This window comes from Emys orbicularis, chromosome 14 (genome assembly GCF_028017835.1).
Source record: "Emys orbicularis isolate rEmyOrb1 chromosome 14, rEmyOrb1.hap1, whole genome shotgun sequence".
NCBI lineage: Eukaryota > Metazoa > Chordata > Testudines > Emydidae > Emys > Emys orbicularis.
In genome coordinates this window covers 44,277,230-44,419,837 of record NC_088696.1, presented here as the reverse complement: position 1 = coordinate 44,419,837, position 142,608 = coordinate 44,277,230, and the positions used below count along the sequence as shown (strand labels likewise).

General features: G+C 53.9%; 1 protein-coding gene across 1 annotated transcript; it reads right to left on the bottom strand.

The window, feature by feature from the left end:
• Positions 1-41,462: 41,462 nt before the first annotated feature.
• Positions 41,463-118,704, bottom strand: LOC135888998 (capping protein, Arp2/3 and myosin-I linker protein 2-like). Its single transcript, XM_065416811.1, has 31 exons — positions 118,665-118,704; positions 114,262-114,353; positions 113,896-113,946; positions 109,893-109,952; positions 105,652-105,773; positions 103,919-104,016; positions 102,887-102,957; positions 100,758-100,831; positions 93,013-93,088; positions 92,834-92,922; positions 90,898-90,992; positions 85,651-85,737; positions 82,751-82,884; positions 81,835-81,912; positions 79,845-79,921; positions 77,755-77,859; positions 76,695-76,764; positions 75,411-75,492; positions 72,266-72,362; positions 71,025-71,082; positions 68,708-68,880; positions 62,845-62,913; positions 59,765-59,858; positions 59,578-59,673; positions 58,549-58,677; positions 51,770-51,883; positions 48,683-48,858; positions 44,061-44,148; positions 42,982-43,113; positions 42,107-42,219; positions 41,463-41,556 (listed from the first exon to the last, which is right to left on the bottom strand). The coding sequence occupies exons 1-31, from the start codon at positions 118,702-118,704 to the stop codon at positions 41,463-41,465; spliced, it is 2,934 nt and encodes a 977-aa protein (XP_065272883.1).
• Positions 118,705-142,608: the final 23,904 nt, after the last annotated feature.

Genomic DNA, 142,608 nt, shown 5'->3' with positions numbered 1-142,608 from the left:
GGCTTTAGGGGAGCAGGCTCTGGCCCTTAGCTGGCAGCAGGCCTGCAGGAACTCACGCCCTTTCCAGCTGTTTGTAAATTCTGACCCCAGGACACAATTCGCCAGAGAGCTGGTCACTTTTCCAGCTGAGTGGGTCGAGGTGGAAAATGCCTTTTTGACCAACACAAAAGCGTTTGGAATCATTTAAAAAAAAAAAGGAGTTTTGAATCCAAATTTGTGTTGCCTGGGCCCAGAGTCTGCCACGCTGGCTCTGGCCAGTACTGGAGATGTCAGGACGTGGAACCCCTCCCCCGGAATGCCCCCGGCCTATTGCAGAGAAGGGGGAATTCCTGCCTGTCTCCAGCTGGAGAGCTGATCTGCCCGGCCCTACACAGGCCGACTCCAGCGAGGAGTAAGCCTAGACCTCTACAGGAATTGCCAGACCCCTAGAGGATTGGTAGAGGAATCACCTATGGACCCAGCCTGCTTCTGTGCTGGGATTGGAGAGCACAGCGTCCCGCCAAAGCTGGCAGGAGTAGCACTTACAGAAGGGATCTCCCCCATTTCATCTCTGCTGCTCCGCTGTGCAGCTCCCCAGGGCGCTAGCGTCGGCAGCCACTGCTGTTTGAAGCACCATGTTGTCTTAGAGGAGGGCTACCCACCGCGGGGGTTACCACACCAGTGCCTATCCTAGCATTCCCGCTGCTGCTGCCGCCACTGCCCCCTCCAGCATAGCAGTGACTGGAGCAAGGGAGGCAACTTTAGGGACAACATCCCAGTGCAGACCAGGTCAGTGGGACATTCAGGAATGAATGATGGGGCTGGCCCTAGGATATTCAACTGGCCAAGACCTCGCAGGGAAAAGGGCTTGCAATTCCGGGCAAGGCAAATAACGGCAGCTCTTCCCCAGGGCGGGAAACGCTGCTTGCATATGTTTTTAATGGGTGGTTTTTGTGGCGTGCCTAGCATCAATCTGCACCAAGCCCTGCCAGAGACCTTCTGGGCCCTGACACCTGCTCTGAGCTCCTCCAGCCTGGCCTGAGACCCAGCTGCCCTGATAAAGACTGGCAAGAGATAGGATGCATCCAATGTCACTTACCATCTGAACCAGCTTTTTTGATCTCTCCTTCTTTACTCTGCAAAACAAACGGAAAGAAAACCCCATCACGGGCAGAACCTCCTGCTAAAACATCCCCTCCCGCACGAGGGCGCCTGGAACTGCTGATGCTGCTAACCGGAGGCTGAACTACAGGGAGGAAATGAAGACAGGGACAGCTGAGGCTGAACGGGAAGGAAATCCCCCATGACTGTAGCAGAGACTTCCTGGACACAACACCGGTTGGGACATTTCCAACTAAACTGGCCAAAGCATCAGCAAACCCGCCCTAGGAAACCATCCTGCCTGAGCCTGGGGATGCAACCCGGACGGGACCTGGGGGAACGTTCCCCAGCAGCTCATTTCCATGATCTTCACCTGAAATGTTGTAGGGACGGAAGAAGCCAAACCCTCCACCCAGCCACGGCCTCCCCCGACTCCACTCAGTCTGGGTGTAAGCATCTGGCCCAGCGGCCGAGCACGCAGGAGGACGCGACTTTACAGGGAGCCCTGCTGGGGAGCTAGCTACTGTTGTGGCCATTGGCTGTCTCACGCTTGCCCAGCAGGCTTCCCAGGATTCCCTGCTGGGAAGGGCCAGGCTCTGTGAAGAGCTTCCTCTCCGAGCCCCAACACGGCTAGGGAAGTCAGGAACATGGCCACACCCACTGACGGCAGCGGGCCGGGCTGGCAGTGCCGGGAGAGCTCACCCACTCTCCAGAAGAGTTCTGGGCACATGGCGAGAACTTGCCATTGATTAAGGCTGATGACAATCATCTCTCCTGCCACCCAGACTCCACTCTCCTTGAATACCTGTATATCTAGTGTCCCTCACAGAGTCACAGCGACCCTCGGGAAACCTTGTTCTCCTGGGACAGAGGCTTGGGATCTAGACCAAATGGAAGGCCAGGCCGTTTCAGTAGCGGGGGGGAGGGGAATTCTGACCTTCAACCACCCCCACTGCCAGGGCCCTTGGGTGCAGTGGGGGATTCCGTAACTTCCTCTCAGCACTGACATCTATGGACTGGAGCTCTAGGGCCACTAGGCGAGAGACAAATCAGCTGGACGCCCACTGTGCAAACCCTGGAATTACAGCAGCTCTAAGGAGGCCTCTGGGAGAGCCCAGAGATGATGCTGCCTCCATGGGCCCAGACCTCAGGCAAGCTCTGCCCCCCTGCAGCATGGACGGGTCACCGGCTCCCCCGGACACGCAGCAGGCTTGGAAAACGTAACTGACGGTTACAAAGCTAGCCTCTTCCAGCGAGGGACCAGGGCAAAGATCTCACACGTGCTTTCAAGGGCTGTTGCTGGGTGAGCAGCCCTGCTCCCAGTGCTGCCTGGGGGACAGGAGGAGATGGGGTCTGAAGGTACAGACCTGGCTCAGAGCTAGCAGGGCGGGTTATGGCCTGGGGCCAGCGCACGAATGTATGAGCACCGAGAGGGTAAATGAGCCATGGCTGGAACAGCAGCTCCCTGTCCTAGAGGCTGGCAGCTGTAAATGAAATAAAGCAACTGACGGGAGCAGGCTGCCTGGGCAGCTCTCACAGCAAGGGTGCCTCGGGGAACGTGCATTTGTGACAGGGCAACACGCCCTGAGCACCCATCAGAGGCCGGCCCGTGAGAGGGGCTGAGCACCCCCAGTGGTGGAAGGGGGTGCGGCGGAGCTGGTACAACTGGGCTATTCAGGAGAGTTGGCTGCATCACCTGGCGAGTGCTTACTCGAAAGTGACGTCAGAGAGGCGTGGAGAAGAGCACCAGAGGAGGATGGTGCTCAGCGCAAGGCACTGAGACGGGGGAAGTGCTACCATCAATGACACCTGTGGACAACACTACACTGGGATAGGGCCGAAATAGTGCGGAGGGATTGAGAGGGGTTAGAAACACAAGTAGGAAATAGAGGCCAGTCTGGGCTAGTGCAGTCCAACCCCCGGTGGGGGGACAGGCTGATGCACTGGCAGTGACTGTGGGCAGAGGCAGATTTGCAATGTGCTCAGGGTAACATCAAAGTGCAGGGGCATCGCCGCCCGGGAGCAGGGAGGCGACAGTCTGAAAGTACGGGACACCGGTGAGGCTGCTCTGAGAATACTGGCCTCAGTCGCACCACCAGGCAATCCCAAAGAGCTAAGCAGCCAGGAAAGGGGAGTGAGGGAGGAGGCAAGGTGAAGGATCAACCATCACTGTAAAGTCAGTGACCAGAGCTGTGAGTGGGAGGGCACGAGAGGCATTTCTACAGCGGGGACCCACTCATGTCAACGGGATTCTTTCCGCCGGCTCTGAATCAGGCCCCGCGACAGTAGAGGAGTTCGTGGGCTGGCTGAGGGGGCACTGCAGAGAGTGAAGGCATGAGATGGAGCAAAGGAAAAACAAACTGCGAAATGGTCTCTATGGGGAGAGGTGGAAATTCCATTGCTTGAGTCATCTAGAACTGGGCAGCGCAAAGCCCAGGAGAATGGACCGCAGGGAACAATTCTGCCCTGGGTGCTGGCATGGACTAGCCTTTCCCAGCGCTGGCTGCTAGGGTGTGTTCTCGTGGGACCATCCACTATATGGGCACTGGCCCTGCGGCAGCCCATGCTATATCATGAGGCCTTCAGCCCCAAGGGCAATACCAATGCTCCCAAAGAGGGAATTCCCTAGCGAAAACGCAGGGGCAGCTCTTGGGGAGGTACAGGTAACTCTACAGAAAGGCAGCTGATTTCCGCCGAAGCGCCTGCTTCCTGCTGATGCGCTTATGGGAATCAAGCATCCGGAAAGATCAGCCTTCGGGAACATTCAAGCAACCGATGCCAGGGCCTGCCTCCCCCTGGGCACACAGCAAAGGAGGGAAGAGTAGCCCCTGCTGCTCCCTGCCCCTCCAGCTCTGCAGCAGATCATCAGCTCATGAGAAGTCAGGGTTGCCCAACCTCCCCCCAGCCACAGGCCATGCTGCCAACGTGCCAGGAGGCTGAGGGCTGAACCTGCATGTGATTGAGGCAGTCGGCATGGCACCGGTGGCATTCATACATGATCTCAGCATGACCATGCTGTGCTGCCATATTAGAAAGGAGGCCAGCCATTGGAGGCAGTTAGCTAGCAGGACGACCTGCTGTTGCTCTAAGGACTCAGGAAAATCCTGGGCACATACAGGGGTTAGACAAAGACATGACACCACAGCAGACCGGTCTAGATGGGCTCCAGGCCAGAGATCTGACTAGTCACTTCTATTTGCTGGTCCTAGGCCGATCAAACGTGTGTTTCCTAAGCGTCATATGCAGAACAGCATTCACCATTCTACTCAGGGGTACCTGAGCACCTTCCAGTAGTGCATCGAGCAACATGACTATGAGCGGTCCCATGTTCGTTCACCCAGCCTGTGCCTGGGGCAGGTGCACCATGGAGGGTCTTGTTTCAGTAGGGCTATTTTGATGTTCTATGTTGCTCTGTGTGTATGCTGGCGAAGGCAAGGTTAAGAAACATGGCTGGCACTGGAGCAGAAGGTGGGGAGGTTTGTGATGACCCTTAGCTCCTGGGGGAGTTCCAGGACCAGGCCCGAGAAAGTTCTGCCTCCCGCACAGACGAGCTTCAGCCTTGTGGCAGAGAGTTCCACTGTGCCTGAGGAGCAGGGCTGTTGACTGTGACATCTTCATCCCACAATGTTAGCGGATACCCTGGGCATGGACCACTCGAAGATAAGGACTGAAACCGCAAATCGGATTCTTTTTCCTATGGGAAGCCAGTGCAGAGAGCAGGTCTGGTGTGAATCTGCCTCACTGAACCTGCACAAGATGCACTAATTCTTGCTGCTTGTGGGCGGTGTCAGGACATGCTGCTGACCTGCCCTTTACATGTATATTGGGGCAGCACCCGCGGGTCCCCAGTGGGCTCACCATGCTGGATGCTGCACAAGCACCCAGGGAGCCACCCTCTCTGCCCAAAGAGCACACCCCCATGACTCTGCAGCGAGCAGCCCCACTCCATCCCCTACAGGGCTGACCAACACGTACGTACGTGCTGGTAATGAGGAGCAGCAATGCAGATGCTTAATGAAGGTCTTCTCTCAATTCCAGAGGGAGGAAGGGAGAGCTGTTCCCACAATCCCCTGCCTTTCCCAGCAGCGTTTGAAATATTCATGGACGAGGTGGGGAAAAATGCATTAAGCCAACGCAATGCTGAGTCCCCATAGCTCCCCTGGCTCCGATGGCTTCCATTCACCTTTTGCTCTTGGCCCCTGTGGCCTTTCAAGGCAAGCCTGTAGGCTGGCACCCTCCTTGTCAATATCGGCACATGGCATTGCAGATTTTCACAGGGCAAAGTTGCGACACAGCCTCTTAATTTGTGCTCACAGATCATAGAGTCATCGAATCATAGAATATCAGGGTTGGAAGGGACCTCAGGAGGTCATCTAGTCCCACCCCCTGCTCAAAGCAGGACCAATCCCCATCTAACTCATCCCAGCCAGGACTTTGTCAAGCCGGGCCTTAAAAACCTCAAAGGAAGAACTTCCACCACCTCCCTAGGTAATCCATGCCCATAACAAACCACACACGTAAAAGGCAGCACTCAGCTATCCACCTGGACGCCTGCCATTAGCAGCTGCGAAACACAATTATTTGTGCTTGCAAAATGAGAGGATATTGCTGAAAATCAGGGCAGCTGCATTACAACAAAGCAAGATTCTGGAGTCCTAGTAGATTCTCAAACTGCCCCTCGATTCTCTAAATAAAGAGCTCACAGGAATTCTCCTCTAACAAGCCCTGCTTCAAGCCACATATCCCCTCACTCACCTGGAGCCGCTAGCCATGTATGTTAAACACAGGCGTGACCCCCAGGCCCCTCAGTGGCAAAGGGCACACCATAGCATGACACATCAGGCCTGACTCACTCATTGCCCAGCACACTGTCGTCATCAACTGTACCTAAAAGGTGGCATGTAAAGTCTCATACACAGACTGGTGACACGCTGGTCCTGATAATCACTGCGCAATGTATGGACAGGCTGCGTACAAAGAGTTAGAGATGCAGGCTGGGAATATGTTCAGAAAGCCCAACTCGCCCTAGACAAAAGGAAGGGGGATTTACTTGTCTGACCAGCTTGATCACAGAGAACAATGAAAGGTACATTCACATAGAAGGTAAACAAAGCGAGCAAGTGCGGGAGAGGACTGCTTAATGATCATGACAGGGGCTGGAGTCTGCACCCCAAGAAGCCGTCCTGGCTCTTGAAACAGAGACAATGGGGTAATAGGAGCCGGGGCAAAGGGACGTTCAAGTCATTCATCGCCTGAGGGAACAAAGAAACCAGTCCTTGGAGTCTGTGAGGGCTGGGTCCTGGCTGGAAAAGCCCGTCACACTGGAGAATGCTGACAACTTGGGGTAAGGAAGAAACAATGTTAGGCAAAGCTACATCTTACTGAATTCAGTTTTAGACCCTAGAAAGCATGTTGTTCTGTTTTGTTTGTAACCCTTTCGTACCAGAAATCACTTCCTTCTAGGGTCTCTGTTAACACACGTATTCGTTTGATTACACGCCATCTCCAGGCTGAGCATGTAACTCCAGCTGAGCTACCAAGCTGGTGTGTGCACTGGCTCTTTGGAGGCAGCGAGCTTGGGATTAGCTCTGTGAGTGTGTAACAAAGCAGGGAGTTTTCTTGTTTCCAATGGTTTGCATGCAGAGGGCGTGGGACTCCGTTTCCCTGGGTGTTACTGGTTTAACCAGGTGGTGGGAGAGGGTGTTTGTTGTTACAGAGGGCCAGCAAACGGCCTGGAGAATGGATACCCCAGCGACTGGTGACTGGGAGGTCCCACTTGGGAGTCACAGCTGGTTCTGGCCAGTGGGAGGACAATGGGCTGTGGAGGGAGGACCCCGGTGACCTGACCAGCCGGTTCCAGCCAGAGGGAAAACAAAGGGCGGATGAGAGGAGAGGCTAAGAGGAGAGGAGACCCAGACAGCCTGTTTACCTGGGACAGAAGACAAAGGACAGAGGCAGGACTTGGGGGATGGTGATATCAGATGCCCAGCTGGGAGGCAGGGGTTCTGGGCTGGGAGCAGAGAGCAGCCAGAGTCCCCCTGGAGGCTGGAGAGACCTAGATGTGCTGTGCTGAGGGAGGCCAGGCCTGAAGGCCCAGAGAGTTTCCTGTGCTGGGCTCAGATGCTCAATAAACCCTCCTGTTTTACACTGGCTGAGAGTCACTCCAGTCTCGGGATGGGGGTTGCATTATTCCCTCTGGGTGTGGAGGCCCCGGGGGCCCACGGCGAGAGACAGGCGTGCTGAAGGCTCAGAGAGGTGGGGCTCCAGGAGGTGGAGGGGCCTACGGCTTAACCCCCGAGAGAGAGTGGACCCCCGAGAAGGGCTGTCGCACTGAAGGGGGTTCCTCCCAGGGACTGTACGGAGCCGAGAGAGAGCACAAGTCCTGTGAGTCCGAGACAGAATGTCCAGTCAGAGGGACGGGCCACTGCAGGGGAGTCAGTTTGGGGGGCACTTGGGACTGGAGGGGCTGTTGGGGTCACCCTGCAAAGAGCGCCCAGGCTGGTGGAAGCCAAGGTGCCACCATTGTGCTGTGAGCATGCTGCTGGTGGTGGGGCTCTGAGCCAAAGCTTCCCAGTGCAGATATCCAGGGCAGGTGGTGACGCAGCCCCTCACTGGGCTGGGTGAACCCCCAAAGCCTCACAACCAGCCATCAGGATTATTCGTTCCATGGCAAACGCTTTACCCGCTCTCTGCATTAGATGAGGTTCCCAAAAGCTGTTGCTGTATCAGTTCTACAGACAGTTCTGCTGTATCAACATCCCCATCTGCTAACATGCCACGGGTTTGCCATGGAGCGACTGCTCTGTCAAATAACCTACTATCTGAAGCAGTGAGTTCATGGCTGCCTGGAACACACCACGCTCTGGGAGATTTCCTGCTCAGTTAATGGGCTCGTCTCACAAGGGTCTCAGACCAGAAAGGATCACTAAATTATTTTGCCAGCTGGAGCAGTTGTCACACTGCTGGCACATCCCTTCCTCAGTCTCCCCACACTTTTGTTTTCACGAATGGTGAATGGGCAGGTTATGCTTGTGCACTGAGAAGAGAGTACGCTGTAGCAAACAGCTACCCCTACACTGCATGTGACCACGTCACAATGACAGAGGGCACAGAACTCACTGCTTGCCGGCCATCTCAGCTAACGGAGAATCACCACTAGCTGTTGGCAGTGGAGGGCCTATGTCACACAGCTGTTGTTCCGATTGCATCCAGTAGAAGGCAGCGGTGTACTCTCACACATGCCAGGCCATTGCAGTACTCTGAGCACGTGGCCAGTCTGCTGTAGTTTAATTCTAACAGTGGGATGGGAAGGGTTCGGCATGCTGGTGCTCTTTGCTTATTGGGGGCCCATTCCCCTCATGTAAACGGGGGGGTCAGCAATAAGGCGGGGGGGAGGCTGGGTTCCGAGCAGCACCTTCCTGCTGGCTAGTCCATGCAATGCTGACGCTTCACCTGTAGGCGAGGAACACTTAGTGGGGGTGGGGGGAGGGTGGGGGAAGGGTACGTGTGTGTGTCTCTCTCTCCTCTCACCTGCTTCTTCTTCCCGTCGGACGACAGGACTTTGGTGACCCCGATCCGGTGCAGCATAACATGGACGCGCTGCTCAAAGGAGCTGGGGATCTCCCCGTCACTCTTCTCAAAGTGCCGCCGCTGAAGGGCAAACAGGACAAGCCCGGGGGCGTGCTCAGGTGGCTCTTTATGGTCACCAGGGCCCCCCCCCCCCCCCGTCGGGCTGGGCTGCCTGGGGGGGCACCGTGGCTTTCAGCCGCCTTTGAGCCCTCCCAGGTATGGGCTGCAGAACGGCAGAGCCGTGCGGGGCCTGGCTATGCAATGGTATCTTGGCAGGCTGTCCTGCGAGTGGCAGCACTGCCGGGGTTCCCCATGGTGCTGCATGCTGCAGCTCTGCCCCATATGCCATGTCCACCCCCGACCGCTGCATGGCCTTGTGCCTTGCCCCCTAACCCCCACTGCCGCCTTCTGCAAGGCCTGCTCCAGGGCTCCTCCCCCAGCCAGAACGAGGCTCCTTTATCACACTCAGCCCCTTCCACCTGGGTACAAGGGTCAACGGGAGGGGAACGTACCCCAGGGGGTGAAGCAAGATCCGTCCCTCCCCTCACGTTGCCCAGGCTGAGGGCAGGTTTGCCAAGAGACGCCTGCCCCATGGCAGTAACTGATAGCACCAGGCCAGTCTGGCTCGGGACACGGTGTTTGTACATCACTGCTGTGCTACAGCCCCCCTTGGACAGGGTGACCAGACAGCAAGTGTGAAAAATCAGGACAGGGGTGGGGGGTAACTGGCACCTATAAGACAAAGCCCCAAACATCGGGACTGTCCTTATAAAACCGGGACATCTGGTCACCCTATCCTTGGCGCTCCCTCTGGCGCGTTTGCCTAAGATCAGTTCCCCCACCCAGCTGTATCACAGTCCTTGGCTGCTTCGGGCTCTTTCTGATCCTCTGTCGCTGGGGCAGGCCTCAAATTCCCCCAATCATCCCCCAGGCAGGAACAACCAGGGACATGCGCAGGAGATGGGAGGGGCCCAACAACAACAGACCCCACGGTGCTGGATTGGTTGGGGCCATCTGTGCCCCCAAAGTCCCCTGCCGCTTCCCCAGGAATGGAGCAGGGAGTCAGCCCCACGTCTACGCCCGAGCCCATCTGCAGTGCAGACACCAGCCAGGACTGGCTAGGTCAGGCCAGGACTTGGGGCCTGATCCAAACTAGCCTGGGGTCAATGGGAGTCGTCCCACGGATCCCTGCGAACCCTGGATCACTCTTAGGGTGCCCCTGCTTGGAGACACCAGGCTGGGGGGCCAGGCAGTCTGAGAGCTAGAGAACCGGCCTCCATGAATAGTCCCCTTTATATTCGCTGCAGCCCAGGCCGGTCTCCTCTCTGCCAGGGGGGTGCAAACCTCACACATCACAGAGCTTCCAGATTCCCGCTCTCTGCTGCGCTGTTACTGTAGCAAAGCACCTGCTACAGCCGGGATGACCCGGGCCCCTACAGTCAGGACACCCCTGAACTGGGGCAAGTGCCAGGAGCACAGGCTCCCGGGGCTAGGAGGGGGCAGTGGGGAAAGAGGGCTGTTACCTTTTCATGTTTCACTCCTAAGGCCTCTTCGTCCTCGCCAGACAGGAGTATGAGTGACTGTGACTTGCCCTCTCGGGAGTACTTGGGCCTGACCCTGTGGGCGGCATCGGGGGTCTGGCTGGGCTCTGCATTGGCCCTGGGCTCCACGGCAAGCCCACCCTCTTTGGATTTGCTCAGCGCCTTCCCAGGCTCCCCTGCCTTACTGGGAGGCTTTGAAATGTCACTGCGCGTGGACTTCCTGCCCTCCGGCTCCTTCTCGCACTTCCAGCCTCTGCTGGACTTCGGCTTCTTCAACGCAAAGAAGTTCCCTATTTTCTTTTTGAAAGTCTGGGTGCCAGATGGCGCGAGGGGGGCTGAGCCAGGAGAGATCCCCCGGGGGGCTGGGCTGGAGCAAGAAGAGGAAGCCAGGAAAAGAGTTAGCACAGGTGCTGATTGGAGACATGAACTGAGAGCAAGTACCAGAACCACTGTGCCCCCAATGCCAAGAACTGCGCCAGGCACCTCTCTGCTGCCAGCCTGCAGCCTGGGGAGCCAGCCCCCAGGGAAGGGGCAGGAGAGGAACGGCTCCACGGCAGAGGGGACTCACCATCCTCTTGGAAAGGCAGTTGGCTCGGTGGCCTCTTGGCTGTTTCCTTATCTTTCAACTTCCCCCTGACTGCTGGGATTAGAAAAATCAGTGGGGGAGGCATGGTGGAGCGCAGCCTCGCCCCAGTCCTCGCCCTCGCAGGGTGCCCAGCAGGCAGCAGGATGGGAGGCTCTGGGAAGGGGCTGGGAGATGGGGGTTGGCACGGCAGGATCCCCACCTGGGAGAGTTATTGCAGACACACTTGGCTGCACATTTCACCGTCTCCCCTCTGGGAACTTCGGCCGCAGAGGTGCAGCCACCTCTCACTCTGGACTGTAGCTAGCCAGGCCGGGGTCCTGCGCTCAGCTCCTGTGCTAACCCTGCCCCAGCCCGTCCCGAGCAGCCGGCCCTCAGCCGCCCCCCGGGGCCCCACCGCGCCACAGTCTCACACGAATCAGCCAGGATTTCTGCACAAGCAATTCAGTAACTGAGGTAAATGAAAATGTTTCATCCACAGTAGGTCAGGCGGCTTCGAGAGGCGTGGCTAGTCCCAGAACCACCCTGGCTGCTGCTTCCCAGGCCCGGCCTGAGGCAGGGATTAGCAATCCTGACACCACCGTTCCCTCCCCCGGCCTCCTGCAAGGTGCAGCGGCTCACCTACGCCACAGGTGCTGCCAGGTTACAGGACAGCTTTCAATCAAGGCGGGGGCAGAGGGAAGTGGAGAACCAGGAGCTGTAACTGACCGTAGCAGCCCTGGGTGGAGATCCAGGCTGCACCAGTGACAGCCCCAGAGTCCTGGCTCAACCTGCCCTGGGACGCACGCTCAGCGGTATCCTCCTCTCCTGGCCGGGAGCACGGAGGGGACTTCCCAAGGCCTCCCACTTGGGCAGGCGTGATGGCAATTTTCCTCCATGGCTGACGTGGTCCAAGAGTGTAGAGATGGCCACGCCCCCTAGAGGCCATCAGTAAATAAGAGTGTGTCTAGGCGGCACGTGGAGGTAGCCCGGGGTGGTCGCACCATGCCAGCTTTACTCCAGCTAGTAGCAGACACAGGACTGGAAAGCTGGCTCTTCCACATCTTTACATCCCCTCGGGCGCAAGGACCGACAGCTGGTTCTGTAAGAACACCGCCAGCTTCCCCCCGGGCACCGCCGCTTTCAGCGCTGCTGTTTGTGATGAGTGCCCGTATCCCAGAAGACATCCTCCTCTCCTTCCTCAGCACAGTCTGCTAGGTACAGCCCCGGCCCCTTAAAATTCCCTCTTCCCTGCAGTAACACTGAGCTCCCGGTGGACAGGTGCTCTCTTCCCCCAGGATGGGGACAGGACAACAGCTGGCTGTGTATGAAAACCTAACTAGTGCTACTTACAAGGGCTGGTAAAGCCCTGGGCAGCCAGGCTGCGTGCGGCTCTCCTTCTTATTACGAATGGGGCGTGCATTTCAGAGCCGGGCTTCTGCCAAGTTCAGGGGATGTCTCGATCAGGGAGCACCTCCGGCTCCCGGTGCGGCAGGGACGGGGGGGGGGGGGGGTGAGCTCAACACTAGTTTCATCAACAGGGATCACTACCGCTAGCTGGATGGAAAGCCCAGGTGACAAGCTGCAGGGGATACAAATCAACACAACGGCAGGGAAGAGAGTCCTGCTGAGCAGCAGGCTGCTTGTGGGAGGGGTGACAGAGCAAGGGTCAATGAGGAAAAAAGAGACTGGAGAAGGATAAGAAAGGAGAGAAAATCGGGCTCAATTTTGGCTCCTCCTATGTGGGGGGGGAGGAAGGGGGGGCAGAGTTTTGTTTGCGAACACACCTGAGCTAAGCCCTGCACAGGCCATGCTGCGGGTTTCGAAGGTGTGCCCCTAGCGATGCTCAGTGCTTCCTGCCTTCTCAGCCCCAGAGAACAAACCCTCCCAGAGCCTGGCAGCCCCATTGTGGAGGTGGAAACGGATGCCGGGAGTGAGCTGCCCGAGGACACACAGTGAGTCTGGGAGGACGACCCAGACGTTTTGGGCTTCCAGGTCACAACTGACTGCATTTGCTCACTCTGCCCTTGTACACTGATTTCCTCCCAACGGGCCATGGGCTTGGAAGAGCTAGTTTCAAATCCCAGCGCCCAGCCTGGTGAATCAGCCGACCTCGCCTCACTTCTCAAAGGCCGCATTCTGGCTGGAACCCCAAAGGGAGATGCCGACTAGCTGCAGAGCCCACTACACTCATTGTTAAGTCTAATGGTGTGAACCCCAGTGTCCTGGGCTCATCCCAGTTCAGGGAATTGCATTCTGACATCCTAAATGCCCCCTTGCACTTTCAGTTGGACTTGGTGGGCCAGGTCCTCAGCTGGTATCAGATGGTAGAACACCACTGAAATCAGACCAGCTAAAGATCTGAACCAGATTCTTACTCAGTCCCTGACCAAAACTGCTGTGTTCCGTTGCTGTGTGCTGTTAAACAGTTGCTGTGTTGCACCCAAGACATGAGTGCATTTCTGCAGTGGGTGAAATGATCCCTATAACATCCTGCACCCGACACAGGTGTTGTGTTGTGAGAATTTGCTAATATGTCCACTCAGAGTCCTAGAGGAACGGTGTTTAAAAGCATTAATGACTATTAATTAGTAGTGACCTGAATTTCAAACCATGCAAGGTAATGTTACCCCAAGAAATAACTGAGGACGATTCCCCAGTTTATGCATCACTAGCTTGTAAGCCAGGCACCTCTTGATGCTAACTGGCACGTGGCCTAAGGGTTACAGGAATCCCTTGGGCTTGGTATGCACATTCTAGTTCACAGAATGCCACGTGAGGGCTCTGAAAGCCAGGGTCACACTAGTCATCGATACTGTTGTGAAATGCACGTACAGCTGTCGTGTAAGGAGTTGTGTATAGACACTGACAATTCCATTCTTACAGCCTGCATCTAGGGACTGGTCACTGGCAAAGGTGAAAAGCAGGTTTGCTGTCAGACAAGAGCTGTTTGTCCATCTATCTGTTTACATGTAAATTGAGCATTGTCTGGTTCACAAGGAGCAGCCACTGGCATTCTAAGCTAATAAAGAGCAGAGGGGACTTTATAAGGAAAGTAGCAGGAAGAGATAGACAGTGGGGCAGGATGGGGGAGAGGAACCCTGTATTGATGTAAATATCAAAGGCTTGTTTTGGCCTATTTTGGGGGGGCAAAGAGGACACCCTGGAAGGGGAGCCTTCACCGAGGAAGTGAACAGGCAGGAAGTTTGCTTCATGAAAAGGGATCCCAGCCAGGCTTGGTTGAAAACACTGGAGAAATCTTTGGGTGAGACAAGCTTCTTTAGACAGGAGGAGAACTTGTGAGCTAAGTTTGGTCTCTAGAAAGTGTGTTATTGATTTTATTTGTAACCGTTTCCAATATTCTTATTCACACTCACTTGAATCTCTTTGATAATAAACTGATTCTTGTTTTCACTATAACTAGATCAAAGAGCTGTGTGTTTAGCTAAGGAGGTCCCTCGTCCAGTTTTGGCCTGGACAGACCTCTGTTGGGGTGGTTTTCCCCCCCTCTGGTACTGGGACAATCCAGATGTGGCTTTGTCTGGTAGCGGACGGAGGATGCCCTTTATAAGAGCACGCCGCTTCGCCCCCTCCGTGACCCCAATTCTCCAGTGTTCTGGGAACATGCGAGTGGCCACCTTATGTTTAGCAGAGCTGTGTTCTAAGGTGTAACTATTGGAACAGCAGGTGATTCTGTGTGTGGTCAGTGGATCAGGGACTGGAGGACTGGAGGCTGAGGCCTCGTGGGTTGGTACGTGTGTATCACGGCCTGTACACAGACAGCGAGGCCCGCGGAGGCCCAGAAGGCAGGGCTGGTGTTGCCAGAGAGCTGACCCCCAGCGGGCACAGCACAGTGGGAAGCGGCACAGTAGCAGCGACAGTACTGAATACACCTCGTTTACTTACGGTGGTTCCTCTTGGATCAGCTTCTTGGTAAAGAACTCCTCTAGCCCTTCATCCACGCAAGTAATGCTTCTGTCCTCGTCATTCTCAGACGGGGCGGGCTGGACCTACGAGCAAGCGCCACAGTCAGAAGAGCGCCGTGCTGCAGAAGCAGGGAAAAGAGGAGGCGAGAGGCGGGGGAAAGCTGAATTCAGGGGGAGCGATCCCAGGAGAAAGTGACAAATCACTCCCGGACGTTCCTACTGATGCAGCTGCTTTTTAATTGCATACGCACATACACCTGTGTATACAGTTGCTGTTGAATAATAATAAAATAGCAGTAACAGCAACACCACCTAGCTCTTACCTAGCCCTCGTCATCAGCAGATCTCAAAGCTCTTTATAAAGGAGGGCAACATTATCCCTGTTTCACAGAGGGGGAAACTGAGGTCCAGAGACTTGCCCAAGGTCTCTCAGCAGGCCAGTGGCAGAGCCGGGAATATAACCCTGGTCTCCTGAATCCCAGGACAGCGCTCTATCCACTAGCACACTGGTTCTCAGCCAGGGCTGTGTGTACTGCTGGGGGGTACATCAGCTCATCTAGAGATTTGCCTAGTTTGTCAACAGGCGATATAAAAAGCACTAGCGAAGTCAGTTCAAACTAAAATGTCATACAGACAATGGCTTGTTTCTACTGCTCTATAGACTATACACTGACATGTAAGTACAAGCGTTCTATTCCAATGGATTTATTTTTGCATGATATGGTAACAAGGAGAAAGTCAGCGATTTGTCAGTACTATTGTGCTGTGACACTTCTGTATTTTTAGGTCTGATTTTGGAATCACGTCGTTTTTAAGTGAGGTAAAACTTGGGGTACACAAGACAAATCAGCCTCCTGAAAGGAGTACGGTGGTCTGGAAAGGTCGAGAGCCCCTGCACTAGCTCACATGGCCTCCCTTCAGTGCCACATGGCCGTGCATCAGAAGGGACATAAAACCCCCAACTCCAGAATAAGATCCCAAGCCAAGCGCTGCTTCCAGCATCGAAACGGTTTCTCCCCTGTTACAGAGCGCACAGCTGCAGGCCTGACAGTCACTTAAAACCCTCCACAGCACCTCCCGGCTGTTCTCAAACAACCCTGCCTGCAGGCTCAGAGACATACACCCAGCCTGGCCAGGCTGGGGCGATGTCTAGCTGCCATGGTGTACTTTGCATCAGCGTGTTTTCTTCTGCGCCTTTCCAAGAGCTTGTGCTTGAAGCCAAAGCCTGTGTTGTGTCAAAGCTTCCCCTGCCATTTTTCTGCAGCGTTTCCAGCTGCTCGGCACTAGGTCTGAAAATTGCCCATGTGGTGCTTTTAGAACTTGGCTGCCCGTTAGCTCATGCTTGGTGACGTTACCAATTAGAGATTGCACCCGGTTCCAGGGTGATGGCCAAGAGCAGCCCAGTCTTCCTCTTCCCAGCAACAGTCTTGGGGCACGTGTCCCAAGTGCCACGTTTCAATGCTTTCCCCTGGACAGCAGGAGCCCGCGCGTGTTTCATTTCACTTTCGACTTAATGGAAAAGCTCCGGGACGAGGGCCCAGGTTTTAACACCCTACGAAAACACCCCACCGAATACAGATTGCGAATATGGCGAAAATTCTAGGCCAAAACTGGGTGACGTCAGAGCTGTGAGGAGTCAGATCATTCGTAGGCCTTATTGTCTCCAATTTCTGGTCAGCGAACCCATCCATCTCGCACTCTGAGTACTTGCCCTGGTTCTGGATTGCTCTCCTCCGATCATTTGCCAGTGTTTTGCCCCGAAACGTCCTACACAGCTGGGGTTGGAGGAAGGAATTTCATCATTTCCTTTAGGAGACTATTCCACAGTCTATGGGTCTAGGTGCTATGAGTCTTGGCTAGTTATCTTAGGTGCATGTACACAAACGCAAGAAGCCTGGGAAACAAGCAGGAAGAATTGGAAGTCCTGGCACAGTCAAGGAACTATGATGTGATTTGAATAACAGAAACTTGGTGGGGCAGTTCACATGACTGGAGCACTGTCATGGATGGGTATAAACTATTCAAGGACTGGTACGGGAGGAAAGGTGGAGGAGTTGCATTGTATGTAAGAGAACAGTATGATTGCTCAGAGCTCCAGTTTGAAACTAGAGAAAATCCTGTTAAGAGTCTTTGGGTTAAGTTTAGAGGCAAGAGCAACAAGGGTGATGTTGTGGTGGGCGTGTGCTATAGACCACTGGATCAGAAGGTTGAGGTAGACGAGGCTTTCTTCGGACAACTAACTGAAGTTTCCAGATCACAGGCCCCTGGTTCTAATGGGGGACTTCAATGACCTGACATCTGCTGGGAGAGCAATACAGCAATGCACAGACAATCCAGGAAGTTTTTGGAGAGTGTTGGGGACAAATTCCTGGTACAAGGGCTGGAGGAACCAACTAGAGGCCATGCTCCTCTTGATTTGCTGCTTACAAACAGGGAGGAATTGGTAGGGGAAGTAGAAGTGGGTGGCAACCTAGGCAGCAGTGACCATGAGATGGTTGAGTTCAGGATCCTCACAAAAGGAAGAAAGGAGAGTAGCAAAATATGGACCCTGTACTTCAGGAAAGCAGACTTAGACTCCCTTAGGGAACTGATGGGCAGGAGCCCCTGGAAGGCTAATATGAGGGGAAAGGAGTCCAGGAGAGCTGGCTGTATTTTAAAGAAGCCTTTCTGAGGGCACAGGAACAAACCATCCCGAAGTGCAGAAAGAATAGCAAATATGGCAGACGACCAGCTTGGCTTAACAGTGAAATCTTCGGTGAGCTTAAACTCAAAAAGGAAGCGTACGAGAAGTGGAAATTTGGACAGATGACTAGGGAGGAGTATAAAAATATTGCTAGAGCTTGCAGGGGTGTAATCAGGAAGCCCAAGGCACAATTGGACTTGCAGCTAGCAAGGGATGTGAAGGGTAACAAGAAGGGTTTCTACAGGTATGTTAGCAACAAGAAGAAGCTCAGAGAAAGTGTGGGCCCCTTACTGAATGGGGGAGGCAACATAGTGACAGATGATGTGGAAAAAGCTGAAGTATTCAATGCTTTTTTTGGCCTTGGTCTTCACTGACAAGGTCAGCTCCCACCCTGCTGCACTGGGCAACACAGTATGGGGAGGAGGTGAGCAGCCCTCAGTGGTGAAAGAACAGGTTAAGGACTATTTAGAAAAGCTGGACATGCACTAGTCCATGGGTCCAGATCTAGTGCATCCAAGGGTGCTGAGGGAATTGGCTGATGTGATTGCAGAGCCATTGGCCATTATCTTTGAAAATTCGTGGCAATCAGGGGAGGTCCCGGATGATTGGAAAAAAGCAAATGTAGTGCCCATCTTTAAAAAAGGGAAGAAAGAGAACCGGGGAACTACAGGCCAGTCAGCCACACCTCAGTCCCCGGCAAAATCATGAAGCAGGTCCTCAAGGAATCCATTTTGAAGCACTTGGAGGAGAGGAAGGAGATCACGAACAGTCAACATGGATTCACCAGGGGCAAGTCATGCCTGACCAACCTGATTGCCTTCTATGAGGAGATAACTGGCACTGTGGATATGGGGAAAGTGGTGGATGTGATACATCTTGACTTTAGCAAAGCTTTTGATATGGTCTCCCACAGTATTCTTGCCAGCAAGTTAAAGAAGTATGGGCTGGATGAATGGACTACAAGGTGGATAGAAAGCTGGCTAGATCGTCGGGCTCAACAGGTAGTGATCAATGGCTCGATGTCTAGTTGGCAGCCGGTATCAAGCGGAGTGCCCCAGGGGTCGGTCCTGGGGCCGGTTTTGTTCAACATCTTCATTAATGTCTGGATGATGGGATTAATTGCACCCTCAGCAAGTTCGTGGATGACACTAAACTGCGGGGAGAGGTAGATAAGCTGGAGGGTAGGGATGGGGTCCAGAGTGACCTAGACAAATTGGAGAATTGGGCCAAAAGAAATCTGATGAGGTTCAACAAGGACAAGTGCAGAGTCCTGCACTTAGGACGGAAGAATCCCATGCACCGCTACAGACTAGGGACCGAATGGCTAGGCAGCAGTTCTGCAGAAAAGGACCTGGGGATTACAGTGGACAAGAAGCTGGATATGAGTTAGCAGTGTGCCCTTGTTGCCAAGAAGGCCAACGGCATATTGGGCTGTATTAGGAGGAGCACTGCCAGCAGATCTAGGGAAGTGATTATTCCCCTCCACTCGGCACTGGTGAGGCCACACCTGGAGTATTGCATCCAGTTTTGGGGCCCCCACTACAGAAGGGATGTGGACAAATTGGAGAGAGTCCAGCGGAGGGCAACGAAAATAATTAGGGGGCTGGGACACATGACTTATGAGGAGAGGCTGAGGGAACTGGGGTTATTTAGTCTACAGAAGAGAAGAGTGAGGGGGGATTTGATAGCTGCTTTCAACTACCTGAAGGGGGGTTCCAAAGGGGATGGAGCTCGGCTGTTCTCAGTGGTGGCAGATGACAGAACAAGAAGCAATGGTCTCAGGTTGCAGTGGGGGAGGTCTAGGTTGGATATTAGGAAACACTATTTCACTAGGAGGGTGGTGAAGCACTGGAATGCTTTACCGAGGGAGGTGGTGGAATCTCCATCCTTAGATGTTTTTAAGGTCAGGCTTGACAAAGCCCTGGCTGGGATGATTTAGTTGGGGATTGGTCCTGCTTTGAGCAGGGGGGTGGACTAGATGACCTCCTGAATTCCCTTCCAACCCTGATATTCTATGATTCTATGATCCTGCCCCCCTGGAAACACCAACACTCCTGTGTGTGGGAGCAGGCCCCTGCTGGCCGGCTGCTAGCCCAGATCTCCTGCCCAAGCTTCTTCACCTCCTCACCTCCTCAGTGTCCCTTTCACTGCTCTCCTCACACGCTGCTCCAGTGCCTGCACCCCGCTCCCCCCTCTCTATCTTTACTGCATGGCAGAGCCCAGACCCGAGCATCGTGTCCCAAATGTGTCAGTCACCCAACAGCCTGGGACGAGACCCGCTATCTTGCTAACAGGCCTGGGTCCACCCCCAAACCACACTCCCCTCACATGTGCATGTCTCATTGGCTGGCTGCTCCCCCCACTGTCTGTCACCCCATGGCCATGGCTTCCCCCAGACAAATGCCACTTGTTTTCCCAGGTCCAATTTGCTATTCCCTACTCCTGTGTCGGATCCCACTGGTCTCTCTAGGGTTTCTCTGCCCTTCCTGCTCGTCACACTTACCCCTCTCCCCCCGCCCCCCATGCAGCGTCACCCGCTAAGAATGGGCTGCTTCCTCCTTCCAGAGCATTAACAAGTATGACCAATCAGAAAGGCCCTGTCCCCTGGGGGCTCCCCCAGCTAAACACACGGGGGCATTGGCCTGGGCCATCCAGTAGCTCCTTTTCAATCCCCAGGGTCGTGTTCACATCCAAGTCCAACCATGTGCTTTGGAGAGGAAGCCTTTGATTGACATGAGTGATACAAAAGACCGGGCCCCCTGGGGAACCCCGGGGTGCTTGGGCTATTCCCCGGCGGGAAGCCTAGGATGGTCACTGCCAACCCAGGGCGTGTTTGTGTCGTACCCAAGGAGGTGGCTAAAGGCATGCGCCCACGGGCACAGGAATGCCTGCAGCACACACAGCTCTCCGGGGAGTCGCTTTCTATGGGCTGTTTTCCTAGGCTAGGGAGCATTTTGCATGGCAGACAAGAGCCCTCACCCAGCAGGATGTGTGCACTCAGAGGATAATCACTTGCGGTTCTCAGAATGGGCCCTGTAGCGGGGTGGTCACCGGCTCCTGCCCTGGGAGGGGGCTGGGGCTGCGAGCTAAAGGCTCGCTGATTGGGGAAGCAGCCGCAGCTGGGCCACGCCCCAATCAGACTGCAGCTGGCCCTATAAAAGCCAGTAGCTGACAGTCTCTCTCTAGCTTGCTGAGGGAGAAGGGCCTGGCTGCTGGGGAGCCAGAGAAGGTACCTGGAGTGGAGCAGGGCTGGGGGAAGGCTAGAGGAGCTGGGGAGCTCCAGCCTGGAAACCCCCCAGGCTGCAGGCCTTGTTAAAGGCCAGACAGGTATTGGGGATGCAGAGGGGCAGCCCAAGGGTAGGCAGAGGCAGCAGGTCCAAACCCCCTTTGCCGGTGATGAGTGGCACTTACACTGCAGGTCTGCCCCAGTGAACGGGGGCTAGACCGAGACTAGCAGTAGCCATAGTCTGAGGTGGGGATAGAGGGTTGGGGGTCCCCTGGGGAGGGGAGACCCAGATCTGTGGGGGTACTGCCAGGGGGCAGCACCCTGGCCTGAAAGGGGCACCGCGGTCCAGGAGGGACTCGGGCCCAGCGACAAGCGGGACACCAGCCTGCAGAGGGTGCTCCGGAGGCTGGAAATGCTAATTCCCTGGACGACCAGCAGGAGGCGCCATGCCGGTGAGTCCCGCCCCATGACCGACCCCTCTGATTCCCCCACTGAACACGGTCTCTGCTCTTGCAGAAGGTCTCTATGGCTTAGCAGTTTGAGCACCAAGGCCACGGCTCCAGCTGGGAGGGCGGGGGCTGGAAACCAGCCAGGTAACTGCCTCCCAAAGTGAGGGAGGTGAGCTCAGAGCATCCAACTGTCTCCGGGTGGTGACCAGCTCTAGCCACCCCCCGGGTGGTGGAGTAGAGATTAGTGAGTGGAACGTTTCCTGTAGGAGACATCAACGAGCAAGCGATGCTCCGTTATTGAGGGATGCAGACTTCAGCCAGCACCTGCCTCCAGAGACAGGGAGCGGACAGGAGCTTTGCAAGGAACTAAAAAGGCAGGGGGAGGCCAAGCCTGGCATGCAGGACCCTGTACCCTCCTGCCCTGTCACAGAGCCGGTCGGGTAACTCCTGCCAGCAGTGAGGCCCCAGTGCCCCAATTCGCACGCACAGTCACCCAGCCAGCAGGTGTGTAACACTACATGTTGCCTAGGCAGAAGGGGCATTAGCCAGACAGACAGCTAACTGTTGGGGTGTAACATAAAGCAGGGCAGGAAAGCTATGTGATCTTAACCCCCATGCAACCCCCTCCTGCTGGGCCAGCACACCTCACGCTCATTTTGCACACTCACTGAATGCCAACATGGTGCAACAACAGCGCTGTCCAACCAAGGCTATGGCCAAAGCACTAGTACCACGAGCCCAATGGGCAACTTACATCACCATTCACAGCCCCACCCACTTTGGCCCAGGAGAACTGCACCCTCTTCCCCTAGATCTGGGTGCGGCCTGCCAAGTGCCTCAGTTTCCCCAGCTGAAGATGGGGTTAGTCACATCGGGTTACCCAACTCCCAGGAAGGCTCCAGGGATGAACTAGTTACTGTGTGTAAGGCCCTTTGGAAAGAAAATGTAAAAGCACCAAGTGCAAAGTGTTATCATCCTAATTCTATACGTTTAGTCCTACCGCCAGGGCCGTGAAATGGAACACTGTCCCCCCCAGCCCCCTCCCCGACTGCTAGGAGGGCCAGGGACTCCCTGGGGTGCAGTCAGACACAGAGCAGCTGCTAGGTTGTAATGATCCCAGCTAAACACCTGGAAGGGCTCTCATCCTCTCACACTTCCTCCTCCCCACTCACCTCCGCAGCCCGCCCTGGGAGAATTCTAGCGTTTATGGAGGGCTGGAGTTACTGAGCGCTAAAATGGGATCTGTTGCCTTGTGAACCGAATGCTCCCATCTGGGGACTTTCCACGGCTCCGTCAAAAGCCACAGGAGCCCCTCCCCCCTCCATCCCAGTCTAAACACAATACACGAAGGGAGGAATGGGCTACGAAGCCCCTTCTAATGGGGTTACTTACAGGAGGTGGCAAAAGCTTTAAGCACAGTCCTATCTTCTCCGAGCCAGCTGCTCCTGTTCCCACCGTGCAGACGCACAGGCCTCCCAGGAGGCAGGACTTTCGCAGAGCTCTCCCCGTGGGCCTGTGTGGAGTAGTCAGGATTCCTTCCCAGCACTGTCTGCAGATCCAAACTGCCCCAGAGTCTGGCTCTGGGGGTCTGGCTAATGTCCTTCCCTAGTTCTAGGTCAGTTAACTCCGATGTTTTGTCCCATCAATGCCACGAATTAAAAAGTACTTTCAAATTGCAGCAGCCCTGCAGCACTCCCGAGCCCTGCAAGCTCACAGGAGAGCCGAGCGTTGGCTGGGACGGAGCCAACGTTTTCATTTCTCTTCCTACTGGGCCAAACTTGGGCTTGCAGGACATGGTAACGAGGTCTCACCCAGGGTCTCTCCTTCTTCGCTGCTAAGTGTTTGCCACAGAGTGTGTCTTTTGAAGCATGCCCGCACACCTGCCAGCCACCGCTCTGCATCCAGAGGTGGCTTAATGCTCCTTGGGATGCTCAGTCTCCAACTCAGCAAAGCACTTAAGCAGGTGTATAAACCTGAATATGCACCTGCAAAAGCTCACCTTTGGGCTATAGCCCGTAAAGCGAACTGGGACTGGCTCCCGCTGGAGTGCGCTACCTCAATGGCTACCTACAACCAGCCCGAGGCACCCGAGCAACGGCCATGGGGCACAAAGGTGCCCTTAACACGCTGGGGTTCTCTGTTAACCATTTCAGGCAAGTCTGAGCAGCCCCATGCCAAAGGCACCATGCAGAGAACCTGGCTAATGAGCAGCAGCTGCAGAGCAAGGAGGGTGCTGCACAACAAAACCAGACGTTGCAAGGGGCAGACACTGAAGCGCTTCGTCCGGACCAAGGCAAGGGTGGGCAGCTTGGGAAAGGACAAACAAAGTTCGGTCAAGGCCCTGGCACACTGGGACAAGCTGCAGTGACTCCGTTAGAAGGGTGCCTACAGCTCCAAGGGCAGACCTTGGCCCGCCGTCTCCAGGGGACAGACAGAAACAAGATCCATCAGCGCTAGGTATTCTCATCAGTCCAACCCCAGGCCGGTCCCGTGCGTTGCACAGGGTCAATGGCTTGCAGTTGACAAGCACAAGGCTATTTCTTCTTTGCTGGCATTTAAATCCATACCAGCTTTTCATTCCACCATTATTTATGCCTCTGGAGAGCGGTGCCAGTGTTAAGCATCCACTTGCACATCACATCCATCAGATACGGCCCTAGCCGAATGCTCAGGCAATATTCTAACCCGTAAGGACTCTCTCCTGCCTGGAGCGGACTAGAAAACCCTGCAGTCCAAAGGCAGTGCCGTGCCGATCCCTTGGGCCTGTCTGTAGGAGCAACTCGCTGCTAGACCGGGCAGCATGGGAGGGAACTCATCCTCTCTCGTGTGGAGATGTGTCAAGATGATCACCGTCATACTCAGCAGCTGTGCAGGCCTGGGGCCTGACTGTACCGCTAGTATAGCTTGCTAGTTAGTGAGACAGTGGAACCAGGCCAGCAGCCTCCCATGCACCCCCCGTGGCCTGGGGTCACCCTAGAGGCAGCCGGCCTCCGTTTCCCCTCTTGGACTTTTCAAATAAAACTTCCCTCCAGGTTTTTTCTTGGGCAAAAATACCCCTTCTTGGGGCCTGGGCTTATCAATATAAAATAAACCATCCAAACCCTCCACTCCCCAAACCAAGTCTAGTCCTAAGGCCCCCAACCCAAGCTTTCTCTTTCTCCTCCCAGGCCTTCCTGGCTGGGGCCTCTGCAGGCTCCCCTGGGTCAGGGTCTCTCGCAGGCCTCCCTGCCTAGGGCAACTCCCCTGGTCTCAGGTCTTCCCCGCAGGAGCCGTTCCTCACACTGCAGACTCGACCAGAGTTTCTGGAGCATCGCCCGTTGTGCAGCCCCCTGTTGCCCTTTCTAGAGCCACCCCAGGGGTCCCTCACTCTGTAATCAGGGCTGGCAAGCCCCAGTCCCCTAAGGGGTGAGCCCCGGTACAGGCTGCAGGTCCCGGATGCTGTGTACATGCCAGGTCTGAGCCCAGTGAAATCTCGGGGGAACGCTCCAGGGGAGGTTCCTGGGTCTCGGTGGTGCAGGGAGAAAGAAGAGACCCGAAAGCCTTTCCTCTTTGGAGGCTGGAGCTTGCCTGGCTCTCACCGACACGAGGAACTGTGTCTCTGGGAAGAGGCCGTTAAGACTTCTATCATCTCAGGCTCAATAAGGAGCAGGAACCGTTTCTCTCCAATCAAAGCGATTCTCCCTTTGGGTTCACGGTGTTAGACCTCGGACGCCTGGCTGACCACCGCCCTGCGCCGTGTGTAAACACAAAGCCCCTGCTTGATGCCAGAGTTACCTCCCTCTGGCTGTGTCTGCTGGGCCCCAATGGAAGAGAGGGAAGGCGAGAAGTGAGGTCAGAGGGGTACCCTGTCTGCCAGAACAGCCGTGGAGCAGGGACACAGCCACTAACCCTGACACTGGAGAGAAGTCAAATTAGCGGCAGCCTGCTGAACCCTCTGGTAAAATCCCATCCATCCCCTTTGGCCCACAGGATGTGCCTATGAGAGGCCAGCCCAGTGCGATTCGCAGTGCCCGGTGCTGGCCCTCAGCCAGGGACGCTCCGAACACCCGCGCCAGGTGGCAGCTCCGCAGAGCTCGGAATGCAGGTGCCAGGTTTGATGCCAGGCAGGTCCCGGGGCGGAATTCACCCTTGGCAGAGGGTGGGCTGTGCAAAGGGAGCCTCTGTGTCCCCTACGTGCCAGGGAGGTGGCGTCCGTGCGGAGCGGGGTGCTGAGGGTGGGCCGCACCTCCTCCGACATGAACCCTGGAGCGGACCAGACCTCTACCACTGGGAACCTGGAGGGGCACCACCCCCATTCCCCTCGCTCAGAACAGAGCCCACGGACGGGGCTTTGAGCCCTGCCACACACCCTGCACCGAGAGCTGACGCTTGCTCCCGGGAGGGGCTGGGGAGCACCAGACTCTCCCTGTGTGCAGGGCAAACCCTGGGTTCATTCTGCATGGAGACAGAATCCCCTGCTTTGAAAATGAAGCCAGCCAATGATCAATTAACAGAAACAGCTTGACAAGGGAACCAAACTCTGCTCCTCAGCTTTTTAAAACCATCCCGCCGTGAGATGGGCTAGTCTGGCCTAAATGACTACCCACCTCCTCCAGAAACGGTGATCTCTCGCTTGACTTAGGCTCTAACTCCACAGCCCCCCGAAGTTATTTTGCCTTCCCCCAAGGCCTGAGGCTGAGTTATAAATGAACTGATTGATGGAAAGGGGGGCAGATCCTGTCACTTTTGAAACTAATCAAATGAGTCAGAAGTATCCGAGCCGGATACCAGTCAGTGAGCTTTTTTACTGTGGAAAAGACACGGTTAATTCCAAATCCCTTCAAAAGGGTAAGGGCCTTCTCATCAAGCCAGTGTATTCTTGGGGCAAACAAGCATCTAAGCGTTAAAGCAAATTGCCCAGTTTTGCTGAAGGCTCCGGTAGGTGGTAAATACACCCCACCAGAGACTTTCAAGCCGGCCAAAAAGGTTTCAAATCAATATACTCAGACAGAAAGCGACCCTGCAAATGGGCAAAGCCCCTGCATGCAGACTGCAGCTTCTCTGCTTGTGTCACAACTACAATGTTGCTGCAGCATCTCAGGAAAGATTTTAGCAATCCACCGGCAATATAAAAACACCACAGCCCCCCACCCACATAACCTCCTCCTCTACGGTGCAAACCAGCAGCCGCCGAAGCTCAGCTGATGACTGCATAATAAAGCAGCTGCTGCTCAGTATGCTTCATCTTTCAGGGCTGCAATAAATGCTGATTAAAGAGATTTCCCCACAACATAATTAAGCCCTGCCTGATTGAAAAATGAAAAGCGGGCTTACATGTGGCTTGCTTGGAGGCTGCTTGTTCCTGCGGTGGGGTCGGGGCCTAGCTCGGGTGTAGTGCTCCAGTTTCTCTCCCTCCGTTGGCAGGTCCATAAGGGATTGTGTGGGTGCAGGCTCTGGGAAAGGAAGCAAACTGCTTCCAGTCTCAGCATCCTTTGTGGAGGCAGGGCGTGACTTCAGAGAGGCACAGCTGACTGACAGCAGAGCCTGGTGAGTTCCAATCTCGTTAGCTTCTGCCTCTGCCTGAAGATCGAGCTCCGACAGACCTGGAGGGGTGGGGGAGAAGGTGGAGAAAACCTTTGAAAATCTGACACAGGCGGAACGCTGTCCCTGCGCAGGGTTTCCTGCCACGGGGAGATTATTACACAAGCAGCTCAGAGAGAGCCTTGCAGCTCACGGCTAGCATGCTCAGTGCTCCCGACACCACAGGGAAAAAATAAACCTTGCCACACAGTTTGCAAAAATGCCACGGACAGTGGGAGTAGCTTGTGCATCATCCTCTTGGAACTGACTTGCTGTTAGTTCTGGGCCTGATCCTGCCAGGTCTTCCATGCACAGAACTTCCCCGGGGATCGGCAGGAGCTCGTGCTCACAGGGCTGGCAGCATCCGGGCAGACTTTTGTGCGTGTCAGTAGGGCACTGGTCGGGGCTTGCTCACTCTGGGCACGGGCAGCTGACGAGCTGCCAGGGGAGAAATCGCTGCTCTCCTTTTAACTTTTAAGTGGACAAAACTAGCAAGACTCGATTCAAACACAGCCCAGTTTAGCGAGGCGGCATTTGCTTCCCTCAGTGAATGTTAAACACAAAATGCAGGCAGGTCATGGACCGATAACACGTGTGATGCTTTCAGTTCCAATCAGCTTGGGCTAACAGGCTAGTGTGTTGGACATAAGGTCTTGGGGCAGGGGCTGTTTCCTTGTTCTGTGGCGGTGCAGCGCCTGACACAGTGGGGTCCTGGCTAGGGATCCCAGGCACTCTGGTAAACACAACTAATAATAATTAACCATCATTTTATCGGTGATACCGTATTACCCTGAAACAGCACACACGCCAATAGAGGTTAATCACATCCCAGCAGAGTACCCCCGGGGGGAGCTGCAATTGGTGGGGCAGATCGACTGAGTCCCACTTCCCTGCCCCCGCTCACCTGCCTGTGCTCCAGGGGAATTCACCCCTGGAAGGGCTGGAGGGGATGCCCCGGCCTCCCACCCCCAGGGGTTCTGTTGTGGAGACGCAATGTTACGTTCCTGCCAGAGAACCTCTATGGCGGAGGGCGGGTCAGGTCAGCACTGCCCTTTGGCGGCCTGGGCCAGCACCCTCTCTCTGGAGCCTGTATGCCCGCTGGCGGTGAAGAGGTTCCCATCACCTTTGCAGCTGGCAGTGGCCCGGGTAGGATCGACACCACTCAAAAACAGCTGCTCCGGAACCAGCCTGCGCTCCTGCCATCGGAGCCACAAGGGCAAACCCTGTGCCCACACAGACCAGTGACTCCGATCAGACCCCATGCAGTGCTGGGGCCCACCACGTGGCTCCAACTGCAGGATCAGGGCCTGTGTCTGTTCAGCAGCATAAGCAAGGTACCAGGGTGAGCGTCTCTCCTCTGAGAGGCAACAGGCAGCCAACCTGGAGTGCTGCACGTTACCCACCCCCATCACATGCAGACGGACAGACAGACCTCGGGAAGGCGGCTGCACCACGGCTAGTATTTCTACTGACCTGACCACATGTGCTCCAGAGAGTCCACATTGCTCAGACTCTCCAGCACGGCCCTCCTTGCTACATAGAATCATAGAATATCAGGGTTGGAAGGGATCTCAGGAGGTCATCTAGTCCAACCCCCTGCTCAAAGTAGGACCAATCCCCAACTAAATCATCCCAGCCAGGGCTTTGTCAAGCCGGGCCTTAAAAACCTCTAAGGAAGGAGATTCCACCAGCTCCCTCGGTAACCCATTCCAGTGCTTCACCACCCTCCTAGTGAAAACGTTTTTCCTAATATCCAACCTAAACCTCCCCCACTGCAACTTGAGACCATTACTCCTTGTTCTGTCATCTACTACCACTGAGAACAGTCTAGATCCAGCCTCCTTGGAACCCCCTTTTCAGGTAGTTTAAAGCAGCTATCAAATCCCTCCTCATTCTTCTCTTCTACAGACTAAACAATCCCAGTTCCCTCAGCCTCTCCTCATAAGCCATGTGCTCCAGCCCCCTAATCATTTTTATTGCCCTCCGCTGGACTCTTTCCAATTTTTCCACATTCTTCTTGTAGTGTGGGGCCCAAAACTGGACACAGTACTCCAGATGAGGCCTCACCAATGTCGAATAGAGGGGAATGATCACGTCCCTTGATCTGCTGGCAATGCCCCTACTTATACAGCCCAAAATGCTGTTGGCCTGCTTGCCAACAAGGGCACACTGTTGACCCATATCCCGCTTCTCGTCCACTGTACCCCCTAGGTCCTTTTCTGCAGAACTGCTGCCTAGCCATTCAGTCCCTAGGGGATTCTTCTGTCCTAAGTGCAGGACTCTGCACTTGTCCTTGTTAAACCTGATCAGATTTCTTTTGGCCCAATCCTCCAATTTGTCTAGGTCACTCTGGACCCTATCCCTACCCTCCAGCTTATCTACCTCTTCCCCCAGTTTAGTGTCATCCACGAACTTGCTGAGGGTGCAATCCAGGCCATCCTCCAGATCATTAATGAAGATATTGAACAAAACCGGCCCCAGGACCGACCCTTGGGGCACTCCGCTTGATACCGGCTGCCAACTAGACATAAAGCCATTAATCACTACCCGTTGAGCCCGACGATCTAGCCAGCTTTTTATCCACCTTATAGTCCATTCATCCAGCCCATACTTTTTTAACTTGCTGGCAAGAATACTGTGGGAGACCGTATCAAAGGCTTTGCTAAAGTCAAGGAATAACACGTCCACTGCTTTCCCCTCATCCACAGAGCCAGTTATCTCCTCATAGAAGGCAATTAGGTTAGTCAGGCATGACTTGCCCTTGGTGAATCCATGCTGACTGTTCCTGATCACTTTCCTCTCCTCTAAGTGCTTCAGAATTGATTCCTTGAGGACCTGCTCCATGATTTTTCCAGGGACTGAGGTGAGGCTGACTGGCCTGTAGTTCCCCGGATCCTCCTCCTTCCCTTTTTTAAAGATGGGCACTACATTAGCCTTTTTCCAGTCATCCGGGACCTCCCCCGATTGCCATGAGTTTTCAAAGATAATGGCCAATGGCTCTGAAATCACATCCGCCAACTCCTTTGACACCCTCGGATGCAGCGCATCCGGCCCCATGGACTTGTGCTCATCCAGCTTTTCTAGATAGTCCTGAACCACTTCTTTCTCCACAGAGGGCTGGTCACCTCCTCCCCATACTGTGCTGCCCAGTGCAGCCGTCTGGGAGCTGACCTTGTTCGTGAAGACAGAGGCAAAAAAAGCATTGAGTACATTAGCTTTTTCCACATCCTCTGTCAATAGGTTGCCTCCCCCATTCAGTAAGGGGCCCACACTTTCCCTGACCACCTTCTTGTTGCTAACATACCTGAAGAAACCCTTCTTGTTACTCTTAACATCCCTTGCTAGCTGCAACTCCAAGTGTGCCTTGGGCTTCCTGATTACATCCCTGCAAGCTCTAGCAATATTTTTATACTCCTCCCTAGTCATCTGTCCAATCTTCCACTTCTTGTAAGCTTCTTTTTTGTGTTTAAGATCAGCAAGGATTTCACTGTTAAGCCAAGCTGGTCGCCTGCCATATTTACTATTCTTACTACACATCGGGATGGTTTGTTCCCACAACCTCAATAAGGATTCTTTAAAATACAGCCAGCTCTCCTGGCCTCCTTTCCCCCTCATGTTATTGTCCCAGGGGATCCTGCCCATCAGTTCCCTGAGGAAGTCAAAGTCTGCTTTTCTGAAGTCCAGGGTCCGTATTCTGCTGCTCTCCTTTCTTCCTTGTGTCAGGATCCTGAACTCAACCATCTCATGGTCACTGCCTCCCAAGTTCCCATCCACTTTTGCTTCCCCTACTAATTCTTCCCGGTTTGTAAGCAGCAGGTCAAGAAGAGCTCTGCCCCTAGTTGGTTCCTCCAGCACTTGCACCAGGAAATTGTCCCCTACACTTTCCCAAAACTTCCTGGATTGTCTGTGCACCGCTGTATTGCTCTTCCAGCAGATATCGGGGTGATTGAAGTCTCCCATGAGAACCAGGAACTGGTAGTTGCCTGAAGAAAGCCTTGTTCACCTCAAACCACCAGACCAGGGAGATATAGCAGACTCCCACCACGACATCACCCTTGTTGCTCACACTTCTAAACTTAATCCAGAGACTGTCAGGTTTTTCTGCAGTTTCATACCGGAGTTAAACATGCAGTTAAACACCGTGTGGCTGTGCATGATCAGCTCTGTGCTGACGCAGCGCTGAGCGGGAGATCAGGGGCCTGGGGCAGCCAGAAAGGGGGCCATTAGCAGGCAGGGCATTTCCTTGCTGGGTTCAATGGCATTTGCTTTCTTAAGTCAGTCCCTTCCTCACCTGTAGCCAGCTGGTGGGGAAGGAGAGAGAGACCGGTTCCAGGAGGGGAGCAGGAGCTGGGGTTCCCGCTGCTGGGGCCACCAGAACCATTCCCAAATGAGCCAGCAGCTCTCATGAGGAGGGTAGAGAGGGGCCGTGCCCGGCTGAGCTGCCATGCCAGTGCAGAGAGCTTAGCACTGCAGGCCTCCTGGATAGGGGGCACATCTTCTAATCCAGGCACTCCAGTGCCACATGTGGGGGCTCCAGCAGGCACCACAGAGCAGCCTGCTGCCTTAGGGCAGCCCATTCAGGGGCCCCGCGTTGGCAGGGACAGAGTGCACACGCGGGTCCCCAGTGGGAACGGTTTGCTGCTGAGTGGCTGATGCTACACTGAAAATGCTCCATGTGGGAAGAACCTTCTCTGCCCTGGCAGCCACCTCGCCCTGCCTGCACCTGCAGTCCCACGTGGTACAATATGTACAGAGAGCCCCTTGGGCTAGGAACGTGGAGCAATGGATTCTGGCACTAGACTGGGATAAGAGGGAAGGTCCTCGCATGGATCAGTAACTGGTTAAAAGATGGGAAACAAAGGGTAGGAATAAATGGTCAATTTTCAGAATAGAGAGAGGTAAATAAGTGCTGCATTAGGGGGGCTGTGTTGGTGAGTATCTGAGGGCACGTCTTCACTACCCGCCGGATCGGCGGGTAGCAATCGGTCTATCGGGGATCGACTTATCGCATCTAGTGAAGACGCGATAAAATCGATCCCTGATGGCTCTGCCGTCGACTCCGGAAATCCACCCCGGCAAGAGGCGGTAGCGGAGTCGACGGCGGCGCGGCAGCGGTCGACTTGCCGCCGTCCTCACAGCCAGGTAAGTCGACCTAAAATACGCCACTTCAGCTACGCTATTCACGTAGCTGAAGTTGCGTATCTTAGGTCGACCCCCCGCTGTAGTGTAGACCTAGCCTGAGTGTCTGTTGCTGGGACAGTTTGTCAGTTTGACCATGTGCTTGATTGCTTGCTTGTTTGTTTGAAAAGTGTGAATTGGGAGTGCTTTGTTCCAGGTGGGCCTTGAGTGGGCCTGATTGGTATATAAGGGCAGTCAGCAGCGAACCAGCTGAGCAGAGGCTAACAGAGGGAGTTCGCCTGGGGAGAGCTCACTGAGGCTTTCATCTGCAGGTTTCTCTGAGTAGTTCTTGCAACAGCTGAGGAAGCTCTTAAGAGGAAGGTGATATGGAAGGTGAGCGATCAGCTGTTGTAACCTGCACAGGTTGTGCCATGTTTGTCTTTCTTCCACAGGACAGAAGCGACTTTGTACAAAGTGCAAGCTGGTCTCCATATTGGAAGAGAAGGTTCGAGGTCAGGAGAAACGAGTATCGACTCTGCGTTGCATAAGGGAAAATGAAGATTTCCTGGACAGACGTCAGGAGATGCTTCTACGGCCACAATGTTCTGAAGATTCAGAGCAGGCGCAGCAGGGACAGACGGATGATGAAGAAGTTTGGCAGCATGTGACCTCCAGAAGGAGAAAGAGGAGCGTCCATGTACCAGCAATGGAGATACAGGTGAGCAATCGTTTCCTTGTTCTCTCTACAGGTACTAATGCAGAGAGTGGAGTAGATGACCCATCTGAGGGAAGGGAGCAGAAGGAGACTCCACCGATTGGAAGGCAAAAGATGCACTGTCCTAGGGATGGGGGTTCCACGACCACCACTCCCAAGAGGAGGAGGAGGGTGGTGGTGGTCGGGGACTCCCTCCTCAAGGGGACTGAGTCATCTATCTGCCGCCCCGACCGGGAAAACCGAGAGGTCTGCTGCTTGCCAGGAGCTAGGATACACGATGTGACGGAGAGACTGCCGAGACTCATCAAGCCCTCGGATCGCTACCCCTTCCTGCTTCTTCACGTGGGCACCAATGATACTGCCAAGAATGACCTTGAGCGGATCACTGCAGACTACGTGGCTCTGGGAAGAAGGATAAAGGAGTTTGAGGCGCAAGTGGTGTTCTCGTCCATCCTCCCTGTGCAAGGAAAAGGCCTGGGTAGAGACCATCGAATCGTGGAAGTCAACGAATGGCTATGCAGGTGGTGTCGGAGAGAAGGCTTTGGATTCTTCGACCATGGGATGGTGTTCCAAGAAGGAGTGCTGGGCAGGGACGGGCTCCACCTAACGAAGAGAGGGAAGAGCATCTTTGCCAGCAGGCTGGCTAACCTAGTGAGGAGGGCTTTAAACTAGGTTCACCGGGGGAAGGAGACCAAAGCCCTGAGGTAAGTGGGGAAATGGGATCCTGGGAGGAAGCACAAGCAGGAGAGCGCAAGAGGGGAGGACTCCTGTCTCATACTGAGAAAGAGGGACGATCGATGAGTTATCTTAAGTGCCTATACACAAATGCAAGAAGCCTGGGAAACAAGCAGGGAGAACTGGAAGTCCTGGCACAGTCAGGGAACTATGATGTGATTGGAATAACAGAGACTTGGTAGGATAACTCACATGACTGGAGTACTATCATGGATGGATATAAACCGTTCAGGAAGGACAGGCAGGGCAGAAAAGGTGGGGGAGTTACATTGCATGTAAGAGAGGAGTATGACTGCTCAGAGCTCCGGTATGAAACTGCAGAAAAACCTGAGTGTCTCTGGATGAAGTTGAGAAGTGTGAGCAACAAGGGTGATGTCGTGGTCGGAGTCTGCTAGAGACCACCAGACCAGGGGGATGAGGTGGACGAGGCTTTCTTCTGGCAACTAGCAGAAGTTGCTAGATCGCAGGCGCTGGTTCTCATGGGAGACTTTAATCACCCTGATATCTGCTGGGAGAGCAATACAGCGGTGCACAGACAATCCAGGAAGTTTTTGGAAAGTGTAGGGGACAATTTCCTGGTGCAAGTGCTGGAGGAACCAACTAGGGGCAGAGCTTTTCTTGACCTGCTGCTCACAAACAGGGAAGAATTAGTAGGGGAAGCAAAAGTGGATGGGAACCTGGGAGGCAGTGACCATGAGATGGTCGAGTTCAGGATCCTGACACAAGGAAGAAAGGAGAGCAGCAGAATACGGACCCTGGACTTCAGAAAAGCAGACTTTGTCTCCCTCAGGGAACAGATGGGCAGGATCCCCTGGGAGAATAACATGAAGGGCAAAGGGGTCCAGGAGAGCTGGCTGTATTTTAAAGAATCCTTATTGTGGTTGCAGGAACAAACCATCCCGATGTGTAGAAAGAATAGTAAATATGACAGGCGACCAGCTTGGCTAAACAGTGAAATCCTTGCTGATCTTAAACACAAAAAAGAAGCTTACAAGAAGTGGAAGATTGGACAAATGACCAGGGAGGAGTATAAAAATATTGCTCAGGCATGCAGGAGTGAAATCAGGAAGGCCAAATCACACTTGGAGTTGCAGCTAGCAAGAGATGTTAAGAGTAACAAGAAGGGTTTCTTCAGGTATGTTAGCAACAAGAAGAAAGTCAAGGAAAGTGTGGGCCCCTTACTGAATGAGGGAGGCAACCTAGTGACAGAGGATGTGGAAAAAGCTAATGTACTCAATGCTTTCTTTGCCTCTGTCTTCACAAACAAGGTCAGCTCCCAGACTGCTGCACTGGGCAGCACAATATGGGGAGAAGGTGACCAGCCCTCTGTGGAGAAAGAAGTGGTTCGGGACTATTTAGAAAAACTGGATGTGCACAAGTCCATGGGGCCGGATGCACTGCATCCGAGGGTGCTAAAGGAGTTGGCGGATGAGATTGCAGAGCCATTAGCCATTATTTTTGAAAACTCATGGCGATCGGGGGAGGTCCCGGATGACTGGAAAAAGGCTAATGTAGTGCCCATCTTTAAAAAAGGGAAGAAGGAGGATCTGGGGAACTACAGGCCAGTCAGCCTCACCTCAGTCCCTGGAAAAATCATGGAACAGGTCCTCAAGGAATCAATTATGAAACACTTAGAGGAGAGGAAAGTGATCAGGAACAGTCAGCATGGATTCACCAAGGGCAAGTCATGCCTGACTAACCTAATTGCCTTCTATGAGGAGATAACTGGCTCTGTGGATGAAGGGAAAGCAGTGGATGTGTTATTCCTTGACTTTAGCAAAGCTTTTGATACGGTCTCCCACAGTATTCTTGCTACCAAGTTAAAGAAGTATGGGCTGGATGAATGGACTGTAAGGTGGATAGAAAGCTGGCTAGATTGTCAGGCTCAATGGGTAGTGATCAATGGCTCCATGTCTAGTTGGCAGCCAGTTTCAAGCGGAGTGCCCCAAGGGTCGGTCCTGGGGCCGGTTTTGCTTAATATCTTTATTAATGATCTGGAGGATGGAGTGGACTGCACTCTCAGCAAGTTTGCCGATGACACTAAACTAGGAGGCGTGGTAGATACACTAGAGGGTAGGGATCGGATACAGAGGGACCTAGACAAATTAGAGGACTGGGCCAAAAGAAACCTGATGAGGTTCAACAAGGACAAGTGCAGAGTCCTGCATTTAGGACGGAAGAATCCCATGCACAGCTACAGACTAGGGACCGAATGGCTAGGAAGCAGTTCTGCAGAAAAGGACCTAGGGGTCACAGTGGACAAGAAGCTGGATATGAGTCAACAGTGTGCTCTTGTTGCCAAGAAGGCTAACGGCACTTTGGGCTGTATAAGTAGGGGCATTGCCAGCAGATCGAGGGACGTGATCGTTCCCCTTTATTCGACATTGGTGAGGCCTCATCTGGAGTACTGTGTCCAGTTTTGGGCCCCACACTACAAGAAGGATGTGGAAAAATTGGAAAGAGTCCAGCGGAGGGCAACAAAAATGATTAGGGGTCTGGAGCGCATGACTTATGAGGAGAGGCTGAGGGAACTGGGATTGTTTAGTCTCCAGAAGAGAAGAATGAGGGGGGATTTGATAGCAGCCTACAACTACCTGAATGGGGGTTCCAAAGAGGATGGAACTCGGCTGTTCTCAATGGTGGCAGATGACAGAACAAGGAGCAATGGTCTCAAGTTGCAGTGCGGGAGGTCTAGGTTGGATATTAGGAAACACTATTTCACTAGGAGGGTGGTGAAGCACTGGAATGCGTTACCTAGGGAGGTGGTGGAGTCTCCTTCCTTGGAGGTTTTTAAGGCCTGGCTTGACAAAGCCCTGGCTGGGATGATTTAGTTGGGAATTGGTCCTACTTTGAGCAGGGGGTTGGACTAGATGACCTGCTGAGGTCCCTTCCAACCCTGATATTCTATGATTCTATGATTCTATGAAATGGTAGTGTCCCCCAGGGATCTGTACTGTGCCCTGTCCTATTCAATATATTTGTAAACGATCTGAAAAAAGGGGTAAACAGAGAAGTGACAAAGTTTACAGATGTCACAAAACTACTCAAGATAGTTAAGTCCAAGGCAGACGGTGAAGAGCTACAAAAGGATCTCTCAAAACTGGGTGACTGGCTTACAAAATGGCAGATGAAATTCAATGTTGATAAATGCAAAGTAGTGCACATTGGAAAACATCCCAACTACACATACAAAATGATGGGGTCTGAATTAGCAATTACCACTCAAAAGAGAGATCTTGGAGTCATTGTGGGTAGTTCTCTGAAAACCTCCACGCAATGTGCAGTGGCAGTCAAAAAAGTGAACAGAATGTTAGGAACCATTAAGAAAGGGATAGATAATAAGACAGAAAATATCATATTGCCTCTATATAAATCCATATATAGATTGGATATATCCAGTATCAAGATATATACACATCTTGATACTCTGTGCAGTTCTGGTCACCCCATTGCAAAAAAGCTGTATTAGAATTGGAAAAGATACAGAGCAGGGCAACAAAAATGATTCAGGGTACAGAACAGCTTCCATATGAGGAGAGATTAATAAGACTGGGAATGTTCATCTTGGAAATGAGACAACTAAGGGGGGGATGAGAGAGGTCTATAAAATCGTGACTGGTGTGGAGAAAGTGTATCGGGAAGTGTTATTTACCCCTTCACACAACACAAGAACCCAGGGGTCACCCACTGAAATGAACAGGCAGCAGATATAAATCAAACAAAAGGAAGTTCTTCTTCAGCGCACAGTCAATCTGTGGAACTTGTTGCCAGGGAATGTTGTAAAGGCCAAAAGTATAACTGCGTTCTAAAAAGAATTAGCTAAGTTCATGTAGGATCGGTGGCTATTAGCCAAGAGGGTCAGGGATGCAACCCCATGCTCTGGGTGGCCCTAGCCTGTGACTGCCAGAAGCTGAGAGCGGACAACAGGGGATGGATCACTCGATGATTGCCTGTTCTGTTCATGCCCCCTGAAGCACCTGGCATCATAAAACAGGACACTGGGCTAGATGGACCATTGGTCTGACCCAGTACAGCCATTCTGGTGTTCCTTATAACTGGCAAGTGTACGTTTAAGGGGCTCGTGGAGCTCACAGGCCCAAGAGACCTCTATTTCCTCCTTTAACATCCTAGGTTCCACCTTCCAGTTGGCAGGTTGCTTCACTCCCTCTCCTGCAGGCTGGGCACACTGCCTCCACGACTGCTCCCAACCTTTGCCAGCCCACGCATGGAGATGCAAAGAGAAGCCCGTTCCCCACAGAGCAGGGACCAGCAGCCCCACGGGAATGAGTTTAACTCCTGCGCCCCGTCGTGTCCCACTCACCGGCAAAAGACACTCTCTGCCCTTTAGGAGAGAACAGAAGGTGCCGTGAGCTTTGTCAGCTCCTTGTTTTTAGCGGCAGGTATAATCCCAGTACTGGTAGCTGTGAATGCTCGAACACCAGAGCCCGGTATTCCAGTAAGTGGGAAGTAAGAGGAGCCACCGGTGCTCCTCCATGGCTGCTGTCCTCTAGCTGGTTGTGGTAACACCAAGACCCCACGTGCTAGAAATGGTACACGGCCTAGCTATGCTGCCCCATTGCAGCACATACCCCAGGAGTCTACAAGCTGCCGGGGCAGCCAACCCCACTCCCCAAGCACAGCCCCCCACTCTGGAGCAGAAGGGGCTAGACCCATGCATACTGCAAGGAAGCTTGTTAGCCAACTGGCCAGCCCTGGATATGGCCTGTGGCTGCAGGGGCAATGCTAACAGATATGGCATGATCTGGTCCTTTGCAGAGTTGTCCTCTTGCAGCCCAAAGTAACTCAAGTAACAAAAGGTTTTTGGGAAAAAACACGAGCAGAAACCTTGGAAATCTGACAAGAAAACGCCCCAGAGCCGGCGTGGGAATAAATACCCTGCAGCGTGAACGCATTGCCACAGAGACCCAGGCATAAAGCTGAGTGGAAATCCAGGGGCTGCTTCTATTTTTGCCAGGAAAGGTAAATCCGGACGCTGCAGATGCTGTGCGGCTGAGGGCAGGTGGCAGAGTCGGTGCCTGTTGTTAGAGCAGCAAGGGCTAGGCGGCCTTCTGGCTGCTTTTATTTGCATTACAGAGGCTGCTGCTGGCTCTGGATTTCCTCACTGTGCGCTGGGGCCTATTCAGGGCCCCGATGGTCAACACTCTCTCCCACGGTGGGACCCATGACGCTGTCACTGGGCTGGGCGATACACAGCCAGCGAATCCCTCCGGAGCAAGACTCGGAATCACGCCAGGATCGGACCCTGCTTCTGCCAAACACCCGAGTCCTGACGGATAATGTGACAGAGGAAGGGTCACCTCCTCCTCCTCGCTCCTCCAGTGAGCTCCTGTTAAGCGATACTGTCCCCAGGAGCCTGGCTTCCCAGCACAGACTGTCAGGGCTGCAGCAGCCCATGGCAAGGCGCAGCAGGCAGGCCAAATGCCATCAGATGCTGCCTCCTTCACTGACATTGTTGGGAGCCATCTCCACTGGGTTGGCTCGCCCACACGAGCTTGGAAAACCGCTGGAGTGAAGGCAGAACGTGGAACCTTCTACAAGCAATTCCTGGATTTATCCTTGCGTCACCATGAAACAAGGAACCACAGCTGTTTGACAGTTGCCCCAAAAGACAGAGTGCCACGCACTCAGCGGATATCCCCAGGAATGGTCCCACACCCAGGGCACATTCCCAGCTGCTGGATTTGCAATGAAACCCCTTGAGTTCACTAAGGTGTGTGAGTGTGAGAGAGTCACATGCACCCAACCTCCCTGTTGGCTCGTTTATTCCATCACGTGGGCAGAATAAATGATGGACAGGACACCAATAGTTGGGGTTCAGGGCTAACCCTCCCCCCATCAGGCCCAGATCAGGGAGCTGGGGGAGGCAGGATCCTGAAGGAGCGGCGGCTTGGGGCGTAGGCTGCAGAGAGGGATTCTACTCCTTGGAGAGGGACACATGCAGCTCGAGCCTGGGACGTTTGCAATCCTGGCACAGTCAAACCTTCTCCTTTCACGGCAAAGCAATGGGTCAGAGCTTCACAGGGGAGCCCAGCCCAGGCCTTCCTCCCTCCAGCTCTAAGCGCCCTTGGGGGAGGTTCTGCTCCTGTTACATTGCAGCAGACAGTGACTCCGGCACACAAAGCTGTTGGGTGAGGATATTCATACAGGATGTTTTGCCTGTTGAAAGCTTCCCTTTAAGCAAATCCATTTTCCCAGCTGGCCAGGTTCTGTGGCAATAACGCCTGGGGCTGACCTGCTCCAAACCTCCCTGTGCTCTCTCTGCGCTGCAATCGGAGGGTGACTGCAGCCCAGGCAGGCATGGGCTTTGGTCAGACCAGCTCACTGGAACCAGCAGCACAGCCACAGTGGCATGGGCGATGGCATGAGCTAGCCACCCGACTACGGGCCCAGGCTCCCAGATTGGTACGCAGGCAGCTAAGCCGGGCCGGCACGGCTACGCTGCTATTTTTAGCAAGTTGGCTCAGTCAGCGCTAGCTCAGGTCTGCTACACATGCTGCAAACACACCTGTGATTGCTGCGTAGCCGGACGTAAGGGATGGAGTGGATTGTTAGCACACAGCCTGGAAACAGGCCACTCAGTCCCTGCCTGGAGACAGGACAGATACAGCTATGGAGAGAAATGGTCTCAACAAAGCCATCAGGCTGGCTCCATTCTCACAGAGCCCTGCTCCCAACGCCAGGGTAACGGGGGGCTGCTCGCATGGCTCTCTGGTTTGGGACCCTCCCTACCAGCTGATGGAAGGTTTAAGCCAGGTTTGGTGCCTGGGAAGGAGAAAGATTCAGGTGAGTTTGTCCACCCCTAGCCACCCCCTCGGCTCAAAATGGAGCAAGGAATGCTGGGAAGCGCAGTCTCCATGGGTTTCCCCTCTGTATGGAAGGTGAACAAGGGGGCAGGTAGCTCAGGGCCACACTCTGGCCTCCTCTGCCCAGCTCTACTCTGAGGTGAGGCCCAGCTGGACGTCTCTGAGCAGCACGACCTGGAGCTGACAAAAGCTGTTCTGCCAGCGTCGCCATGGAGAGATGGCAGCCACGCCCGTCTCTCCCGAGCACCGCAGCTTCTCAGCATGTGTTCTACCATCGTTTGAGACTCCTCCACCTGATCTCCATGGTGCACTGGACAGACCTTCCCCTCAGAGCAGGGAAGTAGTAACATCTCCCTGCAACTGTCCGTGGGCTAAATCAGATAAAGCTTATTGCTACAGTCCCAGCCAATGGGAAACGCTCCCCCCGTGGGACAAAGCACTAGCAGTGATTTTCAGATTCTCCCAAGCCCTAAATGAACCTGGGGCTCCAGCAGGCAGCAACGGGGCTCAGCGGTAGGGCTGCGTGGCTCGGGAAGTCTCTCTCCTCGCCCCAGAGCAGAGCCATGAGTCACAAAGGCCTCACATGGGGTTATTACTCAGAGAGAGCTGAAAACCGCATGTGCGCCTTTCTAAGCAGATATTCATGGGGCTGCCCCAGGGCATCCTGGGAAAGGAGGGGTTTCATCTCATTTCACAATTCCTTACAGTAGCTCCAGTCACTGGCCCCAGGCACTTTATGCTAAACAAGGAGCCGGCACTTCCTACTATGCCTCGAGGGGAACTTAAAACCACACCTCGCAGCACGGGGCAGGTGGACCAACTGGGCCAGCAGGACCCCACATGGGCGGTGATGCCAGTAGGGTGACCAGATGTCCCGATTTTATAGGGACAGTCCCGATTTTTGGGTCTCTTTCTTATATAGTCTCCTATTACCCCCCACCCTCTGTCCCGATTTTTCACACTTTCTGTCTGGTCACCCTAGATGCCAGCTCTGTCCCAGGCTGACTGGCACCAAGCCCGCTGCTGATCCGGAGGCCTGGAAGCTAAACCAGGCTAAAATACAGGGCTGTGACCACAAGGTGTTGAAGGAGCCTTTGGGGACAAGGCAACAAGACATTTGTCTCTCAGTCACAGAAGGAAGCGCGGCTTTGATCTGCTGGGATTGGTCACACACACGAGAGATACCAGGTTCATTCTGTCCCGCAGAAGCTGTGGAGTTTGGATCTCTGGAACCAGGAGCCGTGTGAGCTGGTGGAAAGGCAAGTGAGATCCCTTCCCACATCTGCATCCACATGGCGCCAACAGCCTTGTGGGTAATTCTGACATGGCTCAGGTGACTTGTCGCAACATGACTCAAAAGCAACACCTGGTGTGAGGCTACCAGTGAAACCGGTAATGCCAAAGCCCCAAGATGGCTGGGGCAGAGGGCTTAGTGCTGCTCCTATTGGAGTCAATGGGAGTTTTACAATTGACTTCTATTGGAGCAGGATTAGATCCAGATGCTGCAAGTCACCAAAAAGCTCTTCAATGGAGAAGCAGCCTGTGTCTGGTTCAGGGGCCGGGCAATGTCTGCGCCAACCAGACCACACTAGGCGTCAAAAGTCAGGCCCACCCCATATCTATTTGGCTGCCCGCGGGAAACAACCCTGCAGTCTTAGGCCAGTCTCTAGAGCCCATAACTGAAATGCACCACCACGAACCCCACCAAGGAGACCGAGAGCTGAGTACTAGCCACTGTCACTGGCACCACCATCCCAGGACTGCTCCGCGGCTGGCCAGGGGCTGGGACCTGTGCATACCCTGGCAGAGTTCCGCTGGGCAACGTTCACTGCCCCCTGGGATTCCTCCTTAGGGCAGCGGGCATTCTCCAGGCCTCTCTGCTCAGTGTCCCTGTATTTTGACCATCTGACCTGCACCCCATCCCTCTTTGGCCAGAGTCTGTCTCCTGTCCTCAATTAGGTTCTGTGGCCCCTCCCTCCACCTGCCCTCCCAGAATTTAAGTCGTCGGACACCTGCACTGCCAGGGATTGATGATAGACACCTGGATATTATCTGTGATGCCACAATGGACTCCTACATATGACCAACCCTGCAGATGTCAGAGTAGCCACTGACTCACAGCAAGACAGGGTTGTAAGCAGAAAATGTCTCTGTATCGGCCTTACTTCTCATGGCAGGCGTGGGCCGGATGCTCCTGAAGTGCTTGTTTTTCCTCCTCAGAGCCATCTTATACTGCAGAGAGAGGGGGAGATGTTGCTTTTCAGTGTGCAGTGCTCTGCAAAACGTGCGCGGGGCTAATTGCAAGTGGAGAGCGAGTCCATTCGCCAGCCTCGAATAACCAGGCCTTGGAGGGGGCTGAGATGGCAAAAGCCACGATTACAAAACAAAATCTGGCAGCTGCATTACAGGCTTTGGGCCTGACACATTTGCAGTTTAAAATGGGCTCCGAATGCACAGTTAGCTACACTTGCATAGCATCTGAACGGACCAGCTGGGATGAGGACTGGTCACACCTGAAACCTATGGCTCTTGGATTTGCTCATTACACCGTATCTACGCAGACCCCCAGCAGAGCTGTTGCAGGTCCCTTGTGGCTGAAAACATTTCTCCCTGCTTGGCTACTGCATCTGAGGACTACATGGCAATTTCTCAGGGCCATTTCTGATGCTAGAACCTGTCAAAAGCCACCTGCAGCAAATACAGGTCATTTTGTGCCTAACTTCCCCAAGCCAATGGAGTTTGATCCTGGCCCAGGAAGGCTATAAAAACCCAAACACTCCCAGAGAACCACCCAAATCTATGAACGATTATACCAGCAGTTATTTTAATTGTCTTCATCTGGACAGATCAGCCCCCCTTGAGCACAATAAATATTGCTCAGAGCTCAGGGAAAGGTTTGACATCTCCTTCTACTGGATCTTGATTTAATATCTTTAACCCACTGTATCAACCTGGACAGCGGCATGAAGGGGAGAGAAGGAAACCAAGCCATACCTCCTCAGCTGCAAAGCTTTGCTCCGCGACATCCAGCAGATTCCTGCTCTTCTTTAGCAGAAAATCGTCCTCCTCAGGATTGTCTGGCTGTAGCACATGAAGATCCGGAGTTTGCTTGGGGAGATTTTCTGCCTAAAACCATTAGGTAGCACTTAAATTATTCCCCCTGATGAAGCATGGCAGGGCCCATTCATGTATAATAATGCCCTGCTCCTTATGCGCTCCAGTGTTGTGCCATCCATGTTTCTATTGCGAGCAGGGTTCTGGCCTGCCAAAGCTTCCCCCTCGCAGCCCAGCTGTGGTACCAGCAGAGCCCACTTCAGACAAGGGGACCCGGCACAAATCCAGCTGGTGTCGGCTTTCCCCGGCGATTCCTTACCGCTCTCAGCCATGGGGCGGCTCCTGGCCCTCGCACCGAAAGGGGCAGGAGACAACTAGCACCAAAGGGTTAATCCTGGGATGGTGCCATAGCAAGGGGAGGGCAAGAAGCCCAGCTGCTCTGCTGGGGAGGGGGATGCCTGGGGGAGAAGCCGGCCCAGGAGAAAAGCAGTGAGTGGAAACTCTGCAGCCCCTGTTCAGAACAGCTGCTCCCCTGTCACTAGACTGGGCAATGCCCAAGGCCATGGCCTTGGCATGCCAGGGGTTAATTGGGGCTTTAAGTCAGAGCCCTTGGTGAGGAGTGTGGTGGAGCGGTGACTCGGGTCGGAGGCAGGCCCGGTGCCTCTGGGGCCCGCGGAAGGGCCCAGCTGCCTCACCCTGTGCAGACCACGGAGAGGAGGCAAGAGCCAGAGCTCCAGCCTTGCCCCCTTCGAAGGCTGGCACGGCTGTGGGCACTAGCCCTGGCAGCTGCCTGGGACCGCAGCAGGGGAGAGTCTGCACTCAGCTGCCCCGTGCCAGGCAAGCCCAGTCTAGCCCCACCAGTACAGTGGGCACCCTGAGACCCCTGGGGCCGGGCCAGGAACTGGGCCCCCGTGTGGCCGCCAGCACTAGGAGCAGAAGGGAGAGGCTGTGCGCTCATGCTGGCACCTCTCTGCCAGGCAGGGCCCCGGAGGAAGGAGACAACAAACAAGGCCACTCACCAGCCTGCACTGAGCACTTGTCAGGTCCTCCAGCACCTCGTCAATCAGCCCGTCGGCCACGGCCGCAATGACAGACAGCCTGATTTCGCTGCGAGAGGAGACGGGGGTTAGTGCGGTGGGGGGGAGCCCTCGGCGGGGCTGAGCCCCCCCAGCCCTGGGAGCAGCGGAGGGGAGAGGGAAGGCCACAGCAGCCAGTTCCCGTCCCAGCAAGCCAGCGCTGCAGCCAGGGCAGATGCAAGAGAACAGGCCGGGAGGCAGGGCTAACCAGGCCACCACCTGCTCTCACACAGTCTCTGCACCGCACTAGAGCTCAGGAGCCCGAACCGTGGGCTGGGTCCCGTGGCACCAGGCGCTGCACACACAGCCCCTGCCCCGCAGAGCTCACCTCGAAGTACAAGCCAAGCTAGCCTCTAGCCACTGCAGCCGGCGCTGGAGAGAGCCTGCCAGGCAGTGTGGAGGGCAAGGCTGGCGCTGGGGCGAGGCCACAGGACAGGAAGCCAGGAGAGCGGGGAGGAAATGCCCTGACCGGCCCTGGGATCCGTCCCCAGCCCTGCTGCAGATTCCCAGCGCGCCTCGGCCTCCTGCTCATGGGGATAGCGAGACCGGCCTCTTCTGCATGCGCTAATTACTCCAAGGGGCTCCAAGCCCCTTGCCTGGGCAGCTCCCCAGGAAGGGTCAGAGCTCCCCAGCCGTGCTGGGGGTGGTGCACCACCCCGAGGGAGCCCCTGGGGTGCCGGAGGAGGAAAGTCTTCGACCCCATCCAAAGGGGAGTCCTGCACTGCGGGCTAATCTGAGGGGGGAAGGACAAGGCCAGAGCCCCGCCTCGTCCTGCCCTCGCTCAGGGGGCCAGGGGGCTGAGGGCACTAGACCTTGTACTGCCCTATAAACCAGGGCTGCGCCCGGCCCTGCAAGCTCAGGCTGGGCCGTGGGGGGTGACAGCTGCTCTCCAGACCCAAATACGTTTGACAGTGAGCCAGGAACCGCAGAGCCGACACAGACCATTCCAGCAGCTTGCGGATTTGCCAGGCAGCCCTAGGGCGTGTGGTCCCTGCAACAGGCACCCACAGGACCAGGGTCTGGCCCAAGCACAGACCCCAGCTGGGCTCTCTGCCCCGCCAAAGGGAAAGCGGCGCCAGGCACCGCTCCGCCAAGCGGCAGGGAGTGGGCAGACCCACGCAGAGTTTGCCTCAACACACACTGCTCATGCCAAAGCTGCTGCGCTCACATCGCCTGCACTTGGTTCCTAGGCAGTGGGGCACAGGCAGAAAGGGGGGAATCAGAATCACCCCCCACAGCCCAGGCCCTGTGGCAGAGGAACAGCTCAGCCTTCTGCAGGGCAGGAAAGTGAAGGGACGGGTTCCCAGGAAGCAGCTCCCACAAGACCCTCCGTGCAATTAAACCAAGGAGGGAACATGAACTGCGGGCCCAGCGTCAATCCTGTCAATCTGACACCGTAACTGAGGCCTAGAAGTTATTCGAGATCAGAGCAAGGGCCAGCCCCATCTGGAAGCTCCGACCAGAGCTTAGGTGCGGACCATTTACATTCTGTCACAGCAGTCCGAGGTCATTCCCGCTAGGGAGGAATGTAGTGTACATCACAGTACGAGTGTCGCCGGTTGGGTTACGGCAGCTAATGGGGCACGGGGACAGGGGGAGTGCCAAGGTACCAACTTCCTGTTTATTTAAGAAAAGCTGTTTCAACTGACACACCCTTGAAGCCTTAACCTGGGCCTGGTCTAGGGCATTGAGCAGGGGACTGGGACCTACAAGTCCCAGGTTCTAGGCTCAACTCTGCCACACGCTCACCATGTGACTGCACCTCCCTGCCTCAGTTTCCCCATCTGTAAAATGGGGACAACGATGCTGCACTCCTTTGTCAGGGACTCCACTCCAGCAGTTATTGAAACACAGGTGTGGATTGCCGAGGAGAGAGGATTGTGAGCGCACTCGATTGGTTAGCACTCACCTGGTAACTCCCATGCATGCATCGCATGTGGCTGGGCGCCCAGATCCAGAATCTGCACGGGGGGGCCTGGCAGGAAGCCTTGAGCCAGCATGGGGGGGGTAAGGATTTGGGCAGTGCAGGAAGTGCAAGCCAGGCTGTTCTGGTCCAGCCAGCAGGGAGCTGTGGGGCGAGGGGAGGCACAGGGAGCCTGTGCCACCACCAGTGGGGCAGGGATGCCCATTCCACTGGCTTTGCCTGCTCTGGGCTGCAATGGCAATTGCCCACCCCGGGGAATGGGGGAAGCAGGGCTAGATGTGGTATAATGCACCCCTTGAATTGGGAGGCTGCATCCACCCCATGAGGGACGCTATTATTCTCTGTTTGGATCTGAGATGCGACCCTGAAGGGTGCTGAGGGGTAGATGCTTTGCTCCTCTCAGGAGCAAGCCCCTAGTTCCTTAAAGGAAGATCAAAGGCTGGCATGAGTGCTAAGCCCAGGCCTGGGGCTGGCCCAGCTATCCTGTAAGGGGGATGCCCGGGAACACCTGCTAGAGGGGAATGGGGCTGCATTTTGTTTGCACAGGGGACATGAAATACGTTTGCTCAGAGACAGCAAACTGGAGAGGGCAGCCAGGCCTACTTGTAGGAGCTGGGGAGCCAATCACTGCAGCTGAGAACTGCTGCCCAGCGATTTAGCCCTGCAGACAGACACCCCCAAGGTTATGGTGGGAGTGAGTTATCAGCCACACAGGGCCTGATGGAGTCTGACTCCCTGACAGAATTCACGCACCCAGTTTCCGTGAAGCAGCAGCCCTGGCCTGAGAACTCTGCTCTGATTTATCCTCCTTTCACATGGCCCTTCCCAGCGGGGTGCTGGCTGGGCTAGTCCCAGGGCAAGGAGGCTGGGGGGTATGCGAAGAAGGGAATAGTCCTACATCATGGACTGCCCCACACGCACGGTGCAGAGCCTCTGGAGGAGGTCCACACCCTGACATGCAGAGAGGGGAGAGACTGGTGCCAGGGAGCAGCCTGCCCAATACAACATACTACCACAGCAGTCATCTGTCACTTCAGCTGCAAATCCCAGTGGAGGCCAACGAACGCTGGCCCAGGCAGGGAGCCGCATTGGGGTCCCTGCTCCACTGGACTTGCTCACTACATATGTGGTGAGCAAGTGGTTTGAGCATTGGCCTTCTAAACCCAGGGTTGTGAGTTCAATCCTTGAGGGGGGGCCACTTAGGGATCTGGGGCAAAATCAGTACTTGGTCCTGCTAGTGAAGGCAGGGGGCTGGACTCGATGACCTTTCAGGGTCCCTTCCAGCTCTATGAGATAAGTTTATCTCCATACACTGCGGGGCGACCCTGCTCTTCTGACAGATGAATAAAACACCAGCTCCCCTCTCTTCCTGGGGGAAGGCACGCAAGCAGATCCGAGGCCTAGGCTATTACTGTTGGCCAGGCTGACGTAAAACTGTGACGAAACGTCACCCGCGCAAGTGCCGACTTGCCCTGCCAGCCGGGTCGCTGCTCCAGGTGTCCCTGGTTTGCCCTGGGGAGTCCCTGCGTGACACGTGTCACCCGGCCGAGTCAGAGCGGGCAGGGCTCTGGGAAGCGTAAGGCTCAGCTGCCTGACAGGAATCCCGCGGACAATGACAGGCTGGAAGGTCCTAGAGCCACAGCTCGGCCGGCTGCCCCTCACTCTGTGCTGCCCAGGCTGGCCACGGGGAACAGCCCCAGCTAGTTACAACGCAGCAGCAGGAGCTGCCTCCCAGCCCCCCGTTATTCTGGCTGATGACGTTCCCTGTGCTCGGGAGCGGTTGTCAGGCTCAGCCGGTGCGTGATTTAGGCGGCTGCAGGCAGCCGGAGAAGAGCGGAGGTGGCAGCACATCTAGGGAATCGATATTAAAATCCACGTCTTTCACACTGATCTCCTTGTCCTCACCCCGTCACCTCCCCCGCTCTACCGCTATGCTCTGGTCCCCTGGCCCCACGTGCTTTCCAGTTTTCTCACTTAATGATCCCCTTGGGGGCAGATCCTGCTCCCAGTTAGGACAAGGGAGCTACTCTGGATTTATACATGCACGTGAGCGTAGAGATTGGGCTTCTGCCTCCTTTTCCCTCTTCAGGGCATGCACCAACATCCGCCCTGCTCCCACCCCCCAGCTGCTCCTCCCCACCCTCTCCCTGTGCCTCCTCAGCAGGCCCCACGCCCTTGCTGCCCCAGGCCTTGGCTTGCCTTATTTAGGGCAGGTCCACACTACAGAATTACTCTGGCATAACTACGTCCCTCAGGGCTGTGAGAAATCTGCACCCTTGAGCCAGTCGGCATAGAGCATCTTCATTACAGCCCTACAGCAGCACAGCCATGCCAATGCAGCGTTGTACGTGTACACCTGCCCCTACACTGCAAGCTCTTCGGTGCAAGGACCGCGCCGGATCTACGTTTGTAAAGCACTGTGTAAATTCACAGCACGACAGAAATCAGCTTGTTCCTCTGGTGCTGCTGTCTAGGATAGAAGTGAAGCAAAGGCCTGGTGCCAGCTGAAGTAATTTATCTCGGCTACGTGCCATAGCTGCTCCCCAGCAATAGCAGAGCAGCTGCTGCGCCTGGCTGACCTGGCTGGTTTTGTGGGTTATACTTCAAATACGTGACAAAAACTAGAGACTTTCTCACTCACGTTAGCTTGCTGAACACATCGGTGACCAGCTGGTCCAAGACGGCGCTCAGGTGGAGGTGATCCTGAAGGATGATTCGCTCAGAGATCGTGTGGACCAGCCGGTCCCGAACGCCACTCTTCTGCAGAATTGTAGGACACAGATTCTGGGTGGTATCCAGCACGGCCTGCATAATAGCCTGAGCCATAAATCAAAGCAGAGGAGAGGCACTGAAGGAGGATCACTCTATAGGACACAGCTTGTTCAATGACCTATGCACCTGCTCTGTGCTTACCCCAGTGCACACAAACATTCCTCCACCTCCCAGTCCTTTAAAGCAAACGTGTCAAGAGCAGCCAGGGGGCCACATGGGCCGCTGAGTTCTGGATTGTGGGCTGTCCTGATTTTTCATATGGAGACCACATGTCCCCTCATGCAATGCTCCATCATGATTTGAATGGTCTCCCAGCAAGTCCAAGACAGAACAATGCATGCTGGACCCGTACACTCTACCTTCCAGACTTCTGTATTACAGGTGACCTGCAAAGGAAACCAACAGAGCTTGTGCCCTTCTTTCTGATGGATGAGGGCAGCATGGAAGGTTTTTTTGTTTGAAATTCAGGTGTTGTCCCCCAACTAGGAGGTTTATGACATCACAGCTCCCAAGAAAGTGAAACCTGATTGGCTGGGAAGGGAACTAATGTCTGTTCCCTCTGTTTCAAACCCTTTTGGGTTTGTTGTTAAAAAAAACCCTGTGGATTTGATTGCACAGCAGCAGTTCCATTTGGGCCGGAACTAACACTTCCCTCAATGCCAAGGGCTCTGTCAAATGTACAGGGTGTCACAGCCCGGGCTGGAGCTCAGCCTGACCTGTGCCAGCTGCAGCCCACCTCCCAGTCCAGGGGTCATGTGATGGGAGCATGTGACGCACAGCCAGGCCTGCTGGGGAACACACAGGCAGCCAGAGTTTGCTCAGAGACTCTCTCCTGGCTCCCTGGCTGAGGGCCTGCGGAGAGCTGCAGCAGCTGGGGTGAGTTTGTGTGTTTGTTAGTACACCAGCCCCAGGGGGATGTTATTGGACACATGAGCCTAGGGGAGGTTCTTGGGGATCTCAAGCAAGAGACACGGAGGCAGCAGCCAGGACTGATCCCCAGCTGGGTAAGCCCCTGCTACATAGCGCCTCTCAGTGCTTTTAGCTAGAGCTGAGCCCTGGGGCAGGAGGGGTCGGCAACCTTTCAGAAGTGCTGTGCCGAGTCTTCAGTTACTCACTCTGATTGAAGGTTTCGCGTGCAGTAATACATGTTAACGTTTTTAGAAGGTCTCTTTCTATAAGTCTATAATATATAACTAAACTATTGTTGTATGTAAAGTAAATAAGGTTTTTAAAATGTTTAAGAAGCTTCATTTAAAATTAAATTAAAATGCAGAGTCCCCCTGTGACGAACTGGGACTGTTCTTACTGTGGTCTTTGAATGCTGAGGCCTGGTCTACACTTACCCCCCAAGTCGAAGTAAGGTACGCAAATTCAGCTACGTGAATAACGTAGCTGAATTCGACATACCTTACTTCGAACTTACCGCGGTCCACATGCGGCAGGCAGGCTCCCCCGTCGACTTCGCGGTACTCCTCTCGTCTAGCTGGAGTACCGCAGTCGACGGGGATCACTTCCTGGTTCGATTTATCGCGTCCACACCAGACGCGATAAATCGAACTCGGAACTTCGATCCGCAGCCGTCAAAATACCCGGTAAGTGTAGACTAGCCCTGAGTGGGGAGTGTTGGCTGGGAAGGCAGGGGAGTGTGGCTAGGATGGTCTGCATTGGGGGATGGGAGACTGGCCGAGGGAGAATACCTGAGCATGTAACATGAGAACCCAGGAAGGGGTTAGAGGCCAGGTGACACCTCTGCCTGGGAAACTGAACAAAGGCTGGGGAGAGAAGTCAGAGCTGGCTGGTGGAATGGCTGGGAGGCAGACGGGGCTCTGACCAGCCAAGGGGGCTGTGGTGCCCTGGGACCCCAAGATGCACCTAATTGGGGGGGGGTCCTGTTGTCTGTGCCTGCAAGACCTATCTTGGACTGTGTTCCTGTCGTCTAAATAAACCTTCTGCTTTACTGGCTGGCTGAGAGTCATGGTGAATCACAGGAAGCCGGGGGTGCAGGGCCTTGCGTCCCCCCACACTCCGTGACACCCCCGGACCGGTGGCCAGGACCCGGGCAGCGTGAGTGTCACTGAAAATCAGCTCCCGTGCCGCCTTTGGCATGTGTGCCATAGGTTGCCTACCCCTGCTCTACAGCATGACAGCCTTGCAGAAGGGAGCGCTGGCTGAGAGCCTGCCCTCTTCAGGCTAGCTCCAGAATTGCCCTTCCGGGCCAGGCTCTTCTCTCTGCTACACCAGTGAAAAGCCCAGGTAAATCCGCAAGCCTGTGCAGAGGGCGGTGGGATTATTTCAGATTCACCCCCAGGAGTTCCCGGCACTAGCCCCAGAGAGCTGGCGAAATGGAATTGGTTGCACAGCCGGTGGGAGGCGCAGGAAGAATGATGCAGCAGAAAGACTGGGGGGAGCTAGAAAAGTAAAGGAAAAGCCTGGAGCTAAAAGCCTTCATCCCGAGGGGCCGTGGGCGGCGGCCCCCATAAATGCACCATCAAGTGCTCCCGTCTTGGGCTCCCAGCCTCACTCCCCTCCGTGCAGCACTGAGCGCCCAGTCAGGGGCAGACCAATGGACTCTGCTGCCAGCCAGCCGGGCAGTGCCACCCACACCTGGCCTCACCCCCCTGACTGCACGGCTAATTCCGGGCGCCCCGGAGAAGGGAAGCAAGCAGCGCTCGGGCCCGGTCCCACTGACATGGAGGTGAATGACGGGTGCTCAGCACCCCTCTGCATGGCCAAAAGGTGCGAGAAGGGGGTGAAGTGAGGGAGATTGTTCCTCCCGACAGGAGCGCCTCCTGCCTAGCAGAGACACCAGGAACCAGCCCCGATGCTGCCGTCCCGCTTTACAACCTTTCCTCAGCCTGTTGAATCAGATCACGCCAAGGCAGGTGGCGTCGCCCAATGCGCCATCTCGTCGCTGATCGGCAAGAACCACAGCACCCCCTGCAGTCCGGCCGCCTACCTGGATCTCCCGGCTGCAGGCCTGTGAGGCTGCTTCAGTGAGGCATTCCAGCTTGTGCAGCAGCTGGCAGTTCTGGTAGGGGGCGTTCCCCGTCTCGTATAGGAGCGGCAAAAGCTGCGGTGGGAGAGAGAGAAATCCCAGAGGTGAATGGATACAGACAGCCCCCGCTCCTCCCCGGAAAGCTTTCCCCAGCAGGGATTAAGCAGAGGTCCCTCTGAACCCTTAGCCCTTCACTGCCACTTCACGTAAGCAAGCCTTAGACAGGGACAGCCCCTCCCCCACGGCTCTGAGGATGCCTTCAATCCTGCCCTGCTGTGCCAGCCGTGGGCTTCCCACAGCTCTGCCAACACCCATCGCTCCTGCCCCCCAGCCTCCTGCTGTGCCAGCCCTGGGCTTCCCACGGCTCTGCCAACACCCATCGCTCCTGCCCCCCAGCCTCCTGCTGTGCCAGCCGTGGGCTTCCCACAGCTCTGCCAACACCCATCGCTCCTGCCCCCCAGCCTCCTGCTGTGCCAGCCCTGGGCTTCCCACGGCTCTGCCAACACCCATCGCTCCTGCCCCCCAGCCTCCTGCTGTGCCAGCCCTGGGCTTCCCACGGCTCTGCCAACACCCATCGCTCCTGCCCCCCAGCCTCCTGCTGTGCCAGCCCTGGGCTTCCCACGGCTCTGCCAACACCCGTCGCTCCTGCCCCCCAGCCTCCTGCTGTGCCAGCCCTGGGCTTCCCACGGCTCTGCCAACACCCGTCGCTCCTGACCCCCAGCCTCCTGCTGTGCCAGCCGTGGGCTTCCCACAGCTCTGCCAACACCCATCACTCCTGCCCCCCAGCCTCCTGCTGTGCCAGCCCTGGGCTTCCCACGGCTCTGCCAACACCCATCGCTCCTGCCCCCCAGCCTCCTGCTGTGCCAGCCCTGGGCTTCCCACAGCTCTGCCAACACCCATCGCTCCTGCCCCCCAGCCTCCTGCTGTGCCAGCCCTGGGCTTCCCACGGCTCTGCCAACACCCGTCGCTCCTGCCCCCCAGCCTCCTGCTGTGCCAGCCCTGGGCTTCCCACGGCTCTGCCAACACCCGTCGCTCCTGACCCCCAGCCTCCTGCTGTGCCAGCCCATGGCTCTGCTTGTCTGCAGCCTGATGCCCCACTGCAGGTTGTGGGGCTCCCTGGAGCACGGAGCACTACCCAAGGTCAAAGGCAATCTCCGCTTGTCACCCCGAGCTGGGAGCTGAACCTGCCGCTCCAGACGTTCCCGCCCCTCTTGTGTCTTGAGCTCTCTCTTTAATCCCTGACTCTCCTCTCGGCTCTTTGCTGATTGCTCTTTATTTCCTGGCTGCTGCCTTTTCCTCTTTCCCTAACAGATAACGTGAGGGCAGGCCACATTGCTCCCTGGATGCTGATCCCCTCCTTATCCCTTCTGGCATCTTCACAGCGTTGACAGCATCATCTTGGATTAAGTCTCACTGGAGCCCTGCCCCCGGAAGCCAACAAGAATCCTCTTGTGTTTATCCCACTGCAGGGACGTCTCGGCACTGAGTACAGCCATTAATCCCTTGGGGTTTGAGAACCTGCCTGGGCAGTACCAGCCCCCAGCAGGGGGGGTCTAGTGCCAGGAGAGGCAGAGAGAAAACAGTCACCGCCACTGAAACAGGTGGGAACCAACACAGGGACCATTCCCTGCCCAGCTCCCTTCCGGTGTCTGCTGTAGGCAATGGAAGGTCTGACTCGCTGGGGGAACTGTGCCAGAGAGTTTCTTCTGCGGCTCCCAAGAGCTTGTTTCTCAGGTGGTACAAGGGGCTGACCGTAAAGCAGGCAGGAATCGGAGATGCTGCTGCATGGGCCCATCCAGGAGTGAGACCGGCTCCAAGGAACAAAGTCCCAATGACACCTCTGGGGCTCTTCCACAGGAGCTGCGCAGACCCCTGTGCTCACTCCGAGCGAGAGTGGAGGGTTTCCCTCTTAGGAACAATCCCCGTCCGTTCCCCTCAGGTGGGGCCATCTCGGCAAAGTTCACACATGCCAGCATATCAGCTAGGTGCTAGGACCCCTCTCTCCTGCATTAAGGCGTGCAGCTGAAGGAGAGCGCTGACATGCTCCAGCCCAGGAAACCAGCATGGGTAGCTCCCCGCTGCGGAGCCGGGGGCCCAGAGCAGCCACCCTCACAAACTCCTCTCGCGGGGGGCAGAGGCAAGGCACCGGCCATGGGAGTTTCCCAGTTGGGGTTTCAGTTAGTCTGATGGTTTCCTGGCCGGGGAGGGAGGTTTGTTTTACTAGTGGCAAGATTCTTACAAGGATTTTCGCCTCCCCGTTGCTGAGATCAGCCTTCAAAGTTTGTCTGAGAATTTCCTTCGTTTTTTCAGTAGTTTCAACATTGGGCGGGGGGTTGTGGGGCACAGCCGCCTGCACTGTCCTTAGGCGCAGCCCCGGAGAGGCGATCCCTCCCTAGGGACGTGACAAGGTCTGCAGGAAGGGAGGCAGGCGGCCGGACAGTGACCGTGGGGAGCAGCACATACCGGGCATCCCCCGGCCCTTTCTGTGGCTCTCCTGAGGTGCAGATGAGGGGAGCCCCATCCCTGCAGATCCCGGGGGTGCCCAGAAGTAGGCAGCCCCTGCGTGCGAGGGGAGCCCCATCCCTGCAGATCCCGGGAGCGCCCAGAAGCAGGCAGCCCCTGCGTGCGAGGGGAGCCCCATCCCTGCAGATCCCGGGGGCGCCCAGAAGCAGGCAGCCCCTGCGTGCGAGGGGAGCCCCATCCCTGCAGATCCCGGGAGCGCCCAGAAGCAGGCAGCCCCTGCGTGCGAGGGGAACCCCATCCCTGCAGATCCCGGGGGTGCCCAGAAGCAGGCAGCCCCTGCGTGCGAGGGGAACCCCATCCCTGCAGATCCCGGGGGCGCCCAGAAGCAGGCAGCCCCTGCGTGCGAGGGGAGCCCCGTCCCTGCAGATCCCGGGGGCGCCCAGAAGCAGGCAGCCCCTGCGTGCGAGGGGAGCCCCGTCCCTGCAGACCCCTCGGGCACACGGAAGCAGGCAGCCCCTGCGTAGGGCACCAGGTTCCTGACAAGCCATCAGAGGCTTGCTGGGGCCTCCAGTCTGTCCTTGCCAATGAAGGGAGGCTGGTGGGGCCCCTCGCGAGAGTCAGGAGGCCAGTGCACTCCACGACCTCCCACAAGCCTCTCTGTGGCAGCCCCTCCCCCTGGGCCACCAGCCACCCAGTGAGCCTGGGAAGAACGCCAGCCTCCAAACAGCCCCCTGTAGGCGTCTCGGGATCTGCCACTCCCCGTAAAGGTGGGGCTGCGCCAAAGAGCTATGGAGGCTTGCCCCCACCCATGTCACAGAGAGCACCTCATGAGCAGAACATGGATGGCAGGAGGGGCACAATGCCAGGATTCTGCTGCCCCCCATCTGTCCTCCCCCCGTCCCCAAACTCTCCCCCACCCCGGCCCACACAAAGAGGCCCCTTAGCAGACCCAGCGGAGGGGGCACTGAGATTGGCAGGGGCCTTCAGGGGCTCAAGAGCCATGAGGCTCCTCCCGCCCATTAATACATGAATCCAATTAACTTGATTTGCTCCCCACTCTCAATGCCCAGGCTAAGATCTGGCAAAGAAAATTCTCCTCATCCTGGTTACGGGTAGCGAGCACGTTCATCTCCACGGGCTCATTTACCAGCAGCGTGTCTGATTGCCCCCAATAGTCATTCACGCTGTCTTTGCTCTGCCCCCCCTTCCCGATCCATTCACATTTCCAGCCCTGCACCCCCGGGAAAAGCCCAATAAACGCTTCCCTTTAACCCTAATCCTTCCCTTTAACCCTTCCCTTTAACCCTAACCCAACCCTAACCCTTCCCTTTAACCCTAAACCAACCCTAACCCTTCCCTTTAACCCCTCCCCTTTAACCCTAACCCAACCCTAACCCTTCCCTTTAACCCTTCCCTTTAACCCTAACCCTAACCCTTCCCCTTCCCTTTAACCCTAACCCTCCCCTTTAACCCTAACCCAACCCTAATCCTTCCCTTTAACCCTAACCCAACCCTAACCCTAACCCTTCCCTTTAACCCTAACCCAACCCTAACCCTAACCCTTCCCTTTAACCCTTCCCTTTAACCCTAACCCAACCCTAACCCTTCCCTTTAACCCTCCCCTTTAACCCTAACCCAACCCTAACCCTTCCCTTTAACCCTCCCCTTTAACCCTAACCCAACCCTAACCCTTCCCTTTAACCCTAAACCAACCCTAACCCTTCCCTTTAACCCCTCCCCTTTAACCCTAACCCAACCCTAACCCTTCCCTTTAACCCTAACCCTTCCCTTTAACCCTTCCCTTTAACCCTAACCCTAACCCTTCCCCTTCCCTTTAACCCTAACCCTCCCCTTTAACCCTAACCCAACCCTAACCCTTCCCTTTAACCCTAACCCAACCCTAACCCTAACCCTTCCCTTTAACATTAACCCAACCCTAATCCTTCCCTTTAACCCTAATCCTTCCCTTTAACCTTAACCCAACTCTAACCCTAACCCAACCCTAACCCTAAACCTTCCCTTTAACCCTAACCCAACCCTAACCCTAACCCTTCCCTTTAACCTTAACCCAACCCTAACCCTTCCCTTTAACCCTAACCCTTCCCTTTAACCCTAACTCAACCCTAACCCTTCCCTTTAACCCTAACCCAACCCTAACCCTAACCCTTCCCTTTAACCTTAACCCAACCCTAACCCTTCCCTTTAACCCTAACCCTTCCCTTTAACCCTAACCCAACCCTGACCCTTCCCTTTAACCTTAACCCAACCCTAACCCTAACCCTAACCCTTCCCTTTAACCCTAACCCTTCCCTAACCCTTCCCTTTAACCCTAACCCAACCCTAACCCTAACCCTTCCCTTTAACCCTAACCCAACCCTAACCCTAACCCTTCCCTTTAACCTTAACCCAACCCTAACCCTTCCCTTTAACCCTAACTCAACCCTAACCCTTCCCTTTAATCCTAACCCAACCCTAACCCTAACCCTTCCCTTTAACCTTAACCCAACCCTAACCCTTCCCTTTAACCCTAACCCTTCCCTTTAACCCTAACCCAACCCTGACCCTTCCCTTTAACCTTAACCCAACCCTAACCCTAACCCTAACCCTTCCCTTTAACCCTAACCCTTCCCTAACCCTTCCCTTTAACCCTAACCCAACCCTAACCCTAACCCTTCCCTTTAACCCTAACCCAACCCTAACCCTAACCCTTCCCTTTAACCTTAACCCAACCCTAACCCTTCCCTTTAACCCTAACCCTTCCCTTTAACCCTAACCCAACCCTAACCCTTCCCTTTAACCCTAACTCAACCCTAACCCTTCCCTTTAATCCTAACCCAACCCTAACCCTAACCCTTCCCTTTAACCTTAACCCGACCCTAACCCTTCCCTTTAATCCTAACCCAACCCTAACCCTAACCCTTCCCTTTAACCCTAACCCTTCCCTTTAACCTTAACCCAACCCTAACCCTTCCCTTTAACCCTAACCCAACCCTGACCCTTCCCTTTAACCCTAACCCAACCCTAACCCTAACCCAACCCTAACCCTTCCCTTTAACCCTTCCCTTTAACCCTAACCCTTCCCTAACCCTTCCCTTTAACCCTAACCCAACCCTTCCCTTTAACCCAACCCTTCCCTTTAACCCTAACCCAACCCTTCCCTTTAACCCTAACCCTTCCCTTTAACCCAACCCCAACCCTTCCCTTTAACCCAATCCTTCCCTTTAACCCAACCCTTCCCTTTAACCCTAACCCAACCCTTCCCTTTAACCCAACCCTTCCCTTTAACCCTAACCCAACCCTTCCCTTTAACCCTAACCCAATCCTTCCCTTTAACCCAACCCCAACCCTTCCCTTTAACCCAATCCTTCCCTTTAACCCAACCCTTCCCTTCCCTTTAACCCTAACCCAATCCTTCCCTTTAACCCAACCCTAACCCTTCCCTTTAACCCAACCCTTCCCTTTAACCCTAACCCAACCCTTCCCTTTAACCCAACCCTTCCCTTTAACCCTAACCCAACCCTTCCCTTTAACCCTAACCCTTCCCTTTAACCCAATCCCAACCCTTCCCTTTAACCCAACCCTTCCCTTTAACCCAACCCTTCCCTTTAACCCAACCCTTCCCTTTAACCCTAACCCTTCCCTTTAACCCAACCCTTCCCTTTAACCCTACCCCAACCCCAACCCTTCCCTTTAACCCAACCCTTCCCTTTAACCCAACCCTTCCCTTCCCTTTAACCCTAACCCAATCCTTCCCTTTAACCCAACCCTAACCCTTCCCTTTAACCCTAACCCAACCCTAACCCTTCCCTTTAACCCTAACCCAACCCTTTAAAAGCAAAGGAAAGTTTTGCTCTCCAGCAGCCACCCTATTTTAACCTGCTGTAAGCCAAGCTCATGTTACTGGTCACAAGCTTAATGGCTTTTTAAATCCGAGTTAATCTCTTGGCCCCGGGTGAGAACTCGGCTAGGGGAGTCACTTGCTGGTTCTGGGCTGGGGCCAAAGACGAGAAATTCTGTTTTGCAGGTGGCCATTGTCCACGTCTCGGCGTAGCTGGAAGAATGACTCAACCTCGGCCCCAGAGCTAACTTCCCAACGGTCCTTTGTCTGTGGCACGGGGGCCAAGGAGCCAGTTTGGGTTTGTAGTGGAAGCTCAGTCAAACCCTGACAATAGCGCGGCTGGGCCTGGCAGCAGCACGCGGCTAAGAGGCAGCCGGGCCGGGCCTGGGAAGCGGGAGGACAGCACACACAGAGCAGCAGGCACAGCCTGGAGACTCACGCTGATGGACAGGTTTGCTTCCCGAATGGCTTCTTCTGCACAGAGGACACCGGCTTCCACCTCTCGGCCCAGACGGGCACTCAGGGCGTCAACATGCTTCTGTAGACTGGTGCACATCTCATTCACCATCTAGAGCACAGTACCCGTGTCAGTGTGCGGCTCGCGCCCGCCCGCAGGTCCCAAGGAAAGCCGGCCTTGGTGGCAGGGCACAGGGCTGGGCGGGAGCAGACCCAGACTGTCCCCAGCTCTGTGACTTTGGCAAGGCCAGTTAACCCCTCTGTGCCTCAGTTTCTCCATCGGGACTGGGAGTGGTCCTTTGTTAGTGTGCGGTGCACGCCGAGAGCCTGAGCGGGACAGCCTATGAACCCTCCAACCGGGATCAGACAAGCCGGGACCCCAGCATATGGGCACGAAGCGAGCTCAGAATCAGCGGCGGGACCCTTCCGTCCCCCACGCTGTCCCTCCTCCGGTCTGGTCTCTTCTTCCCCTGCTTCCTGCCTCACCCAGCCTCAGCCTGGCTCTCTTCCCTCCATCTTTCCCAATGGGCCGCTCTTCTCCTTCGCCGATCTTCCTCAGAGCCCCGTCTGCCTTCTTCCCCCACCCCTCCTTAGTGCCACCTCCCAGGCCCGTTTTCCCCGCACTACCCTGCAGCGATCCTCCTCCTCCCACCCCCGTCCCTGCCTCTCCCCTGGCCAGGCGAGCCCGCAGCGGGGAGTGTGCTCAGTACCGCCGCGAGGATGGGTGGCATGCAGGGACAGCATTCGCCCTGCCGTGCAAGAGGAACCCCTGACGAGCAGGGGCAGGGACTGCAAGAATATGTGCACAGAGCGTCTAAAGCACGCTGGAGCCCATGGGGAACCTTCCCACCACAGCCATGGGCTTCCAGCGGGCCCTGCGTGTGGACAGATGTCCAGTGCACAGACAGGTACTGGACTGGAGGCTCATTGCCTGGGCTGGCAAGGCCCGCACCCTCTGGCCGGCCCCTTACAGCGAAGCAGGCAGGTGTGACTGGCCCGGCATCCTTCTGACCTGTTCCGAGGAGCTGGTGACGATTCCCTGCTGCAGCCGGAACGTTTGCTTAGGCAGCGTCCGCCGCATCTGATTCCTCGCCAGGAAAGCCTGCACCTGCAGCAGGCAAGAGGCCCAGTTAGCGGGAAGAGTTGGAGGCTGGGCTGGAAGGCCCAGTCCCCACCCCCTGCCAGCCCCAGAGATCTACCTTATGGACAGCCTCCTCCGTCTTCTCCGGATTGCTCCGATAAGCCTGAGTCACGTCGCTCATTGGCAATGGCATGGACCGCAGGGTGTAATTCCTGGGGGTGACACGGCTGGAGTTAGCATCCCTGGAACAACCTGGACTCAGCTGGGTTTCCCCCAGCTCCACAATGAGAACGGAGCTGGGATGGGTCCGTCTGGCACCCGCCCCCAACCATTCTGAGCCCACCGCGTCCCCACGACACCTTGCGCTACCCTCCCACCCACAGGGGACAGGGGTCATTGCTGCATTCATCCCCCAGTGGGCAGAGAGCCCTCAGCACCTTCGCAGACACCTACAGGTCACTTGGCAACCTTCAGCCTGAAGGGCCAATACTAGAGGCGGAGAGGTTTCCCTGCCAACCCAAAATGGCTCCGTTTGTGCCCCTTGCAGCTGCAGCCCCAAGCAGGGTGAACTTTGCCCCTGGAAAACAAACCGACTTGGTTCAAAAGTCTTGCAGAATTGCCTGGGTAAATAACAAGGACACGCTGCACTCCTATAGCACCTGGCCTTCTCCCTCCCGAGGGGCTTGCCCGTTTGACCGGCCTCAGCACCCACATGGCCACCCTCCCCAGGGGGTCCGAGTGCCTCCCAACAAGGAGTTTAGCTTCTAGTCATCCCTGCAGGGAGAAAGTTATTGGCAGACTGGACTGGGAGGGGGACGGTTCAGTGATTTGCCAAAGGTCTCATAGGAAGCATGTGGGAGAGCCAGAAACTGAACCCGGCTCTCCTGAGTCCAGGAATAGCATCTTCACCACGGAGTGTAATTCTTATCCCACCTCGCAGGACGAGATCTGAGGGGCAGCGCCACACCCGAGTTCACACAGTGGTGGAGCCAGCCACAACCCCCGAGTCTCCTCCGGCTGCGAGACCCCCTCTCTCCTAAATCCCCACGATGCTGCCAGCTTTCTGCTGCACGGACACAGTGCTCAGAAATGGAAAGTGAAGCAAAGCCAGGCTACGTCTGACTTTCCCCTATGTAAAAGAGCGACTGCGATTGGCTGCACCAGCTACGTTATGCTGTGAAGCCGTGAGACGGCGTGTGTGGCGTTCGGGTTATAGATGGTTTAGGGTCACAGAATTCTGATCCAAGCCTGGATCCAAAGTTCTCATCCACCTTCTGCCCCATCTCCAGTGTGTGCCATTCACTGTAATAGAGCAGTGGTTTTCAACCTAGGGGTCCGCAGACTACGTCTAACATTTCCAGAGGGGTCTGCACCTCCATTCCAAATTTTTTAGGGGGAAGTAAATGAATAAGGTTGAAACCCACTGTAACAGGCAGAGAAATCCAAAGGAGAAAGGTCAGATAACTTCAGATTCCCAGCACCTGTATGATCTCGCCTCCTCCCCGCTCTCCAATGCGTTATCACTTCCCTGCGCTGCACCACAACCGAAGTGCTCGGTGGGAGAAGAAATCCTTTCGAGGTCGAAGTGGGGCATTGTTTCTGTAAAGCTTTGGCGGCGCCTCACTGTCTTGCTGTGTGCGGGCAGCAGTATTGTTTGCAGGAAGGCTGGGCCAGTGGGTAGGGCACTAGCCGAGGCCCTGGGAGATGGAGGGTCCCTGCTCACCACAGACTTGGCAAGTCACTGAGCCCCCAGTTCCCCATCTGTGCAATGGGGATAATAGTGCCCTGGCCCACAGGGTTGCTGGGAGAGCTACTGATGAAACGCGTCAGAGCCAGGCATTACTGACACCGTAAGCCATGGAGCACAAGACTGCAGGCCTCATCCGGTACAGCCCACATTCTCACAAGTGACTCGTGATTCTGGGTGCCCAGCTTGTGACACTGAAGGGCCCCACTTTTTAGGGCAGCGAATTAGACCCTTCTCATCTTGGGGAATCTAAAGATAGAGGCACCCCACCGTCACTAGCACCTCGGGGTTTGTCCGCACGAACACTTAGGCTTTGTCTTCACTACCCGCCGATCCGGCGGGTAGCAATTGGTTTATCGGGGATCGGCTTACCGCGTCTAGTGAAGACGCGGTAAAATCGATCCCTGATCGCTCTGCCGTCGACTCCGGAAATCCACCTCGGCAGGAGGCGGCAGCGGAGGCGGCGGCAGCGCGGCAGCGGTCGACTTTCCCGCGTCCTCACCGCTAGGTAAGCCGACCTAAAATACGCAACTTCAGCTACGGTATTCACGTAGCTGAAGTTGCGTATCTTAGGTCGGACCCCCGCTGCAGTGTAGACCTAGCCCTAGTTCACGGCAAGCTGGCAGGTAAATCCACCACGTGCTAGCCTGTTGCACACTAGCTGTCAGTGCAAACCACGCTGCCTCGCACGAACAGTGTCCTAGTGCACTTTAATCTACGCCCATTTCAAAGCGAGGCAGATCAAAGTGCACTACAGAGTATCTAATGCGCAGCAGCAGGTCCACACGGGTACGTTTACACTACCCAAACCCCCTGGCTGCCAGTCTCAGAGTACAGCCCTACAGATTCATGCTTGCACTCTGGTGCTAAAAATAGCCATGTAGCCCTTCCAGCTGGGGCTGGAGCTCGGGCTCTCAGCAGATCATCCTGTCTGCCACGGGGGGGGGGGAGGGGGGTTAAGCTTAGCTCATTAATGGTCAAGCAGCTCTCTGAGATCTGTGGCTGCAAGGTGGTAGAGAAGGGTGGGGCATAGCACACGGTTACACGGGCCCTTCGCAGGCCTGCCTTCTAGGTACAGCACCTTGCGCATCTCCATTTCCCCCTGCATCCAGCCAGCTGCCTGCCCACCCTCTCCCCACATGCAATTAACGAGGCTTCACTTCACCACAGCCAGCACCTCGCTCGCCAGAAGCAACACACTCGACACAGCCTGTCCCCACTGCCAACAGGCAGACCCTCATCCCAGGGCAACCCCACCTGCGCTCTGTCTCCTGGCATCTGACTTAGACCCTGCTGTGCTCTGTCAATATCACCTGTCTAGTTTCACAAGGTTAGGGGCTAGTGGGAATCCCTTCCGTGAACGATCCCAAGTCCCAACACAGAACTCCCCACTAGCAATGAAACCTGCATGTCACTGAGGAGTTAAAGCACATGCTTTATACCGCCCCTACCTTTCCAAAGCACGGGCAACATCAAGGAATCCATGGGCCGTGGTGTTGTTTCTGTCCCAAATTACTGTCCTGGGAAGAGAAGAAAGAGGGTGAACCCCAATGAACAATTCCCCCTCACAAGGCACATGCTTTCAGCATATTAGAAGCACAGATTTGTCCGAGCCAGGAGGTTGCACTCCAGATACAAAGTTCTCCAACGTTCAGCAGGGGATTGGCTCAGCCCACTCCAGAGAGAGGGGCTCACTGCACAGATTAGGTCAGATCCTCTAGCCCAGTGGCTCTCAACCTTTCCAGACCATATACCCTCTTCAGGAGGTTGATTTGTCTTGTGTACGCTCAAGTTTCACCTCACTTAAAAACTCCTTGCTTACACAATCAGATAAACATACAGAAGGGTCACGGCACAGTAGTACTGACAAATCGCTGACTTTCTCCTTGTTACCATAGAACTATAAATACAAATACTGTACTTACAGTTCAGTGTATAGTACACAGAGCAGTATAAACAAGCCATTGTATGAAATTGTAGTTTGTACTGACTTCGCTAGTGCTTTTTATGTAGCCAGTTGTCAAACTAGGCAAATATCTAGATGAGTTGCTGTACCCTCTGGACGACCTTTGCATAACCCCAGGGGTACACATACCCCTGGTTGAGAACCACTGCTCTAGTGTAATGAGCAGCCCCTTCCTGAGATGCTAAATCCAGGCCAGGATTTAAGGAGATCCTGTATGGCCCGTAGGCTGTTAGTCTGGGAGCTAGAAAACTCCAGGGGCTGGCAGAGTCAATGAAGAATTCTCCTTATACAGAGTACAAGCCTGTCTCTTCTCCAGCACGAGGGACACTAAAGACCTGAACTGCCCCCAAGTTTTGGGGGGCTGGGAGCAGGGTTTTGGCTGGGGTTTAGAATGGTGTTATTGGGCTGGCTGAACCATCTCTTTGGCAAATCTCTCTGGGGACTTATCCGGCCCCTCCCTGCAGTATCCCAGTGCCTCCAAAATGAAAAGCGGGGTGATTCTGGGAAATGGAGCAGCCCAACACATTCAGGGACTTTGCAGGCTGCAGGGCACTGAGCGGGGTCGCAGTGAAATCTCTTTGCTCCACAGCGCGTGGCTGCTGTGTCCGTTTCCAGCGAGAACCACTACCAGTCGCCCGCAGAGGCTGTAAAAGGACAGTGCACACAGGGAGCAAGGGATGCTGCAGCGAAACCACCACCGCTGCCCTGCCAGGCAGGAGAGTGCGAAGTGCGAAGGGGAGGGGCAACACGCATCTTCTCTGTCGTGCCAGCAGCACAGTGCGAGCTCACCAAGGGCTTGGAGAGCCAGGCAGCTGCTGCAGCTGGCCGTACAGCACGTCCCCAAGAGGCGACCCCACTGGGCTCTGGTGTGATCACTCACCACACTGGAGGGGCCTGCCCTGCGGCAGACTCTGCGGCGATTCCCGCTGCTCAGCCACAAGCAGTAGGCAGGGGACTGTATCACAGGCCGGATAAGCCGCACTGCACAAGGGCTGAAGCCAAACTCAGGTTGCGGCCATTTGAAAGCTCTGACCCTTCAGCTGGCATGTGCCCCTGGCCTGGGGTCGTTAGCTTCACCAACCTCCCACTGCAGAGAAGAGAGCCCAAATCGCACAAGAGCAGCGTCCCCAATTCTTGGGATGCATCAGGAGTCTTGTGAGCTTTGGTTTCTTTCTTAAAGCCCCCAGCTCCTGGAGTCATGGGATTACATCGAGAATCTCGCCTTGCATTAAAAATACATTTTTTTTAAAGTCTCTAGCGTTGGTGGTTGTGGAGAAAAGCATGAAAATGTTGCCTGCATGCCACCTACAAGCCCAGACTCCAGGAGCCAAAGAAACCAAACCCATGAGTTCAAAATCTCATGATTTTAAAGCCAATCTCGTGATTCTGGGGGCCTGACCTCTGATTTTAGCAGGTCTTTGGCAATACTGCAGTGGGTAAGCTCCAGGCAGCAGAGGGTTAAAGAACAGGGCTGAGAGACTGGGATTTTTCACTGCCTTGAGCAAAATGGAAACAGAAAAACTGCAATCAGCGCGCACCCACACAGAGCCTGAAGTGACAGGTGTGAATTAAACCCCACGGCGTTCTCTTGCTGCCAGTTTGCGAATGGACGAGCCCTAGCTGTGGGCTGGCTACAGCCTCCCAATGCAGATTTCCGAGCGCGGGGGCGAACATCTCGGGATGAAGAGGGATCTTTTCCCTGTAACCCCCCCAGGCACCCCAGAGGAGTTTCCTTCTCGGGAAGGTTCTGAACAGATGGAGCTGTGACTTTCCCTTCCCTCGCCAACGGTGCAGCTTCAGCCAGGAGAGGTTTTGTCAGCCGTTCTTGGGGCCGGGCTAACCCGAGGCCGGCAGACATGGCCATGCCGGCCATGAGACAGGTCCTGCCAAAGTGACGTAGAACTAGGGTGACCAGATGTCCCGATTTTATAGGGACAGTCCCGATTTTTGGGTCTTTTTCTTATATAGGCTCCTATTACCTCCCACCCCGTCCCGATTTTTCACATTTGCTGTCTGGTCACCCTACGTAGAACGCTGCACATGAGCTCAGAGAGACCCGCCAGGCCCATGTTTGCCTTGTTTTGATGTGCAAACTTCACCTTGCAACAGCAGGGAGAGGTGACCCTGCTCCCCGGGGGAGATAACTCTGCTGCCGAACGCCAGGTGGTTAATCCCAGAATCCTCTGGAGGGGAAATGGCTCTCCACGGGCCACCTAGCCCCTCCCACCACCTGCCTGCAGGCCCGATCGTCTCCCAGCTCCACCCCTCTGAGGCTGAGATATACAGCTCAGGACACCGCTGCTACTGCTTCGGCCAAGGACGTCTGTCAGCCAGTGCCGGGCGAGGGGGCAGAGGCCCGGGAGGCGCAGCTAGTGAGCTGCATGCCGGAGAACTGGAGAGCCAGAACTATTGGCGGCTAGCTAGGGATCAGCAGTCCCAGCCTCGCGCCGTGGCTAGCGACGCCGGCTATTCAGCTGCCTCATTCCCACGTTGCTCTGCTGGGCCTGGGGAACGTGACCAGCCAGAGAGGTTTGTAATTCTCTCTCCTCAGAGAAGAAATGCAGCAATGAATGCAATGAGATAACGGGTCCTGCGCCGGATCGAGGAGGCTCCCCATCTCTGCCCCACTGCTGGGTGAAGGCACTTCCTCCCCTCCCAGCGCCACTGGACAGGAGATTTGGAGCCCTGGGGCCCTGCAGCGAGAGCCAGTGACCCACAGGCACCAAAGCAGCGGGGAGAAGGCAGCAAAGCTGGAGGTCAGTGCCTGACCAGCCTGCTCCCCTCTGTCACGCAGCATGGAGGGGAGCCGAAGTTGGTAGCCATCCTCCCGTGAGAGTGACTGTAGTGGGGCGGCTGCCCCACTCCTGCAGAACAGGGGTTGAAAGCAGCCCTGGAGAGGGCTGTGGCTGGAAAAGAGAGTTAAAAGCAGCCAAGCTAGGCTGATTGGGGAAGCAGCCACAGCTGTGGCCAGCTCAATTAGGGCCCAGCTGGCCCTGATAAGAGGGCTGTGGGCCAGAAGCTGGGGGAGTCTCTCTCCAGTCCTGGAGGGAGAAGGGCCTGGCTGCCTGAGAGGAAGGTACCTGAACTGGAGCAGTGCTGGGGAATAGGGCTGGGGAGCTCCAGCCTGGTAAACCCCCAGGCTGCAGGCCTTGGTGAAGGCCTACAAAGGTACTGGGGCTGCAGAAGGGCAGCCCAGGGATAGGCAAAGGCAGCTGGTCCAACCCCCTTGCTGATGATGAGTGGCCTTTACAGACTGCAGTTGGCCCCAGTGAGCAGGGGCTAGATGACGACTGGCAGTAGCCACTGAGGCAAGGTGGGTGAGAGGGTTGGGGGTTCCCCTGGGAGGGGAGACCCAGAGCGGGGGTATTGCGGAAGGCAGAACCCCAGGGTAAGGGGCACCAGGGTCCGGGAGCCAGCAGCAAGTGAGACATCGGCCTGCAGAGGCTGGAATCGAGCTAGTTCCCAGGACAACCACCAGGAGGCGACGCACCGGTGAGTCTCGCTTCGCTACAGTGACATTGCACCTGGGCGGGCATGGCCAGCTGGGCTGGGAGGGGAAAAGGGCACTCACTCTCCACAGTACGGTCCCTTAACACCGCTCAGGGCTTCCCTCACTGCAGAGGAGGCTTGGGGCCAGCCACGGTAGAGCACTGCACTGCCAGTGCTGAACAGGGACAAGGACAGCGCCTGGCTGATGGGGAGCCCATGGGCTCTGCACTGCCATTTCCATAGATCTTTCACTTACACCAAGAGTCCAGCCACGTCCCTCCCTGCATCTCCAGGGGCGTCACATTGACCATTTCGCTCTCCCAGCTGCCCAGCTGTTTCTCACCTGTACCAGGGGAGTCTATGACCCGCAGTGCCTAACGGGGAGGCAGGGCATGCCCCAGCAATGCCCCAGCTTCCTTCCTGCAGCTGCAAGCCCAGGATACGCAGCCCTGGTTTTCCCTTCCTGGAGCCGTTGCTGCAGCTTGCAGTGAAGCTGAGGGTGCCGAGCACTGCCAGGCAATGGAGTAATCAGCCCTGACAGGCCCTTGCCTGGACACTGAATTGCAGAGTAACAGACGGCTGATCTGCCATACAGCTGGCATGGAGGCTTAGCCATTATATAATCCAGGCATTTCCTTTACCCGGGCCTTCATTCCTGTGGAGTACGTCGCCAACAATCAGCTGGTATTGAATGAGCATGTACAAACGGTCCCGCTAAACGGGCATAGACTAGGGGGCTCAGTGCACCCTCTTTACACCAGCTGATGATTACACATATGTAAGCCTGCCTCAGGGCAGCATTCACAGGTGCTTCCTGCGCAATTGGATCAGACCCCCCCCCCCAGGATTTATGTGCATACAGCAGACGTCGTGCAGCTGCAGAAGCAGCTGTTCGCAATAGGAGAGAGAGAACTCTTTGCAGGGCTGAGACCAAGAGACACCGAATGGCTGAGAGGGAAAGGATGGCCAAGGTGGTAAAGCAGCTGTGAGCTATCCAAGTTCAATTCCTGGTCCACCCCAAACATCCCGAGTGACCCTGGGCATGTCACTTAGCTTCTCTAGGCCTCAGTTCTCCATTATCCCCTGGGGATAAATCTGTTACAGGCTGCGAGGTGTGCAGATACTACAGTGAAGGGCACCGGATAAGCACCATAGATAGAGATGAGACAGACGCAGAGACCAGAAAGGGGCAATAGGGATTCTCGGGGGAAGGGGAGGGGAGAGTACACTGGGGGTGGGGAGGAATTGAAGGGGGTGAAGAAGAGATGGGTGGGGGGACATCGTGTCAATCACATGTCACATCTCACTGTACTTTGAGGCACTGCTGGTGGCAGATGTCCCAGTGCAGCTGAGATGCCAATGACTCCGAGCCAGGGAGCGCCCAGCACACAGAACAGCCACGCGGGGGACGGAGAGGCCAAGCAGCCTGCGTGGGCAGGTGAGCAGCACGGAGAGGCAAGCACAAAGACAAGGAGCATATGAGAACTAGGAGAGCTTGCTCTCAACCAGACTGCTGGGAGGAGAGGGTGGGTACGAGGCAGGATGGAGGAATGGGGATCTGGGGGGAGACAGGATCTGCCATTATAGGATCAGTCTCAGTATTTCATTAAACAAGTGGTACAAATTTCACCAGCCACTTGCCCTATTAAATGGAAACCCCGTGATCCTAGGGCCTTTACGCAGCACTTTCCTCCTACTTAGCAAACCCCCCGAGGCAGCACACTCCTCTCCTCTCCTCTCCTCTCCTCTGGAAACGCGGCCCAGCAGCGCCCCGCAAGAGCCGGCATGCTGTGCTGACTCAGCGCTTACCAGCGTCCGCCTGCCGGCCTTTCCCTTGCACACACGCACACTCTCGCTACCTGAGTTTTGTGTTGATCTGCAAGGCTTTGGCCAGCATCTTGGCTCCAGTGTCGCCAATGGTGTTCCCGCTGATGTCCAGCGTGCTGAGGCTGGTGTTACTGCCCAGGGCGTTCAGGAGGACGTTGGTTCCCAATTTCAGTCGCGATTCAGCCACGGACAGGGATTGAAGAGGCTGGAAGACAAACACCGGAGGGAGAAAAGGTCAGGTGCTGGTGCTGCAGGGTCCCTGGGGCTTTACAAGGGAGCAGGTCGCTCCCTCCCCCCATCTAACTACACAGACTGGGCCACCTGCGTGATGGGACCAGCCGGGGAATCCCTGCCCCCCAGAGTGCCCTGTGCGGCTCACGAGCTCTTTGCCCTCTCTGGGCGGGCCTGTGGGCTGTGCTCTAGTTCTGTTGCCTACAGTCCTTGGCAGCCAGTAAGTGCAGGGGACAAGCTAATGAACACAAAGCTAGGGCCAGACCAAAGCGCCTAGATGACATGGGGTGGGACAGGGAGGGAGGCACCTGAAAGCTGTTTGCATGAGGCCAGGAGCGGGCAGGAGGGAGGCCTGCAGGTAGCCCCGCCCTGCCCAAGAGGCCTCTGCTCAGCAGCTCCAGCGTTCCCTATGTGTGGGGAATGGCCAAAGCCAAAGCAGAGCTGTCCTCGGACAAGAGCACCGGGGGGGCAGGGAGAGAGGAATTTGTGAGCCCTCTTCCCCGTGCCAGGGGGAAGGATCCCTGTCCTGCCACTGACTCGTGTCACCCTGGGTGAGTCACTTAGCCTCTCTGTGCCTCAGGTTCCCACCTATATTGTGGGGCACTAGCCATGCCCTGCTTCCCCAGAGTACAGCGAGGGTGAGCCCACTGCTGACTGGGAGGCCCTCAGATACTCCTGTGATGGGGCCAGACAAGTATCTAGACAGACAGACATCATTTGGCCCCTACCACAGGCAGAAAAAAGCACAGACAACAACGCAGGGCAGGTCTGAGCCATGCCCGGCCGCTCGATCCTGCTGAACCTCGGCAGGAGGAGGGGGCAATCCTAGAGGAGAAAGCTGCCATTTACCCACTAATAGCCTGGTAATCACGTGAATGGGAAAGGCCTGTTCAATGGGATTTGGGCTGCACAGACCTTTTCTGCCTGTGGCAGCAACTCTGTAATGCACCAGTGGGTTTTCTCCTTCAAAGGAGACCTGCAAAGATTAAAGAACATCAGTGCCCTTGCCCTTTTGGTGTCTCTGATGGGGGATAGGCCTGAAAGGGGTTTCTTCACATTAGAAATTCAGGTCTGGTCTAGCCTGTGTTCCCTGGAAGACTCTATGGGTGCCTGAAGGACTAGCAGGCTGACGAGGAGTAACGAAGGTGAACTCTAAGCAGCTGAGGCCCGGGCTACACTCCAGAGCGAGGGTGTCGCAGGACAGCTTGTCGGCCTCGCTGTGGAAGTGTCTACACTAGCAGGTTTTGGCTCCTGCAGCCGGGCGCCATTTGGGGTTGCCAGGTGCCCAGTTTTCGACCCTAAATGGCACCCGAACCAAAAGTCCAGTTACTGGCGCCAGGTCATTAACCTGCATCAGCCCCTGCTCAGCTGGTGCTGCCTCCTACCTGCAGGAAGGCTCCTTGAGAGGATCCAGCGAGCGACGGGGGGGAGGAGCGAGTGATGGGGTGGGGCCTTGGGGGAAGAGGCGGAGCACAGGGCAGAGCCTTGGGGGTCCAGTTACCGGCCATTAGAAAGGTGGCAACCCCACTTTACATTTCAATTTCGCTCCTGCAGGCGTAACTGCTCTGCTGTGCGGAATTAATAACTCCACCTCCACGAGCGGCAGAGTCAAGATTGCTGCAGTTAGGTCGACGCTGAGATAACGGTTTGGCCTCTGCCTGGCCTAGACGAATCTTCATTGCCTTTTCAATGCCCTGAGAAGAGGCCCTAGGATATTAGACCTTCCAAACAGGTGACATTTTCAGAAGCCCATCACCTTTGTTCTGGGCTGTTATCCATCCCCCCCACGTACAACACACATCTCTCCTGCTCCCTCCACTTTACTTTAGACTCTACCAGCTGTTGATTCCTTTCCTATACTCTCCCAAACGCAGCGAGAAAAGCCCTTATTTCTCAGTCTGACCATTCCTTTCAGATTAACACCAACCACAGAGGGAGCAACTCCATGGAAGAGAGAGACAGCGACTCCCCCACGTTCTGCATCTGAACTGAAACACAAAATGGCCAGTTGTCTCACAGCTGGCCTGGGTGTTCTGAAATGAATAGGAATAATTCAGAGGAAACGGCGCGAATGGTTCAGTTATGGGGCTCCGGGTGGGCGCCGCAGCAAGCACTTACGCAGTCATCTTCCTGCGTGAGCTGAACAATCCGGTGGAGAACGTCGGCCAGATTCTCCCTGCGGAGGAGATGCAAAGGGGTCATTCGCCTTTCCCCATCGCACAGCAGAGCCTGACAGGGGCTCAAGTCAGCACCAAGCTGGGAAGCGTCCATTGCGGCTGGACGTTACTCTGACCGCATGGCTCATCTATGCACCTCCCTCTCTCCCGCACGCCACCAGCCTTTCCCTAGCTGCAGCCAGCCTGGGGCATTGAGCATCTGCCCAAGAGGTACTCTTGTTGGCTGGCCTAAGGGGGTGACCACACTGCAGTGTCCTTGCCCCTGAGACCCCAGGCCTCTGCATTATCTCAGCTGGACAGTAACCCAAGAACAAAGGACTGGCAGGGATGGCCATCGAGTCCAGTCCCCTGCTAATCACAGACAACCCCGTCAGATCATCCCCTTCATAAATGTATCAAGGTCCCATCTTCAAACTAGTTGGGTCCTTTGCCCCACTACTCCTGTTGGGTGAGGTGCTGGAACAGCCTCCTCTCTGATGGTGAGAAACCTTCTTCTAATTTCCAGCCTAAATGTAAGCCTGGCCAGTTTATCCTGGTTCCAACATTGTCCTTTAGCTTAAACAGCTCTACCCCTCCCCCTCCAATATTTACAGAGCGCAATCAGCCCGCCTGTCATGGCCAAGCAAGCCAAGCTCTCTTAGTCTCCTCTCATACAACCGGCTCTCTCCAGTCCCCTGATCACCCCAGCAGCCTCTCTCTGCACCTGTCCCAAGCAGCAAGAGCTCGTCCCCAAACCTGCCCCGGGCTGAGCACTGAGGCAAACACCACAGGCCTTTGGGGCTCACGATAGTCCGTGGAAATTCAGCACCACTGTGACTGGACTGGAGGTGGTTAAGAACAGGTTGGCCAAACCCCTGTCAGGGCTGGTCTAGGTTTCCTTGGCCCTGCCTTAGCACAGGGGGCTGGCCTGGCTGACTTCCAGCTCTGTTCCAGCCCCACATTTCTAAGAGATGATTCTGTGACTTTGACACCTCTGATTTACAAGAGCATCATAATTTAAAGGCCCAGTACACACAAAGCCAAATGGTGATTAACAACGCAAAGCTACAATCTGTGCAGCAATTGCAGTAAATAAATGTAATTTGACTACCTGCAACATACCTAGTGTGTACAAAAATCAGGGGTTAGGCCCATGCCTGTTAAAGTTCACTTCATTACACGCATGAGTCACGTGACACTTACTTGGATTTGATGTTAAAATTCTTTCCTAAGGAGACATGCCTAATGGATTTGCTTCGGCCAATCGCCAGCACCAACGTGACCATGTCAGCATCAAAGCCTACGACACACAAAAGCAGCAGTGACGATCCGTGACCAGTGTCTGGCACTTAGTGACTGCCAACGCCCCAAGGACCCTTGGCATGAACAGGGAGGAGCGGAGTTAGATGTGGCAACCGGCGGCCACACCTGCAGCGGGAGGGTTGTGAGAAAAGCCCAGATGTTGCTCTCGTAGCACCAGATGCTGAGGGGCGCATCCCCACCTGAACAGACCCACAGAGATCGACAAACTACTCGGTCTGTCCCTTGGCCACCTTCAGGGCACTGCAGCCTTGGCAGACGGTGACCCGCTGGCACGAGGAGGCTAGTGCCCTCGCAGAGTGGATGGGTATGTGGGGGATCTCGGTGGGCTATTCCCCCGGGCAGCTTTACCAATCCCAGGCTCTGCTTTCAGACAGCCGTGTTTCTCCAGGGCTGGTGTGGAGTGGAGTGGAGAGCGCCAGCAGAACAATCCTGCCTCTGCTTCCCCCGGGGCACCTGGCTGAGCAGACGGAATAAAGCCTGGGGGAGGGGGACGGGCATGATCATGTGTAGGGCCCTTGCCGGGGGGGCTGCTCAGCAGCTGTGAGCGTTCCTGCCTGCTGACGGAGCCCAGTTCAGCCAGTTCTCTCCCAGTGTTTTCCCTCCCGTCTTGAAGTGAAATTAGACGATGCTTCTGACGGCAGGGAAGGTGTCCACAACCCAGGAAATCAGCCCCTCGCCTTGGCAGCCACGGACACACACTGTCAGTGGGCTCAGAGAAGGCTGTCTGCTCAACAAGGTGGGCGCTGACAACGGAAGCATGGCGGGGTGGCACAGGAGCCCTCCCAGAACCAAGAAGTGGGGCTTGCCCACAGGGAAAGCTGGCTGCCTCCCCGCCCAGAACAGAATCCCTTAAACTCCAACAAATGGCAGCCAGCCAGAATTCAAATCCAGAAAATACAGCCAAAGCGACTGCCTTGTGACAAGCCAAGCAGGGCTCTACGCATTCCCTCCACAGGCATGTCAAGTGGTAAAGCCAGTCAGCTCCAACGCCTCGCTACTCGCCCACGTCCCATTGGTAGGACAAGAGATGCAGAGACTTTGGAAATCTTCCATCAGAAACGATAAAAAGGGAAGTGCAACGGGGAGTTTCAAGAAGGGAGTTCCCTCCTTCACAAGCCCTTGACGGCTTGTCGTTGCTAATTTCCAGTGAAGTCCTACCAGAGCAAAACTCACACACAAAACCAAACCAGGCCAGGAGAGGAGAGAACTGGAAACTCAGCCCAAACCAGAACGGTGCTGGGGCACAGTGGAAACCAACCCGCGATTCTGGAGCAATGCCCTGGGAGATCGCCACAACACTTGTTGAGGAGTCTGGTGTCTGGCCAGCAGGCAGCCAACGGGCCTGGTAACCAGGTTGGCCATTTTCACACAGCTGTCAGTTTGCTCACCACTGACCAGACACAGATGGAAAATTACTCCACACAACAGCCCCATTAGCACAGAATTGCTCTTCTCTAAGCTGCTCCTGTCCCCCCTGTGCAGCCCAGCTCAGAAGGAAACGGGCACATGCAAACTACCAGAGCAGTGCAGGAACCACAAGAAATTCTGCCACGTCAAAAATGATTTTTGTTCCTAATTGGAACAAAACCAAAGAATTCCGAAATCTGCCGAGAAATGAAATTTTCAAAAAAACATGAACTTGGGGTCAATGGAAACGTTTGCTTTTGATTCAGTAAAAAACCCAAAGCATTTGGATAATGTCAAAAATTCCATCGACATGAACATCCTCCAGCAGAAAGTTTCTATTTCAGCCAAATGGCATTTTTGGATAAAAAAACGCTCCACCGGAACAAAATGTACCAGGTCTAACTGCAGCACAGCTCCAGCATGCCAGCCAGCCAGCCAGCCTCTTGCTGTTCCTTGTGTTAATAGGGGCAGAAGATAGGCACCAAACAAGAGCAATGGAGTCTTGGAGTAAGGGAAGAAGCACACCAGGGGAATGCGGAAGCGTGCCTATGCACAGCTATACAAAGAAGCAAGGGCAGGAATGGCAGCAATACGGTATATAACAGGGGATGGCAAACTACGGCCCACGGGCCACATCCAGACCGTCAGCTGATTTAATCTGGCCCTCGAGCTCCCACTGGGGAGCGGGGTCTGGGGCTTGCCGCACTCCAGCCGGGGAGCGGGGTCCGCGGCCGCTCCGTGAACACGCGCCGCAGTTCTGCACAGCTCCCAGAAGCAGCAACATGTCTCCCCGCCGGCTCCTACATTTAGGGACAGCCAGGGGGCTCTGTGCACTGCCCCCGCCCCAAGCACTGCCCCCGCACCTCCCATTGGCCGGGAACTGGTGTCTGGCCAATGGAAGCTGCAGGGGCGGTGCCTGTGGAAGGGGCAGTGCGCAGCAGAGCCGCCTGGCCGCGCCTCTGCGTAGGAGCCGAAGGGGGGACATGCCGCTGCTTCCGGGAGCTGCTTGAGGTAAGTGCCACCCGTAGCCTGCAGCCAAACCCTCCCACGCCCCAATCCCCTGCCCTAGCCCTGATCCCCCTCCTGCCCTCCGAACCCCTCGGTCCCAGCCTGGAGCATCCTCCTGCACCCCAAATGCCTCATCCCCAGCCCCACCCCAGAGCCCACACCTCCAGCCAGAGCCCTCACCCCCCCCGCACCCCAACCCCCTGCCCCAGCCCGCAGCCCCCTCCTGCACCCTGAACTCCTAATTTCTGGACCCACCCCAGAGCCTGCACCCCCTCCTGCAACCCAACCCCAATTCCGTGAGCATTCATGGCCCACCATACAATTTCCATACCCAGATGTGGCCCTTGGGCCAAAAAGTTTGCCCACCCACACCTATGTAACCACACATGGCAGCTCAGAGAGCCTCCGTTAGTCAAAACAAGTCTCATCTTTGCAATGGTTATTTCTACAGCAGTTGAGGGGACCTCGACCTCCGTCATTGTTCGGGCAGGGGATTTATCTTGGCTGCCGTAGAATGGCAGCACACAGCCTCGTGCCGAGGTTAAGAGGAAAGGACACTTCCAGCCACGGTGACAAAGCTCACCATAAGTCAAAGAAACTATGTACCTACCATTGTCTGCTAAATCCAAACTGCTAATTGCATTGGCATCAAAAATCAGATCTTGGATCACCTGGGCACCTGCCGATCTCAACTTTCAATGAAAAACAAAACAGAACAAGAGTCAAAGGGAACATTCACAAGCAAGAACATGACAGTTGGGAAAGTCGAATCAGCGCTCAGTGCCCCTGGGAACACCCTGCAATAAGGGGCGTGAGACCAAACATTCTAACCTGGAACTTCGCCGTGAGCTGCCTGCAGACTGTTTGCACAGCAGGCCCCAGGGGCAGGGTGGAACCAAAGCCACCGCTGCAGGGGCAGGGCAGAAACACGGGATGTGGAGAAAGGAATAAATGGGCACAAAGCTGGCCCCAAAGGTGGGGGGGGCATTATTATAGACGAGGAAACCGAGGCCTAGAGGCCCAGGAAACCCAGGGGAGCCTAACTACCTTTGAGAAGCTGGGCCAGAGAGATTCAGGGTAACTTTTCCAAAAAACACTTTAGGAGCGACTGAGGAGTCATTTTCAAAAGTCACTCAGGAGCCTAAATCCTGGTGACTTTCAATGGGACTTAGGGGGCCTAAACCACCTAGGTGCTTTCCAAGCTTTGACCCTGCGTGACGGGCCCAAGGGGGCTGCAGCAGAGCTGAGACATTAACCCCGATCTGACTCCCCTTCCCGTTAGCACAGCCAGGATCCTCATTCCCATCAGCCTCAGAGGGCGCTGGGGGGGAATTGTTAACACTGTGGAAGTGCTAGAGACCCCCAGACAGGAGGGAAGGTGGGTCAGGCTCAGGATCGCAGGACCTGCCATGGGGGTGCCCATTTGTACTCTGAACACGTAGCTGCAGGGCTCCCCTGCCTGGTGCCAGCGCTGGGCACTGCTCGGAAGCAGCAGGAAGCCAGCTCAGCCCTGGCTATCTCACAGGCACCGCAAGCGTGCTGGGGGCTCCTTTCAGACAGCAACCTCTGTCCATGTCGGAGGGCTTGCACAGGATGACACTCTCTCCCCTGGCTTGGCTTCTGCCCAGGCACTCCTCGTAAATGCCTAGATCATAACGTCTGCATAGCAATTAAACTACTCGATAATGGGCCAAAATTCCACCTGGTGGAAGGCTGTGCAGGTCCATGAAGTCCTACTGCTCTGCCCAGCCTCTGTGCTCTGGTGGGGGAGCTACACTTACTGCCCGGCCCCGGGAGTTCTTCACCCGGGGCTGCTGGGCTCAGATGCAGTGTCGGGGTTTAGCTGGAACTCAGCTGTCGCTCTGCTTTACTGGATCACAGGCCACGTCCTCACCTCGCAGCTACTGAGGTCCAGGTGCAGGTCACTGATCTGAGAGTTAGACGCTAACCCCTGCAGCAAGGCCCTGCAATGAACCAGAAAGTAACCTGAACCCAGCGCTCTCATCAGCAGGCAGAGGGAGCTGGATACGCTGCCAGCCGCCCCACGGGAACAGTCAGTGATTCCCCTCTCACTCAACCTGCCCTCGGGGCAGCTGGGGGTAGAAGCAGCCCAGGCCCTGCAGCCCCTCTGCAACACTGCGGGGTGCTAGGAGAGCCAAAGGTGCGTCCCACCAGCCGCCCCAGCTACCCGAGGTTCTCCCCTGCCATCCACCAGCATGATGCCTGAGTGCCTTCTGCAGCGAATCCACAGCACCTGCAATGGCCCTGCTGGACTCCAGGGAGTCTCTGGCACCGCTCCCGTCTGGGGGTCACGCTACGGGCTCCCCGCTGCCACTTGACACCAGTACAGTTCTGTTCCTTTTTCTCACGCACACTCACTCGCCCTGGTTCCCAGCAGGACTGAAGGAGCTGGGGAAAGGGCAGGCAGTGCTGAATGATAGGGATGGGTGAATCAGACTGGAACCAGAGGGCGCATGCACTTGGATGTCTGGGGAGCTCCCTGCCCCAGAGGAGGCTGCTAGGTATATTAGCTGGGCTTAATAAATAGGGATTTACTAAATCAATAGCCTGTTGTGGCTAAGCCCCTGTGTCTGTGGTTTCAGGCAGGTTATCCCCGCCCGGCCCAAGTAACTCAGATCCTACGCACCCCCGACTGCAAACCACAGCAGTTTAATCCTCTAAGACTCCCTCAGCCATGGCCACAGGCAAGACTCCGCAGGACACCCGCAGCTCTGGTTCCCCCCCCCCCCCCCCCCCCCGCTGCGTACATACATTCGTGCAGCTCCAGCAACCAGGAGGCGCCCTCTAGAGGGCCTTGCTATTCGCACCTCTGTTCGTTTGCACAGGACAGGCCGAGCATCACTAGGGCTGAGATGGTGGAGGCTGGTCACCACTGTAAATCTGTCCCCAGTTGTGGGGGCCAAGCCCTTGCAACTGGGAAACAGGCCTCTTACCTTACGGCCTCTGGCGGCAGCTTGGTACACGCCAGGCCGACGTATCGGAGGGCAGCCGCCTTGCTGAAGAACAGTTTGATGGCCGGAGGGACATCTCTCGGCTTTCTAAAATGAGCAGAAGAGGCATCAGATCCCAGCGTATCATCCCAGCCCCCCTTTCTACCATTTCAATTAACCCCAACTCAGCTGTGCCCTCTGTCGACAGTAACACGGCCTGGGCACCAGCCCCAAAGCAGGAGGCCATCAGTTTGGAGCTAGGGTCGCCAGGTGTCCAGTTTTGGACCGGAACAGCCAGTCGAAAAGGGACCCTGGCAGCTCCGGTCAGCACTGCTGCCCACAGATCTAGGGAAATGATTATTCCCCTCTATTCGGCACTCGTGAGCCACACCTGGAGTATTGTATCCAGTTTTGGGTCCCCCATTACAGAAGGGATGTGGACAAATTGGAGAGAGTCCAGTGGAGGGGAATGAAAATGATCAGGGGGCTGGGGCACATGACTTATGAGGAGAGGCTGAGGGAACTGGGGTTATTTAGTCTGCAGAAGAGAAGAGTGAGGGGGGATTTGATAGCAGCCTTCAACTACCTGAAGGGGGGTTCCAAAGAGGATGGAGCTCGGCTGCTCTCAGTGGTGGCAGATGACAGAACAAGGAGTAATGGTCTCAAGTTGCAGTGGGGGAGGTTTAGGTTGGATATTAGGAAAAAGTATTTCACGAGGAGGATGGTGAAGCACTGGAATGGGTTCCCTAGGGAGGTGGTGGAATCTCCATCCTTAGAGGTTTTTAAGGCCCGGCTTGACAACGCCCTGGCTGGGATGATTTAGTTGGGGTTACTCCTGCTTTGAGCAGGGGATTGGACTAGATGACCTCCTGAGGTCTCTTCCAACCCTAATCTTCTATGATTCTAAGTAAAGGCAAAGCAACTGAGCAGGGCAGGGAAATTGAGTCAGATCATTAGAGCTTTTTGTTTTCTGCTCGCTTTTGCTAATATCTATTGAACTAAAATGCCCACGGAACAGTTGGGAGGAAAAATCTCTTTGTGAAAGGTTCAAACAAACCAGTCACTTCATTTTTGGGCTGAGAGAGATCCCACCCCATTTCTCCGGTCAGCCTTCCAGCAAAGACATAGACAACAAGACCTAATATTCAGGATAGTTCTAAGATTAAAAAGCCCATGGGAAAATGGAGCTATTGTGAGGAAGCTGAAAAGGGCACAAACCTTTAGCGGGAGGGAAGTTTTCCTGTCTACAAACAGCAGCGTACTCAGGGTGTGGGCAGCCCGGGTAAAAAATGAACCAAAACCACACCTGCTGCGACACTGAGACTGGCATGAAAACCTCCAACGCCTGAGGCACAAATAAGTCGATACTACAAGAGAAGCTGCCCTCTAATGCGAACAGGTGCCAGCGGTAGCGGGGGGGTGGAGGGTGAATAAAAGTCAAATTAGAATATGTAAAAATCCAACAGTAAATTCTTTTTGAAATTCCCCTCGATGGTCATCAAAAATAACGTGAACACCGGTCCTTTGCGTTTCCATCCCACACGTTGCTCTTCCCACAGCGCATTCCTAGGGGTCTGTCCCCCAAAGGACTTGCAACCTACGGGCTGCTCTTCAGGAGGAAGCATCACCAGCTTCATTTAAGGGGTGAGTCTGAACCCATTTAGTTACGCCAATGCAAAAAGGCTGTGTGGACACTTTTACTTCAGTTTAAGCCAGGCTGATTTTGGTTTGGCTTAAATTGATCAGGAAGAGGTTCAAGCTAAACTGAAATCAGCCATGTTGCTGCACCCATTAGCATGTTATTTCTGCTCCCAGGATCGCATGCTACCCTGCACACACAGAGGGAGGGATAGGATTTATGTACCTCTGCTATTTTCAAACGTGTTACCAAGCAGGGCCACAGGGGCCTGGAAGGGGAGTTCCCCTCATAGAGCGTTAACTGCTCCAAGAGGTTGCGGTCACTGCACTGGGCAGCTACTGAGAACTGCAGCCAGCCAGAGACGCGATGGCTTACAGCAGAGAGACACACACAGAATCCCCTGGGCCAGACTTCGCTAGACATGGATGACAAAGGGAGCGAATCTGAGGCTTACTTGTGCGAGTACACGTTTTTGGAGAGATCCAGGTGGGCGAGGTTGGCACAGCATCCGATGGCCAATGCTCCGAACAGCTTGAAATGGAAATTAGAAGTGTATGAGACCAACAGGCTGGGCCAGGCCCGAGCTCTAAACCAGGCAGCGTCCAGCATAGCTCCACGGGCCACGAGCCCTCCTCCCCACACTAGACACAGCCCTTCTCACGCTGCAGAGCGATGGAACGCTTCGGGAAAAGCAGGTCTGGAGGGACCTGCCCCCCGCGGGACGGCCTGAGCTTCTCCCGCCCTCATGCTTCTGGGACCACGCACCATGCACAGCTGGGAGCTGCCCTCCCCACCCTGGCCACACTACCCTGTTTACAGGGCTTCCTTTCCCCAGCTACTCCTGCTACTCCCCCTTCAGTGGGGACGCCAGAAAGGGCCCTAGCTTCCCCCATCCTTTTCAGTCTCCCCCCCTTGGCTCTCCCTCCTCAGTCATTTCTCCCACACAAAGCAAGTCTCCCTCCCTCTCCACCCAGACCAGTCCTCCCACAAAGGCCACCAGGGCGAACTCTCCAAAGGCGGAAATGCTGCAGCAGCCCTCACCCGGCTCGGAGAGCCATCCGCTGCTCACTGGGCACAAGCCTTGCTGTCATGGCCTGGGGGCCGGGGCTGCCTCTGGGCACTGGACAGCCCCCGCACACACCGCAGATGAGCGGGCGATAAAGATCCTGACCACTAGGCCTGGCCGTGTGCGGTCTCTATGCATCCAGCCAAGCAATTTATATGGCCCCCCCATCACCACAGTATCTGAGCACCCCCCATGAGGCAGGGCAGGACATACAGGGGGAAATAGAGGCACAGAGCCAAGGTGAAGGCTGGGGCAGGGGAGGGAATTGAGACAGGTTGCCCAAGTCCCAGACTAGCGCTCTCACCACTGGGCCAGCCTTCCTCTGTCATTAACCCTCTGCACTCTACTGGTCACGTTGTCTGACACAGACAAGTCCCTGCATGCTAGGACATGCGGCTCTGCTATAGAAAGTGACTGAGCGTCCAAAACGGCTCCCTGCGTGTCTCAGGGGCAGAACTGGCGACTCGAGCGAGTTGGGTACACGTTTGCTGCTTTTTCTCCCACGGGCCCTGCAGGGCCGGCCAGCCCAGGGAGAGGGAGCCGGAGTCCGAGTCCCTCTTAGCCAGCCACAGAATGGGTGATTAACGGTTTGATTTTCCGAGCTGTCGGCACCTGCAGCTCCCACTAAAAACCAGCCCCTATGCACCTAGCCGCTGCCATGTGCACTGCAGCTGGAGGCCGTGGGGCGGCAGGGGTCCCACAAGGTGTGTTTTGGCCCGCAGAGGGCAGGCACGCGGGACCAGCTGACTGAGTCCCCAGAGGAGTCTGCAAGGCTGGCCGATCGCAGAGACCCACTCTCCAGAGCAAACCAGCATTTTACGCTGCTTCCCCCTTCCCAGGGGAAATAACCAGACCTGCATGCAGCAGTGACAGCGAGGGAAATGCAAGGAGTTGGAAGACTCATCTGGAAGCATCACTTTGGCGGAGGGAGCGATCCCAAAGCACCAATATCTGATGTAATTTAAGGTCCGGCCATAAATTACAGTGCCGAGGCTGTTCCAACCCTGGATGCCAGAGCCAAGCTTTACATCTGAAGCTGAAGCACCTGCTGCATTCATTCATTCCTGATCAATAATGCATGAGACTTGCAGTACATTTCTGCCTCAGCTGGAGCTAAGCCAGGCCTGGGAGTTCTGCAGGCACCAGCAGCTCGACTGCCTCTGCCTAAGGAGGACAGAGACCCGGGGATGGGAAAGGCCAGCCCTGGGAGGCAGAAATATACTCGTGTGTCTCTTGGGCTGCACAACCTGCACAGTGACTGCGGTTTGCAGGGCCAGGCACACAGCAGGGGCTGCAGTGACGCAGATGGCAAGAAGGAAGGTCTCAGGAGCCGGCCACCTCGGCACAGATGAGGGGAGAACAGCCCCTTGCTACTTACTGCATCCAAAGCACAGTCTGTGCCGGCCAGGTTAAGGTGAGACACCGAGTTTGCATGGCTGAGGAAGCTGTGCAAGCTCTGTGGGGAGAGAAGATGTGGATTTAAGGGTCCGCTGGAAGGGTTTTTCTGGAGGCAGCATCTCCTCGCACCGGGGACCGAATGCAGGACATCAGGAGTGAGCCTGGCTCACAGGCAGACAGCCTTTCTCCTGGGGTTTAGCAGGGTTAACGTTCAGCCCAAGAAAGTGGAGAAGGAAACAGACCAGCCTGGGGGTGAGCCCAGACCCTCCTTCCCACAGGCACCTCCTCCTCCCCAATCGGCTCCTTCCCCTGGGCAGCAGCGCCAGGCCGCGGGAAGCTGAAATGGAGTTGGCTGCTTGGCCAAAGTGACCTGCAATAGATTTGCCAAGAGTGGCCTTCGATTTGGGGGCTTTTGAAAACACTGAGCTCCCACTGGAGTCCACAGGAGCTGTGGGGGCTGGGCACGGGGTCCACAGGGTCTCAGCTGGGCACCCAAAAAGCAATAGTCCCCTCTGAACATTTTGGCACCAAATGACAAAGGGGGCAACCCAAAAACCTGACCAAACCCCAACAACAGACCCAGCTGATGGGCCAGATTCTTCTGACCTAAACCATTAAACCTCCAGAGAATGCAACACCCACTAGAGAGAGTCTCCACTCCAATCAGAGGTGTGACTGCGGCTCGGGCAGGCATATCTAGCTAGCTTGGGGACCCACATGCAGCAAGACCTGTGCTGCCATGTGGTCTCTGCTACTTTCAGCCCCACCCCAGCAGGTATGCCTGAGCGGCAACCTCCCATTGCCCGGAGCCAGGGTGAGAGAGAAGAGACACATCTCAGCTCACTGTACACGCTGCTCGGGTTTTAGTTGCGTTTCTCTGGCTTGGACCGTCCTACCTGCCGGGAGCTATTTATACGTACGCTGGCATCGTCCGTGGCAAGGACGCCAGGATTCCCCGAGAGATCCAGGTGCTGAAGTGAGGTGCTGAAGATTCCATTAGATGCAAGGGACTGGCATAAAGTGCTCGCTCCTGCCCGAGGGAAGGGAGGAGAAGCCGGTGAGCGTGTTGGGGACCCAAGAGTGGACGCAGAGCAGAGAAGGACATTGTCATGTTAGAAACCCTGCAATCCCAGAGCCCTGCTTGTCCCAGACCTAGGGTGACCTAGGGTGACCAGATGTCCCGATTTTATAGGGACAGTCCCGATTTTTGGGTCTTTTTCTTATATAGGCTCCTATTACCCCCCACCCCCTGTCCTGATTTTTCACACTTGCTGTCTGGTCACCCTACCCAGACCCCCAAGAGACAGCAGGTGAAGAGGGACCATCCCACACCGGAATTCTCTCCTTAAACCCCTCTAGGGGGCCTCTGGGACTCGGAGAACCAGCCCTCCCACATCATGTCCAGAGCACCCAGCAGAGCCCTTTGGCCACCTGACTTTGAAAAGGGGCCCCCTGCACATGCCCATGGACAGCGCCCAAGCCAAGAGGGAGCAGAGCTGTCTCAGGACCGAGAGCAGTCGTTCCACAGTTAGGGCTATACTGGGCTGTTGAAGCCCGGCCCCTTGCCAAGGGGAATGCAGAGGGACACTGCTCAAAGAGGCCTGAGGCCCAGCATGGGGGCTCCAGGGGACATGCAGGCCAAGGCAGCCCCGCCACCCCCTTTCACACTCTTGTGGGAAGGTTGCCCGTGCTAGCCTGGAGCCCTCTGGCTCCTGTAAAGAGTCCGAAAGACAGCGAGGAGTTTTTCAAAGAGACATTATTAAGGGCACAAGAGCAAACTATCCCACTGCGTAGGAAAGATAGAAAGTATGGCAAGAGACCACCCTGGCTTAACCAGGAGATCTAAAACTCAAAAAAGAGTCCTACAAAAAGTGGAAACTCAGTCAAATTACAAAGGATGAATATAAACAAATAACACAAGTACGTAGGGACAAAATTAGAAAAGCCGAGGCACAAAACGAAATCAAACTAGCTAGGGACATAAAAGGAAACAAGAAAACATTCTACAAATACATTAGAACCAAGAGGAAGACCAAGGACAGAGTAGGCCCGATACTCAATGAGGGGGGAACGACAATAACAGAAAATGTGGAAATGGCAGAGGTGCTTAATGACTTCTTTGTTTCGGTTTTCACCAAAAAGGTTGGTGGTGATTGGATGTCTAACGTAGTGAATGCCAGTGAAAATGTGGTAGGATCAGAGTCTAAAATAGGGAAAAAACAAGTCAAAAATTACTTAGACAAGTTAGATGTCTTCAAATCACCAGGGCCTGATGAAATTCATTCTAGAATACTCAAGGAGCTGACTGAGGAGATATCTGAGCCATTAACGATTATCTTTGAAAAGTCATGAAAGACAGGACACATTCCAGAAGACTGGAAAAGGGCAAATCTAGTGCCCATCTATAAAAAAGAGAAATAAGGACAACTCGGAGAATTACAGACCAGTCAGCTTAACTTCTGTACCCAGAAAGATAATGGAGCAAATAATTAAGAAATCAATTTGCAAACACCTAGAGGATAATAAGGTGATAAGTAACAGTCAGCATGGATTTGTCAAGAACAAATCATGTCAAACCAACCTGATAGCTTTCTTTGGCAGGGTAACAAGCCTTGTGGATAGGGGGGAAGCAGGTGACTTGGTATATCTTGACTTTAGTAAGGCTTTTGATACTGTCTCGCATGACCTTCTCATAAACAAACTAGAGAAATACAACTTAGATGGATCTACTATAAGGTGGGTGCAAAACTGGTTGGAAAATCGTTCCCAGAGAGTAGTTATCAGTGGTTCACAGTCATGCTGGAAGGGCATAACGAGTGGGGTCCCGCAGGGATCGGTTCTGGGTCCAGTTCTCTTCAATATCTTCATCAATGATTTGGATAATGGCATAGAGAGGACACTTAGAAAGTTTGCGAACGATACCAAGCTGGGAGGGTTTGCAAGTGCTTTGGAGGATAGGATTAAAATTCAAAATGACCTGGACAAACTGGAGAAATGGTCTGAAGTAAATAGGATGAAATTCAATAAAAATAAATGCAAAGTACTTCACTTAGGAAGGAACAACCAGTTGCACACATACAAAATGGGAAATGACTGCCTAGGAAGGAGTACCGCAGAAAGGGATCTGGGGGTCATAGTGGATCGCAAGCTAAATATGAGTCAACAGTGTAACACTGTTGAAAAAAAAGCAAACATCATTCTGGGATGTATTAGCAGGAGTATTGTAAGGAAGACACGAGAAGTAATTCTTCCGCTGTACTCCGTGCTGATTAGGCCTCAACTGGAGCATTGTGTCCAGTTCTGGGCGCCACATGTCTGGAAAGATGTGGACAAATTGGAGAAAGTCCAGAGAAGAGCAACAGAAATTATTAAAGGTCTAGAAAACATGACCTATGAGGGAAGATTGAAAAAATTGGGTTTGTTTAGTCTGGAGAAGACTGAGAGGGGACATGATAGTTTTCAAGTATATAAAAGGTTGTTACAAGGAGGAGGGAGAAAAATTGTTCTTAACCTCTGAGGAGAGGACAAGAAGCAATGGGCTTAAATTGCAGCAAGGGAGGTTTAGGTTGGACATTAGGAAAAGCTTCCTAACTGTCAGTGTGGTTAAGCACTAGAATAAATTGCCCAGGGAGGTTGTGGAATTTCCTTCATTGGGGATTTTTAAGAGCAGGTTGGACAAACACCGGTCAGGGATGGTCTAGATAATAGTCCTGCCATGAGTGCAGGGGACTGGACTAGACGACCTCTCGAGGTCCCTTCCAGGCCGATGGTTCTATATATCTATATCTATATATACCTTTGGCAGTCAGCGAGGTCCTAGAGAAGTTCAGGCTGCGCAGGCCCTTGGTGCGTTTCTTGATGTGCTGGCTGAATGCAGTTATCCCTGAGGAGAGAGCAGAGGGGCTTGAGAACAGACAGGTGATAGAGGGCTCAGCCATTGCATCATTGCTTGTCAGCCATCGGCTGCATGCTTCCAGCTCTGTCAAACGAACCTGATGCCACAAGTCCCCATCCCAAGGGGCCTGTAAGCTGAGACAACTGGTACCTGCTGATGGAGGGGGGCACAATTTAAAGCTTGAGTCACACTCCTCCCTGCAGCCGCAGCTTGCAGCTCACCAGCTCCAGGAGGGGGCCGGGCACGCAAACCCTGGCAGAAATCAGGGGGGCACGTGACCCCGCGTGGCCCCCCAAGCATTGCCTCTGCCTGTAAGAGAAGGATCGACCCTGCAAACACCTTGGCCTGGGTGTCGTGCGAGTCCCAGGCACTTCAGGCCCAGGAGTAAGGCCACGACTCCACTGCAGAGCCTATGCCGGCCTGGCCGCTTAGGGTATGCGATACTGCAGCTGGAAGCGAGCCTCCGGCCTGGCTAGGCAGACCTGGGCTGGCTTCGCTTGAGCTAGTGTGCTACAAACAGCAGAGCAGGTGCTGTGGCAGGCGGCGGCTCAGGCTAGCTAACCCCCGAGCTCAGACCCGGGAGGGTGGCTAGCCCGAAGCGCCGCTCACGTCACTACCACCACACGGCTATTGTTGGCACTTTAGCTTGTGCGAAGCTAGTGCAAGTCTGTCTCTCAGCCCAGCTAGACATGCTCCCGGCTGCCACGTCCCTAGTCTAGACACGGCACACGCCGCCAGGAGGAGGAGCTCTGCCAGTGAAGGAACCGCCCTGAACGACGGACACACTCTGTCAGCAGAGCTGCGTCTGCACTGGGGGGTTTGTGGGGGCGGGGGGCGACACAGCTATCCTGGTATAAGTTTTACGTGTAGAGCAAGCCTATGTGTTTGCAGGATCCAGCCCTAAAATCAGACACAAAGCAGGTCAGACAGCAGCCTAGAGCCCAAGGCACATGGCACACGCTGCCCCCAACTCCCCATGCTGCAGGGAAACCAACACTTGCCTTCCATGGCATCTCTGGGTGACACACACACCAGGGCCAGGAGAGCTCGGGACCTGGGGCTGCGACTCCCCCACACAGCAGGGCCAGGAGAACATAAGAACATAAGAACGGCTGTACCGGGTCAGACCAAAGGTCCATCCAGCCCAGTATCCTGTCTACCGACAGTGGCCAACGCCAGGTGCACCAGAGGGAGTGAACCTAACAGGTAATGATCAAGTGATCTCTCTCCTGCCATCCATCTCCATCCTCTGACAAACAGAGGCTAGGGACACCATTCCTTACCCATCCTGGCTAATAGCCATTAATGGACTTAATCTCCATGAATTTATCTAGTTTTCTTTTAAACCCCGTTATAGTCCTAGCCTTCACAACCTCCTCAGGCAAGGAGTTCCACAAGTTGACTGTGCGCTGCGTGAAGAAGAACTTCCTTTTATTTGTTTTAAACCTGCTGCCTATTAATTTCATTCGGTGACCCCTAGTTCTTGTATTATGGGAATAAGTAAATAACTTTTCCTTATCCACTTTCTCCACATCACTCATGATTTTATATACCTCTATCATATCCCCCCTTAGTCTCCTCTTTTCCAAGCTGAAGAGTCCTAGCCTCTTTAATCTCTCCTCATATGGGACCCATTCCAAACCCCTAATCATTTTAGTTGCCCTTTTCTGAACCTTTTCTAGTGCCAGTATATCTTTTTTGAGATGAGGAGACCACATCTGTACGCAGTATTCAAGATGTGGGCGTACCATCGATTTATATAAGGGCAATAATATATTCTCCATCTTATTCTCTATCCCCTTTTTAATGATTCCTAACATCCTGTTTGCTTTTTGAACTGCCGCTGCACACTGCGTGAACATCTTCAGAGAACTATCCACGATGACTCCAAGATCTTTTTCCTGACTTGTTGTAGCTAAATTAACCCCCATCATATTGTATGTATAGTTGGGGTTATTTTTCCCAGTGTGCATTACTTTACATTTATCCACATTGAATTTCATTTGCTATTTTGTTGCCCAATCACTTAGTTTACGGCTGCTACTCTGAAACCTGAGATCTTTTTGAAGTTCTTCACAGTCTGCTTTGGTCTTAACTATCTTGAGCAGTTTAGTATCATCTGCAAACTTTGCCACCTCACTGTTTACCCCTTTCTCCAGATCATTTATGAATAAGTTGAATAGGATCGGTCCGAGGACTGACCCTTGGGGAACACCACTAGTTACCCCTCTCCATTCTGAGAATTTACCATTAATTCCTACCCTTTGTTCCCTGTCTTTTAACCAGTTCTCAATCCATGAAAGGACCTTCCCTTTTATCCCATGACAGCTTAATTTACGTAAGAGCCTTTGGTGAGGGACCTTGTCAAAGGCTTTCTGGAAATCTAAGTACACTATGTCCACTGGATCCCCCTTGTCCACATGTTTGTTGACCCCTTCAAAGAACTCTAATAGATTAGTAAGACACGATTTCCCTTTACAGAAACCATGTTGACTATTGCTCAACAGTTTATGTTTTTCTATGTGTCGGACAATTTTATTCTTAACTATTGTTTCGACTAATTTGCCCGGTACCGACGTTAGACTTACCGGTCTGTAATTGCCGGGATCACCTCTAGAGCCCTTTTTAAATATTGGCGTTACATTAGCTATCTTCCAGTCATTGGGTACAGAAGCCAATTTAAAGGACAGGTTACAAACCTTAGTTAATAGTTCCGCAACTTCACATTTGAGTTCTTTCAGAACTCTTGGGTGAATGCCATCTGGTCCCGGTGACTTGTTAATGTTAAGTTTATCAATTAATTCCAAAACCTCCTCTAGTGACACTTCAATCTGTGACAGTTCCTCAGATTTGTCACCTACAAAAGCTGGCTCAGGTTTGGGAATCTCCCTAACATCCTCAGCCGTGAAGACTGAAGCAAAGAATTCGTTTAGTTTCTCTGCAGTGACTTTATCGTCTTTAAGCGCTCCTTTTGTATCTTGATCATCCAGGGGCCCCACTGGTTGTTTAGCAGGCTTCCTGCTTCTGATGTACTTAAAAAACATTTTGTTATTACCTTTGGAGTTTTTGGCTAGCCGTTCTTCAACCTCCTCGGGACCTGGGGCTGCAACTCCCCCACACAGCAGGGCCAGGAGAGCTCGGGACCTGGGGCTGCGACTCCCCCACACAGCAGGGCATTCAGTGCAAGGCCTCATCACCGCACCGCAATCCGTGGGGAGCTCAGGCGGTCGTCTCACAGAGTGACTACGTGACTGCCACCAGGGACTCCCCCGGCATCACCACGTAGGCCCTGCGGCCAGCACCAGGGATGCAGCCTCCAGTACAGACCTCAGCACAGCTCACAGGATTGCTCTCCTGAGCCGGTGTCTGACCGAGAGCCGAGCCCAGAGAGTGACGCTATCCAAACGCTAATCAACCGGCAAGGGGCTGACGGGGCCAGGGACAGGTGCTGCCAAGTCCCAGCGTGCTGCCAAAAACACACTGAAAGAGCTACGGGGCGGCCAGGGCTGGGACGTCGTCTGTTCCTAGGGTGGGGCAGGAGGGGCTTGGACACAGCAGGGGCATGCCCAGCCCCGATGTACGCTGCTTGCCAGACCCCTACCAGCTCCCACACCCGGGGCATGAGCATTCCCTGCAGAGGGACCCCTGCAGGCAGCGCTTAGAGACGTATCACATGCACCATCTATGTACATACTAAACAGACACTTGCCAGCCCCTTCTCTGCCACAATGTACACTCCGTGACTTCCCCCTATATACAGCACCTGGGGGATTTGTTACATTGGCACGCTCCTCGATTTGTTCCCACCTACCCCCTATTCACAGCACCCTCTTCTCCGAGAGAGAGAGAGAGTTCTTCCCTGGGATATGGCAGAGCTAGCGTGGTGGGGCAGACTAGAGGGCCATCACTAAGGGCTCATCTACACAGGGAGAGATAAAGCTGGGGACAGTTGCCTTCAATTCCCCTCTGGCTACTTCCCACTAGCCTGCCCTGCATTCCCCATGCAGACAAGCCCTAAGAAAGTCATAAATAGGCAGTAAAATGTAACAGGTGAAGAACTGGTGTCAATTCATGCAAGTGCAGCGACATGAGCCAGAGGTCAAACAGGCCAAAGGATGTTACCCTTTGGGGAAGGAGGGAAAGGCATCTTCCCCCCCGCCCCCACTGGTCAGTGCTGGCAGCTCACCAGGAGGATTTGCCTGCCCACAAGGCACTTGCCAGAGGCAAGGGTACCTAACCCAACGAAGCAATGCCCCACTCTGGTCCAGCCAACCCCCTGCCTTGGTCCTTATGGAAGGGGGGGCATCACACATTGAAAAGGAACGGAGCAAGCAGCCGAAAGGTTGCAGCGGGGGAGCGCGGGGAGACGGTTCAGACGGAGATGCACTAATTGCATCATAAGGAACATGTGAGTTCGTGCCTAGCCAGAAAGGAATCTCTTGGTTTCTAGCAAGTCGTTAGGATTTAGATCTTTAAGTGGGGTTCGAATTTAGCTCCTCTCTCCTGCTCTGACACTAATTAAATACACAAAACTCACAATCTATCAACCCCCAGCCCCCAGCGACCCTGCCTGCAGCACTCAGGGTGGGCACCACAGCTGCTGGTTATGGGGCGCATGGCTGAGGACCTGCCGGAAGCAGAAGGAAGTCAAGGGCCCTGTGTGGGGCAGCACAGACTGAGCCTGCCCATGGTTCTTCCCTGGATTGCGCTCAAGATGCACTTCACGCGTCCGCCCTCTCCAGGACGAGCAAAGAGGCTGCGGCCGGGGGGCAAGACATTAGCAGGTGAGTGTGTGTCCCAGTCTTCCTCCCTGCGCACCCCAAGCTGCAGGCTTCTCATGGCATAGCTGCTGTGCTTTACCCACACACCCCACCTTACGCTTCCACGTGGGGATGAGATCAGGGATTCACAGGCCACCACACGCTGCCTTGGGGAGTGCAGCCGCCTCTTTCAAGAGGACAGCGAAGGTGGGAGGGAGGCTGGATGGAGGGGGAGTCTCAAACCCAGCCAGCTCCAACTGGCCTCCGGGCAGAGACAGGACAGAAACCAGAGTGGCTGAAAAGGACAGGCTGTAAACCCCGCGCACTGTCAGAAGCAGCCGGGACACTCTGAAGGGGCTGTATCTGTTGGGACGGGAGCATGAGGTACCTTTGTCCTCCAGCTGGTTGCCAGCCAGGCTGATGGTGCTTAGAGCCGAGTCCGGGTTTCCTCTTAATGCCTGGGCCATCCTCTGGGCAAATTCACTGCAAGGGAACGAATCTCACTTTACAACACATCCAGCGTTGGCGTATTCCCAACGCGGCCAGGCACCAACCATCTCACAACCCGTCACAGGGAAATAGTGCTGGGGTCGCATCGTGCCTCTGGGGCAGCGCCAGGCTGGGGGTGGGGGAGCAGAGGCACTAAGCGGTGGGGGCCGGATGCATTACGCCTATCGGTCCCTAGGGTGCTGAGCGATCACTCGTGCTACACCTGCAGCAAAGGTGGCAGCCAGCTCTCTCAGCAATGCCGCCATCCCAGCCACGGCTCTAGTCACAGCCAAGCCCAGCCATGCACGGCCACAGGGGGCACTTTTCTGCCATGCTGGCTGTAACACAGCAGAAAGTTGTCTCCAGCCAAAGAGTAGCAGAGGTGTGAAATTCCCCTGCCCGGGCCATTCCCTGCTGGGGTGAACTTCAGAGCCTGGCTGAGTCATGCAGAGGGGAACCCTGCGAGGTACGGGCAGTTTCTCTCTTCTCTCAAAATTATAGTTAAACAAATACATTACTGCAAAACCAAGGCTGCAAATTTAAACACTCAACAGCAGGAACCCAACAAAGATGTCTGCCTTCATGGGCCATACCCCAGCACATCCATGAGCTCTTCCCGATGTGAAGCGGCCCTCTGGATGAATCCAGCCATACAGCTGAGCTAACATTACCTAAAGCACATACATGGCTTTTCAAAATGGGATGCACGCTCCTAAATCACTAATCCCATGGATTTTTGTTTGGATCTGGATACCTCTGAAATTCCCAGCTATAATAATCTAGCCATCATCCATGCCTACAGTGCAAGTTACTGTTACTCTATTATGAGAAATTTTTTTCCCTTTCCCAGTTTTTGGATATTTAAATTCATCCCCTTAAAACAGGGGCGGGCAAACTTTTTGGCCCGAGGGCCACATCTGGGTGGGGAAATTGCATGCAGGGCCATGATTGTAGGGCTGGGGCAGGGGGTTGGGGTGCGGGAGGGAGTGCGGGGTGTGGGAGGGGGTGCGGGGTGCAGGAAGGGGCTCAGAGCAGGGGGTGTGGGGTGCAGGAGGGGACTCAGAGCAGGGGGTTGGGGTGCGGCAGGGGGCTCAAGGCAGGGGGTTAGGGGGCTCAAGGCAGGGGGTTGGGGTGCGGGGTGCTGGAGGGGTTCGGGGTGCGGGCTCCGGTATGGCACCACTTACCTCAAGTGGCTCCGGGATGGCAGTGGTGCACAGTGGGGCTAAGGCAGGCTCCCTGCCTGCCCTGGCCCCGTGCTGCTCCCGGAAGTGGCCAGCATGTCCAGCAGTGGCTCCTGGGAGTGGGGTGTGGCAGGCGGCTCTGCCGCGTGCTGCCCTCACCTGCGGGTACCACCCCCGAAGCTCCCATTGGCCGCAGTTCCCCATTCCCGGCCAATGGGAGCTGCGGGGGGCGGTGCCTGCTGACGAGGGCAGCACACGGAGCCATCTGCTCCCCCCGTCCCCCAGGGACTGCAGGGACATGGTGCCGGCCACTTCGGGGAGTGGTGCGGGGCCAGGGCAGGCAGGGAGCAATCCCGCAGGCCGGACTGAAAGCCCTGATGGGCCGGATCCAGCCTGCGGGCTGTAGTTTGCCCTCCCCTGCCTTAAAAGGCGACCAGAAGCCAAGGGTAGCTGATTTAGCATCAGTTGATAATTTAATATGCAGACAATAATTCAGTGTCAGCCCTGCATTTCTGCTATTCTACCAGCTGACGATGGACGAGGCAGAGAACAGCCGGTGAAAACATGCAGCAAGCTACTGCCTGTGCAGGCTTTTAAAATGCTACCCAGAATCCTTTAAAAGAGACAGCACATGTACAAATTCCCTTTCCTTACAATTTTAACCCGCTGTTTTCCAGCACCAGCTCCTCCAGTTTCACCGATTTGCTGAGCATGTACAGAAGCTGTTCAGAAATCTCCAGATTCTAGGAGAGAGGAAAGTCTCTTTGAAAGCTGTGTCATCACTTACGGGACAGCGGTTCATTACCATCCCGGTCACCGCTCTTCGTACTCACCAGCCTGAAGTCCTTACAGTACAGCTTTGTGAACCACAGGTTAAACGACAGCGCCGTGATGCTAAGGGCTACGTCTCTGCAGCGGGACACAGCAATGAAACAATTAGCAAGAGTTACGGCACAGACTGACTGGGATTGGAGACATGGTGAAGAACCATTGAGTCAGGTTGCACATGGTATTTTAAAGCCACGACTTACCCATAGAAGCTGGAGTATTCTGCACTCTGACCACTGCTTTAAGGCTGGACTAGACCTACTACATCCCTGGCTACGCCAGCTGAGAAGCAAGTGAAATCCTGCCACTGGTCACAACTGCTCTAGGTGCTTCTCTAGTTCATCAGGGCTTCTATGTTTGTTTGCTGAGCTCAGGCCTGGCCCTAATGAACCAGCCATCCACAGTGGCACATGTCCCCTGCCTTGCTAGGCCCAGAGGAGCTGTGTGCACCGCAACGACCAGGACATCCAGCGATGCTTGTGCTCCCCCAGAGTGCGCGCACTGAAAGTGCCGGTCCAGGATGGCAAAGGGAGAAAGCTCTGCTGTGCCAGGTGGGTGAGGATTTACTGGGCAGTCAATTGACTCACAGGGCTCAGGCCGCAGGGGTAAAAATAGCAGTGTAAACGTTTGGAATCCAGGCTCTCAGACCCTGCGAAGGGGGTAGGTCACAGAGCCCAGGCTCCAACCAGAGCCCGAACATCTACACTGCAGTTTTATAGCCCCGCACAACACGTCAGCTGACCCGGGCCAGCCAGTCTTTATTGCAGTGTAGCCGTACCCAAGGTGGCCACATTCTCTTCAGTGGGTTTGCAAAGGAACTTAGTAAACAGCTCTGTTGATGATGTGTGGGCCAGAATAGACTCCAGCACCTGCCCCGAGGCTGGGCTGGCCCTGCAGGGCCCACAGAAACAAACTCCAGTTCCCCCTTGCGAGAGGTAGAGATCTTAACCACGCCTTGACTAGATACTAGGGCTGTCGATTAATCGCAGTTAACTCATGCAATTAACTAAAAAAAATTAATTGTGATTACAAAAATTAATCACAATTAATCACACTGTTAAACAATAGAATACCAATGGACATTTGTTACATATTTTTGGATGTTTTTCTACATTTTTGAATAGATTGATTTCTATTACAACACAGAATACAAAATGTACAGTGCTCACTTTATATTATTTTTATTACAAATATTTGCACTGTAAAAATGATAAACAAAATAATATTTTTCAATTTTCTCTTTATCATGAAAGTTGAACTTACAAATGTAGATTTTTTTTGTTATATAATTGCACTCAAAAACAAAACAATGTAAAACTTTAAAGCCTACAGGTCCACTCAGTCCTACTTCTTGTTCAGCCAATGGCTAAGACAAACAAGTTTGTTTACATTTACAGGAGATAACGCTGCTCTCTTCTTATTTACAATGTCACCTGAAAGTGAGAACAGGCATTTGCATGGCACTTTTATAGTCAGTGTTGCAAGGTATTTACGTGCCAGATTCGCTAAAGATTCATATGCCCCTTCATGCCTCAGCCACCATTCCAGAGGACATGCTTCCATGCTGATGATGCTCATTAAAAAAATGCATTAATTAAATTTGAGACTGAACTCCTTTGGGGAGAATTGTATGTCTCCTGTTCTGTTTTACCTGCATTCTGCCATATATTTCATGTTATAGCAGTCTCTGATGATGACCCAGCACATGTTCATTTTAAGAACACTTTCACAGCAGATTTGACAGAACGCAAAGAAGGTACCAATGTGAGATTTCTAAAAATAGCTACAGCATTCGACTCAAGGTTTAAGAATCTGAAGTGCCTTCCAAAATCTGAAAGGGACGAGGTGTGGAGCTTTCAGAAGTCTTAAAGAGCAACACTCCGATGCGAAACTATAGAACCCGAACCACCAAAAAAGAAAATCAACCTTCTGCTGGTGGCATCTGACTCAGATGATGAAAACGAACATGTGTTGGTCCGCTCTGCTTTGGATCGTTATTGAGCAGAACCCGTCATCAGCATGGACGCATGTCCTCTGGAATGGTGGTTGAAGTCTGAAGGGACATATGAATCTTTAGCACTTCTGGCACATAATTATCTTGCGTCGCCAGCTAGAACAGTGCCTTGCGAACGCCTGTTCTCACTTTCAGGTGACATTGTAAATAAGATGTGGGCAGCGTTATCTCCTGCAAATGTAAACAAACTTGTTTGTCTTAGCAATTGGCTGAACAAGAAGTAGGACTGAATGGACTTGTAGGCTTTAAAGTTTTACATTGTTTTGTTTTTGAGTGCAATTATGTAACAAAAAAATCTACATTTGTAAGTTCAACTTTCCTGATAAAGAGATTGCACTACAGTACTTGTATGACGTGAATTGAAAAATACTATTTCTTTTGGTATTTACAGTGCAAATATTTGTAATCATAAATAAATATAAAGTGAGCACTGTACACTTTGTATTCTGTGTTGTAATTGAAATCAATATATTTGAAAATGTAGAAAACATTCAAAAATATTTAAATAAATGGTATTCTATTATTGTTTAATCACCATTAATTTTTTTAATCACGCGATTAATTGTGATTAATTTTTTTAATCGCTCGACAGATGAACTGAAGCTCAGAGGGGCATTGCTGGCATATGATGGCGTATATTACATTGGTGGACGTGCAGGTGAATGAACCGGTGATGGTGTGGCTGATCTGGTTAGGTCCTGTGATGGTGTTGCTGGTGTAGATATGTGGCATCGTCCACCAATGTAATATGCGCCATCATATGCCAGCAATGCCCCTCTGCTATGTACATCAGCCAAACTGGACAGTCCCTACGTAAAAGGATAAATGGACACAAGTCAGATATTAGGAATGGCAATATACAAAAACCTGTAGGAGAACACTTCAACCTCCCTGGACACACAATAGCAGATTTAAAGGTAACCATCCTGCAGCAAAAAAACTTCAGGACCAGACTTCAAACAGAAACTGCTGAGCTTCAGTTCATCTGCAAATTTGACACCATCAGCTCAGGATTAAACAAAGACTGTGAATGGCTAGCCAGCTACAAAAGCAGTTTCTCCTCCCTTGGTGTTCACACCTCAACTGCTAGAAGAGGGCCTCATCCTCCCTGATTGAACTAACCTCGTTATCTCTAGCCTGACTCACTCTTGCTTGCATATTTATACCTGCCTCTGGAAATTTCCACTACATGCATCCGAAGAAGTGGGTATTCACCCACGAAAGCTCATGCTCCAATACGTCTGTTAGTCTGTAAGGTGCCACAGGACTCTTTGCTGCTTTTATTGTCTACAGAACCTCTCTTCCCCCAAGGGGCAGGAAATGCGATGTTTAAATGAAATCTTCAGACTGTCCGTGACTAGGAAACAGGGGCGGCTCTAGTTTTTTGGCCACCCCAAGCATGGCAGTCAGACAGCCTTCGGCGGCACGCCTGCGGGAGGTCCACCGGTCCCATGGCTTTGGGGTACCCGCCGCCAAATTGCCGCTGAATCCGGGGGACCGACAGACCTCCTGCAGGCATGCTGCCGAAGACTGCCTGACTGCCGCCCTCATGGCAACCGGCAGGGCGCCCCCCGCGGCTTGCCGCCCCAGGCACGCGCTTGGAGCGCTGGTGCCTGGAGCCACCGCTGCTAGGGAAGAGTCTCTCAATGACATCGGGATAGACCTTCTCTCTCCCTCTAACTCCAAAGAACCAGCCAGAAGATGACAAAGAAGGCTATGCCCTGTTTGCCTCTGCATGTGGATCGTTGTGCTCCAGGAGTTCATCAGGTTTTGGAGAGAGGTGAAAGTCAGAAAGAGCTCACTGTGTGACCCAGAGAGCTCTAGGCTCCGGGATCAAAACTTCTCAATCCCGCAAAGAAGTCATTCATATGTATATAACAGAACTACACTATTGGTGTATATATCAGACACCTTTAATTTCACATCCTTTAGGAGTGACAGCCAAAAAAGACAAATGTGAAAGATTAAAAGCTGTATATTTGTCTGCCTTATGAATCAGATCTATGGCTCTCTATAGGTAAATAATCTGTCCAGTTTCTTCACTATAATGTCTCTTTCTGCTGTCAGCCCTAAAGGATGTGAAATTAAAGGTATCTGATATAGGCAAAGAAGGTACAGACCATATCTACTAAATACAGAAGAATTGTGAAGGAATTGCTTTTCTTTCTAAACCGACTGGTGCACTCTGCAGATGACATGAATTGTATGGCACAAGAAGGAAAAGGAACACAGAAAGGTATACGCAGCTAACTGGTAGAAAGAAATTGCTAAAAAATAGGGCAGGGAGGGGAGAAATTCCAATTAATTTTCTGGGTAATACACTAATTGTAAAGGGACTGTTGTCCCCTTACTAAAACTCAGTGGGGGTGTGATAAATGGGGAGGGGGGGTAGCTCCCGTTTGTGGACACCCAGACAGCCAGTTAGCTATAGAATCCCTCTTGGTAGTTGTTCTCTACTTGCTTTACCTGTGAAGGGTTAACAAGTTCACAGGTAAAAGGAAAGGAGTGGGCACCTGACCAAAGGAGCCAATGGGGGAGCTAGAACTTTTTAAAATTGAAACAAGACTCTCCTTTTGTTGTCTATTGTTGTTCTCCAGAGAGAGAGGACAGAGCAGAGACAGGGCTGAGACTATGTTGTAAAAAGCTTTTTGTCAGGTATGGAAATCATCAGATTATACCTAAAACTCCTCATTTGAAACCCCAGATATGTAAATAGATCAGAAAATGTCTAGAAAGATGTGATTATCTCTGTTTATTTCTTATTGGCTTGTGGACTCCTCTGTGCTAACCCCAAATGCTTCTGTTTTGCCTGTAACCTTTAAGCTGGACCTCAAGAAGGTTATTCTTGATGTTTTGTTTTTGTAAGTGGGTTTTTAAATCTAGCAAAAGCCTAAGTTCCAGATGCATTTTCTTTCTTTTTGTTTTTAATAAAATTTACCTTTTTTAAGAACAGGATTGGATTTTCGTGTCCTAAGAGGTTTGTGCATGTTGTTTAATTAGCTGGTAGCAACAGCTGATTTCCTTTGTTTTCTTTCTCAGCTCTTCCCGGGGGGAGGGAGGGTGAAATGGCTTGAGGGTACCCCACAGGAAGGAATTCCCAAGTGCTCCTTCCTGGGTTCTCAAAAGGGGAGGAGGGTTGCATTTGGGTGGTGGCAGCATCTACCCGTCCAAGGTCAGAGAGAAGCTGTAACCTTGGGAGTTTAATACAAGCCTGGAGTGGCCAGTATTAATTTTTAGAATCCTTGCAGGCCCCACCTTCTGCACTCGAAGTGCCAGAGTGGGGAATCAGCCTTGATTGGGGGGGCGGGGGGTTTGGTTGCTAGCTCTCAGTACCAAAAGGGTCGATGGGAAATCCGCACCCTGAGACTGACAGTTCCCAGGAACAATGGGGAGAGGTCAGCCTGACTGACAGGGCGGGCAGGCTAATGAGGGAGCCAGGAGGCCGGGGGCAGGGGTCCTCTCCTCCCAGAGTGGGGCCGAGCTAAGGAGAGAGCAGGGGCCCAAGTTGAGCTGGGGAGCAGGGCCGTGCCAGCCAGAGGGGCCAGAGACGCAGCCCAGGGAGCTGGAGGCAGAGCAGCAGCAGCGCTGAGGCAGAGTCAGGGTTGAGCTGGAGCAGTCCAGAGCTGGGTGCAGTGACCGGCTGGGGAAAGCGAGGGGGACCCTGGGCAGCAGGCCCAGCGCAGGGAGACGCCCCAGCCAAGAGGCCTTGCAGACTTGGGGGGGATCGTAACCCTGACGGGGCAGGGGCTGACACTGGGGGGAAGGGTCCTGCCACCTAGAGTCTGAAGGCGTGTGGCCACCACCAGAGCGAGTGTCCGACCCACAGCCTCCCTGCAGCACAGCCAGGGCCTGGGCAGGGGCCTGGGACGTGTGAGGAACAGACTGAACTGCCCGGACATTCCAGAGACGCTGGTTGTGACGTCCCCATGCCACAGAGCAGGGTGATGGGCTTTCCTTTAACCTTTCCCAGTTTTTCCTTATTTTTTTTAATTGATTGCTGTTTAATAAATTGTATTTGCTTAAACTGTATGTAATGGTCAGTGGGTCAGGGAAGCGTCCAGAGTGGAAAGAGCACCTTGGAGTGGGGACACCCGAGCCCCTGCCCTAAGTGACCAGAACAAGGTTGGGGGTCGAGCCCCCCAGGAATCCTGGGCCCAGCCTTGTCGGGGTTACGAGGACTCTGCCACACAGGAGAGGGGAAGGGGAGCCCTCGAGGTCAGGCAGGCCTCTGGGTAAAGGGAGTGGGAGCGAGGACTCAGATCCTTTCGCCAGCCCATTTCACCGGGGTCGAGTATAAGCCAGGGAGGTTCCCCACAATAGCGGGACCATCCCCCGCTCACATAATACAACCCTTGAGAATGAAACATAAAAAGCCTCCCATAACAAAAGGATCAAAGGAGTCTGCTATACACCTGCGCCATCTACTGGATATCAACAGAAGTAGTAGAAAAACGGAGAGATTAGTGACTTGTATCGTTCCTGTATATAGCTGCTGGGCCCCGACCCCGACACTGGCCTGTGTTCATCGCTTACTAGAGTGCACGTATAGTTTGCACATGGTACAGGCTTCAAATATTTGATGTACATCAACTTGATCTATAAACCTACTGATTACAGACCCAAGTAATTCTTGTTGAATAAAAAACCCTATTGATTGGGCTAAGAGCAACCAAGTGTCCTGATTTGAAAAGTACTGTCAAAAATAGCACAGAAAGGAACCTAACATGAAAATTAGCAAATGAGTGCTCCCTGAACTCAACAGTGCTAGGCAATGTTGCCTAGTGGGTAAAGCAATGGACTGTGACTTGGGAGACCTGGGTTTTATTCCTGTCTGGGCCACTGGCTTGCTGGGTGACTGTGAGACTGTGACTCCCCCATTGATAAAATAAGTATGATGATCCTGAGTCCTTTGTAAAGTGCTCTGAGACCTGCCAATGGAAGAGCTACTCTAGCTGTTCTTATTATTATGAAAAGTGGTTATCCCCGTTCAATCCCATCCCCGTATTGGCCATAGCGTACATCAAATTAGTAAATAGAGTTTGTTAAATTGCAGCTTGAAAATCTAACAGGCACCTTGGCAAATTAATTGACGCCCATTGACACTTACACTCTCCCATGGCTGGCCTGGCCCTGTAGGGATAACCAGAGTAACAAACACTTATCTTAGGGCTTGTTTACAATCAAACCAGCTCCAGAATAACTCAGAGTAACTCACAGCTTTTGTTCTTTTGGGGCAACTGTGCATGTGGCCATTCTTAGTTCAGCTGAAGAGTGTCTTACTTTGATTTAGTTTGTCAGTGGAAAAAAACCAAAAGATTTTAAATCTTATTTGCCCCCACTGACAAAACTAAATCCAAATAAGACACACACAGGTTGATCTAAGAGTGCGCACAGACAGAATCACACGAATATACAAAGGGGTGAATGACACCCCATTTCGTTATTTCCAGGCCAGTTTGCATGTAGACCCGCCCTCAGTCACTAAAGCCAGCGGATCGGACTCCAATATACATGAGGAGCAGGTCCGGGAGTAAGAAGAGGCCGTTTTTATAGAGAGTCACTTTTCAGAGTACTGTACAAATCCATTTGGAAATGCTGCTCTTCGGGCACATTTAGCTAAAAGAGTCGCTGGCCACTGTGTGTAATGGTATTCTCAGGGTAGCTACAGGTACAACGTATTTTGCTACTTGTCTTTGTCTTGCATGATCTTGATCACAGATTTCAGCAGCGACTCACCTGCTCTCTAGGTGAGCGAAGTCCAACAGGTTGAACTCTCGGCAGTCTTGGCTGTGGTAGATATTGTCCACATCCTAACAGACAGACAGGTCAGCACGTTAGCCCAGAGAAGTGCTGCAAGGCCGGATTACAGCGCAGCACCGTGCTGATCAGGACACATGCTGAGCGTCAGCTTTGAATGGTCTGCCAGGGGACAAGACCATCCACTGACCCTCCTGAGGGGGGAAGCAGCCAGCAGTGAGAAGTTACAGCAGAGGAAGGGAAACCCACTCCTGATACACCCACTATTCCCGCCCACCCCCCTCCAACATAAAAAAGTCACAGATCAGCCACTTGCAGTCTGAAGGATGCACCTGCCACAGACCAACTGTGTCGAGCTGGCCAATGGGAGGGCATCTGACCTCTGCGAGGCTGGGCCCCTCTCTTTGTGGGCACCTGAGATCTCTGGGAGAAGATCTGGCAGCTGAGGGAGACCCGGGACAGGCCCTGATGTCAGGGCGTGAAGCTGTGTGGCCTTGGCCACAAAGAGGGAAGGCCTCAGACACTCGTCAAGGCCCGCCCGAGGCTTAGCCTGTGCCGTAAGCCTCCTGGGCTGGGGCAGGGGAAGGGCAGGAGTATGCCCAGTGACTGGGGGATTAATTTTAGGGACACGGCCTTGCCAAGGACTGGGCCCAGCCTTGTCCCCGCAGGGCATCGCTGCTCTGAAAGCTGCCTGGACTGGCTGGACGGAGGAGGAGGAGGACATGTCTCTGAAGAAGTTCCTAAAAAAGAAGGCTGAAGCACAAGCCTGAGGACTCATCACTGCTGCCTGCTGGCCTGGGATGGCTCCTCCACACTTCAACCGATCTCACAGCACTGGGACACTTTCCCCTCATAGTCAGCCTCAGTTTCCCTTTGTTCAATTTCACCCCAAAGGCTTGCAGCTGGCAACCTCTCCCCCTTTAGTCAGCATGTCATGAAATACACGCCTGTGGTGGAGTTCATTTAATCTCTCATCAAATCAACCCCTTCATCTGTTCTCTCATTTCGCGGAGCATCAGCTTGCCACTAGCTGGATGGCCCAAAGGAACCTGAAAACGGACACAGCAAGCAAGGGGCAGCCTTCCCAGGACTGTACGGAACAGGGCTGCCATCTCCCTCCCAGATGGAGAGCACGCAGCCCTGAACGCCATGCCACAGTTCTTTTAAAGCTGGGTCTAACCTGATTCTTCCTGATCACGCCTAGCTCTCTTTCCATGGACCGCCCTGCCCACGAGGATCTGTTCCATGTAATTCTCCCCCAGAACTATTATGATGCATACAGCCAGGAGGGACCATTAGATCATCTACTTGGACCGCCTGTGTAACACCCAGCTACCCCAGTATTGAGTCCTTGTGTTGGACTAAAGCACCTCTTCCAGAGAGGCGGCCAGCCTGGAACTGAAGACATCAAGACATGGAGAGTTCACCATATCCCTGGATAGTTTGTTCAACGATTAAAAATCTCTCTTGGTTTCAATCTCAATTGCCTATTTTCTTCCTGGATTTCGGAGCCCTTTGTATTATTGCTCTTTCCACATTGCTGTTTGCAACATCTTGAGTGGTAGGAAGGTACCGTGCTTCCAGACAGTTAATGAAGATGCTAAAAAGACGACCTCCCGTGGATCTCGGCACCATGTCATTAGGTACCTCCTCCCAGCTCCTTACACTGAATTTACTGCTCTTCAGCCAGTTCCCAATCCCCTGGACAGAGCTCACATCACCTCATAGGAAGTTACAGTATTTTCAGGAGGTTTCATGAGATCCTCTCAAGTGCTGCTATACAGCATTTTCCTCTGCTTGGCTCCCTTTGTCCAGCTGTATCTCTCCAGTGCAAACAGTGGGACGTAATTTCCAATGCTGATTATTTAGTGACTGGTATTGCTGCTGAGATTTCCTTGACAACCATGCAAGCACACTCCATTACAAGCAAAGTAGGCAACATTTGCCTAAATTAAACAAAAACGGAACCCTCCCCCGCCAAAGGATGGCTTGTAACCAACTGGAGAGACAGCAGGTACTGTTTCAGATAGGTACAAAACCCATCTGATAACTCCCCTAATGTTATGTCCTTAAAATGACCTGTTGAAATTGCTTCCATACAAGCTTACCCACTGGATCTCCTCTCTGAAGGTGAAGCCGTTGTAGTCACATAAAGCAGCATATGTCTCTGAAAACCCACCTACAAATGGAAGATGATATTGACAGAAACGTTAGCAGCAGCACATGGAGGAAATGTAGAAAGAGAAAAAGGGACATTTGGGGAAGGATAGAAACTAATACAGTTTGGGATCCAGAAAAGAGGGGGCTAGAATGAAAAGTCCAGTTAAACCCTCACTTCTCCCAGCGCAGTGCTGAATCATGGATTGGGTGCCTCTCTGTTTGGTACTGACTGACTCATTAATTACTTATCTTGAGTCCTTCTTTCATTGAGTTATCTAACCTCTTTTACTGGACCAAGACATTATTTGTAATACACAAACTTCTCAGGCTAAAAGATCCTTTATTTAAATCAGAATGTTTTGATCACAGAATTCCATTTAAAAGTTTTTCTTATTGAAATTATAGAAAAAATATTGCAATATATATAAAAAAAGATTGCAAAGCTAAGCCCGGAAAAGTTAGGAACTGCATGGGCAACCTTAATGATGCCCCCTTGTGTGTAATCATGGTATAACCTTTAATTACACGGTCACATACTGTTTTTTCCACAGGAACCCTGCTTCAGACATGCAACTGACTTCAATGGGACTACTCATGGGAATCCAATACATATGGAAGTGTTTGTAGGACTGGTGCCAATGTCATGTAAATATTTTTCCCAGCTTATGACAATGGCCAGAGTGACTCCGAGTGGTCAGACTCCTGCCAATGGTATGCACTGTGCCTAACGTGCAAATGGCTGCGGGCACCAGTGTTCGCTGCCACTTATTTTCTTCCTGATGAAAGTTAATTGCTAAACAGCAAAGGTGGATTTTTCCAAAAGCACTTCACATTGCCCTAGCCCTGCTTCCATTGAAGTCACCCGAGCTTTTGAAAACTCCACCCCAAGCTGCTAAGTCTCCCACCACTTGGTGTGTGAGGGCTCTTCACAGTGTTTTCGCTTTTCTGTGATGTATGTTCACAAAGCAAAGTCTGATTACCACACGGTCCTTGGTTATTCTGCAGCATTTCCTTCAGGGAGTCTGTTATTCTTTGAATTCTCTCGAACAAACTGGGGGGATAGTTTTTGAGCAGTTTTCTACGAAAAATAACCCATGGTTAAGTAAAGAAATGGGGTGGTAGGAAGAAAACATCCTCAATCCTACATATTGGCTTATATTGACTGGAAACAGGCGAGCTCACTCTATTAGGAACACTTCATATGAATTTACTTTGTAACCATCCATACCCTTTATGTGTTCTTTCTTATAATCCCTAGCTCTTATCTAGCACTTTTCCATTAGCAGATCGCAAAGCACTTTACAAGGGACAGCCGTATCCTTATGAATGGAGGGAGGGGAGACAGCATGGCTGAGTTCCCCATTTTACAGTTGGGGAAACTGAGGCACAGAGAGGTGAAGTGAGTTGCCCAAGGTCAACCAACAGGCCAGTGGTGGAGCCAGGAATAGAACCCAGTCCAGAGCTCCAGCCACTAGCCCAACTGCCTTTGTATTAAAGGGACATTGTAACACACATACATTTGGCCCCACATTTAAATTCTGTACAGTAACTCCTCACTTAAAGTCGTCCCGGTTAATGATGTTTCATTGCTGATCAATTAGGGAACATGCTCATTTAAAGTTGCGGAATGCTCCCTTAGAACGTTGTTTGGCAGCTGCCCGCGTTGTCCACTGCTTGCAGGAAGAGCAGCCCATTGCAGCTAGCTGGTGGGGGCTTGGAACCAGGGTGGACCGGCAGCCCCTCTATCAGCTCCCCGCTCCCCTAAGTTCCCTGTGCGGCAGCTGCCCAGCAGGCTACCAATTGCCGGGCAGTTCAGCTGTCCCTCCCCCCACTGCCGTGTGCTGCTCCTGCCCTCTGCCGTGTGCTGCTCCCAGAAACATCCTGCTTGCTGTGTGGGGGGAGAGGGAAGAGGGGTGCTAATGTCAGGGTGTCCCCATCCCCCCACTCCTGCCTCCCGCTCCTGTACCTCATCTCCACAGAGCAGGGGGGGAACAGGACAGGGCTCAGGACGGACGGAGCTTGCTGGCAGCAGCTGCTGTCTCAACTTGCTGATCTACTTAAAAGGGCAGTGTACTTACAGTGCGGTCAGCGTACTTAAAGGGGCAATGCACATCTCTCTCTCTCTCTCTCTCTCTCTCACACACACACACACACACACACACACACACGCGCGGTGTATGTCTCTGTCTTTCTCAGCCATGCTGTCTCCCCTCCCTCCATTCATGCTGCCTTGTAGAGTGTGAGGCTACATGCACAACAATGTGTTAACCCTTGATGCCTCAGCCGAGTGCTAGTTCATCATTTAGCAGTAAGGCATTCCCTGGGAAATATCCCACCCTCTTCCACCTCTGACTCCACCACCTCAACCAAGCTTCACAATCATCATTGCTGTGTACAGTATTAAATTGTTTGTTTAAAACTTATACTGTGTATATGTGTATATACAAATATAGTCTTTTGTCTAGCGAAAAAAAATTCCCTGGAACCTAACCCTCCCTATTTACATTAATTCTTATGGGGAAATTGGATTCGCTTAACATCGTTTCGTTTAAAGTAGCATTTTTCAGGAACGTTAAGCGAGGAGTTACTGTACACGCAAAATGACAAGGATATAAGGTCAGGGAGCTCTAGGAGGTCTCGACAGAGCTCTGCCAGCGACAAGGCAGTCTGGCCCGTTATAACCATTAAGCAAACGTTTCAGGAACAGCCTTACCCGGGGAAAGAGTCTGGAAAGACCTTCTTAAGCGACATGATGATATGGCTGACCACCTGCTCCAAGTCGTCCAGTGACACGAGCCGGAAGGCGTAAGAGGCTGTATCTGTATCTATGACAACCTGAGGAGATGAGACAAATGACATTTGAGGCAGCAAACAGAGAATACATTTAATAAAACCCCTCAGATGCTACCACAAAGGGAGCAAACGAGCGAAGCCGTGCGCTAAGATGGCGAGCTCTCGCCACGCTAAATATCCTTAGCATTATTGCTTATAATTCTCAGACAAAGACTAAGTTTCAATAGAGCTAAGCTTGAGAAAAACGTATCAGCAATTTGGCATAGAATACACCTCTACCCCGATATACGCTGTCCTCGGGAGCCAAAAAATCTTACCGCGTTATAGGTGAAACCGCGTTATATTGAACTTGATTTGATCCACCGGAGTGTGCACACACACACACCCCCGGAGTGCTGCTTTACCACGTTATATCTGAATTCGTGTTATATCGGGTCGTGTTATATCGGGGTAGAGGTGTATGTTACAGGTACTGTACGTGCGCCAAAACCAAAGTATTATAAACCCAGGAAATCCAAAGTTAAGGCTAAACTTAAAAGAAATGCAAACCAGATAAGGAATGGAAATGTGCAATTGTGGCACCCAAACAACCTTAACTCTGCCCTGCCGTGACACCTTACAATAACTATTGGTTTGTGGTTCCAGATAAAATTGATTTTAAGACACATCTGATTTGATTTTCCCTCTCTTGGCATCACTACCTGCAGTCAGTGTTAGCCTGTTACCAAGAGCATTCGGGTTAAAGAAAAAGGTCAGGTACAGGGTGCCACATTTATGAAAGGATCCATTTTAGATTACATTTTAACTCCTGACCTAATTAATGGATTCACTAAATTCTGAGAAAATTAATTCCATTCTCAACGAGCCAGTGCTGTAATTTTGACAAGGATTTTTCATACATAACAAACTGGCTGAATCCTGGCTTTCAGTGGAGAACTCAACTCAGTCTCCATAATAAACTTTCAGAAATAAACTAGTAGCCGTATCGTCAGGAAATAAACAACTAAATCATCCTTATGCTACAGCAGTCTGGCAAATTTCTCATGAAAACATACAAATCCAGGCATAAAAATCTTCTCACTCTGCCCCCATCCCTTGCCACGATAATAAAGAAAACAATTAATCATGCTTTATTGGCCCATCAAAATAACTCACTGGCCCCGCAGGGCAGGAGGATTTTACAAGACTGCACTAAATCAAATAAATTCACCTCTTGCTGCTCTCTGCAGCTCCAGCCCCTCACCCACAGGAGCAAACCCCCAAGGCAGTGGAAGTGCCTGGAGAATCCCCTGGAAAATTTAACCCCAGGAAGCCAGGAGCAAATTGCCCAAGCCAGACTTCCTGTAGCGAATCTGTTTCAGATGATTATTAGCTACATGAAAAATAAAGGAATACTTTGCATTTAATCTGGAAAAGCACAATTCTCCTAGGCCAGCCTTGCCAAAGTCTAGCTGCTCTGAGGACACACATTTCTGACAGACGACTACAATATTTGTTCTTCACATGTCATCACGGCAAGCATGACGAGTATTTTACGCCTGGCAAATTTTCACGATAGCTTTGTAAGACAAATCAATTGCTATTTCTCTGGGGGGGTCACCAGGGGCAATAGGCCAATAGCAGAGGGTGCAGAGCCTTTGAACTCTGAGATTGCACCTGAATTTTGTCCAGTAAATTCTTCATTTTCTAAAGCCCGACAGGACCATTAGATCAACTAGTTTGACCCCTTGTGTTACAGGCCACAAAATGTCACCCATTTACTCCTGACCGAGTCCAATAACTCGTGTTTGACTAACATACCTCTTCTAGTTCTAATACACATTTCCAGTCCACCCAAGTCCGTCCTTCTTTTACTCCTGTTACCGTCCTTTGCAAATCCTCTCTAGCAATGTCTTTGTTAATAATAAGTGTGATTCTTGTAATAGACTTTCCATTTCCCACTCCACAAAAAAGGTTCTAGTGAAACACATAACCTGATTGCTGAAGGGACTGCCTGCGTAACTCCCAACAAACAGCAGCAACTTCTAAACTATGGTTATCCACAGCCACAGCCAGGGCCATCCCTAGCCATTTGGGTGCCCTAGGCAGCCCCCCCATGGGGGGCTGTGTGGGGCCCCAGGCCCCCCCCCCAGTCTGGGAGGCAGGAGCTGAGGGGGGGCGACTTTTGGGGGCCCCACAGGCCCAAAGTGGCCCAGAGGATTAGCAGGGGGCCGGGAGCAGCCCGCTCCACTTCCCTCGCCCTGGCCCCAGCCGTGTCACTCGGGGGAGGAGGCTTGGGGGAAGGGATCCCCCCCGCACTCAACGGCAGCGGTGGGAAGTGGAGCAGCCCGGCCCCAGCCTGCGTTACTCCACCAGCTCCCAGCCGCGGCACTCCGCTTCCCGCCACCGGTGAGAGCCAGGGCGGTCCTTTCCCCAACCCAAGCAACATGGCTGGGGCCGGGGCAAGGGAAGCGGAGCAGGCTGGGGCTGCGTCGCTCCGCTTCCTGCCACCAGTGAGTACGGGGGCTGATCCTTTCCACGCACTCACCGGCGGCGGGAAGCGGAGCGCCACGGCTGGGAGGTGGCGGAGTAGAGCGGGCTGGGGCCGCGTGGCTCCGCTTCCCGCTGCTGCCGGTAAGTGCGGGGTCGCTGGGGGAAGAGGTGGAATGGGGGCAGGCCAGGGGCGGAGCAGGGGGGAAGGGTCAGAGGCAGGGCGGAGGGAGTTGTCTGGGGCCCCACGCCCCCCTAGGGGCAGCCCTGCCCCTTGCAAGGGGGGCCGGTCGAGGGATAGGGCTGGTCACGGGGGCTGGGGCTGCCGCGTATGCAGCACGCAGCTGCCTAGGACACCATGAAATTTGGGGCAATTTGGTGCCCCAATTTTCATGGTCCCCTACGCAGCTGCATATGCTGTGTATGCCTAGGGATGGCCCTAGCCACAGCAACATCTACATCAAGTATACAAATAGCAAACTGTGCTGGCTAACAGCAGCTGCAGTCTGATGAGGGCTTCATTCAAAGTATTCAGAATGGTGTTTTCTTATGTTGCCTGTTTTACAGGCCAGGCAACGTTCAGGTTTGCCAGATACATAATCTCCTCTGTAAGAGGTTTTACCAGGTTTGAACACATCCTCCAGCTACATGTGTATTGGCCTGGGTAATCTAGACGCACTTGATACACACCAAGGCCCTGAAATGCAGAAGAGGTTGTGGACACGAGAAAAGATAATGACGTTGTGAACTCTCTTATTTTCCTGCCAAACATTTGACACTGCCATGACCTGCAACAGGCACCAACCCCTTTTGTTCTACAGAAGTCAGAGGTACACATGGAGCTGCAGCTTTTCCAGTCCCACTGGAAAGTAGCGTCACTCGAGGCAAACAAAGCCAGCCCTCTCCCTCGCAGGTCTGTTTGGAGAGATTCTAGATTTAGTTGGGCTGTACCCCGGCTCCTAGAGGCAACGGTACTGGGAAATATAAGGACAGCATTTCAGTAAGGGGCTTCGTTTGCCAGCCAATAAATAGGAATGAACATTTAGCCTAGATCTTAGAGCTCAGTAAATGTCACCACAACAGAGTCACAGAGAGGCAGGAGACTACCCACGGCGTCACAGTTGGCAAGAGACCCCAAGCCCACCCCAGCACTGCTGTCTCTGTGTTCTGCATTTGTCCAGCACCTGGCACCATGGGGTCCTGCCTCCCCAGCACTGAAGGCAGGCTAGGCTTCCAAGGGCTGCTCGTGGGCAGGGACTGGCTCCTTTTGCAGCAGTGGGGAGAACGCTCTATCGGGATGGATGTTTGCACCTTCCCATCCCTGGCTCTAGGGCACTACTCAACTCACAGCGCTCTGGGACTGCAGGGGAGGGGCTGGCCTGTGCAGATTCAGCTCCCTCCCGTGGGGAGGGCACCAAGCCAGCTCCAGAGCTCCCCCTCTGCAGCAGCACCTCCCACCTGCCCAGGCTTGGGGCTTCCCCAGGAGGTCCCTGCCAGGCCAGGGTCTCTGGGGATGTCCCCATAAGAATGGATGGAGGCGGTTCCAACAGGATTGGGTGCAGGAGAGTATCCTGGGGCTGTCCCGATGGGGGTGGGTGTCCCAATAGGGTGGATGGGGGAGGGCTGTCCTGACAGAGGGGTGGATGGGCTGTCACTGGGGGTCCTGAGGGGTGGCTCCCTGGCTGCACTCACCAGGCTGGGCTCCTGGATCGTGATCTCTCTCACCTCCAGGAAGCTGAAGCTGCTCCACACCTGAGGAAAAAAGGGTCAGACCATGGCCAGCCCCGTGCCCAGCCCCAACATGGGCTGTGACCCCCACGGGCCGCCGGGGGCCAAGTGTGGCACAGCACCCCTGCTGCCCGACCTGCCGGAGCCCAGCCCAGGCCTGCCCCGGCCAGCAGCGGGACATGAGCTACCCAGGCTGAGCTGTCCTCCCCCCCAGCCCTAAATCCATCCCAGCACCAGCCCGCTTCCCCGATTGGACCCCCCCACACACCCTGACTCCCAACCCCAGCCTGACCCCTCTCCCAGCCCAAGCCTCCCAGTCACCTCAAACTGAACATCTAAGTCCCAGCCTGCGCTCCCCTCCCCCAGACAGCACGGAGCCAGTCTCTCATGCAGAGGCACCCACCAATCCAGCTGCAGCTGATGGGCATGGTGGGTGCACCACACCCCTGGGTGTTAGTGTCCATGCCCCACCTTCCCTCTGGGACACCCCAACAATGCTGAGCCCCTTCTGCTCCCACAGCCAGCCAGCGCACCCCCCCCCCCCCCCCGGCCTTTGTGCCCCATCACAGCGAGAGGGCCAGAGACGATGGAAAGGAGCCCCCAGAGCACACACCAGCCAGGAGCAGCTCTCCACCCTCACACACACTTTGATAGCGGAGACATGGCGAACAGCGTTGCCCGTCACTGGCCAGTGAGCTGACCAGGGTGGTTCACACCGCTCAGAGCTATCGCGCAGGCTGCAGCGATTTGCTTTCCATTGTGCTCCCTGCTACGCTTCCTCTGCGGGGGAAGGCAATGGAGATTTCAGTGGGAGTGTGGGAAACTGGAAAGTTTAAAAAAGAAACTCGAGACAAACCCTTCTTCAGCCCCTCCCCGCACACAACGCTCCCCGGGCCTCTGTGTGTGCGTTGTGCTCCAGGCACCTGGCCCCAGCTCCCGTCCATGTGGACACAGGGGGTCGTGTTTGCACGCCCCATGCACATACGAGTTTACCCTGAGTGCTCACAGATGCACCACCTGGCCAGGGCCCCCTTGTTTATACCCAGCTGCAGCTCCACAGGCACTTCCTCCTTGGGCTATTTCGCTTGACAGACAGCTAACTTTGCCGAGTTGCTCACTGCCTGACTGTTAGCATTTGTCAGGCTGACAAGGAGAGTGACCAACTCCATGTGAGGCCTAGAGCAGCTTCCCCTGCTGCCCCGCTCCTCCCTTTTAGCTGGAAGGATGCTGGGGGCTCAATGGAGCTTTCACTGGGAAACACTTATTGTGCTAGTGCGGCTGAAAGGGCGAGGCCGGGGTCTAAATCCTTGGACTTTCCTACTGGGAACTTGCCCTCGGGACTGACGCAGCAGAGCTCAGGAATGCCAGGCAAGTCCTGGAGCAGTCAGCTCTACGCAAAGTCCTGGGATCTGCAAGGGGCTGGAGTTTATGGGAGGGACGAGGGGGGATGCTGGTTCTGGGAAGGGGCGAGGGATGAAGGGTGTTCCCGGGGGGCCAGGAGCAGGCTTGAGTGTGGGTTTGGCCCAGCTGAGCAATGAGGGTGAAATTTTTCCAGCCCACAATGCATTGCAAGATCAGCGATGTCACCCGTGCTCCTGGGCAAGGCTCAGCCCTTGGGGGCTTTTATGAGAAGCCTGCCTGGCTACACAGGTAACGGGCTTGTGCGAAGCTCCCAGTGACTTCAACAGGCCCAGGCCAAAGCCCTTTGACACAATAACTCTTGCTACCAGCTTCCCGTGACCACTCATAACGTCTCTAGTGGGGTCTCCCGGGGCTGGGCTGGGGGCTGGTACTAGTCAGTATTTGCATTAATGACTTGGGTAGCAGAGTGGAGAATAAGCTTTTCACATGAGCAGATGACACCAAGCTGGGAGGGGTTACACGCACTCTGGAGGACAGGATTCGAATTCAAAAGGACCTTGACAAGCTGGAGAATTGGTGTGAAATCAGTCAGCTGAAATGCAAGACAGACAAGGGCAAATCAAAGGCACAACTACCAACTGGGGAGGACTGGCTGGGGGGCCGTACTGCAGAAGGATCTGGGGGTTGTAGTGGCTCACAAATGGAATATGAGCCAGCGGTGCACTGCAGCTGCGAAAGAGGCAGATGTCATGCTGGGCTGTATTAACAGCAGTGTTGTATGAGACACGGGCGGTAACTGTCCCGCGCTACGCGGCGCGGGTGAGGTCCAGCTGGAGTCCTGTGTCCAGTTCTGGGCACCGCACCTTAGAACGATGTGGACAAATTGGAGAGTCCAGAAGAGAGCAACAAAAATGACCCCCCAAAAATAGAAAACCTGACCTGTGAGGAAAGGTTAAAAAAACAGGGCATGTTTAGTTCTGGGAAGAGACAACTGAGGCCCGGGGATCTGAGAACAGTCATCAGCTATGTTCAGGGCTGTTATAAAGAGCCTGGTGATCAACTGTTCTCTGTGGCCACTGACAAGATGCAGTAGGCTTAATCTGCAGCAAGGAAGATGTAGATCAGATATTAGGAAAAACTGTGCAAGTCTAAGGGTAGTTTAGCTCTGGAACAGGCTTCCAAGGAAGGTTGTGGAATCTCCGTCACTAGATGGTTTTGAGAACAGGCTGGACAAACCCCTATCGGGGCTGGTCTGGTCTAGGTTTCACTTCCAGCCCCACATTTCTGAGACTCTGTAATGGGGCTGTTAATGCCCGTGCCTTTGAAGGGTGACAGCAAATTCACATTGGCACCCGTTCGCTCTCATCCACTGCTAGAGGGTGAGAGGCTCTGGCACTCTAGCCACAAGGAGACAGAGCAACGAGGGGGAGCGGCGATCCCCAACACAGGCCCAGGATTGGAACCCAAGGCTGGCAGCATGGACAGGAGCTAAATAAGAACACTCGCTAGTTGGCCTAGGGACCGGGGACTGTCTCCCTAGGGATCATACATCACAGGCGACATAACCCTGTTTAGCTTATAACGGGCTTTTCTATCTAGCAGAGACAGGTCTCATAGGAGCCACGGGATGGAAGCCAGACAAATTCAGACTGGAAGGAAGGTGTAAATGCATAACAGGAAGGGTAATTAACCATGGCGACAACTCTTCAAGGGCCATGGCGGACCAAGATGGGATGTTTCTCTGAACGCTCTGCGCTGGGGATTATTGTGGGCAGGTCTCTGGCCTGGGCTGTCCAGCAGGTCAGACCAGATGATCACAGTGGTCCCTTCTGGCCTTGGACTCTGCTCAGCCCAGAGAAGGGATGTGTGCCACCCTGAGCAAGGGCTACAAGGGCCAGGGAAGAGCCTGCGATGGAGGAGAGAAAATGCCGGAGGGGAAAGGAGCGAAGAGGAGAGTCCAAAGAGTCCTGCCGAAGGCCCAGGGGGCAGGTGGACAACACAAAGAGGGGAGTGGGTGGGGAGAGGAAACAGCAAGTTAAGCTACAGCAAGTTTGCGTAATATACCTGTGGTGCTACTGACCCTCCCACCCTCCCCAGCACCAGTGGCAAGAGCCCTGCCTAACGCGCCAGAGCGGGGCTCCACGTGGCCATTCAGCCGGGCGCTGGGAGGGGCGAGGGACTCAGCACAGGGACCTGGGTCTGAGACAGAAAGGGTTCTGCAGGGAATTGCTAGGAACAGCCCAGCTTAGACCAAGGCTGATGTTGTGTTACTCCTAACAAAGCTCAGCCCCGGGGGGAGGGAGTTTGGACTAGACACTGACTGCATGTTCCAGGTGCCTTCTCACCACACTCGGCCTGTGGGATTGAATGCTGGCTGGGCTGTAGCTTGGAAAATTAGTACCTGGGCAGTTTCCTAGCTTTGGAAGAGGTTACCTGTCTTCCCCCCTTCCCCCATGGCCCCACCCTCCCCCACACTAGAGATCTCCTTCCATCCATTTTGCTTTTAAAGGTTGTATGCCAGGTACATGAAAAGCTTAATGCCCCTGGGAAAAGTGCAGCTCACGTCAGCCCCCAAACTTGGGTCCCGCACGGAGAAGGCACTTACCCTGCCCGGGAGCAGCACCTGCAGCACATACGCCCTCCAGGGGGTTAAAACCTGCACAGGGGGGAATCAGAGTCACGGCTGTGATTATCGAGAGGGTAAGTGCTGTGCATTTATACACCCTACGAACACTGGAGCAGGAGTTCAGGGCGCATAAGTGTTTCCATTCTAACCCCCTGCTTGGACATTTTTACCTTAGAGGGTAAAATTTACGAGTGGTACATGACATCAGAACAAATCTGTGGGCACGTAATTAACCTGCCGAGCTGCTGCCCATCTGCACGTCCAGCACGTCACAGACCCAAGCCTGGGAATTCTAGGCTCAGACCCAGAACAATGGGATGAAATTCCTGAGTTACCAGAACGTACCAAGATGTCGTCTTCATACTTGGATTTGACCTGCAGCTGGACAGGCTTCACCAGGATGATTTCCTTTGACCCCAGCAAGGCGGTGATGCTGTCTGAAAAGACAACACCCAATCAAACAAGCTGGCAGAGATGGGGAGGCTGATCAGTGGCCCATGTGAAAGAAATTGGGGTCTCCCCAAAGCACCCTGTGAGATGCCGTCCACATCGCAGCCAGCACCAGCTAACCCCTGCTTTTCATTCTCAGCAGTCTGGCCAGCAGCTGAATTCCCCATGCCCCACTACAGGTGGCTCATGAAGGGGGAAACAGGAGGATAACACCTGGGGTGCTGGTAAGAGAGACTGGAGTGAGATTTTCAAAGCAGTCTAGGGGACTTAGACACACTGATTTTAATGGATCTCAATCCCCTAAACCATTGTATCAATCTCAACCCTTTCTTCATGTCCTGCTGCCAGTCACATGGCATGAAAATACATTAATTCCCTTGTCACATGGCAGCGGCTGGTATCCATTGATAGCAGTGACTATGGTTACATCTTACCCTCCAAAGCCAAAAATAACCACCACAAAAAATGGAGGGAGGGATAGCTCAGTGGTTTGAGCATTGGCCTGTTAAGCCCAGGGCTGTGAGTTCAATCCTTGAGGGGGCCACTTAGAGATCTGGAGCAAAATCAGTACTTGGTCCTGCTAGTGAAGGCAGGGGGCTGGACTCAATGACCTTTCAAGGTCCCTTCCAGTTCTAGGAGACAGGATATCTCCATTTAAAAAAAAAAAAAAAAAAAAATGTGTGCAGCCTGCTGATGATACACCAGTGGAGATGTCCAGAATAGGGTCTGGGGAGATGGTCTGACCCAGGACACACGAGAAGATCATTCTGCCTCTTCTTGGACATCTATTAATAGCCTTCCAGCACTGACCCTCAAGGATTTCTGATCACACGCCCACTTCTTGTTTTCAAACGCGTGGAGATCTCAGGACTTGTCTACACAGGACATTAGCGTATGGCAAGCCCTAGTAAAGATCTACAGAGCAATAGCTTGTCATGGAGTAACGTCCCACATGGCCATTGCTGTGTGTCCACATGCACTACAGAACAGTTAGTGCATTGTAACAGTGTCCACACAGCAAGCTGCTGCTCTGTAGTCACTCCCTGGCTTGCCAGGAGCTAACGCCCTGGGTAGACAGCCCCTCAGGCTCACTCTTCATCTCAGACTCTTGCCATAAATGTGCCTCTGTGAGGATTTTTCTTTCACTCCCAAAAGCTTTTCCCTTGCTGGTCACCCTAGTGCCATTTTGGATAGTGTCATTGTAACACGGCAGGGATGCATTTGCTTAGATATGTTGCCTGAGGACCCCTGACTCTCCTGGGGTCTTTGAGGCCTCCTTGTCTGGGGGCTATTTGTGAAATTGCTTCCACCTTTCTTGTATCCAGTCAAACTCCTTCACCCCTGTATGTCCTTTGTAAGGAATCTTGCTCAGACCAACCTGGAGTTTGCTCCTGTCCAGTGTGAAGCCCTTTTCTTTGTCCCTGCAGATCACTACACAGTCTCTCATTGTGATGCCTGATCATTTTTGCCCCAAATTGCTAAATCCTCAACAATTACGTCCATTCCATCCAGATACACAAAGATCGGGGACAAGATGCTTTGGCAACTTCAGGTGCTGAGACAATCCCAAAGGGAGGTCACTACATCTACCGGAAGAGACATTGGAGGTGCAGAGTTTTGAGCTGTCCGTCTGGTCAGACCTTGGCTTACATCACAAACAGAAAATGTTCCTGCGTAGACACATCTTCCTGAAACCGATTGGCTGCACTCACATGAAACTTGATTGATCACCGTGACCCTGCTATTACCACAGTGTCTGAATTAGCTTCTCCCCAGACGTGGGGGTCTGGGGAGAAGAGATCTCACCTCTCTGAGACCCTGGGCTTCTCTGGACCCTCCTTCCAGCCTTCCCCGCTCTCTCTTAACTGTCCTCAGCTGACGAGCTGAATCACCTTGCTAATTGTTTGATCATCCAGTCCTGGACTGGCCCACACGGGGATGCTTGCAAAGTGGGAGGGATAGTTCAATGGTTTGAGCATTGGCCTGCTAAACCCAGGATTGTGAGTTCAATCCTTGAGGGGGCCATTTTGGGAATGGGGTAAAAATCTGTCTGGGGATTGGTCCTGCTTTGAGCAGGGGGTTGGACTAGATGACCTCCTGAGGTCCCTTCCAACCCTGATATTCTATGATTCTATGCACAGATTGCTGACTCAGCCTGAGCTTGTCACACACCACAAATAAGACAGCTGGTTGACAGGCCAGAGTTACACGATGTAGCTGGTTTATAGGTCTGTAATTTAACTGTCAACAAACAGTGTGCAGTCCTCTTCTCCCGCTCCCACCAGAAGGCAGTGTAGCTCGCCAAGGCCTGTCACATGAAGCGGTGGAGAGGGATTTCATCCTGGCTGATTTCTCTTCGCCAGGAAAACTTGGAAGGGCTGCAGCTATGACAGCCGCCATCTTGGCCAACACCAGAGATTGAACCAGGAGCCTCCACCCACATCCACGGGCTGAGCTAGAGAGCCAGGCTCCCCACCTGGGGGCTCGACAGACACATCCTCCGTGGACCCAGCCCAGAGGGGGACCCATTGCACCCCTGCCTCGTGGGTTACACAGCCAGCTCCTCCAGTGGCAGGAGCGGACATCAGACCTGGCTCTCTTCACAAAGTGTTTTGTTCTGGTCTGGCTGGCTGGTTTTAGGTACGTGGCTTGGTGGCTGTGGGGATGTGGAGTTCAAGCTCCTTGCTTCTGGGGGAGAACATGTCTCTGCTGGTCTAAGCTATGGCTCCTCTGGCTACTGCAGTGGCATGAATGTCTGCGACCTTGGCCTTTGTCTGTGCAACTCCAAAACCCCGGGTGTGTGTGTGGGGGGGTGCTTTGTAGCTTCTGTTAGCCGAGCACACTGCACAGAGCCCTCCTGCCAGGGGCTCTGTGTGTGCCCTCCTTTCCCCCTCCCCCATACCACGCTGCCCTATTCTCCCCCTATATCCCCTCCACCACATGCCCTCTATGCCCCCCCATGCCCGGGGCTGGGTGTGTCCCCATTCCACCTTTCCCCCATGCCAGGCGCTGTGTTCCCCAAGGCCTGTCCCCCATTCTCCCCCCTGCATACAAAGGGCTCTGTGTGTCTCCCCAATCCCCCTTCCCCACCGCTCAGGGTTCTGTCACCCTCCTCACCATTCAGAATTCTTTTCTGTCTGCCAGGCAGATTAGAGTGTCTGTCTTTTTAAGGTGAACAGGAGCTGGGAGTCTGTAACTTACCAGGAAGGTGCTAATGGCTGCCATCAACTAACCCTTTGATCTGCACCCAATTACCCAGGGGGCAGCAGCAGCAGGGTCTGCTACCCAGATGCCAGGGGCTCCATGTGCCCCTTGTGAACAGTTCCCTGTTCCCACCAGGGGGGCACCCCTCACCCCCCAGTCCATAAGCCTCATCTCAGACAAGCCACCGGTGGCCCTGACATTGTTCCCCTGGCTCTCTGCCCTCGCCAGCCCTCACAGGCAGCTCCCATTGCTGCTCCCTGGCCTTCAGCCCTGGCTTTCCAGCTTCGGACGGTCAGCCGGCAAACTCCTCTTGCTGATTTTCCTCCCTTCCCCCCGAACCTGCTACAGCTTCCGCCAGGGACCACCTCTCTCTGCGATCTTCCCTGATCCTTCACAGCCCCAGGTGCTGCCCCGTTCCCTCAGACGGCCAAACTGGGAGCAGCTGCATGGCACAGGGGCACTGGGCCTGGCTCATCTAAAGGGGCCAGCCACCCTGTGATGCCCAGTTTTCCCCTTCCATTCTTCTGATTTTGGTGAGGACCAGTTGGGCTCTGCCCACAGACGCCGAGAAGATTCCCTGAAACTTTGGCCTGGATCAGATGAGGTGTTCAAAAGTTATCGCATTACAGACAGACCCTCCTGTGCTCAGCCAAATGCTGGTAAGGCCAAGTTCTCCAAAGCGGCCACTTTGGGGGTGGATTGCGAGGACTCTGCTGGGACTCAGAGCCCGGTTTGCAGAGGGGCTGAACACCCGTAAATCATGGTAGCAACAATAGGATCGTCAGCTCCTCTGAAGAGCATGGCCCAAGCTGGGCACCCTACATTAATGGACATTTTGGTCCTAGCGACTTTCCCAAGCTCACTCAGTACGTCGGCATCAGAGCCAGGAGAGAACCCAGGAGTCCTGAGTCCCAGCCCCTTGCTCTCCCCTTTACAACATCTGGAGAAATGAAGAAACAAAGACCCAGCTCCCATCCTGTGCAGTTGGCCCCCGTGACAAAGCATGCAGAGAGCACGCAGGGAGCAAGCCAGGCCTCACCACCTTCCACATGGCCTCAGTGGCTCTGGCAAGCTCTGAAAAGGATGCTGCTTACCTTGCAGGTGGCATGGGATCCCTCCCGGGGAAAGAGCCATCTCTGGAGCTCCTGGCAGACTGGCCAAGGTAGCAGCACGGGCTACCAGAGCAGCATCTTTCAGCCCAGCCTGCAGTCAGAACGAAACTGGCCCTGCTCAGAGGAAGCGATGAGGTTACTTACCAACCGGTAGTGCCGCTGCTTTGCACCCCCTCCTCCCTCAAGCTGCCGCTTCCTGCCCCTCAGCCGAGATTCAGCCAGAGAGCAAGTGGAGCGAAATGAAACCGCCTAAGCTAGCAGCCCACGCGGGCCCAGAGATGGCGACAGGCGTTCACCTGAAACAACAGTGCCCTGCCGAGGAGACAAACACCAGGGCCAGCAGCCCACAAACTGCTCTGGCTTGGCAGGGAAGAGGAGCTCAATGCAAGTGCAGAAACAGTTATTTCTCCTTCCCCCTTCCCCCTGCTGTCTGAGCCCTTAGCTCCCCCACACTACAGCTCAATCCTGACCCGCAGCCCCCCTGCTATTCCGCTCCGGGGCTCCCCACACAGATAACGCTGCCGCTGCCCCTGAATCCCGGCTCCCCTCACACACACAGCTCTGACAGTGACCCTCCAGCTCCACCCACAGCCCCCTGCTAGTCCAGCCCTTCGGGCTTTTTGAGCAGAGTTTTTTCCAGATATCAAGTGAGGCGCAGGCTGAGCCCCTATTGATGGGCCCCCTCCCCACAGCCCAGGCTGAGATCTCCAGTGGGGTGGGGTGGGGAGGGGGTTTCCTGAACTCCTGCTTTGCTGCTCACACCTCAGGACACAAAAAGCGGCTCCCCCTTGACTTGCCCTCAGCTCAGCCTACCAAGGGCACCTGCATCTCCAGGGCAGCTGGGACAGTCTGCGTGGGGAGCACCTTTCCCAAGCCGGGGAGCAGCATCTGTTCATCACAGGCTCAGCATCAAGCCTCTTCCCCTAGGGTGCGCTGCTATCTGCTCCCCACTCCTCCACGCGCCTCCCTCTCCAGCCCCTCAGCTGGTTCCTGGTGGATTCCTGCCAGTCCAGGAGTGGGACAGCACAAGAACGAGAGGGGGACGGTGGCTATTTTGCCTTCGCCCACCCTGCTGGAGGCCTGGGGAGCATGGGCAGGCTCAGTTGCTCACTCGCCCCTCAGCTTTGCACTAGGAGAAAGCCAAGGCTGGCTGTTTCAAAGAGGGACCTGGGTTTTTGGGTGCCCAATGGGAGGGGCTTTGGGCCCGCCCCCCAGGCATGGCTCTATTGATTTCAACTGCTGCAGGTGCCATTAATGCACCGCTGACCACCGGGCCACATCATGCGTGCGAACGCGACACCCAGAGTCACTGGCCATGTTTTGCAAACCTCAGCCCAAGCGACGGGCTGCCAGCTCCGAGCCAGCGGAGCAGTAACCAGCTGGGAAGCGTGGGGGTGCTGGCGTTCAGGGTGCACGTCCGGGTCACTAACACAAGGGAGGGGGCCGCACTAGACACACAGATGTGGGAGGCAAAGAGAAGGGCAGATGAGGGCAGGGTCTGGAATTGTTCACTGCCCTCCATGGGTCACAATCTCACCCGAGCAAGTGGCAGGAATCGTCCCAGCCTGAGCCATGTTGAAAGGAGAAGGGAAGCAGGATCTTGGCCGCTCAGCACCCTGAGCACGCGGCCAGCTGGAGAAGGGCCATCCGTGTCAGGCTGCAGCCTCATTGTCTTCCCCAGAGGGCTGGTGGGGCTGTGAGGCAAGGTGGCCTTTTCTCACCCTTTTCACATGTGAAAGCAGCAGATACACCTTTGCAGGAAGTCATCTCCCCACAGGGGCTGCTGCCTCCGGAGACACAAACCACAGCTCGTCGATGATCAGCCACGCACAACCCTCCCCAGCTGGGCCAGGGCCAGTGAAGGACACACTCTGTCTCACGAGTCCCTCCAGGGTGAGGCTCAGCTGCAGCGACGTGCAGGGTGTGCAGCGCCCTTTGCTGGGCAGGGGTGTCTCTGCTGCCCTCCTTCCAAGAGCCTTGCGGCTCAGCTGCGTTGTCTGCACCCCCCGGGATGGCAAGTGGGAGCAGCAGGTCCCAAGGCATGGAGCCCACTGCAGCAGGGGTCCGGTTGGGCCCCAGCCTTGCCGTCCCCAGGCACATTCTGAGACTCATCTCAGCGCAACAGCTTTGGTGATGCTGTGAAAACGGGCTAGGGCCAAGGCAGGGATGGTGAGCTGGAACCTTCTTAGAAGGGATTTGAATGTGTTTCTGAAATTGGGTAATGCCATCAACCTAGCATGGGTCAGAATGGGGAGGAGCTCCACACAAACCCCACCCTCAACCACAAGCTGTGCCCACAATCCCAGACTAGCTGCACATTCCATGTGCCTGATCAGCAGTGAAGAGGGCATTGTTAGGTTTCAGAGTTAACTTCCCATCAGGCTGACTGGTGCAGTTCTCCCTGTAAACGAGTATATTCACTGTGAGGTGCCCCCTTGTGGTCAGGTATGGCATAGCGGCTCTCACTTCTCTAGTGCGCCCCCCGCCCCCGGCTGACGATCACTCTGGTACTGTGGTCATGGAGTTCTAGGCCAGAAGGGAGCGCCAGACATCCTGCCCCAGCCCTGGCCAGACCTGCGGCTTCAGGAGGAGATTGAAAACCCCCCAGAAGACACTGGGGGTGGGGGGTGGAAACCCCTTCCGGACGCTGAAGCCCTGCAGCATGAGCTATAGGACGTAAGACAAACCAGGAGAGACCCAGGGCTGCCCAGCCCCTGCCTCCTGCCATTACAAGCAACCCCTCGGCCAGATCGACCTCTTACGTCCACCCCTTCCGGGTCCCCAAACGTCCCTCACACAAACCAAATCCTCCCGCCCTCTCAGGGGCTATTCCTCAGCCTGCCACCCCCTGCTGGGCTCTAGAACCCCTGTGAGGGGCTTGTGCACCCCTTTCCTTGGGGCCATGGGGGAACCTCTCCTCCCCCACTCAGCCCGGGCTGCTCCACTGGGCCGCAGTGCTCTGCCCACCCAGCCTCTCAGTTCCCCTCGGGTCTCGCAGTCAGGGGCTGGAGCTCTCCCTGCTCCGAGCGGCCACACTCCCTGGCTCTCCCTCCAGCTTCCCCCGGCAGGCCTGACTCGCCCTCTGCACTGCAGCCTCCTTCCCCTCTCAGATGGCTCCTGCAGCCCCAGGCTCTCCAGCCCGCAGGGCCGGTCTCCCCTGCAGGCTCCCGTCTGCAGGCTCAGCCAGGTGGAGTGGGGGCCCACCAGGGAGAGGAATTGTTCCTTTAAATGCAAGCTGAGATTCCACAGACAGTACTGAGGCCTCAAACGGAGCCATGCCATATCCCCGAGGGCCAGCTCAGCCTGGCACCCAACCCCTACGACCTGCAGTCCCCAGCAATCCCAATCCCAATGGGCCGGGAGCAGGCCCTGAGCCCTCTGCCCCCACCCCCACCCCAAGGGCATCTCTGCCCATGTCCCACTGCTGCAAAGGCCCTGCACAGCCCCTGGGGGAGGCCACCTGGGCGCCTCCCCACACAGCCTCTGGGACATCGTTATTCCCCGGGGGCGGGGGGTATCCCAGCCCCTGCCCAAGGAGCTGAGCATGCAGCTCTTCCTACTTGGAGAGACCCATGTGGTCTCCTCCCACCCTGAGGGCCCCGCACACCAGCTCCACGGCCCCCTGCCCTGTGTCCTCGTCCCTTGCTGCCTGAAGAGCCCAGGCTCCCCTGGAGCTGGCACCAAGCCTATGGCTGCAGCAGCTTATTGCAGGCTTTCCTGTCCTCTCTGCGCGCCAAAGGCCAGGTGACACCCTGTGGGCTGGCAAACCTTCTCTGCTGACCCTCATGGCTGGAAGGGGTGGGCACATCTTAACCCTGATCTCAGCCAGCCACCTTCACCAAGCAGGAGGAGGAGTGTTGGTTACCCACAGCCCTCGGGCCACCTCCGGTGTAAGGTGACTGGGGCCTGCGTGCTTGGCGCCAGACCTTGCTGTTGGTGCCACTAGGCATAGCTACCAGGTAACTCGGGAGGGTGGAAGGCCATAAGTGCCGATGAAACCCCCCTGCTCTGGGTCTAAGTGAGCCAAAGTAACTCCATCTTGTGAACTTTAACCAGCCTCCATGCTAACAGCCTAAATGCTGAAGCAGAATATGTAACGGTCAGCTTTTTTTGCAGACAGCTGCAGTTTCGCTCACACTAGCAAAAGCAGTAGTGATAAGGAGGGGGAAAGGGGGGGGGGAAGTCTCCATGTCTCTAGGCTTGCAAGGCCAAAGATAAACATGCGGATGAGAACTTTTCTAACACGCCACAATGTAGTGCCTGCTGTAACTGCTGTCAGGAAGGGAGGGGTAGAGGGGAAACAGAACAAAGGCTTACTCAAACAGCTTGGAATATAAAATGGGAAACTTGCTTGTATTTGTTGCGCTTCTGATTTGAGACATGCTGGTCTCCTGAGTGCCTTTTCGAGATCTCGAATAAATTTGGTTTGCTTCTCCACCCTGGTGTGTCTATTGGTGCGACGCACACCGGGCAACGAACCCTGTTGCCCCCTCGGGCCCTCTGGGCCGGCAACAGTTTTGGCGCCCAACGTGGGGCTCGAGGCTGAAATTTAGCCTTGCCCGGATCCCTCCTGGCGGCCGACGGATTACGGCGACGACCGACGCCCAGCGCACACCGGTGACTTCATCGGGGGCCTCGGCGAAGACGTGATTTGGTCGACCCCGGAGGGCACAATGGTGCAACGCACACGGACAGTGGAGAAGCAGGTGTGGGCGACGGTGAGGAACCAGACCCTTGGATAAGGTAGGAACAGTCCAGTGGGGACTTTTACCTGTTAGGACCTGGGGACGCCTAGTGTCTCCCTAGAGTATGGGGCAGGGACAGAGTACAGCCGGCGGGGCACAGTGTACGCCCTTAGAATGCATTCTAGCAAATTGGGACGTGTTTGGGTCAGATTAGATGTTTAGGAGTAAATTAAAAAGGTTCTGTACAGTAGACTGGCCTCAATATCAGCTAGAGTGCCAGGAAAGGTGGCCACCGGAAGGATCACTTAATTACAACACGATCCTTCAGTTACTTTTGTTTTGTCAGCGAACTGGTAAATGGAATGAACATCTCTATGCGTATACGTTTATGATGTTAAGAAATAGGACTGATATTTTGCACAAGTGCCATTTGACTCCGACAGACTCGGTAGTAACTGCTGCTAAACCCCAGAACCCTCCCACAGTTGTAATGGCAGAATCGGTATCCCCTTCGGCTCCAACACCCCCACAGGCTCCAGAGAGTGCCCCCTCGGTGGGATTGTATCCGTTGATTACTGAGAATGTGGTAGCCCGTCCAGGAACACAGGATCGTGCAGCCCAGATTGTGCCAGTGTATTCTCATGTCCCTTTTAACCCAGTGCACCTAGCTGCCTTTAAGGCAGAAGCAGGGGAATTCTCGACGAATCCAAATCGGTTTATTTCAATCTTTGAAGGGTGTCTGGCTAGCCATAAGCCTGACTGGGATGATTGCAATATACTTATGAGAACCCTGTTGTCTGAAGTGGAGCGGAATCAGGTTATAGCTAAGGCTAGGGAGGAGGCACAGAGAAGGCATAATGAGGATAGAGAAGGCAAGCCCCTGCCTGAGGTCGCTGTCCCCACAGCGGACCCCCGGTGGAATCCGAATGAGGAGGGGGATTTGAGGATGCTTAACTCCTATAAGGAATTGCTTATGTATGGCCTCCGGCACTCGGCTGTCCGACATAACAATTGGGCAAAGCCTTATGAGCTAATCCAGGAATCAAAAGAGAGTCCGGTGGCTTTCCTGCAGCGCATTCGGGACACCATCCGGCAGAGTACTTGCGCAGACCCAGACGATCAGGCAACTGAGGCAATTATAAGGGGTATCTTTACCAGCCGTGCGGCCCCTGATATTAAAAGGAAACTGCAGAAAAAGGAGGATTTAATGGGAATGTCTATGGCTCAGATTTTGGAGACTGCAAATAGGGCATATACCCTTAGAGAGGGAGAGAAGGAAAAAAGGCAAGTGAAAATGATGGTAGCAGCGGTGCAGGCCGGCGGCAGAGGAAGGTCACAGAAAGGTGAAAGGGGCCAGGGAATGAGAGGCCGTGGACGTGGGCGCCCCGGTTCCCAGGACAGGCGCCTGGGTCACAACCAGTGTGCCATATGCCGAAAGGAGGGACATTGGAAAAATGAGTGCCCTGAAAGGGAAGGTACCCCTATGATGGCAGCGGAGGATCAAGAATAGGGGTGTCAGGGGAGACGGACCATCCTGCCCCCGGAACCCAGAGTAAAAATGAGGGTGGGAAATTCAGAAATAGACTTTTTAGTAGACTCTGGAGCAGCACGGACCGCTGTAAATCAACCCCTTCAGCTGCCAGTGGCAGATTCCCTCACAGTGGTGGGTGCCACAGGGAAAGGAACTAAGTGCCCAGTGTATGCCCCAGCGGAATGTGCTTTGGAAAACAAAACTGTATCTCACAAGCTGGTTTACCTCCCCGATTGTCCAACACCCCTACTAGGACGGGACCTGCTTTGTCGCTTAGATGCCACCCTGCATTTCACTCAAGATGATATAACTCTTACCTTACCCCCTGAGAATGCTTGGATAATGACCCTTGCAGTTGAACCCTCAGCCATGCAAGCCCCAGAGTGGAACCAGTGGGAGGACCAGGTGTATCCCCTTGTCTGGGCATCAGGGGTCCCAGGGAAGGCAACCCATCAAACCCCTGTTCATATTCAGCTCCTCCCAGGAAAAAGCCCAGTGCGAATCAAACAGTATCCGATTAAGAGGGAAGCCAGAGATGGACTGCAAGAGACTATAGATCGGTTCCTAGAGTACGGTGTACTACGAGAATGCCAGTCAGCTTGGAACACCCCCATTCTGCCCGTACAAAAGCCCAATGGCACGTATCGGCTGGTACAGGACCTCAGGGCAGTCAATGAACAGGTTAAGACTCTGCATCCCCTTGTTCCAAACCCGTATACATTGTTGGCCTCTATAGGGGGGCAGTATACCCATTTCTCGGTCCTAGATTTAAAAGACGCTTTTTTCACGATTCCAGTCGACACCCAATCTCAGGAGATATTCTCCTTTGAGTGGGAGGACAAACGGAGGGCTAAAAAGCAGCTTTGCTGGACAGTATTGGCTCAGGGATTTAAAAATTCCCCCACTCTTTTCGGCCAGGCTCTGGCCAGAGACTTGGAGGAGTGGAATAATGCGGACAGAGTCCTCCTCCTGCAATATGTAGATGACTTGCTAATTGCTGCTGTGGGTCTGATCCCTTGTCTCAAAGCCACTGTGAGCCTCCTGAACTTTGTTGGACTCCGAGGATACCGGGTAGCTTGGAGCAAGGCTCAAATTGCTCTCTCAGAAGTACAGTATCTGGGTTTTCACATACGACAGGGGGAGAGGCAGCTTTCAAACGAAAGGAAGGAGGCTATCTGCCAAGTTCCTATCCCAAGCAACCATAAACGGCTCAGGGCATTTCTGGGCATGGCAGGCTTTTGCAGACTATGGATCCCAGAGTATGGACTGTGGGCTAAACCTCTGTATGAATGTGTTAAGGGAGCGGATCATGACCCCTTTCACTGGTCCCCAGAAGCGGACAGGGCATTTAAAATCTTGAAAAGGAAGCTGATGGAAGCCCCAGCCCTGGGTCTGCCGGATCTCTCTAAGCCGTTCCAACTGTATGTGCATGAAAGGAAAGGGGTAGCCCTGGGAGTGCTTACTCAGTTATTAGGCACCTGGAAACGTCCCGTAGCCTACTTCTCTAAACAACTGGATCAAGTTGCCAAGGGGTGGCCAGCATGCTTGCGGGCGGTCGCAGCCACTGCCCTAGTGCGTGGGGAAGCTGAAAAACTGACACTGGGAGGAACTGTGCAAGTGTATATTCCCCATATGGTCCAAGCCCTGCTGGACACTAAGGGTGGTCTCTGGCTCACCCAGGCTCGGGTTGCTCGGTACCAGGCGAAACTGTTAGAGAACCCTGAAGTTACCCTGCAAACCTGTCCCTCCCTTAATCCAGCTACCCTGCTACCAGAAACAGAAAAGCAGGAACATGACTGTCTGGAAATCATAGATGCCCAATACTCCAGCCGCCCAGATTTAAAAGATCAACCACTCCCAAATGCTGACTTGGAATGGTATACCAATGGCAGTAGTGCCGTTGTGGATGGGCAAAGGAGGGCGGGTTATGGTGTTGTGACACTTCATGATACCGTGGAAGCTGAGTGTTTACCTGCTGGGACATCTGCCCAGCTTGCTGAACTAGTGGCCCTGACTCGGGCACTCGAGCTGGCAAAAGACAAACGGGTTAATATCTTTACTGACTCAAAGTATGCTTTTGGGGTATTGCATGCTCATGCTGGTCTGTGGAAGCAAAGGGGAATGCTAACAGCTCAAGGTTCTCCAGTCAAGCATGGGTCTCAAATTCTCCGGCTGTTAGAAGCAGTACAACTCCCCTCAGCAATAGCAGTGGTGCATTGCAAAGCCCATCAAAAGGAAGATCAAGATGTAACCAAGGGCAATGCCAGAGCAGACAGGGAAGCCAAGCGCGCTGCTACCCTGAAATCACCAACAGAGGAGAATGCGAAAATGCATGCCCTCATCCCATCAGTAGGTGAGCTTGCAGCTCCTCAGTACTCCCATGATGACAGAAACCTGGCTGACAGGCTTGGTCTCCAGGAAAAGGAGGGATGGCTTTATTCCACAGAGGGAAAAATCCTCCTGCCCAAGGGCCTGATCCGACCAGTGTTGCAAAAACTGCATCAAACCACCCACGCAGGCAGAGAGGCTCTTACCCAGCTTATGAATAAATATTTTCTAACCTCTGAACTTAAACCCCTAGCATCCCAGGTACAGGCTGAATGTTTAATTTGCCAAAAGAACAACCCTCGACCAGGAGTAGCAGTGCTGCCAGCCACCCTGGAACCTACCCCAGGCCCAGGATTGGTGTGGCAAATAGACTTTACTGAGTTTCCCCGGACCCAAGGGTACAGGTACCTCCTCGTCTTGGTGGATCGATTCAGCGGATGGCCTGAAGCCTTCCCATGTCGTAACAACACTGCCAAAACGGTGGCTCTTAAGTTTGTCAAGGAGATCATTCCTCGCTTCGGCCTCCCCCAGTGGATGGAATCTGATAACGGAACACACTTCACATCTCAAGTTGTTCAAAAGATATCAAGTGCCTTGCAAATCCCCTGGAAGCTCCACACACCATGGCGACCACAAGCCAGTGGAGTAGTGGAACGCACAAATCAGACACTCAAGCGACACCTCTCAAAGGTCTGTCAGGAGGCCTTTCTTAGGTGGCCTGATGCTTTGCCCCTTGTGTTACTCCGCATTCGTGCTCTCCCCAAGGGCAGGTTAGGGCTCAGTCCCTTTGAAATTATGTTTGGAAGGGCATGGCCTCTGAACGGTACACCAGTTCTGGCAGGAGAGTGGGAAATGGGGTGTGGGTTCTTGGCTCAGTACATGTGCTCTCTGTCTGCTGTTCTTTCTTCTCTTCACAGATACACCAAAGATTCACAGCCTCTTCTGCTGGATACTCCGGTCCACTCCTTGCAGCCAGGTGACTCTGTTCTCGTGCGGACCTGGAAGGACGAGCCTCTCCAAGAGAAGTGGAAGGGACCCCACACCGTCCTGCTGGTCTCCCACACGGCAGCAAAGGTCGAAGGGCACAAGAACTGGATTCATCACTCTCGACTGAAAGCAGTACCCACTCCTGAACAGTGGACTGTCCAGCCTGCAGAAAAGACTGCCAGCGACGATTTGGGACTTAAGCTGTTATTCAAAAGAAGCAGGAGTAGCTGGGAATGCCTGGTGATCTCTCTGAACAGCCACAGCACATTCCCCGCGAAAACCCTGAGCATTGGTTCTATCTATTCACAGAAGGCCGACCTAGCCTATGGTCCTGGTCCTTTTATTTTTTGATTTGTTTGGTGTTACTAATTCTTATCCACTGGGCATTTGGGTTGTTGTAATCACAATATGGGTTCAGGTTTAGGGTCTCTCACAACATTCCTTTTTATCACCGAGGCAATTCTTCTGTTACCTACTGTTTCACCCACATCGCATGCAGGATGGGGAGCCATCCCTGCAGACATGGCTACCAATACCTATGAGGCCCTAAAAATTGCCTTTGCCCGTGAATTCAATCTCTCCCACTGTTGGATATGTGCCCAGACTCCCCACCATTCGGCTGGATTGCCCTGGAGAGTAGTTCCCCAAAATTGGTCAGACTTTTGTCAAAGGTGGATGGTTACCAGCAGCAGCACCTCTGACAATTTAAGTTTGCGATCCAACTGTACTGCGGAAGCTCCTTATGGCCTTCACAATGGCTCTTGGAATTCCCACTATAGTAGCACTATTAAGCCCCAGCCCATTCGTCTACGCTCTCCACCCACTGGTCTCATATGTTTTCAGCAAGCCAGTACAAGTAATCATACCTGGTTTGCAGGCATTAGTACATGTAGATTTTATATTGGTCCTGGTATAAGTCTCACTGTTCCTGTACTAAATGCCACCGGTTGGCAAACCAGCACTGCATTTTTTGCCCTTTCCCCACAAGCCACCCTACGGGACCTACAAGGTAACAATGGAAAGGCTAGTTATGGTGAAGCATTCTGGGTCTGTGGTAATAGTGCCTACAAATGGCTTCCTCATGGTTGGCATGGTAGCTGTTATAAAGGCTATCTCGCTCCTCCCCTCCGTGTTCTAACCCAGGCTCCCTCAGGTCGCCCTAGGTACTATCGGTCCTTGAGAGCTACCATTGAACCCATCGGAGAAGGAGACAGGTTTGGGATGATATTCCTCCCTACTTATGGGGTGGGACGGCTAGCCCAACTCTACAGGAGACTGTCTAAATTTCTCACCCAGTTTGCCAATGATACCCTGGCCATAGAAAAAGGCATAAGCTCCGAGCTGTACCAGCTTCGATTGCTAGCTCTGCAAAACCGCCAGGCCCTAGATTATGTGTTAGCCTCACGGGGCGGGGTCTGTGCCCTTATTGGAGAAGAATGTTGTACCTATGTCCCAGAGTTTTCACAGGATATTAACAAGCACATCTTGTCAGCCGAACAGGCCTTGAACCAGTGGAAGGCCCAGGAAGGGGAACCCACTATTTTCGATTCCCTTTGGGGTTGGCTACCTGGTCTAGGGGGACTAGGGGGAGGCATTGTTCGCCTCCTGCTCACAGGTGTTGTAATATGTTTTGTTCTTTTTCTTTTGCTCGCTTGCTGTAAGGTGCTCATACATAAGATTTGTACCTCCCATTCCCCAGAGGTTCCTTTATACCCTCTCATTGATGATCCCAATTGCATGAAACTTAATCGCATTTTGTCTTTAGAGTATGAGAAAACTCTGCCAAAGGTTTGTTGAGTGTTCTCAAAGGAGGGAATTGTTGGTGCCACTAGGCATAGCTACCAGGTAACTCAGGGGGGTGGACGGCCATAAGTGCCAATGAAACCCCCCTGCTCTGGGTCTAAGTGAGCCAAAGTAACTCCATCTTGTGAACTTTAACCAGTCTCCATGCTAACAGCCTAAATGCTGAAGCAGAATATGTAACGGTCAGCTTTTTTTTGCAGACAGCTGCAGTTTCGCTCACACTAGCAAAAGCAGTAGTGATAAGGAGGGGGGGGGGGGAAGTCTCCATGTCTCTAGGCTTGCAAGGCCAAAGATAAACATGCGGACGAGAACTTTTCTAACACGCCACAATGTAGTGCCTGCTGTAACTGCTGTCGGAAAGGGGGGGTAGAGGGGAAACATAGAATCATAGAATATCAGGGTTGGAAGGGACCTCAGGAGGTCATCTAGTCCAACCCCCTGCTCAAAGCAGGACCAATTCCCAACTAAATCATCCCAGCCAGGGCTTTGTCAAGCCGGGCCTTAAAAACCTCCAAGGAAGGAGACTCCACCACCTCCCTAGGTAACGCATTCCAGTGCTTCACCACCCTCCTAGTGAAATAGTGTTTCCTAATATCCAACCTAGACCTCCCCCACTGCAACTTGAGACCATTGCTCCTTGTTCTGTCATCTGCCACCATTGAGAACAGCCGAGTTCCATCCTCTTTGGAACCCCCCTTCAGGTAGTTGAAGGCTGCTATCAAATCCCCCCTCATTCTTCTCTTCTGGAGACTAAACAATCCCAGTTCCCTCAGCCTCTCCTCATAAGTCATGCGCTCCAGACCCCTAATCATTTTTGTTGCCCTCCACTGGACTCTTTCCAATTTTTCCACATCCTTCTTGTAGTGTGGGGCCCAAAACTGGACACAGTACTCCAGATGAGGCTTCACCAATGTCGAATAAAGGGGAACGATCACGTCCCTCGATCTGCTGGCAATGCCCCTACTTATACAGCCCAAAATGCCGTTAGCCTTCTTGGCAACAAGAGCACACTGTTGACTCATATCCAGCTTCTCGTCCACTGTGACCCCTAGGTCCTTTTCTGCAGAACTGCTACCTAGCCATTCGGTCCCTAGTCTGTAGCTGTGCATGGGATTCTTCCGTCCTAAGTGCAGGACTCTGCACTTGTCCTTGTTGAACCTCATCAGGTTTCTTTTGGCCCAATCCTCTAATTTGTCTAGGTCCCTCTGTATCCGATCCCTACCCTCCAGCATATCTACCACGCCTCCTAGTTTAGTGTCATCGGCAAACTTGCTGAGAGTGCAGTCCACACCATCCTCCAGATCATTAATAAAGATATTAAACAAAACCGGCCCCAGGACCGACCCTTGGGGCACTCCGCTTGAAACTGGCTGCCAACTAGACATGGAGCCATTGATCACTACCCATTGAGCCCGACAATCTAGCCAGCTTTCTATCCACCTTATAGTCACTTCATCCAGCCCATACTTGTTTAACTTGCTGACAAGAATACTGTGGGAGACTGTATCAAAAGCTTTGCTAAAGTCAAGGAATAACACATCCACTGCTTTCCCCTCATCCACAGAGCCAGTTATCTCATCATAGAAGGCAGAACAAAGGCTTACTCAAACAGCTTGGAATATAAAATGGGAAACTTGCTTGTATTTGTTGCGCTTCTGATTTGAGACATGCTGGTCTCCTGAGTGCCTTTTCGAGATCTCGAATAAATTTGGTTTGCTTCTCCACCCTGGTGTGTCTATTGGTGCGACGCACACCGGGCAACGAACCCTGTTGCCCCCTCGGGCCCTCTGGGCCGGCAACATTGCCCTAGGGAACCAGCCCTCCGTGACTTCCAGTCTGGTCACTGCAGTGGGCTCCAGCCCTGGCACACTGCTGCGAACCTGCCGCCCTGCCTGCTGGCTGGCAGTGGGTAGGTTATTACAATGGCAAACGCAGACATGTCCTAGCTGCTTCTGCAGGCAACGTTGGCTGCCTTCAACGTGCAAGGCCCTGGGTGTTTTGGATCCCGGCTACCTCTGCCCATGTGCCAGCATGGCAGCTCCGCTCAGCTGGGCCCTCCAGCTGCCAGTCCTAGGAGGAACAGCTATGCTGGCACTGTCTTTGCGGTGGGGAGCCCTGGGCTCTGGAATTTGTTTCCCTCACTGATCCCACTTCTACCCAAGAAACTAGCCAGACAAACCGCTGGAGCAAACCAAGCTTAGCAAACAGACCCCCAGATGCCAGCCCAAGCAGAGCGTCTACCCCTAAAAGGGCACAATGCTGCAGACTCCAGCCAGGCTTCCCATGCCCTGTTTGCAGGGTGCAAGGCACCCAGAGGCCCCAGTGCTCGGTGGCAGGATGAGACCCTCAGCACGATCCAGGGCTTTTACAGCCTGATGGAAGCACTCTGACCCTCTAGTCTGAGCTTCTGCCTCACACAGGCCAGAGCCCCTGCCCCAGCCCCAGCCCATTGCTTCTGGCTGAGCCAGGACAGATCCTTCACACAAGGCGCCTGTCTGGGTTTAGAGCTGCGAGCAACAGACAATCCACCACGTCCCTGGGTGTTGTCCCAATGGTTAATTACCGTAATTGATACCAACAGGCTCCTTATTTCTAGCCTGAATCTGTCCGGTTGCCAACATAAGCACAGAGCTGGTCAGGGATTTTTCACAGAAATTATTTGCCAATGGAAAATGCAGTTTCTGCAAAATCAAATTTTTCTGTGTGAAAATTTAGATTTTGACAAAACAAATTCCATTTTCCATCAGGAAAAATCAAGATGAATATTTTATTTCAGGTCAGTTCAATTGTTAAACTGCATTTCCCTACTGTGGCATATTGCCTCATAGGAGTTGTAGTTCAGGACCCCAGTCTTTCTTATGGGCTGAGCTCCCTGGAGGACTACATCTCCCATGAAGCAATGCGGCTGCTCCCTCACCAAGCTGAATGGTGCATCACCTGTGGGCACATCATGGGAGATGTAGTTTGGCTCCCTGGCCAGACTACAACTCCCATAAGGCAAAGTGCCTTTTAGGGAAATACAGGTTACTGTCACACTGACTGGAACAGCAGGTCAGTTCAATGCTCTGAAGTGAAACATTTTGATCTTGGGAATGTCTAAATTAAACATTTCCAAACTGATTTTTTCCAGACTATTTCGTTTGTTTTTGTTCTTTATTTTTTGTTGTTGGTGTTTTTTTGGTGGGGAGAGGGAGAACACCTGCTCTTTCAAGTTTTCCTCCTGATTTGGGACAAACAACTGTTGGAAACTATTGGAATTTCCCACAAGACAAAAATTCCAAATTTTGCTCAGCTCTGCTTCCAGCCACTGGATCTCGATATTCCTCTTTCTGCTGGAGTAAAGAGCCCTCTGCTCTCAGAAGCTCTTCCCCATGTAGGTCCTGTTGTGACAATTGGGCTTGTAACTTTTTGCCTGCTTGGGAATTAACCACCCAAAGTAGGTCAAGTTGTTTTTAAATAAAAAATGTTATAACCAGGTGCAAGAAAACCAGACAGAAAAACTGATTTAGACTATGCAAAAAGGCTACTAATTAGGGCTGTCAAGTGAATAAAAAAATTAATTGCTATTAATTGTGCGATTAATCGCACTGTTAATAATAGAATACCATTTATTTAAATATTTTTGAATGTTTTCTACATTTTCAAATATATTGATTTCAATTACAACACAGAATACAAAGTGCACAGTGCTCACTTTATTTTTATTACAAATATTTGCACTGTAAAAAACAAAAGAAATAGTATTTTTCAATTCACCTCATACAAGTACTGTGGTGCAATCTCTTTATAATGAAAGTTTAACTTACAAATGTAGAATTATGTACAAAAATAACTGCATTCAAAAATAAAACAATGTAAAACTTTAGAAACTACACGGCCACTCAGTCCTACCTCAGCCAGTGGCTCAGATAAACAAGTTTGGTTACAATTTGCAGGAGATAACGCTGCCCACATCTTGTTTACAATGTCACCTGAAAGTGAGAACAGGCGTTCGCATGGCACTGTTGTAGCCGGCGTCACAAGATATTTATGTGCCAGATGCGCTAACGATTCATATGTCCCTTTATGCTTCAACCACCATTCCAGAAGACATGCGTCCATGCTGATGACGGGTTCTGCTCGATAACAATCCAAAGCAGAGCGGACCAACGCATGTTCATTTTCATCCTCTGAGTCAGATGCCACCAGCAGAAGATTGATTTTCTTTTTTGGTGGTTCAGGTTCTGTAGTTTCTGCATCAGAGTGTTGCTCTTTTAAGACATCTGAAAGTATTCTCCACACCTCGTCCCTCTCAGATTTTGGACAACACTTCAGATTCTTAAACCTTAGGTTGACTGCTGTAGCTATTTTTAGAAATCTCACATTGGTACCTTCTTTGCGTTTTGTCAAATCTGCTGTGAAAGTGTTCTTAAAACGAACATGTGCTGGGTCATCATCCGAGACTGCTATAGCATGAAATATATGGCAGAATGCAGGTAAAACAGAGAAGGAGACATACAATTCTCCCCCAAGGAGTTCAGTTACAAATTTAATTAACTTTTTTTTAATGTGCATCATCAGCATGGAAACATGTCATCTGGAATGGTGGCCAAAGCACGAAGGGGCATATGAATCTTTAGCACACCTGGCACTAAAATATTTGCAACGCCGGCTATAAAAGTGCCATGCGAACATCTGTTCTCACTTTCAGGTGACATTGTAAATAAGAAGTGGGCAGCGTTATCTCCCATAAATGTCAACAAACTTGTTTGTCTAAGCGATTGGCTGAACAAGAAGTAGGACTGAGTGGACTTGTAGGCTCTAAAGTTTTACCTTGTTTTGTTTTTGAGTGCAGTTATGTAACCAAAAAAAAATCTACATTTGTAAGTTACACTGTCACGATAAAGAGATTGCACTACAGTACTTTTATGAGGTGAATACAGAGAAGGACAGGGATATCATACAGGAAGATCGGGATGACCTTGTAAACTGGAGTAATAGTAATAGGATGAAATTTAATAGTGAAAAGTGCAAGGTCATGCATTTAGGGATTAATAACAAGAATTTTGCTATAAACTGGGACTCATCAGTTGGAAGTAACAGAGGAGGAGAAGGACCTCAGAGTATTGGTTGATCATAGGATGACTATGAGCTGCCAATGTGATATGGCCGTGAAAAAAGCTAATGCGGTCTTGGGATGCATCAGGCGAGGTATTTCCAGTAGAGATAGGGAGGGTTGGTACCATTATACAAGGCACTGGTGAGACCTCATCTGGAATATTGTGTGCAGTTCTGGTCTCCCATGTTTAAGAAGGATGAATTCAAACTGGAACAGGTACAGAGAAGGGCCACTAGGATGATCCGAGGAATGGAAAACCTGTCTTATGAAAGGAGACTCAAAGAGCTTGGCTTGTTTAGCCTAACCAAAAGAAGGCTGAGGGGAGATATGATTGCTCTTTATAAATATATCAGAAGGATAAATACCAGGGAGGGAGAGGAATTATTTAAGCTCAGTACCAATGTGGACACAAGAACAAATGGATATAAACTGGCCATCAGGAAGTTTAGACTTGAAATTAGACGAAGGTTTCTAACCATTAGAGGAGTGAAGTTCTGGAACAGCAGTCCAAGGGGAGCAGTGGGGCAAAAGACATATCTGGATTCAAGACTAAGCTTGATAAGTTTATGGAGGGGATGGTATGATGGGATAGCCTAATTTTGGCAATTAATTGAGCTTTGACTATTAGCGGTAAATATGCCCAATGGCCTGTGATGGGATGTTAGATGGGGTGGGATCTGAGTTACTACAGAGAATTCTTTCCTGGGTGCTGGCTGGTGAGTCTTGCCCACATGCTCAGGGTTCTGCTGATCGCCATATTTGGGGTCGGGAAGGAATTTTCCCCCAGGGCAGATTGGCAGAGGCCCTGGGGGTTTTTCACCTTCCTCTGCAGCGTGGGGCACGGGTCACTTGCTGGAGGATTCTCTGCACCTTGAGGTCTTTAAACCACGATTTGGGGACTTCAATAACTCAGACATAGGTTAGGGGTTTGTTACAGGAGTGGGTGGGTGGGTGAGATTCTGTGGCCTGCGTTGTGCAGGAGGTCAGACTAGATGATCATAATGGTGCCTTCTGACCTTAAAGTCTATGAGTCTATAAATTGAATGGGGACCGAGTGGCTAGGCAGCAGTTCTGCAGAGAAGGACCTAGGGGTTACAGTGGACGAGAAGCTGGATATGAGTCAACAGTGTGCCCTGTTGCCAAGGAAGCTAACAGCATTTTGGGCTGTATGAGATGGGGCATTGCCAGCAGATCGGGGGACATGATCATTCCCCTCTATTTGACATTGGTGAGGCCTCATCTGGAGTACTGTGTCCAGTTTTGGACCCAACACTACAAGAAGGATGTGGAAAAATTGGAAAGAGTCCAGCAGAGGGCAACAAAAATGATTAGGGGGCTGGAGCACATGATTTATGAGGAGAGGCTGAGGGAACTGGGATTGTTTAGTCTGTAGAAGAGAAGAGTGAGGGGGGATTTGATAGCTGCTTTCAACTACCTGAAAGGGGGTTCCAAAGAGGATGGATCTAGACTGTTCTCAGTGGTAGCAGATGATAGAACAAGGAGTAATGGTCTCAAGTTGCAGTGGGTGAGGTTTAGGTTGGATATTAGGAAACACTATTTCACTAGGAGGGTGGTGAAGCACTGGAATGGGTTACCTAGGGAGGTGGTGGAATCTCCATCCTTAGAGGTTTTTAAGGTCAGGCTTGACAAAGCCCTGGCTGGGATGATTTAGTTGGGAATTGGTCCTGCTTTGAGCAGGGGGTGGGACTAGATGACCTCCTGAGGTCCCTTCCAACCCTGATATTCTATGTTTCTATGATTTTGTTTATCATTCTTATAATGCAGATATTTGTAATAAAAAATATAAAGGGAGCACTGTACACTTTGTATTCCGTCTTGTAATAGAAATCAATATATTAAAAAATTTCCAAAATATTTAATAAATTTCAATTGGCATTCTATTGTTTAACAGTGCGATTAATCGCGATTAATTTTTTAAATTGTGATTAATGTTTTTGAGTTAATCACGTGAGTTAACTGCGATTAATCGACATCCCTACTACTAATATATTTCAAGGATAGTGTTGAAATCATGCTTGGTACAAACAGAAGATGTGGAACCGGAACTTAAAGAACCAAAATCGCTGCATCAGAAACTAGGCCTAAGTAGTGGGGCATGGGCTAGTCCACCCACCATTCCCTCCCTGTCTGGGTCCTTAAAGAAAGACTCTGGAGGGAAAATAGCGAAGAACAGACAGAGGCTACTGGAGTGAGCTTCACCGCCATAGCTGCCCCCACCCCATCATCACCTGGGACCCTCGGCCATTGTCAGCCTGATCCTGAGCCATGTCCTGCCCGGACGGGCCAGAGAGAGGGACCCAGACGAAATCGCCACCCTACCAGCTCCAGCTGAATCCCAACCACCACCTGGGATGACACAGGATCAGACGGTAACAACAATAGCTCCAGACCAATGCAGCTAACTGCTTCTCTTCTCCCCAGCAGGACAGTTATTACCACCTTTGATACCTTCTAAGAGATTGTCAAACATGGGGCTTTTCCTTCTCTCTTCAGCTAAAGGGAAAGGGAACAAGGGATGTTGTTACAACACAACCCTTATTTAATGCTTTTCAAAGGCTTTACCTGTTCCTCCTCCTTTTCGTTACATGAAAGGTTCAGAGGGTGTTTAATGGTGTGTTTGCCATGGCACGAAGCAGGCTCAGGCCCCTGTATGCCAAACCCCAAACCTTGTTTAACAACATTGAATGTTGGACAGTGAAAGAGTTTAACAGCTTTAACTCTCTTCATCCATGAGATTAATTCACCAGTCCCTATAACACAGGATCACATCGCCCTTCACCATCTTTCGCTGAACTAAATAAAGGGTTTCTCAAATCGCTCGCTATAAAGCAGATTCCCCAGACCTCAAATTGTTTGTGTAGCTCTTTTCTGAGCCCTTTCCAGTTTGTGAACCGCCTGAATTTTGCCACGTCTAAACCTAGCCCTGTATCTGCTGCTTCTACAGCTTGCAAAGGAGCATGAGTGACACAGCTTAGCGGGCAAGTGCATGAGTGACCTGCCAGAATAATTCTTGGCAGCAGTCACCTGATCTCATATACTTGACACTGCAAACACTTCACATAAGCAGACCTGCGAGAGCATCCAGCCCTGAACTGTATGGGAACCCTCTGCAATTCCACCCCAGAGCTCCCAGCACAGACAGACCAGTGCACACCCATCCTGACCTGCACCCCCCCCTATTCCACCCCAGAGCTCCCCACACAGACAGACCAGTGCACCCCCACCCTGATCTGCACCCCCTGCTATTCCACCCCAGAGCTCCCAACACAGACAGACAAGTGCATCCCCACCCTGACCTGCACCCCATGCTATTCCACTGCAGAGCTCCCAGCACAGACAGACCAGTGCACACCCATCCTGACCTGCACCCCGCCCGATTCCACCCCAGAGCTCCCCACACAGACAGACCAGTGGACCCTCACCCTGACCTGAACGCCCTGCTATTCCACCCCAGAGCGCCCCACACTGACAGACCAGTGCATCCCCGCCCTTACCTGAACCCCCGCTATTCTACCCCAAAGCGCCCCACACTGACAGACCAGTGCACCCCCAACCTGACCTGCACCCCCTGCTATTCCACCCCAGAGCTCCCCACACAGACCAGTGCACCCCCACCCTAAACTGCAGCCTCTGCTATTCCATGCCAGAGCTCCCCACACAGACCAGTGCACCCCCACCCTGACCTGCACCCCCTGCTATTCCACCCCAGAGCTCCCCACAGACCAGTGCACCCCCACCCTGACATGCACCCCCCGCTATTCCACCCCAAAGCTCCGCACACAGACAGACCAGTGCATCCCCGCCCTTACCTGCACCCCCTGCTATTCCACCCCAGAGCTCCCCACACACCAGTGCACCCCCACCCTGACCTGCACCCCCTGCTATTCCACTGCAGAGCTCCCTGCACAGACAGATCAGTGCATCCCATCCTGAAATGCATCCCCGCTTTTCCACTCCAGAGCTCCCCACACAGACAGACGAGTGCACCCCCACCCTGACCTGCACCCCCCGCTATTCCTCCCCAGAGCTCCCCACTCACACAGACCTGTGCACCCCCATCCTGACCTGCACCCCCCATTATTCCACCCCAGAGCTCCCCACACAGACAGACCAGTGCACCCCCATCCTCACCTGCACCCCCCATTATTCCGCCCCAGAGCTCCCCACACAGACCAGAGCACCCCAACCCTGACATGCACCCCCCGCTATTCCACCCGAGCTCCCCACACACACAGACCAGTGCACCCCCACCCTGACCTGCACCCCCTGCTATTCCACCCAAGAGCTCCCCACACAGACCAGTGCACCCCCGCCCTCACATACACCCCCTCCTATTGCACCCCAGAGCTCCCCACACAGACAGACCAGTGCACACCCATCCTCACCTGTACCCCCGATTATTCCACCCCAGAGCTCCCCAGACAGACCAGTGCACCCCGACCCTGACCTGCACCCCCCGCAATTCCAGCCCAGAGCTTCCCACACAGACAGACCAGTGCATCCCCACACTGACCTGCACCCCCTGCTATTCCACCCCAGAGCTCCCCACACAGACAGACCAGTGCACCCCCATCCTGACCTGTACCCCCTATTCCACCCCAGAACTCCCCACACAGACAGACTAGTGCACCCAACCCTGACCAGCACCCCCAGCTATTACACCCAAGCTCCCCACACAGACAGACCAGTGCACCCCCATCCTGACCTGCACCCCCTGTTATTCCAACCGAGATCCCCACACAGACAGACCAGTGCACCCCCACTCTGACCTGCACCCCCGGCTATTCCACCCGAGCTCCCCACACAGACAGACCAGTGCATCCCCACCCTTACCTGAACCCCCGCTATTCTACCCCAGAGCTCCCCACAGACCAGTGCACCCCCACCCTGACCTGCACCGCCTGCTATTCCACTGCAGAGCTCCCTGCACAGACAGATCAGTGCACCCCCATCCTGACATGCACCCCCCGCTTTTCCACTCCAGAGCTCCCCACACAGACAGACCAGTGCACCCCCACCCTGACCTGCACCCCCCGCTATTCCTCCCCAGAGCTCCCCACACAGACAGACCAGTGCACCCCACCCTGACCTGCACCCCCTGAAATTCCACCCCAGAGCTCCCAACACAGACAGACCAGTGCACCACCACCCTGACCTGCACTCCTCGCTATTCAACCCCAGAGCTCCCCGCTCACACAGACCTGTGCACCCCAGCCTTACCTGCACCCCCCGCTATTACACTCCAGAGCTCCCCACAGACCAGTGCACCCCCATCCTGACATGCATCCCCCGCTATTCCACCCGAGCTCCCCACACAGACAGACCAGTGCAACCCACCCTGACCTGTACCCCTATTCCACCCCAAAGCTTTCCACACAGACAAGTGCATCTCCGCCCTTACCTTCACCCCCCGCTATTCCACCCCACAGCGCCCCACACAGACAGACCAGTGCAACCCCACCCTGACCTGCACCCCCCCTATTCCACCCGAGCTCCCCAATCACACAGACCTGTGCACCCCCACAGTGACCTGCACCCCCCGCTATTCCACCCCAGAGCTCCCCACAGATCACTGCATCCCCACCCTAACCTGCACCCCCTGCTATTCCACCACGGAGCGCACACAGACAGACCAGTGCACCCCACCCTGACCTGCACCCCCTGCTATTCCACTGCAGAGCTCCCTGCACAGACAGATCAGTGCACCCCCATCCTGACATGCACCCCCCGCTTTTCCACTCCAGAGCTCTCCACACAGACAGACCAGTGCACCCCGACGCTGACCTGCACCCCTGCTATTCCACCACTGAGCTCCCCACTCACAGACCTGTGCACCCCCACCCTAACCTTCACCCCCTGCTATTCCACCAGAACTCCCCACACAGACAGACCAGTGCACCCCCACCCTGACCTGCACCCCCCGCTATTCCACCCCAGAGCTCCCCACAGACCAGTGCACCCCCATCCTGACATGCATCCCCCGCTATTCCACCCGAGCTCCCCACACAGACAGACCAGTGCAACCCACCCTGACCTGTACCCCTATTCCACCCCAAAGCTTTCCACACAGACCGGTGCATCCCCGCCCTTACCTGCACCCCCCGCTATTCCACCCCAGAGCGCCCCACACAGACAGACCAGTGCACCCCCACCCTGATCTGTACCCCTTGCCACTCCACCCCACAGCTCCCCACACAGACAGACCAGAGCATTCCCACCCTGACCAGCACCCCCCGCTATTCCACCCCAGAGCTCTCCACACAGACAGACCAGTTCATCCCGACCCTGACCTGCACCCCCCGCTATTCCACCCGAGCTCCCCACACAGACAGACCAGTGCACCCCCACCCTGACCTGCACCCCCCGCTATTCCACCCCAGAGCTCCCCACAGACCAGTGCACCCCCATCCTGACATGCATCCCCCGCTATTCCAACCGAGCTCCCCACACAGACAGACCAGTGCAACCCACCCTGACCTGTACCCCTATTCCACCCCAAAGCTTTCCACACAGACCAGTGCATCCCCGCCCTTACCTGCACCCCCGCTATTCCGCCCCAGAGCGCCCCACACAGACAGACCAGTGCACCCCCACCCTGATCTGTACCCCTTGCTACTCCACCCCACAGCTCCCCACACAGACAGACCAGTGCACCCCCACCCTGACCTGCACCCCCCGCAATTCCAGCCCAGAGCTTCCCACACAGACAGACCAGTGCACCCCCACCTTGACCTGCACCCCCTGCTATTCCACCCAAGAGCTCCCCACACAGACCAGTGCACCCCCGCCCTCACATACACCCCCTGCTATTGCACCCCAGAGCTCCCCACAGACAGACCAGTGCACACCCATCCTCACCTGCACCCCCGATTATTCCAACCCAGAGCTCCCCACAGACCAGTGCACCCCCATCCTGACCTGCACCCCCTGTTATTCCAACTGAGCTCCCCACACAGACAGACCAGTGCATCCCCACCCTGACCCGCACCCCAATCCACCCCAGAGCTCCCCACACAGACAGACAAGTGCACCCCCACCCTGACCTGCACCCCCCGCTATTCCACCCGAGCTCCCCACAGACAGACCAGTGCAGCCCCACCCTTACCTTCACCCCCCGCTATTCCACCCGAGCTCCCCACACAGACAGACCAGTGCACCCCCATCCTGACATGCATCCCCCGCTATTCCACCCGAGCTCCCCACACAGACAGACCAGTGCATCCCCGTCCTTACCTAAACTCCCCGCTATTCCTCCCCAGAGCTCCCCACACAGACCAGTGCACCCCCACCCTGACCTGCACCCGCTGCTATTCCTCCCCAGAGCTCCCCACAGACCAGTGCACCCCCATCCTGACCTGCACCCCCCTTTATTCCACCCCAGAGCTCCCCACACAGACAGACCAGTGCATCCCCGCCCTTACCTATACCCCCCCGCTATTCTACCCCAGAGCTCCCCACAGACCAGTGCACCCC

What these genes read in the sequence shown, in the direction of transcription:
- LOC135888998 (XM_065416811.1), bottom strand. Translation starts at nt 118,704, where the DNA reads ATGGCTCTTTCCCCGGGAGGGATCCCATGCCACCTGCAAG. An exon ending in AGTATGAAGACGACATCTTG is followed by an intron (nt 113,947 to 114,261) that starts GTACGTTCTGGT and finishes CCCCCTGTGCAG; the next exon opens with GTTTTAACCCCCTGGAGGGC. An exon ending in GTATAAATAGCTCCCGGCAG is followed by an intron (nt 81,913 to 82,750) that starts GTAGGACGGTCC and finishes CTCTCCCCACAG; the next exon opens with AGCTTGCACAGCTTCCTCAG.